Source organism: Microtus oregoni, unplaced genomic scaffold (assembly GCF_018167655.1).
Source record: "Microtus oregoni isolate MIOR12 unplaced genomic scaffold, Mior012 000018F_ref0000195, whole genome shotgun sequence".
Classification (NCBI taxonomy): domain Eukaryota; kingdom Metazoa; phylum Chordata; class Mammalia; order Rodentia; family Cricetidae; genus Microtus; species Microtus oregoni.
The window spans coordinates 8,549,251-8,671,146 of record NW_024543077.1 but is presented as its reverse complement, the minus strand read 5'-3'; the positions used below and the strand labels follow the sequence as shown (position 1 = coordinate 8,671,146).

At 37.7% G+C, this 121,896-nt stretch overlaps 1 protein-coding gene, 1 long non-coding RNA gene and 1 pseudogene across 10 annotated transcripts; 2 read left to right on the top strand and 1 right to left on the bottom strand.

The window, feature by feature from the left end:
• Positions 1–232: 232 nt before the first annotated feature.
• Positions 233–78,773, bottom strand: LOC121459014 (platelet glycoprotein 4). 8 transcript variants are annotated; one of them, XM_041668477.1, is made up of 16 exons: positions 50,006–50,041; positions 49,259–49,387; positions 29,148–29,237; positions 28,452–28,691; positions 19,977–20,137; positions 15,290–15,437; positions 14,505–14,684; positions 13,309–13,400; positions 11,232–11,278; positions 8,374–8,443; positions 7,373–7,560; positions 6,010–6,128; positions 4,895–4,968; positions 4,325–4,379; positions 3,426–3,590; positions 233–1,134 (listed from the first exon to the last, which is right to left on the bottom strand). In XM_041668477.1, exons 4-15 carry the CDS (start codon positions 28,569–28,571, stop codon positions 3,426–3,428), a joined length of 1,419 nt encoding a protein of 472 aa, XP_041524411.1. In that variant the 5' UTR covers positions 28,572–28,691; positions 29,148–29,237; positions 49,259–49,387; positions 50,006–50,041; the 3' UTR covers positions 233–1,134. The 8 variants fall into 8 exon arrangements, with proteins under 8 accessions (XP_041524411.1, XP_041524410.1, XP_041524416.1 ...); XM_041668476.1 differs by having other exon boundaries at positions 28,452–28,666; XM_041668482.1 differs by lacking the exons at positions 49,259–49,387; positions 50,006–50,041 and adding an exon at positions 78,658–78,773.
• On the top strand, positions 59,904–68,829 carry LOC121458648 (annotated as a pseudogene).
• Positions 78,774–78,891: 118 nt separating the features above from the next.
• Positions 78,892–117,842, top strand: LOC121458706. 2 transcript variants are annotated; one of them, XR_005975873.1, is made up of 5 exons: positions 78,892–79,075; positions 115,044–115,174; positions 115,269–115,361; positions 115,779–115,924; positions 117,783–117,842. It is a non-coding gene; the product is annotated as an uncharacterized LOC121458706 (long non-coding RNA). The 2 variants fall into 2 exon arrangements; XR_005975872.1 differs by having other exon boundaries at positions 115,257–115,361.
• Positions 117,843–121,896: the final 4,054 nt, after the last annotated feature.

The window sequence follows — 121,896 nt, the reverse complement described above, 5'->3', positions numbered from 1 at the left end:
TCCAATTGGATTAAAACATAGCAGAGTGGTTAAATAATTCAGAAAGATGTATGGCTTTAAATGGAATACTTCCACAGGAAATGAGATTCTGTGATGCAATAGGAACTAGACAAAAATTTAAATATAAGGAACAATGCTTTTTAACATTAGAAACCAGTCCTTTCTAGGTGACTATGAAAGCAGGAGATAGTACCACAAGCACATTTTAAAGCACATTCTAACTTTTGTAGTATTCCATAAAATAATTCTTTTATTATCATTTACATCTCTTGATACTATAACAGCTCTCTGACGTTACATTAGTTGCAGGCAAGCAGAAAGAGGAAAACCTACTCAGTTTCTGAGTATCCCATGCTGCATTATCCCAATGCAGCATGGGATACGACAACATACTTTAAAAACGAGGAGCTGAAATGTGCTAGAAATATCCGTTTCATGACGAGAGACAATACACATAAGCTTAGGGTTAGAGAGTAAAATATCGCTGCGAAATCTGATACAGTCCTTGCTGTGCCAAGGACTCTAGAGAGGAATAAACTTAAACAATATATAAACCATGGCTCACACGCCAATTGTTCATTTTCCATTCTTAAATGTCCTTCAAACTAGTTCATACTTATGAGATCCTATGTGCTAACAGTCCCAAGGTACATTTGCTGTAAATGAAGGTGGCACCCCCTACATGACAATGTTTTCCCTCCAATGAGGAAAAGAAAAATTGCTTAGAATGTACACTCTTGAAATTTGCTGTCAGGGAGCACATCAATAAATCAGAACCAAACAGGAAGAACTGTTTGACAAAAAGTGAAGTCCACTCAGGGTTACAAATGATGGACTTTACAAATGCTGGATTGTATTAAAAATATAGACTATAGTGACATATTAATCTCTTCGATATGTGCTTTGGCTTAGTGGCTTACTATATATATATATATATATATATATATATATATATATATAGAGAGAGAGAGAGAGAGAGAGAGAGAGAGAGAGAGAGAGCACATCACCATTTCTTAAACTAAAGATAGGTGTGTTTTGTAAAAAAAAAAAAGTATATATTAAGTCTTCATTTGTAGATGGATTTTATCAAAGATCTTTATGTATCCGGTGAATAAATGTAGGCTTGTTTACTACCTGTAGAGAAAAAACATTGCCAGTCAGAAAGCAGTGGGGTAATTAAAAGCTAAAATAATCTTTTCATATATAGTCAAGATAAGTTTTCAATTATGCAGCCTGATGTCTCAAGCTAAAGAGAAACGGGCTCTAAGAGTTTTACCGTCGAGGGACACATGTTCCCATTCAAGAATGACACTTTGAAACCTGCACCGGAACTCCCAGGAGCTGAGCGTAATAAGACGGGGGGGGGGGGGCAGCTAATTAAATCTGCTGCCAAGCATCACAATGCACTCGAGACTGTCTTCCATGGAGAGTTGCGGGTGTCACTAGATTCGAACTGAGCTTCGTGCATTCCCCTCGCAATGTATGCGACAAACCACATTCTCCTTAACACTTTATTCCTTTTTAAATGACTATCTCCTTTTATAATTGTCCACAGATTTAGCCAGAGAAATAAATTTTACAATGGCCCCAAATGATTATTTCAACAAACCTGGCCCTTCTAATTCTAAGTCTAGCACAGTCAAGTTATTGTGAAGGAAAAGTCTGTTTTGGGGAAAAATGCTTTCTAAAAATACTATTTCCTTCTTTACAACTGTGAAAAGCATTAACAAAACAGACAGTGATGAAGACATTAGGAGCCTTTAATTCTTTTTATCAGTTTGTCATATATGAACCTAAGAACCCTTACATCCAAGGATCATTAAGGAATGATGAAGTTATTCATGCAAATAAACAAAATTGTAACTTTTATAGGCATTCTTTTGTACTTGAACAGGGATTTGATCAAACTTAGTAGTCTTTTAAATCTATTATAGACATAAGAATACACATCATAACTCACTGTCGGGCTAATGGGAGATAGTATTTTCATTTTGGAGGGAAGAATTTTTTCATCTTTTTTATTAAATATAATATTTTTCATGCAGTAGATTTAATTGTTTCTATTTCATGTGTCTGGGTATTTTGCCTGCATGTATATCTGTGTATCATTATGAGCATGCAATGACATTGGAGGCCAGGAGAGGGCATCAACTCCTTGGACCTGGAATTAGTAGCCATCTACCAGTCCTCTGGAAGAGCAATGATGCTCTTAAGTGCCCCAACATCTCTCCAGCTACTATTTTAATTATTAAAATGTAGATATGTTAGGTTATCATTGTAAACACATGCTATGCACACAAATTTTAGAAAGAGTAGCAGAAATGATCCAGAGTTGCCTTCCTCAATAGAAATGTTCAACTTTCCATAAAATAAATATTCGTAACTACCTTCCGCATTATTTTTGAAAACATTAATATGATTAACTTAGATTTCACCATAGATAATTTGATACTTGTTATGATTGTCTAGAATGTCTCCAGAAGATATATTAATTCAGATTAATGGAAACATAAAATACAATTACAGATTTATATAAAATGTTTAGTATGATTAGTATTTGCTCAATATCAGTTATTGATGTCAAACTCAAACTTTTCTACATAAGACAACTTATGACCAATTTTAGCTTCAGTAGAATGAATTGATTTATTTTTGAACTTGTGATTTTTCAAACCAACCGTTTTCTACTCATGCTGCATTTGGGGAGGGAAGGTTGGGAAGTTTTCCTTCAAAGTCACTTCGCTTTTAGGCCAGGGTAAGTACCTTCAATTTTCATTTTTGTTTATGAGAAAAACATGGGCACTAATATCTAGATGACTCTGCCTTGAACACCCTCTGCAATTTTGCCAAGACTCATAAATAAAATCTATAACTATCTACTATTTCTTTAAACTGGGTGACTCAATTAATTAATTAATAGCTGATTTTCTTGTAATTTTTATGTTCTAATTTTCACATAGTGATTTTTAGTTTGTCACCAGAATGTCATGTCATTAACCCATGACTGGAAAAAGACCCGGCTGACATGTACATCGAAGTTTTATGAAGATAGTTTGTTGACCTCTGTGTTTCATCAAAATCTATACATGCCTGCACCTTCATCTTTTTGTCTTGCTCTTATTACTTTCAACCTACTGAAATTCTATAATTGTAATTTCACAAATTATTTGTAATTTTTAATTATTGACATAAAATGAAATAAATGAGTAAGTCTAAATTTGGACAAAAGATATATTTGCACTAATTTTACAATGGTCATAATTTCAATCATTTGTTTCTTAATTCATAAACTTATCAAAAATTGAGATATTTATTAAGATATTGTATTTGACTAACCATGTCTGAAAATATTTTTGCCCTAATTTATAACCATTTTGATAAGATTAAAATATTTTAAAGCATACACACTGTTCTGGAGCACTTACTTATTTTCCATTCTTGGATCTGCAAGCACAGTATGAAATCATAAAAGCAACAAACATCACTGCTCCAACCCCAAGCAAGGCCTTTTCAACCAGGCCAAGAAGATTTATCTTCCCAGTCACTTGACTTCTGAACATTTCTGCTTTTTCATCGCCAATAGTTCCAGTCTGTAATCAAGTTGACAATTAATATTATGGGAGTAAATGAGCGAAACAAAGTAAGTCTATACCATCTTCTTCTTTAAACCCATGCATAGGTATCAGCTGCATCAGCCAGTCAGTAAAATTCACTTCGCATCTACAAATAGACACACTGAACAAGCCAGGGAACGGTAGAGATGCCCGCCACTTTGATCATGCTGAATTGAACTCAGCAGTGAACTAGCATTCATTTGATCATAGGAATTCTTTGAACTATTCCACAGCTTTCCTAATTCTGCTTCCTGGTGTCAGGGAGAAATTGCAAAGGTCAGCAGCTGTGCTGCTGTGAGGGTTTATGCAAAGCGCTTTCTAATTCTGTGATTAATCACTTTAGCAGTTCACAGGAAATAGTTTATCAGTCAATCGTCAGTCTACTCTAATATTTCCTGTTTAGGAATAATTGATTTTTTTATTACCACTGTTATATTCAACGAGTCTTGAATTCTGCCGTATTACATGTATGCATGTTTCTCTTTTTACTATGACAAGTAAAATATACAAAATTATTTGTCTAAAAAATAAACCATAAAACTTATCAAACACTTCTGTGTAATACAGTTTTATTCTAATAGATATAACAAAGTGTAAGATCATATTTATAGAAAATGTAAATACATCCTCAAATATTATCATACACATGTCATTTTAAATACCAAAAGTTTTTACAGAAAATTGTTGTTAATGAATAATAAAATACTAACCTCATTAAGCCAAAGTATAGGTACAATATAATTTCTCTTCAGATACTTCAATGCTCTATAATACACAGCAAAAAATTATTGGTATATTTTCACATATGTAAAATACATTTCAAATTAATAATTTTTCAGAATTCAATTAGTCTTGTGATTGTTCAAGTTCCTTGATTTTGTTCCATTCAATGAATCAATTTTAACACGGATGTTTTTCAGACTGTCCATTCATATAATCTAATGTAGATTTCTTATTGGATTATTAGTTTATAGCTATAAATTTTAATCTAAGAAAGTATATGACCTCGAAGTTACTGCAGTAGTAATAATTGGATATAATGTACGTAAGAGGTGCCCCCAATAACATCCAACTAACAGTAGTTGAAATATCTAAAGGCCATTTAACAAGCACTAGATGTGATTCTTCAAAAAAAAAAGTGCCCTATTTATGTAATAATTGTGTAATGGCAAAACGATGAAAAACCAGAAGATGTCGTTTCCACTTTCACTAACACCAATCTACTCACATTTTACAAGAAATGCTACCGATTGCTTAAAAACAAAGTTAAGGAGACTCACTCGATTTTTTTGGATGGCTTGACCAGTATGTTCACCTGCAGTCGTTTTGCAAACTGTAGAGTGAATCCAGTTATCTAAAAAGGGCAAAGTTAAATAATTACAAGTTTATAAAACATTCTTTTATAATAGTCAGATTTTACCTTTTCTGTGACACAAAGAGTCCTTTTAAATTTGAAATGGAAGAATTCTTAAAGCTGGGAAGTTAGATTCTATAAAACCTTTTGCGTAAGTACATGTAATCATGTTCAACATGCATATGTATGAACACGCTGACCTACATACATAATATATGTATGTATATATACATACACATATACAGAGAAAGACATAACATATGCTTGTATATATATATATATTTACATACACACATGCATATATTTGGAGAAAGAGAAAAAATTTTCTTGACTTATCTTTGTTTAAATTATCAAATCTACATAATTTGGTTTTGAAGAAATCAACAACATTAGTAAAGCAATTTAAAAAGGAAAACTCAGATATTTTAGTTCCTGAACTAAGTGTTCAAATTTTTATTTTGTTACCGTCCACATATCAGTAAAAAGCAATGTTACAAACTTTCATTATTTTAGAAGAAATGAGTTTACTGCAGTTATTAGATGCTGAGAGCAACTTTCAGAGTTTACAGGCCTGGTAAACGTTAGACTACTGAGCTACAAACGTAAAAAAATGAAAGATAATTGAAATGTTAATAGTAGTTCTATAGCAGCTTTACATATTTTTCTTCTCATAGATTTTGTCTGAAAATTACATATAATCATAATATCTTAAGTCCCTGCTAGCAGTGATTTCTCAAAAAAAAAACAATACCAGTAAAGTAAAATGATGATGATGATATGTATACAATTGTAAGGTAACTACAGTAAATTTTACAATTATAATTTCTGGATCCGAGGGTCAGTAAACGTCTTAGAAGGTTTTATGTGTTAAAATCAAAATTGATTTCCGTGCCATTTATACATTCAAATAGGAGGAAGTAAAGTCCTAGTCTCATTGGCGGTTCCAGTGATCTTATGGATATGATTCAAGATTATGAAACAATTTATTTTCTTAAATTTTTAGACTATTATCCAAATCAGATCAATAAGACAATGGCTTACAGGTTCCACATCCAAGTATGTCCTATGCTCTTCTTCATTTGGACTTAAGCCTTCGATAGGTTCTGATATATCAGGACTTGCATGCAGGAAATGTGGAAGCGAAATGTACACAGGTTTTCCTGAAGACACATTTTAAGAGACAATTAGAAATAGGTTACTATATATATTTATATATTTATATGTTGTTTAAAATATTTGCTAGAGCATAAATTAAGCTTTTATAAGTTACTATATTGTTTGTTTTTGAAACGCTGAGGCAAGAGCACTACATCTGATCATTATTATGCAAAACCACATAAAATCTGCGATATCTCATTAAGTAGCCAGTTGATGTCTGTTTCCTCACACACTAAATTCCAGAATTCAAATGTTCACCACTAAACTAAATTAGACCGATATTCATATGGACTTGGTCCATGTTCTCAGACTCCAATGATGCTATGGCAGCACTGCCTGACTCCCTGGTTTGTTCTTTTTCTATTCTCACTGTACTACAGAGTGTGTAAACAAGACAAGCATGACAGCTTCTCACTTCTTTCTTTAGGGACACAATGAAAGCGTATTTAATTTTATTCTCTGTTTTCCAAGGGCAAAAGCTATAACCATTGCAGATGGTTAGGGGGCTTGATGTATCCTGGGAATTTTCACTTTTCCCTAACCATCAAAACAACATGGTATAATAGCACTGTGGTTTTCGTAATAATCAATTTTGCAATACTGAAACATCCCAGAAGCCTTGAAATAACTTATAAAGGCATGACATCCATTGCCATCTAAGGTTACCTTCTGTTACCATTGTTTTATTTTAAATCTTCAATAAAAAGCAAATTATGGGTGTTTGTCAGGATACAGTCTTATTCATTCATCTCCTGTCCCTGGATTCTTCTGCCTACCTAGCAGCCCTCATTCAAGCTTTCTTGTCCCAGGAATTTCTTTCTGTCTTTCCCACCTTCTTTAGTATGGTGTCCATTACACTTTCAAAACTGCACACATACATGATGCACAGAAACACACACAATGTACAGCCACACACACACAGACACAACACAGACACACATAGACACACACACAGACAAACACACAATGTACAGCCACACACACAGAGAGACACACACAGATGATGCACAGCCAGAGACACAGACACACACACACACACACACACACACAGGAGAAGGGGGGATTTAACTCTATATTCTGCATATAAGAGAAAGTTGGTGATATATAGCTTCCTGAATATGGCTTATTTTCATAATACAATGTATTAGCTGTATATAATTTTTGTATGTTACAACTTATGAATAAAACTCCCAAACATTATTAAATAAAATTTTTCAGGAGCTTTGATAATGAGCAATCTTTATACCTTCTTTACATTTGCTAATGTCTAGCACACCATATGATGTACAGTTGTTTGAGATGACAGTTTCAGTGCAGAAACAGTGGTTGTCTGGATTCTGGAGTGGCGATGCAAAGGCCTTGGCTGGAAGAACAAATCTGTACACGGGGATTCCTTTAAGGTCAACGTCACCCCCAAACACGGCGTAGATGGACCTACATGGATATTTGAAGAAAGAATTTCATACTAGGAGCCAGAATCCCATTCTGCAGATCTGATTCTATTTCTTAAATCTAGTTTATATTCTTGGTTTAACTTAGAAACACATTCCTGATGGAATTATTCTTAGAAAAAATTACTGATTTCCTTTTTTTATGGTTTTACAATTTACAACATGCCATGTTTAAAATCATGAGTATAAAACAGGAATTCTTTAGTTCTTAAAAATCTTCTAGGGTCAGGTTTACATATGAACTGTTACAGGGAATAAATATCAGAGATGCTTCCCATAGTTAAATTTTTCTATGCAACAAATATGTATTTGACTTATTCAAATTCTTTATTTGTGCTCAATTTAAATGAAATTTCCATCGTTCAAAAAGAGCTTAGAGGAAGAGCGGCTCACCTGGTGGGGTGTGTGCATGGAACAGATCTTTACCGTTCAGCCCCTGCGCTCCATGCCTTGTTCAGGGTGTCACAGATCATTTGATAATCTTTCTGACCCCCAGCCAAGCCTATACGATGCAGCCCTGTTCTCAGAAGCTTTATACATAGGGTAATGATTCGGAGGTGTCTAAAGATTGTCTGTAGTCTCATCTTCAGCGAAAGATCTGAGGATCAGGGGTAGTTGGGTGGGGTCCAGTACTCATGGGTATATCCTAATACCCTCAAGTTTAAAAACAACTTGCTGTGGGAATCATTGACACAGCCTTGTAACAAATGCATCTTTAAAAAATCAAGAAAAATATTTGTCCATCTTTTTAAAAACTGGAATGGAGAAGTCTAATGTTTGCCTTCCAGAAACTTACCTGCAAATGTCAGAAGAGAAAAACCGCAGCACCCGAGACTTCTCAACAAAAGGTGGGAAAGAGGCTGCATCTGTTAGAGATCAAGCCAATGACAAGTTTTTTTATGTGATGTGAACCCTAGCAAAGTCTAGACATCGCTCTTTCCAGTGTAGTCAGGAAAAATAAAACATGAATTGTATATACGATTTTAAAGTTACCAGTGGGTTAGCTGTCTTCAGAAAATAAAAAAAAATATATTTCACTTATTCAAGCATATACCTGTTATTGTCTTAAACATATAATCAAATATCTTTCATTGTCAAGGTAATGCATACTTAGAGCACATTTCAATCACAACGGATGTGACAGCTATCTTTGTCAATGTGATGAAGCCTAGAGTGACGTGAGTGGGAAATCTCCATTGAAGAGTTGCCTAGATCATATTGGCTCATGAGTCTGTCTGCAAGGATTGTAGAGGTTTGAATGAGAATGACCCCATAGCTGGGTAGTAGTGGCACATACGTTTAATCTCAGCAAACACAGAAATATCTCTGTGAATTGAAGTCCAGCCTGGCTTAAAGAGTGAGTTCGAGGACAGGCAAAGCTACACAGAGAAAGCCTATCCCAAGCAAACAACAAATATAACCCTGAATAAACAAACAAAAGTCCCTATATGCTTAAATTTGAATGCTTAGTCATCAGGGAATGGCTTTTTGTGGGAGGGATTAAGTAGGGTCTTGTTGGAGTAGGTGTGGCATTGCTGGAGGAAATTGCTCTGAGGGTGGGTTTTCAGGTTTCAAGAACCAAAACCAGGCCCAGTGGCTCACTCTTACTGCTCCCTGTAGTTCAGGGTGTAGAATTCTAATTTTTTTTCAATATCATGTTTGCTTGCATGCAGTCGTGTGCCCCTTCATAGTGACTCTGGACTAAACCTTTGAAAGTGTAAGCCGGCCCCACATAAATGGTTTCCTTTATAAGAGTTGTCATGGTCATGCTGCCTGTTCACAGCAATAGAATAATGATTAAGACAGAGTTGGTATCAGGGATTGGTATTGCTTCGACAGACCTGACTATGCTGCTTCTCGACAAAATGTATGAGTTTGAGACTTTTGGCCTAGAAATGCAGTGGAATGCTTTAAGTAGACCTGAATGGGACATATTGGTAGGAGCATGGGAGACGTGATTTGAACTGTGGGGCTTGGCTCAGGAGGGTGAAAGGAAACAGAATATTAGTAAGTCACTTAGAGACCAGGCCTATGATATTTTGGCATAGGTTTTCCATCTTCATTGTGTGAACCAAGGTCTCTTACTGAGACTTGAAGCTTACTGGATAGGCTGGGCATGCCAGCCAATGAGTTCAGGGATCCACCCTTCTCTACTTTCCCAGATGTAGAATTACAAGTACAGCTCACCATTTCAAATGTGTTCATATGTTTGTTTGTTTTCCCATGGTCTCTGAGGACCCCTCAGGTTCTTGTACCAGAGAGTTGCTTTTCTGAGAGGAAACATTCTCAATGTGCATCCATCCTGTGAAAGGATGTATTCCAAACTGCAGGAGGATGCAGCTTTAGATCATGATAGGCACACGTTGGCATCTTTGTTCCGGTGGCCATTTTCTCCCTCCTGGTCCCATATCAAGTGTTCTTCTCACATGGATCTTTTCCTGTCTACTCATCTCTATTTCTACCCATTTTTATTTCTTTAGTCTGATTCTATATTCCCAGCTTCATGCCTGATGTTCTTATCAGCGCCATGACTAAATTCCCAAAGCTCTGCCTTCATTAGTTAAATCAATTGTAGTTTCAAACAGAGTCCTTAATGTTTTTTTCTCTCATACACAGAGCATTCCTGACCATTTAAGAAGGGCATAGTATACTTCACTTTGTCTAAAGATTATTAGGTTTATGAAACTATGAAAGTGTTGAAATACTTGAAAATTTATTTGGAGAAGTGCCTTGGAAAACATTAATGGCTTTGTTCTACCTTTTTCACCCAATGAGACAGAATAGAATTAAATAAACTCGCAAATCTCAATTATGCCTTGGAAAAGGTAAACAGCCCCCATGTTTCCTTTATTTAACTTTCATTATCTTCATTATGTCGTTTCCCCATTAAGTATTTCCTCATCTACTTCGTAAACATTAGGCATGTGCCTCATAGTGATTAAAAGCTTATCTTTGACTTGAATTACTTCATGATATTTGATTACCATTGTGTTGTACAATCATTTTTCTTTCACGAATGAACAGTGTGTAGTGTGTTTTTCATTGAGGACAGTAAGAAGCCAAACCTACCTATATCTTAAATCAAAGATTTTATCTGTTTCTTTGCATGTTAAATCTAATTTTGAGAACACTTCAACATATATTCTTAACAGATAGCAGACATCTAATTTTGCTTCATTATTGCTTTTTGCCCATTCTAACCAACTTGTCCAAATTAGGTTGCATCTGTTTTACAATCTTACCACCTCAGTCTCAGTTCTGCATTGGTGATATGTTTTCCTTTTTGAAAGGATATCTCTTCACATCTAAGTTATCAATCTAATATTGAGACAGCATCAACTAGTAATTATACCTCTACATTTGTTTTTAACTACTTGTTGGGCACCAGTTTACTAAGTGAGATATTTCTACAAAGCAGCGTTTTTACAAAACTTTTCTAGCAATGAAACAAGACTGATCTGTGGTTAATCTAAAAGTTCTGTCATTTTAAAAAGATAGCCCCTTCCTGAGTCTGCCCAAAGATAAATACTCCCAAATACAGTGTTTGATAAATACTGTCCTTCAACCATCAGAATCCCTTTGGCTGGGAGTGAGGTAGACTTGTGGGAGAAGGTGAGATTTTCTCATTTTGGTTATTACAACAAAGGTTCTTACCTGTGCCATTAATCATGTCGCAATAACTTGGCCAATAGGACAAAGTCCTTAGGAATAAAAGAAATAAGATGAGCAAACACTCCCATTTCAAGAACACCATGGTCACACCATGCTTTCTTCTTCGAAACACTACTTTCATCAATGTAAGGAAGAATAGAGGTGATGACAGCTAGGATTTAATAAACACTCCACACCATTCAGTCCACGACTGTATGATCCTCTAGTCTTATTGCCATAAAGGAAGTACTGGGAACCTTAACAGGACAGATCTAAAACACAAGCTTCTAAGTGCCAAGTTCAATAGAAACCACTCAGACAGGCACAGTTCTGCAAGAAAACGAGAGGAGTGTAGTTCTCTACTCAGGAATTTGTTCCCCTGGAAGAATGTGCTATGTGGTAGTCTGTCCACTTGTTCATACCAATTGAATCAAATTGTTGAGGAAGTTCCTGACATAGGCTCACCCTGATATAGAAGGGAGAGAAAAAAGGAAGAAAGCAGAGTAGCACCTGTTTGGATTCATATAGTTCAAAATGTGTAAATATTTAATGTTTTCAGCATTGTGCTTTTGCAGGTTTTACATTCTTCCCACTTTGGCATTATCAGGTACCAGTATTAGAAAGATATTGAACCTATTTATCTTTTATTTTCTAATTTATCTAATATATATATATACATATACATATGTGTGTGTGTTTGTGTGTGTGATTAAAAGGAATAGAATTAAATCTCCATGAATCTTCTCCAAGACCATTTTGACTGAGAGAAAAGCTAGTGTTGTCCACTCCTCTAACACAGCTAGTCTACAGGGATATCAAGAAACACCATGGCTTATGTTTTCAAAGGAAGTGCTGCCAGTCATACTCAGCCTGGGCACAAGGGGTTAAAGCAATTGCCTAATCTGACATCTTCACGGATCAACCACCTTTAGTTCTAAACCCCACCCCATGATTGACAATGCTTTTCAACCCCACTCTACAGTCTGAAACCCAGGGAGTACGAGCAATGTTCAACATGCAAGCTTTTATATGATGAACCGAAAAGGAAACACATAGAATTGTTTTTCTCCGCTAGACTTCTGTATAAAACCTTGTGAGTGTGAACTTCTTTCTTCTTTAGAAGCAAAAGCATATCTCAGGAAACACTTACTCATTGGATGTTAGAGTTATGTTAGGGAACAGGTGGATGTAATAGTTATGTCTGTTAAGAAAATCATTTACACTTTTAATCTATCTCTAGTGGTCTTCATGGAATTAGGCCATAAATAGAAAAAAAGAAGTTTCTTTGTCTCCTGAGACTTATTTGGCTTCTTTATATTTTACAGAAATAAATAATAAAAAAAATATTTCAAATGAACTGTCAGGAACCGTGAGAAAGGAAAGTATGGCGTCATGAACCTACTTTTTTCTTTCACTTTTCCAAAGGTGAGACATTGTGAGATTTATTACTGTATTAAAATGCGAATTCCATTTTCTATCAGTAGAAAAAAATATTGGCACGGCAGGGAAATTGTAAAAGTGCTTGGATTCATTAAGCATTTTCCTGGTTGGAATCATTTAAAACATAACACTGCAGTGTACAAATTTTATTTCATATGCTCATTTAAAAAGGCATCGAAAGATCTATTTGCCTACCTCATAGATTGTATTGATGTCTTAATTGGTTATTACTTAATTGTATGGGTTCACTAAAATGCTAGACATGCTAAAGAGTTAAAAATTAACACTGTATTTCTTTGTCTAAGAGAAGGAATGAATAAAGGCAAACTTTTCATGTGTTGGTGCTGCTGAATGTCAGTCAGACTGTAAGAACAAGAAAGTGGCGTGAAGAATGGTTGAATGCCTATATCACAGTTGCCCAGTATGCTCCATAGCCACGTCTGTTTTATAGACTGATGCTGCTGACTTAGCAGTAGTAGGAAAATAATACTAACAGTTCTGTAGAACAGCCTAGTCTCTCTCTCTCTCCCTCCCTCCTGCCCTCCCTCCCTCTCTCTCTCTCTCTCTGACACACACACACACAGACACACACAGACACATACACACACAAACACATATAATAAAAACACAGCGTTACTACCTTTCTCCTTTGTAAGAATCAATTATTGCAACTTTGCTTATGTTATCCTTTCCATTGAAAACTTTGTAAACTCCATCTACAGTATCATTGTACTGAAAAATATAAACAAAAAAAAATCACTCATAGATCAAGTCTTATTTAATGTGTCACAGCATGTGCAGCTAACTCCCTTTCACATTTCTTATTTAGGGGTCATTCACCATCATTTTATATTGTTAAATATTTTAATGGTAGAATATAAAAGTTGCCTAGCAATGACTGTTAGGTGCTGAGATAAAATATAAGAAAATAACCAACAGACACTGAAGGGAACCAGACTCCAGCATTGCCATGAGCAACCAGAGCCAGTGTTCTTCAATGTCCCTAGCAGGTTCTGGTAAGGACACGTTGAGCTAAACTTATGAGAATAACAAAAGATTTCTAAAAGTATTCTAAATTTTCAAATTGTTAATAGGAAGAAGATTATTCAAGCAAAACTAAAGATTCCGTTAGCCAAAGAAGGAGCTGTGATAATTTGGTTCAAATCATAATTGAAAATAATTCCTTCAGGTTTCCCAATTAATATTTTACTAGTATATATCTGTATAATCTGAAACACTAACAATAAGGAAATGGAAAATCCAAGTAATATTTCTATACAGTGTCCAATGATACAGCAGTCAAAGCAGACATTTGGTTGGCGTCACACTTGTAACTCAGAACTTAGAGCTGTAGCTACATACAACTACATACAGCAGGAAGGCACACCATCAGTAAGTGAAGCTTGCTGAATAGCTAAAGTAGAAATTCACAGTAGCTTTTTAATCCTTTAAGAATTTAAAGGTCTAAAGATTGAGGAAGGAGATGATTAATATGTTTGAATTTTAAAACAAATACATAATATTATCCTTGATTCTTCAGAACTGATAATTAAAATTAAACACAACATGCAAAGATTTACAAATAAATTTTCAGTTGTATTTAAGAATCAAAATTTGATTAATTTTTAAACTAAGATGAGTTTAGTAAAACTCATTAAATAATTTTTTTACTAGCAAAACTTACAGCATATAAGGTTGAGACTTTAAAAATGAATTAATTATATATTCTCAGATTAACTAATAAGGCTCATATGCAAAACTATAAATTTTTCCTCAATGTCATTTTATTTCCATAATTAAAAGATAGCAATGTACTCATATATATTTGATACTTACAGGATAAAACACACCAACTGTGGTAGAAATAGGATATGGAACCAAACTCAGAAATGGATCCTTGTAACCCCACAGCAGTTCTTTCAAGGTTCTATTTTGGAACATGGAAGACTTGGACTTTTTGATAAGGGAATTGAGCATGGTTTGAACAAACGCGTTTGTGTATATATGTGACGCGGCCTACAAAACAGAGATCACTGCTTGAGAAATCGGTACATGCCATTTCTTTCTTTCTTTCTTTTCTTTCTTTTTTTTTTTTTTTTGGTTTTTCGAGACATGCTTTCTCTGTGGTTTTGGAGCCTGTCCTGGAACTAGCTCTGTAGACCAGGCTGGTCTCGAACTCACAGAGATCCACCTGCCTCTGCCTCCCGAGTGCTGGGATTAAAGGCGTGCGCCACCACCGCCCGGCGTACATGCCATTTCTTAAATAAGTGGACTAAAGATAACAACTAAATTTAACTAAAATACAACTAAGCCTTCAAAATCTGTCAAATTCTGTCTAGACAAAAGTTATAATTTGTGTCATTTTTCTAATTCTCTCATGATTACATTTTTTTTTCTGAATAATTTCTAGCCACAGGAAGACATTCAAATTAAGTGCTGTCTTTAAATGATACTTAAGTCGATTATTGTGATTGTGTCATTTTTCTAGTTGACAAAATAAAATAAACTCATTCTTTTTATAAGTGATAAGATAGCTAAAGCCAAGTGATGAAGGTCATTATGAGTTGAATTGTGTGTGACAGGGTCTGCACTCTTCCATACGGTAGCTAGTATACACTCACTGCCACAGCCAGATTTAGAACTGTGAAGGTGTCATTCTCTGTTCCGACAGACAGCGAAGGCTCAAAGATTGCTCCGTTGGGCTGTACAAAAGAGACAGTGTGGTTCACACCGTCCTGAGTTATATTCTCCTTGGCTAGGTATCGAACTCTGAAATAAAGAGAAACCAACAAAATGGGGGGAAATCAATGTACTGTGTGACCACTAGATATCAAATGTCTCTATTCATTCAACAACTATTTTAACCCAGAACAATTTACACCAACCCACAGAATTACAATGGTAAATAACTATTTAACACTGCATCTCTGGAAGTCTAATCAGAAAGGGTCTTAAACCTGGGAATAGGAAAGTGGAATAGGACTGAATTAAAATAGATGATGGTCTTGGGAAATCAAAGTGGAATGGGTTGAGGACATTTTGGTAATAATTCCATGTGATGGTCCAAATTAATAGAAATGTACATAAAAAGAACTAAAAGTAGCAAGTTCAAAATACTGAAGATGATGATGATGTGGTTTGAGAAATTCAAGTGTTTGAGCTTTGTTTAATTAGGGAGTGAGAGAAAAACAGCTGGTGGTAATAAAAGCAAAAACGAGATTTTAAAAGTAAAAGGGTTATATAATTAAATAGTGGTCTTTATTCTGAGGGTAAGGAGTGTATTTTTCATATTAGAAAGACCTCTCAAAGTGTGTAGTCTATCCAACATTCATGCTGTAAGTTCATTTGTGAAAGCAACAAGGAGCAACAGAGTCTATTTAAAGGGGTCCAGAACTAATTCTATTCCTTCATTTTATCTCTTGACTTCTCATTTCTAGTCTCTTGGCTCAACAATTGCAATACTTTTCATGATGTGTTATGAGATATTGTTTTGTAAAAAATCACTTTGTTGGTACAAGCTATCCATTAAAGTGAAATAAGGCAGACATCCCCAGAACACTTTTCTATACCTGGATGTCACGTATATGAGGAGAGTTATAACTACTGTGTATAGACTGAATCAGGCATGGAGCCTACAGGTTTGATATGAAATGTGAATTCCTGTGCAATACAAATTATGGGCCTCCATGCACATTGTGACTTTGGGTATTTTCAGTATTTTTTTTAACTTCTTGTCATGTTTCAGCTCAGGCTGGCCTTGAACTATGTAGGACGGGAAGGACATAAATTTGCTATATGCCAATCTTTCCAGTGCTGTAGTTACAAAGATAAACCATCACAGCTGACTCTAACTTCTGCATGAATAAGCAAGGTAATGGCCATATTACTTCTAAATGTGGCTTAAATAAAAATAGGAACCTATTTTAATAGTGATACCTTTATGTTTATTCTCTGTTGAGTGAGATACTTAAGCAACCTAAGAAAATCTGAAACATCTCAAGGCACTAAATTCTAAAATAAGTATTTTAAAATTAAGGTACATGTTAATAATAATTCAAGCAAGTCTACAGGAATTGCAGAAACTTTGATGCAGTTATGACTAAGTGAAACAAAACCTGAATAATTTTGGGTAATTTTTCCCTTTAGTAATACTTACAACTTCAAACCAGTAGATGGCACTCAGTAAGAGAAAAATCAGTAAAATATGGTCTCCTCTTAGAAAAGTTCTTTTGAAAGAACATGATCACTCTCTTCTTCAATTAAAAAGGAAACCTTGGAATGTATTAGTTAATAAGATTAAGGGAAATAAGTTTACTTGATGCTTTCATTAGTATTCTTGTCAAAGCAAAGATAAATTTAAAATAACCAAAGGGACTATAGTAATCAGAGTCATGGCAGGTTGGGGTATAATTATGATATTAAACCAGGTAATTTTGTGCTTTGACCATGTCTTATATTGTCAATCAATGCTTCAACACATTGTTCTAGTAGTCCTTTGCCAAATCAACCAGTGGTTCTGTTTTAAGAGGCATATTTTCCTCCAGACTCAATTTAAAATGAATTCAGAGCCAGGCATGATTTCACCTGACATATAGAAAACTTTCGAAAGAGTAACATTTTTTTTAAGCAGTTGATTATCCTCCACTTATTTCAAAGATCCTAAGCAAGCTAAGCTAAAGAAATTCTGTTTTGTTGATGTCATGAGACAAGGTGACTCACTCTTCATCAAGGCCAATTTGAAATTGACGTAAAAAGCAGAGCTTGCTGTGTGTAAATTGTATCTATAAATCCTACTCCTTGCCAGCCTTCACTGTTGCCTTGACAAACAAAAAAGATGTACCTAATTTATCCCCTTTAAGTTTTATGTGGAGCTAGACTAAAAGTTATAGGAATGAATCCTATAGGATAGACACATACATGCTTTCTAGGAGAATATAACTAGACTTAATTGCTATGATTACACTTCTTCGTAGACCCACAAAATCCTTAAAGGTGAAAATCATTATTGCTAAACAAATAAAAATTAAAAAAAAACCCAAATAGAGAATCATTATCCCTAAACAACAACAACAAAAAAGATATGAAAATTTCTTAAATTCTATTATCTATTCTCTTCTCATACTTGGTCATGTTAGGCATATATTTTAGACTTTATTTCTAGTGTCTTACCGTGGATTATAGATTTCATAGATACAAACTTAGATACCATACATACAAACATAGATATCATCACATTTTTTAGAAATTAGATATTCATAGTTTCCTGATAAGTACTATAATATAAAAATATTTTCTTTGCAGTTATAAAAACAGTCTTCTTTGGTCAAATTGTGAATTGTTTGTAGTAAGGAGGACGGGCTGCATCCCACCGACTGGTTAGGTTAACCCCAAAATAACGACACAGAAATTGTATTAATTAAATTACTGCCTGGTCCATTAGCTCTAGCCTCTTATTGGCTAATTCCCACATCTTGATTAACCCATTTCTATTAAATCTGTGTTCACCACGAGGTCGTGACTTACTGGCATGAGTCTAACCAATGTCTATTTTGGGCAGGAGAAGCATGGCGTCTGCTTGACTCTGCTCTTCTTCCCAGCATCTAGTTTTGTCTTTCCCACCTACCTAAGTTTCTGCCCTATCAAAAGGCCAAGGTAGTCTCTTTATTCAACCAATGAAAGCAACACATCCTATACCAATTGGTGATATTTTCACTAAAGAGAAAACTATTAAAGCATGTTAGCCCATGTTGGTATAGTAGGCATGACCTTCACAACAACTACTGCTTTGTCTTCATAATTTAGAGTGTCAGCTGTTAATCCAGAAACGTGCTTTAAAAGGGATAAAAAAACAGTGGAAAATGACATAATGTACAAAATGCTTAGGAACTACAACTGTGGATTATAAAGATAATTAGGAATACAATAATGTGGATATAATTTAATCACGTTACATAAGTGGCATGGAAAGTCCTTCTGTATTTGTGTTGCTTTTATTGGTTAACAAATTAAGAAACTGTTTTGGCCCATAGCAAGGCAGAACTTAGCTAGGCAGGGAAAACTAAACTAAATACTGGGAGAAAGAAGGCACAGTCAGTGAGTAGCCATGTAGCTCTGGAGAGAGACAGTCAGGACAGAACTTTACCCAGCAAGCCACAGTCACATGGTGATACACAGATTAATGGAGATGGGCTAGGTTAGGATATAAGAGTTAGTCAGAAATACGCTTAAACTATTGACCAATCAATATTGTAAATAATATGGTTTCTGTGTGATTATTTCGGGGCTGATCAGCCGGGAACTAACTAGCGGTCTCCTAGAACACATAAGTAGTTGAGCTTCTCCTTGAGAAGAAATCACATAAACGCGCGAAGAATGATACAAAATACTCAACAGTGTTTTCAAGGGAAAATAAAGTTATTCCAAATTCACAGCTAGGGTAGTTTTTTCAGTGCCTTTGACAGCTTTGAGAGTTAAAAAGAAGAGGATCTATGATTTTAATAGAAGAACATGTATGCAGAATAATGATTATCAGTCCCTATATCTGTGAATGTGGACAAATATCTTCCCTTTTGACTGTCTGTTTTGTTTTCTTCTTCATACAGTGATAGTTTCTGACTGATTATCTCTCCTAGACTCATTCATTTAAGATTCTATTTATAATCTTATTAAACCAACCATTAGAACACTTAAGATAGCGAGAAAATTGGTTTAAATTGCTATGTAAATCTCAACGCCTAGATGACCTCAGCACTTACAGGAACTACCATTATGCAAAATCATTTTAGCTTGTAGTTCTCAAAGTAGAGTCTGTATCTGAAACACACAGACCAGTTTAAAACCTACAGGCAGAGTCTTTGACTCCCTTGGCGTAGAGGTTGGTGTTATTGCCATTGTCCCCAGCCGAGAGCCACGCCTTGGCAATCATAGCTGTAAGAGTCTTATTTCATTTTATGATGTTCATCCTGTATACTTAAAACTTTCAACATGCTTACTATGAAGTTAGGAACATGGCAAAAATGTCAAACAAAACATCTGTGAGTTGTTGAGGACAGTTATTTCATAGCTTAAAGTTGATAATAAATTCTATACTTCTTTTCTGCACAATTCAAATCTGGTAACATCTGAATGCCATATATGTATAGCAACAGGAGGAGTTGTTAAACCTATAGATAAAAGATCCATTACAGGTAAGGTAAAAAGTAAGCTAATGGCAAGAAAGCAAATGCATTTCGATACAATGGAGCTCCTTGGGAGGAAAATTCTCAGAAGTGAGGTGAGAACACTACTCAGTCTCAAGAACTTGCTCACCTGTATGTGTAAGGACCTCTCTGTTTCACTTTGATTTTGTCACTGTTCTTTGCCACATCATCTGGATTTTGCACATCAAAGATCCAAAACTGTCTGTACACAGTGGTGCCTGTTTTAACCCAGTTTTTGTAAGCAATTGTTCCTTCTTCAAGGACAACTTCCTGTGGAAAATAAAACAAGTTTGGGTGGTTTCTTTACAATGAACACAGACACTTCTAAGACCTAGTTATACTTAGAATAAAGGAAACAACTTGTGCGAACTTGTGTAACTTGGTCACACACTTAAAGCAGGAATGTTTTCCCCACAAAGCACCCTCTCTTGGTTAAAGTTTATACAGAGAATCTGTGAGAGAATGGCAAAGCCATCCTTGTCGCTTTCTAAAGGAAGCTTTCAAGTGAGCCTGTGGCAACATTTCCTTAGTCAACAAAACAGGAAATTAAGCTAATTCTAAAAACGGTCACACCGAAGACGCTTTGCCAGGTATAGTCTTCTAACCTTGAGGAGCAGTGTTAGTGAGACACAAAGGACAAATGCAGAGAGAAAACTTAAGTATTATTGGGAGTTTTACACAGCAACAGCACCAAAACCCATCCTTCTACCCAACTTGGGCAATTCAAGGAATTGGGACTAATCTTTGTTAAATGGAGACCATAAATGCTCATGATGAATTACATAAGTATAAATTTTCCTCTTTGGAATCCCATTCAACCACTATATGTTTGCAGGAATGCCTGATTCTATTTCCAAAAGATATAACTGCTTAATTTATCATTGTACTACTAATTTTCAAAGAAAAAAACAAGATGAAGGAGGAATAGTGTATGTGTGTGTGTTTGTCTGCATGCATGCATGCATGCCTGTCTGTCTGTCGGTCTGTGTGTGTCATGATACACATTAGAAATCAGGTATATGAGTTGTGGTGGAAATACACAAGAAGAAAATATACAGCAAAGGAACTGAGACTGTTACGAGCTGCCTCCTGTTTAGATTTGAGACCAAGTGGAAAGCCACAAAGCCCATGAGGGCCCATGTCATTGTCTGCTCAGTAAGAGTTCCCATAGATGCTAGCCCAGCTGCTGTCCAGGGCAGTCACTCTCTGAACAGGAAGTCCGCAAAGTCATAGTAACTAGTGCAAACAAAGAGAGTTTGGAGCTGGTAGAAATTCCGGTTAAGTGATTTGAAAAGAATGCCTAGGTCCAAGAGTGTGTAAGGAGAAAAGGAAGGAACATATTTCACAAAATTTAGCCTACTGGAATCGATGAACACAGGGACAACATAACCCATTTTTCTTTCCTGACCTGGAAATATCAGTTCACTGAATGACGGGGTCAGGAAAGGGTAAGAAGCAGTAGCGTGCATTTGAGGTTGAACCTCTGAGAAAGCAGGTGGCTGTCACAAGTGCAGCCCAGGCAAGCAGTATCACAGTGGCTGAGGAAATCTGCATCACTGACCCTTCCACCAGTCCTCTCTTGCTTCATACTGTTACTAAATTTCCCTATCACACACACACACACACACACACACACACACACCCTGGTCATGTTCGGCTCAAAGACGGTGGATGTGAAAACAAGTTTCATATCTTTGGGAATCATATTGCTTCATGCAGAGGATAATGGGAGTTCAGAGAGCAGAAGGAGGCAGCAGGCTAGGATGGGTTTGAAACTGTAGTGGTGTGCCCCCAGCACACTTGAACGAGGGCTGCTCGGTAGTGGTGTAGGCGGGTGCGCTGCTCATGATGTTCAATTTCCAGTGCTTTTCTGTTAAAGTATCCTTGAAAGCAAGATATGCTGCCAAAATGTAGACTTCCACACTAGCCCAGTATTAGGGCAGACTTACAAAACAAAGAATACTTGCTTTTCTTAAGATAAACGTGTTTGTGAATGTCAAAGCTAAAATCCGTGTTGATTCAACTATGTCAGAAGTATGTCAGAAGACTATGAAAAAAGAACACCCTCACACACATAAGCATCGGCAGGTCATAAATTTATAAGGCCCAACATAACAGCTGTTAGTGATCTTGTATAACTAAAAGTACAGATTCATTTCAGTCTTTAGTGAAAATAAGTCACTCTACTCTTCTGAACTTGAAACGGTTTCTGAGTGTACATGTTGTTTTGTTCTGTGAACAGAGCAGCCACTGGACTGTGGCTGGGAGGCGGGGTAGAAAGAGAGCTGTCATTCAAAGACAGAGATGTACACACTAACTTTGAGAGTTATGTGGGTGAGTATTCTTGTAATGGAATGGCAACGCCAGGAAAGTATGTGTCACACTCACATGACTGTTAAAGTAATAATTAGATAACTTTACATTTTTCTGTATTGGAGTAGAGGAAGCACAAGAACTTAAAGAAAATGCCTTAATGCCCAAAGAGCCCGTGAAAACTGAGAATCATAGGTAGAACAGTCAGTACACAGTGAAACTAGACACCATAGAAGAAACTAGATACTAGAAATCTGTGTGGATCCAGACGGATTATTTCAGTTATTTATATCTTAGTTTCCTCATAAGGTAAAGATTAGATATGTTGAGCAGTATGAACTAAGCACATTTAGAAGCAAAACATATGGATGACATTTGAACATGGTTTGTCTTCACCTCACAAATTATAGCAGCTAAGAAGTGTGGGCTGAACGGCCTGAACACACAGAAGCCACCTGGCAAGTGCTCACTGCTAGTCCTGTGGAGACAGACTCCCCTTGTTAGAGCAAAACTCCCATCATTCCTTCCCATGCCACTCAAAGTCTGCGGTCAGCTATTCACTGCCTAATGCCGTCATGTGACAGTTACAATACTATATGACATTTCTTTTTCTGTTCCTTAATCAGTGATGATTTTTATGTCTTCCTTCAAAGTCAGATGTTTGTCTTTGTCACCATACTTCCCATCGACCCTGTACTGTTCTAAGCAGGACAGCATGTTCAGCAGTATGATGGCCATGGTGGGAGTGACCAGCCTCATTCTGTGCAGATTTGAAGCTCCACTCCCCAGGAGGGAATTCTGTTCTCCTACAGTAAATCTGGTCAAATGCTCATGGCTGTGCAAGTCGTAGGCACTAACAACTGTTTTTGTTTTGCTGAGTGAACTTACACCCTTCCACTGTCTTTTTAATATTCACCCCCATGCTCACAGATGAGCATCAAGCAGTGCTTTGTTTAGAGAAGCTCGTTTTCACAGTGAGTGCTGGTTATTGCAGAGATTCATGACTGGTGAAAGCGGCAAGTGTGAGTGAGCGCTCAGTGCTGGCTCAGTCTTGAAAGAGGCATCTCTGTCACACTGCTCCCTGGAAATCTCAGAAACTTCCATGAAGAAGGGGCTGAAGGCATGTAGAAACTGGAGGAAGGGAAGGAGCATGGTGACATGCTGTCTCCCAGCCATGGTATGGATGCTTTACTCAAGAACTCATCAGACGTCTTAGTGGCTGAACATTCTGTGTCCAAGGATGGACCCACAGAATTTCATTGGGAATGGGGGGGGGAGTCATTGAATCCCACCTGTCCTCATGTGAACAACACAAATTGAACTCATCCTATCACTAGTAATGAAAAAAATCAGATAGGAATAGTGTTTGAGAAAAGATATCATTGAGAGGGGACAAATAAGACCATAAGGGGTTACTATGGTCAAAATACATCCTACATATGTAGGAAAATATCATAAAGAAACTCATTACTATGCACACAACTAACATAAACTAATAAAATTTCTAATATATATGTGTTATATCTACAAAGTTAAAGAGAATTCAATAGATTATTGGTGACAGTTATGCTAAAAAGAACAAATGGCTTTAGTATTAGGATATAATCAATTCAATATGGAATAAAATGTATTGATGCATATTAAGGCATTAAGATTTAATATTTCAGAGGTTCAAAAATTAGCCTTTCAGAATTTATGTAAGAAGCTAGAATGAGAGATTTCATCCCAGTTGGAAAGTGAACTATATGATATTGACCATGAAAAGGAAAAGAAACTCACATTTGCTGAATTCTGTTTCTAAATCATTGATTGTGAGCCATTGTTTATAGTTCTATGGAGGTATGTGTGGTATGTATGCTGTTATTTTAACTTAGTTATTCTACTGTTACTTAATCTCATGCCATTATATAGGAGAATAATCCTTACATATAAAGTAGTTAAAGACATTTTTACTGGGCTTTTATGTACCATGAAAATATGTGAATTATTTCATAATTTCCAGGAATACTACAACCATATATTATGCAAATATAGACTATTGTCCAAAATTTATCAGTTTAATAAATCATCCTGGTGGATTCCATTCTCCCTCCATTCCCAGATTTGTGCAATCTCCTTTTGACCCTGGGTACTATATTACCCCATCTCCTTTTGTGAAAGATTACACATATATCTCTCATTTCACAATAGTGAGCTCTGGCATATGGTATCCTGAAATCAATCTCAATTTTCAGTCTTCAGGAGCCCTCCACTCTTTTGTGAGGTGAAATCATTCTTTGACCTGGAGCTCAGGCTAGACTGCTGGCCAGAACTCCCCAGACATCTGGCTCTGTCTTTCCATGGCTGAGATCATAAGTACAAGCTACTGTGGCAGGGATTTTACAAGGGTTTGAACATTGAACTCAGGTTCTCATGTCTGCTTGGCAAATACATCACCAGGAGAGCTGTCTGCACAGTCCCTAGCCACTGCTTATTTAGTGTTCATCAGCCAAAAAACATTTCATTTCAGCTTCCCTTTATATCCGTTTTCCTCTTAACTTCTAGGAAATTATACTCCCTATTCCTGTTTCTTCATAAAACCCAGCTTCTTTTCCTTTTCTGTTTCTCCTTGCTTTTGACTATGCAAAAGTCTGTAGTAAGCAATCCTGCTACTGTGGACACTCAACTCTTAGAAGGCAATGTGTTTGTTTAGTTTTATCTGTAACCTCGCAGCAATCATCAAATCTGTTAGAACTCTGACCTTTGAATACAGACTGATGTTCACATCAAGCCACTTATAAAACCTCTGTGCCTTTCACCTCTTTGGGTATCTATTTCCATCAACAAATTAGGTGGGCATGTTATGGAATGTCACATTTATTCCTCTCTCTCCTGACTTAGTCCTCCTATTGAAAATAATAATGTATCTCGGACTCCACCAATTTTTATAAAGCATTACCATTTTAGTCCTTTGGCAATATAATGAGCCTGTAAATAAAGATATTTCTATAAAAGTAATTTTAATCTCACTTGTGTAGAGGTTCTGTCCCACAATCCTTGTTCTTTTGAAGATTTCATGTTATCAATTCCCAAACACATTCATTCTAGGGTCATAGTATTCAAGGTTATATCACTTAGTCTCTAATTTTTCATATCTACTACTTAAGATGGAATGTTGATTTAGAAGACTGTAAAAATAGATCAAATTTTATCTATCTATCTATCTATCTATATCCACATGTTTATTTATGAAAGTTAAATCAATTTTGTATGGGAAGCTCTTAGTAATACTCTTAGTCATTTGTGTTTCTTATATTATTCTAAAAATAATATACCAACTGTTCTTTACATCACCAATTAGTTACTTTTTTCATAGTGTTTAAAATGTCACAAATCTAAGTATATTGCATTATCCCCAACTCTCTTATTATTCTAGTAATCCTGCGATATTCTCTATCTTTTAATATTATACAATATATTTTGATTGTTTTCTCTCCCCTAATTCCAACTTCTCTCAGAGCCTTCCCTCCTATCCCCCACCCTATGGATTCAACTTCATATTCTCTCTCTCTCTCTCTCTCTCTCTCTCTCTCTGTAAAAAGTGAAAATTGAAACAAAGAAACAAAATAAAAGCAATAAGACAAACCAAGACAAAAACCTAAACCAAACCAAACCAATCAAAAAGTGTACAATGAAACACTGAGTCCATTTTGTCTTGGCCAACTACTTGTTGGCATGGAACCTATCCTGGTGTGTAGTTTAAATACTCGGTGAACTCCATTGGAGAAGAGTGATTTTTATTTTCTTCCCCAGCAGAAATCAATTGTAAATAGCTTTTGTGTAAGGGATGGGACTTTGTGTCCATTTTCTCCTCTCTGGGCTGCGGTTTTGTCTATTTTGAGCGTTGGCAGTCGTCTGACCCTGCCAGTCTCTGTGAGGTCATATGTGCCTGTGCCTATTGTGTCTGAAGGCACTGTTTCCTAGAGCTGTCCACTACTTGATTTTCTAGCCTTCCTAGCTTGCATTCCACAGAGACCTTGACCTGTTCCTTCTTAAGTGCACTCAGCTGCATCCCGCAGCTTTCCCTTGCTGTTAATCAGTCCTTTTGAAAATCGCAACACAATCCTTTACGGGCTTTTCATATTAAATACTTCTTCAAAATCAAATAAAATTTCATTGTGTCTTCTTCAATCTCCATGAATAATTTATTTTTCTTCCTACATAACATTTATTTTTAATATTATACGTAATTTAGCCCTATATTTTCAAAGCTTTGTCCATATTCTTTCACAAGACACACATTTTCTTAGATATTTCTTATACTGGTTGAGAAAAAGTTTTATTTTGCTCGCTCCCAATTATTCATTCTATAAATAAAATAAAACTCTCTTTTCATAAGTTTTCTTTGTGATCTCTGAGCAAATTATTAAAGATTTAATATAAAATGGTGTTAGCTTTCATGTATCACTCAAGAAAGGTTATGTGATTTAATTGTGCTACATAAAGAAAAGATTAACTATTCAGCCATTGTCCATGTTAGTCTATAATGCTGTTTCCTGGGAGATTGTGACTTTTTGTTCACAAGAAAGTTCTGGTCCGTGTGTTGACACAGGTGATGCTCTGCAATGATCCAGGTTGAAACCACAAGGGACCAAAAAGAAAGAGCCAGAGCAGCGGCAGTTCCATCTCCTCTCCCACCCACACCCTTCTTTGTAATTCTACATCAATAATACTACCAAGCAAAACTGGAGAGGCCATTGAAGGGGCTACGTTTCAATAAAAAAATTACGTATAATTTGTACATAGCATGTATATTTCAATACTTGTATTGTAAAATATAGCATGCATTTTATTAAATGTAAACAGCTGGAGAAATGTAAGAAGAGATGATCATCGATTAGTTATCAAGCAACTGTGTGTGTGTGTGTGTGTGTGTGTGTGTGTGTGTGTGTGTGGTGTAGGAATTCTTACTTTCGACACTCTGCATACTGAGATGGCAGTAAAGGAACTCAGTGGGAGAGAATCTTTCACCTTACAGATTTAGCATTTGTAACGACAAGAAAGCAAAATCCCATAGTAGTAACATCTATTTGTGAATAACTATAATTGAAGTTCATTTTTACGTTAATTCCATTAAGCCAATGCTGCTATGAATAGACATGAAATTTGCTGATATCTCAAGGATTGCCACAGTGCCAAAAATTAAAGAATGGATGAGAGACTAAAGGTCTTGGTAGTAATTGAAATTCCAGTGGAAATTAACATTAATTTGACTTTCCTTGCTGCAGTACAGTTACTGTCTATCTAGGTTGCTAGGATCAAACCAGTCTAGGAACTGAGGTCAATGCTCCTGGCTATGGCTCTTGGCCACTGTTGGTTGACAGTTTCTCAACTGAGCACAGGTACCTCTGGGCAGGACAGGTGCAACAGTCCTTTCCTGGCCTTTCACTATGATGGAGAGAGCTTTATTTCATTTGTGACCACTATTTCCAAACTGCTTACACCACTTGAATTTCCAGCTATCCTGCAGGATGACAGTAGATGGGCTTCCCCACGTTATACATGGGAAATCTTCAATTCATTAAACTTCCTTTGAATGTGAACCTAAGTAAAACAAACTAGGTTGAGAGATGACGATGAATATATCCATCTTCTTAAATCATTCCAATCTGAGCTAAAACTCCAACTTATTGATGTATGACAAGATGTGCCCCCTATATAACAACATTTTCCCTGAACGTTCGAGAGAACCAGATCCTCATGTGAGTACACACTGATTCTATGTATTAGTAATGACTATTCTCACTATTTAAAAGAGGAGTTTTCCAGGGGTCCTAATTCAATAATAAAAACTTTTTAACATGTACACCCATATAGATTCACATATTTTCTTATTGTTAATGAAAATGCAACTTCTATTATAATATTATTAAAAATATACTATTTCTATTCAAAAGCGTGACAGTGTACTCTCCAAACATGAAGATAATTATTTCTACTAAATCATATAACTGTTACCTGAAGTTTTATCAAAATTTTCTATACTTAAACTTAGAAATACATTCATGTCCAATTTATACTATACTCATAAGAGTTTCGGGAGGTTAATTTTGTATTCCGTTGTGATGTTTCACAAGGCATACTTCATCATGTGGGGCTGTAGCGGGTAACATCACCTTCCTACCCAATGCACAAAATGGCCAGGTAACACAAAAACCAGCATCCAGAACAACATCCACAGAGACATAATAGAACAAGCAAAGGCCCAGCAGGTTTTCTCGGTCACCTGTACCTTTTTGATGGTCTTCTCAATAAGCATGTCTCCTACTGGCATGAGAACGCCCCCAAACACAGCCAGGACTGCTCCAATGACAGCTCCGGTGATGAGCCCACAGTTCCGATTGCAGCCCATTTTCCTCGTGCAGGTGAAGAATCACGGTGGAGCACTCGGTTCTCAGCAACGGCCAGGTATGATTACTGTGTTTTCTGCGTGTCCTGATTCTGCCACTGGGACAATGTCATAAAGCAGGAGCTTACGTAGCAGCACAAAAAGATCAAAGTACAATGAAAGCATGCCACCAGAACAGATAATTCTGCCCATTAACGAGAAACAAATATTTTTTGCTTGGCTCACCAAGCTGGTTTTCTATGTCCTTCTCCCCACTCTTGCTCCTAAAATCCCACTAGAGGCAGAGAATATCAAAGAGACTGCTTTCCCCACCGCCCTTTCTAATTCTTCTGTTTTGTAATTTCCTCCCTGGGTAATTAACATATTATTATCTTATCTAAGCAGAACCATGTGTACTTATTTTCATTCTCCAGCTCCCTACCACCTTACCATAGGGTGCTCCTTTACCCTCTCCCGCGCCTATCTACATTCTGCACCCAAACAGAACGGTAAACATTCTGCCAGGGATCCTCCTGAAACCCAAATGTGGCTGGCCTGATATTCGCTGTCTGCCAAAGCATCAAGGCAACGGGAACATACCTTATTCATAAACAAACGGCAGTGGCTATTTGCAAGAAATAGGCTGGTGGGGCTCAGAGAGAATCAAACTTCAAAGCATTTGGAAGCTACCTGTCAAAACGAGAAAGCAGAGGAACAACGCATTATCACAAAATTAGTACTACTATATTTTTAAATGTAGTTGTACGTGTTAAAGAAAATTCCACTTTTCTGGCATTTAAGTTTGTGAAAATATTCAGTAAACTTTTGAAAGTATATATGACTTATAATTTAATCACTAATGACGTTTGGTAGAATATGGTTAATGAACTTGAGTACACACATATTTTATTTGTGTATAGATTTAGCATTAGGCTTTCCTTTTGTTCTTCTTAAAGAGTCTTTTACATAACCAATTGTAGTGCCATTCATTTTTTTCCCTATGTATGGATCCTTGCCAATTCCTTTAAATAAGGTATTATTGTTAATATGTACGTCATGTAGTCAGTTTAATTTGTGAGACCCTGTTTTATGTGCTTATCATGCAACTTTGACAGAAAACAATTTACGGAATCATTGGATTCTGCTGCAACAAAATTATTAAAGTTTTATCAATATTTGAGGAGGAAGCTGGGTTCAGTGACAGTTTTATGAGGGTCTTTCACCTTCCTTAGCGCACTGTCTACTGTGGATTTGTCCTCAGAACAGTTTTGTTTCACAGCAAAATGTCCATGGCCAAGAGGAACACAGATGTCAACAGAACCGTGAGAAAACCGAGACACACAGAGACCGCTTTGACAACACCTCATACAGCCATATTACACAAAGATGAAGGAGAATAAATGGTACAGAATCTTTCCTGACAACAATGCACCCTCTGTAACCTGTGGGGCTTCCCTTTGCCTAGCTTCACTCCTGACATTTTTGTAAAGCTGAGACTTTTCCGGAAACACAGCATTTCAACCAACCCGAGAACTTGTGAGGATTACCTGCTGTAAACCAAGAATCCTAATCTGTGAGGCAGCGATCACAGCAGTGCGACCCAGCTGGCGCGGCAGAGATAAGACCCTGGAGATGAGATAAAACCTGATCCTTCACCCTCCTTCCAGGTAACAGTGAAGAAAAGATCCAGCCGCTCTTGACTTTTCTAATATTTCAAATATGATCTACAGTGAAATCAGTAGTTTCCAATATAAGTAGCAGAAGTGGTCCTTCACCCGTGTTTGGTGGTTCTCCAGTTGTCGCCTGGGAGACTAAAGGTCTCACAAGTAGGATTGCGTAGCGGTGTGATAACCCAGAGACCTTTGCTCCTGATAAACTCTGTTTCTGCTTAACACTTCTTAGACTTGTTTAAGAAAAAATCTTTAAGAACGTGTGCATCTAACAGTGTGGCACACGATCATAGGACAGGACAGGTACTCTGTGTTCTATAGTGTAAGGACATGGAAAAGTTTAAGAAACATTGCTTGATCAGGAGTTAGTTAAAGCCCTGGGTTCAAGAAACTTTGAATCATCAAGAGCTAGTTGAAAGCATGAACCTCTGCAAAAGTGTAAATCATGAAGTACTCCTAGCATCTAGCCACCTGTTGACACCCAGCTTTGTGGTTCAGACAGAAGCAGAGGTAACTGCTCGGGGGAGGATGGGGGGGGGCGGGGCATGCACAAAAGCAAAAGTAGCTGCTTACAGGGAAAGAGCGTGTGCAGAAGTAGCCCACCCCCTGTATCTAGCAAAACCAGCCCCTTTGACCCTGAGTAAACCTGGTTTGTGGTTGATGCCTATATATGTCAACCGCAAATTAGGAACAGGAGCTCTCCCTACGGTGCTGTGCATCTGAGCTCCCAGCCTGGCTGGAAAGAATAAACCTTGCTTTTGCATTCTGGACTTGACTGGATTCCAGTGCTCTCTCTGCGGGGCTCAACTTGGGCACAGCACCCAAGAAGTTTAGCAAATACAAATTAAATCTAAGTAAAGACACATAGTTACTGCTTTTGGAAAGTTATTTAATGCCCCATATCATTAAATATCATTAAAATATTCTTTGGGGCAGAGAGAAGGCTCAGTGTGAAAGATCACTTATCCGTCAAGTTTTACAAGTGAATCCTGGCACCTACAAGGCCAAAACAGAAAATTGAATCCTGCAAGCTTTACACACACACACACACACACACACACACACACACACACACTTTTGTAAATAAATGCTAGAAATGATTCAGTAAAAGCATTTCCAATTCTGACAAGTAGAGCATAAAATGACCTTGAAATCACAATAATGTTTCTTTTGAACTAGATGTACCCTTATTCATCCTTTGTTCAATTCTATGTTAAAATACAGTTGTGAAGATACATTTTCAGAATCTTCTTTTCTTACTTAGCTATCCTAATGCATGATAGGAAAGAGTTTCTATAGAAGATGGGTAGCACCTACTGTAGCATCCAAGTAACAGAGCCTGCTCTGTAACACCTAGAAATCAATCTTAGGACACATGCATCAGTATATTGGGCAATAGAAAGATTTGGGTACAGTCTGAGTTCTGTCTGCTTCAAACTGAAGTGAGACATTCCACACATCACTGATGCTGAATCAAATTTCTTAGTAAACAAAAGTATCAAGAAATACATTTTGTTGGATCATAGTTAAGTAAATATTAATGTAACTATTTATTAAACATGCTTTCAACTATGTGTCACTATTTTACAGAGTGGAAGATATTAGCTTGTCCACCAATTTATATTTTTTGGTGACTGATTCATTATCATTACATTGTATCATCATACAGTTTCTGAATTTTCCCTAAAATTAGGGAAGATACACGTTGCTTGAGTTTTACTTACTTCCTTGACATATGAGTAGTGAGGAATTCATTGTGAAATCATATTTTTTCTCATAGTTCATGAAATTAAACAGAATGTGTTTCATTGATCTGAAGAAATAAATGCTCAGTTTAGCACAGTCTAGCCTGCAGCTTGACCATCCATATTTATCTTCATAGAAAAGCAGTGTTTTGTTTTAACAACTTTCTGTAAATGCAGTTATAAAGGAACACAAAATTTGGGTCTAATAAAATGACATTTTCTCAATAGCAGAGCTGTTCATGTTTTACAATAGGCCATTTCATTTCATATCTTAGATTAATTTTCCTAAAATCCATTCTTTAGTGAAGATTATTATTTGCAATAAATTATTTATGGCTTGAAGCACTGAAATTTAGAAAGCAAAGAATAACCAAGAACAGAGAATTCTCTGGACTAATCTCAAAGAAGAGGGGCAAAGGGTGCAGGATCTAAAATGTCACTCGTTACATACCTGTCTTGACTCTAAGGTGGATCAGCTTCTATCTCCTATCTGGTGTATTAAATACATACAGATTCCTCTTCCTGGACTTTTGAATGGAGTTTATAGTTTACAAGGTCTTTAAAAGAAGCAAGGGAAGTGGTCTTCTTCTTCCTCTTCCTGTTGTCATGAACTTTGAAGCACAATGCCTTTCCACTCCATGGGGAAGCAAGGAGAAACGGAGAGACTCGGCAAAGCCTGAGGTAGGATGAGCTAAAAGCAGCCTCTCTGGCAAGTAGGCTAAGCAGTGGCGCAAATTCTCCTGAGACTCTCTAATTGTTCCCATGTGTGCTTCAAGCTGGGTTCCCTCGGAAACTCCACCCAGAAGAGGCATGGCCCACAGGTAGCACTTTTGGAGATGTGAGCAGTGAAATGTGAAAATGTTTCAGCGTCAGATTGGGACACAGGTTTTACTGGATTTATCATCTACTGACAGATGAAAATTCCTATTCTACATGTAAAGCTTCTTCCACTTTACAGGAAACAAGGCCACAAGACTCTGCCAAAACTGCCATTCTCTTCATGGAGAATCTTCTGTACCCAAGAAAAGAGCAGCACCTACCCATGATAACCTTATGTGACAATGCCATGAGGGGAGATTTAATGAATAACAGGCTGGGGATGAGTGTGAGAATGGAATTTTCACAACGTATTGTGTCCTTTTCACACGTTTACCTTCCACCATGTCTACTGGCCTTTGGAGAGTCATGATTCTATAAACACAAAATATATACTCAAACCCACACAAAGGAGTTCAGTTATCTGATAATACTAGATCATGCTGAAACAAAGGACCTGAGGCCAACTTTCTAAACTTTTGTGTAGAAACAGAACACTCGGGTTAAATTGCACATATGTTTTGGTATTAAACAAAAGCTCATAGAAGAACTAAGTGGTAGAAGAAGGGAAGAACTATGGCCTTTCTTTCAGCTATGCCTCCCAGGGGTTCTAAACCACCACTGCAGAACTCAAGCATTCTGCAGAAAACTTAGAAATATCTTGATAAGGTGATCTCTAATACCTTGCCTCATTGAAGTCACTATAATCTTTGTATTTCTCATGTCCATTTACATCTTAATAGATCATATGAAAGTGAACATTTCAGCAAACATAAACAGGTGTTTGTAATGTTCATAAATCATTCTACTTAATTAAACTTAGCAAATTACAATAAAACTTGTCTTGGTGCTAATCTTTTGTAAACAATAAAGAGTTTCTACTATGCACATGATACCCAAGTCATGCAAAGTAAGTCTGTCTTTTAGAGTCAGAACAAAGGAGAACTACAATCTTTCAATGATTTCTTTAGACACAGTGGCTTAAACTTAACAGCAGGAAGATCTCTTCAATGAGCAACAAATTCAAAGAATATCTAGTTGATGATCCAAAAGTATTACCTTCTTTCCCAAGCCTGGGAATCAATTTTTATGGTTTCTATAAGCTGAGTTTCGTTGACAATTGTTGACAATGGATAGACATAGCAATGACCTAGGCTCTGTCTCCTTTAACACATAAATGGAAACTGGAGATACAAGCCATGGGTAAGAATATTTTAATAATTTATCCCTAAGTAGGAATGCTATTAGTGTTTCTTTCTCTGCCCTAAATTCTACGATAGTTAGAAGGTATTCAGGCTTTGAAATCTGAAATTAAAAAATAAATATTTATTTCTAGGTTTTCATAAATTAGCTTTGATTCTGTTTTCTCTGAGTTGTAGTAGATTAAGTAAGATTGCAAGGGCTCAATAAAATCAAACATGATAATGTATTGATAATCCCACCATAAGAAATTAAGTTTTACACATAATGAGTTTGGGGTATTATGTAATATCATTTTAAGCAACCATAATGCAGGAATAGCTGTTACTTCATGTTGATCAATGGCATGATTTGGAAAATCCCACTAAATATAATCATATAAAATACATAAATATTTTCAAATTTCAATAAAATGAATATGTGAATTAGTCACTCCCTCAAACCATGTTACTTGAGATTTTAGTAAGTTAACTCTAATATCTTGGATTAAATTACAAAAATAGTAACATAATTGATTTCTTCAGGAAATTAAGAGCAAAATAGGCAAATAACACAAATTCATGCAAAGTAATTGAAAAAACCCACAATCTTCATTAAAGATAAGAGAAACAACAAGTACATTCAAAATGAATTCCAAAGTTTTCAGTACGCTCTGTACAAGCACCATTCCCATTGTTAAATTTAATTTTTTCCCCAGGCCAACCTGTTATCTGATAATCTGAACTCAGTTTATTATTCTGCTTTAACAATTATCTTGGTAGAAAGTTTATTTTACATTATTTTTCATTTATAGACTCTCAAAGATTCCTGGAGAACCAACTTGTAAAACTTTTAAAAGATTTTGTTCTTACTTATTCATAAAACAATATTTACAACAATGTTTTCCTACATTTTTAAAAGGCATTACCTACTTAAAATCATCTCACAAAGGACTGAAAAGTCCTGGAACACTTACATTTTCAAAAACAATTTAAATTAATTATAAAGAATTTATGCCATTTATAGTTATTTATAATGTAATTTAATTAGATAGTCAACTTACCTAGAATGATTTACCTATACTTTAAACTCAAAATTAGGAATTATGGAAATGACTTACTAATATTTTGAAACAATTTTTTTGAATTTTTTAAAGGCATTAATTTTCCTTTTTATTTTACATTTAATATTAAATTATATACTAATACATACACACTAATTAAACTTTAGGTCATTGTTTGAAGTAACCCAGTCCTTTTTAGCAAATAAAATATCTTTGTTCATTAAAGAAAAGTGCTTGGCAAATGTATATTTAATGCATGTATATTTAATCATGTAGAGAGAAATCAAGTTCACTAAAAGTTGTGCATTGAAAGTTCAACAATAAGCCAATAACATGGAAAAGTAACAGATAACAAATTGCATACAAAACACACTGTTGGTATAAGATTAAGAAGCCATTTGCAGAAACCAACCTCACCCTATCAGTGCTCACTAAGAATGCTCCTTGTCACCATTTAAAGGAAACATATTTAAGTAGACAATTTAAAATAGAACTCAAATTGGATTTAGATAATTTTAAATATTGAAAAGTTAATGTTGACAATTACAGATGATATCAAGAATCATAAATTCAAATGTCATTAGCCACTGAACATATTTTTAATACTATTAAACAAAAATGTAAGAAGCTTGATAAACAACACATTCATTTTGAAATGAAGTCTAGAAGATAGCACTGACTTTACGTAGACTCACTTTCTTTGGTATAAAAGTTGCTTTTTAAATACTGTCATCTCCTATCTATTGAAAGATAAAAAAATTATCATTTTTATTTCGTTTTTAAGTTAAGGAAAGAAACATCTGACTTACCTTTGCAAGGCTAAGGAACTCTCCACCAGTTGCTACAATCATCTCAGAAAGCAACTGGCGAAAAGCAAAGGTCCTCAGCAGAAAACCCCTAGCCTGAATTCCTCATTACTTATGTGTGTGAGAGTTGAAACAAGCTTAAAAAAAAAAAAAACTCAATGTCAGAGCCCAGTTTGTGGTTTGTTGCCAGCGGAATTGAAAAAAAAAAAAAAAGCAAACATCACTGCTATTAAGTTCACAAGGGTCTATTTCTGGAGAAGACCCATCACCTATATTCATTTTTTTTTTTTGACCATGTTCCCGCCCAAGTAAGTCAGAGGTCAGAGAACCAGAGAACCAAATGGAACTGATTAAGTGAGCCCCTCCTATACTTTGTTTTCAAATGCAATCATTATTCCAGATGTTGGGCTGAAAGAGAGTAGAAAGTAAATTAGGGAACTCGCTGGCCCGTTACAACTAGGCTTGCAAATCCGAGTTCATAAAATGCAGAGAAGAGTCCTTTTCTATACTACATAACAGGAACTTGAAGTACGTTCAGACTAATAATATAGAAAACAATCGGAAACGCTGTCAATCAACAAGGATGACAAACAGATTTTACAAAAGGAAATGGCCTATTGTTTTAGCTGGAAGTTCTAAACTATTTATCATTTTTTTGTTGTTAATTTTGCTGAAATTTATGAGAATGGTAAAATTATTCTCAAAACCCAAAAACCAAGAAAAAACCTAAATGTCTTCATCCAAAATATAACTAGCAAAAACCACTCAAATCTAAATACTACTGAGCATGGTGTCCCAGGGCAGAAGGTATATGTGCCTCAGTAACCTTGGGTGGAACTAATAGTATTGGTGCCTAACCAAACAGAAGACCTTGCACTTTGGGAAAAGCAAGATTCTCAAAATGAGGACTACTTTCATAAGATCCCAGGACCAGACAGGCGACCCCTCCAGAAGGTTACTCTGGCCTAGAGCTGGCAGGGTCGCTTGAAATCTGTTTGCAAGTCTCTCCTGAAATGAAGCAACCTAGGAGGCACTGACAGGGATATATTTAGTCCACGGGCTCAGGTTTAAGACAGTTCTTGGCTTTAGATTGCTCCTGCTGTCTCCTGTAGGCGTGTCTCACTCATTGGGTTGAAATATCATAGGAGAAAAACCTCAGACACCTTGTTCACATTAATCTTGACCAAGATTTTCAGGGAGAATATAGCGACATATTCATCTAACTATAAACAAGAAGCCATTGAAATACTTCAGGTTTTTTTGGATTTTCACTTTGATTTCAGACCACTTACTTGGGGAGAAAGATAAAATGATTTTGTGTAACCTCAATATAAATTAATTACCCTATTCATTTCAAAAGGGTTACTTAGAGATTCCAGAAAAGGAAACTATAGGCAATCTTCTTATAACTGTGACAAGGGAGGATGAAGAATATCTTAATAAATATTTTCATTGAGATTGTGTATTTTATAAATATCTGTTATGGACTTCATTCTTTTTGATATAAATACTTTTCCTTAAATTAAATTCTCATGCATATAAATATCAACACGACAGTCTAGAAACAGCTTTTCAACACAAAGGCAGAAAAGGTCCGTCTTAGAGAGAATATTGACCACTAACAGACTGTGAACACTAACAGAAAAACATATTTCCTGAAAATAGATGCCTAAGTGAATGCCGCATTTTCTTGGATTGTGTTTTAGTCAGCAGTTTAATGTCATCGTCAGGCTCTCTCTGAAGAGCAAAGTGTTGCAGACTCCATTGAACAGGCTAAAGAACGAAGTTTACACTCTGAGGGGCCACTGGTGAATGTTCAGCTGCATAGTCAACACAGTCAACAGTGCCCAAGGAACTTGAATGAGACCCAAAAAGCACACAGAAGAATCAAATGCACAACATGAATGTCAAGAAAACACAAGCTGAGCAATAAGTCGCTTAAAAATATTATGTCCATTTGAAAGTAAGGATTTAGGTTGTTTTTGTATGTCTGTATATGTGTATTTATGGAGAAAGAGGATATGTACATGTATGTGTATTTATGTATGTGCAAAACATATTCAACATATTCATACAGAGATATGTGTCCATATATTCAATGCATATGGAGGGGAGAGGGCAACTCTGTGTACAATTTGTCCATTTCTTTGTTGTTTCTTGATACAAGGCCTTTCATTGGAATTAGGGACTCGGTGACTGGGCTAGAATGGAGGGCCATAAGTTCCCAGCTGTCTGCCTGTCTCCATCTCCCCAGCACTGGGAGTCGAATGGCCAGGCCTGGGGTTCTTTCATGGATTCTGGCAATGGGGCTCAGATCCTCAAACACTTTGCTTGCTGAGCTATTTCAGCAGGCCGAGATTTTCATTCTTAATGATCCCTTAACCGTATTTGTAGCTGATGTATTCTATGTGAAGTACATGTAGCCTTATGGTTAGCCATTGCAGCAATACACAAACAGATACGCGTGGCAGAATAGGAAAGTCAGTGGACGCAAGGCATCTTGGGAACGTCTCATTGCTATGAGAACACCAGTCAGATGTTTTTTTTTTATCTTTTTCTTGCTAGATAAGAATTGACTCGAGTGTGCATCAGGCGTCAAATACCAATCCTTTGGTCTGCTTTTGTCTGCTTTGCTCTACAGTTTTGTCAAGTTATACAAGAAACTCCAAAGCTATAGATGGTAGAGAAGCAGAAAATCTTTTGACATTTGATATTAAAAAAAATGTTTAACTGAAAAGGTTACTATTTAAAAAGTATTTTTAAACTACAGAATTTAGTATTTTATTCATTAACTTCCTCTCGTTCGCATTTAAAGGTTGTGTCATGGTTACAATGCTTCTCCTTGCTTGAAGATTGCAAAAAATAATGTGCTTTTCCCAACAGTCATGGGTTTTTTTTTGGATTTTTTTTTTTGCATTTTATTTATTTATTTATTTATTAAAGATTTCTGTCTTTTCCCCTCCACTGCCTCCCATTTCTCTCCCCCTTCCCCAATCAAGTCCCCCTCCCTTGTCAGCCCAAAGAGCAATCAGGGTTCCCTGCCCTGTGGGAAGTCCAAGGACCACCCACCTCCATTCAGGTCTAGTAAGGTGAGCATCCAAAAGTTATGGCTTTTAAAAAATCCTTTATGTCAGTGCTTTAGATGGCTGATTCCTGCACTTCAGCTCTTGTGAAAAGAGGAAGTGCAATGCGTTGAGTAACACAAACATTGGGACAGACTGAAGAGGCAAGTGACAGATGAGAAGATTTCTACAGAGACTTCTAGATGACTCATATCTGGCTCCCTCTTTATTGAGAATAGGATCTGAAACCAAGCAAGAAGTAGTCACTGTTTCGCTGATGTCTTTCTGCAGTGAAGGAGGAAGCCCACACACCTACACCTTCAAGCTGGATGAAAAGTCCTATGGTGGCTATAACATTATGATGTATGTTTAAACAAAAATCTAGGCTGTTTGTGGTTCAGAATAGTTGACAACTGTTTATGGAATTTGAGCTGTTTTTCTCTGAGACTTCAGCAAATGAAAAGTAACATCTCTGCATAAATTGGAATATAATTGTAGTCTGTACAGGTAAGAAATATTCTTAATATTAAGCGAGTCATAAAGTGACAGCGTTGTCACATTAGGCATTTACTATCTTCTAGACATTAATCTACTTCATTTATATTCCTTCAGTTGCCCACCATGCCCCCTCAGATATGAAAATTCTAAAGTCTTCACCGTGATGTTTGCCAAAACAGAGATTAAATCCATTTTCTGGGAAAGAAAGGATACATAGGCCAGCTAGATGCCTTAAGGAAAAAAACGTTGAATGCAAACCCAAGAACATGAGTTTAATCCCTGGAAATGATGACGAAAGTTGGAAACAGACAGTCAACATCTGCCTCTGACATCTACATGTAAGCCATGGCACACAAGCCCCATCCCCATCACATACAATAATAATACATCAAATAGAACAAACGATAAATACATTCTTAATACCTGGTTTTATACATCCTATAAAAATTATATATTTAGGAATTGAATAAAATCAAAGTGATATGATATTATATGAGGAAGAAAATTATGCATGCAGATTATAAACAATAAACAGGGAGTAATTAACACTCATATAAGATAAAGCTGAGTTTAATACACTATTAATTATATCAAAACATTTATTAACAAAGCAATGGTAAGGAAACCAATTATCAATTACTACTTAATATTCAAAGAACAGTAAAGATCATTCATGAAGACATATTATGCACGTGTGTTGCATGTTATATGTAGAATTTTAACATATATATGTGTTTCAATTTTCGCTTCTTTACCTAATAGAAGCATTAAAGACTGTTTCATTGATATTGAACACTTTTTATTAATAAACAAACATTAATATGTCATAGAGTTGTAGTATTCTGATAAAATGTTAAAACATAAATGATATTACTAATATTACTTTAAAAAAATTCCAAGGATCACTTCAAATACCAAATAGGGAATATTACACCACACGACCCAAATGAATCAAAAGAGAGTGTGACAAAGCACATTAAAAACACAAAATAAACTTACTTCCATGCTTAAGAGAAGCCATAGGAGGAGCTGTGCATAATGTAAAAGAACGAACAGATAACACCTCTCTATTTGGAAAAACTTCTCATGTGGGAATGGCTAGGTCAATATGCAAATCTCATGAAACAGAAACGTATTGGCAGACCCAATTCTTACGTGAACAGTTTGCTAACAATTTAACTCTCTCTGGAGAGGGAAAGGGAAGTCAATGTTTAAGTTATGGGTTAAAATAATGAAGGAAATGCTAATTTCAACCTACTCTGCCAGGATGCCATTTTTATTCATATTCTACATGGAAGACCATAAGGAGAAAAGAGAAAAATATGTCAGAAGAGCAACTATTTCAAAGCCCAATGTGTTGAAACAGCAGGACACGGCCCTAACTAACAGCTAAGCAGAGCATTAAGCATGCAATGAGTGAAGGAAGGAATGATTTCATTCCGTTAGTTAGCATGAAGGGTTACATGGCAGAAAGTCAAAGCAGTTATTATAATTGAGGACAAACCAATGTTCTTGCTGAGGGATTTTGTAGCAGACCCAAGCTACAGCAGAGTTCCTGAAAGAGGGGTGTTTAAAAAGAATTAATAAAAAATACATTAGTAAAAAAATTAATGGTTTCCTCTGCAGTGGCCCTTGGGCTGTACAAAATAATATGCTTTGTGATTCTAAATAACATTTTAATTCTTGTGCTGTATGAGCAGTAATGGAATAGACGCACATGATTAATGCATTCACACAGAAGAATCTGCTTTCTGATTAAACATCAGGCTTGGTGGCTTTGTTCCATTTACTAAATATTCTGAATGAGACTGAAAAGTCTGTGTTATGAATGCATAAATGACATAGATATTTGTGTCTTCTGTTTGAAGACTAGAAAACAGCATTCGGTTTCTGAAAGAGTTAAATGCATGTACAGGAACACAAGCAGAGTCACTCACTGTTCCCAAGACCTTGGATGGAAACCTAATTAGCTTTTCTTGTAAAGCCAAGGGAGATGTATTCCAAGAAGGATCGGACATAACAATGGCTTATTTCACATTTCACCACATAGGAAATAGTCCGTCTTTGACGCTTCTTATTGTTGTCGAGTGAAGAAGTAGGATCCTCCTGCCCTGACTTTTAAAGAACTACCTGGCATGAACCTTGCCTCTGAATGACAGGGAAGTTTCAGGTACTTTTATGTGGAAAGCAATCTCCAGTGAAATAGTGCCTCATTTCTCCAGACTGGCTCTCGAAGATTGATTCTTGAAAATAGCAATATCTTATGTCTCTTAAGAAACTTGTACTTCTCAAAGCAAACTCTGGAGATCTTTAAATAGTATGCTTAGGGGACTAGGAGGTTGATTCAGCAGTTAAGAGCACTTGCTGCTCTTGCAGAAGCTCCAGGTTTGTTTCCAAGCTCCTACATGATAATCCACAACCATCCCAAAGTTTAATTTCAAGAGCTCTGATATCTTCCTCCAAGTGTACCATGTACATAGCTGGTGCAACACACACCAAGAAAGTAGCAAAAGCAAAATGGTCATAACACACAAAATAAATAAATCTGAGAAAAACAGTGTCCTTCGGATTTTTAGTCATCCATCCTATTAAAAATGGGAATATCTTCAACTGGGCTCTTGGAGCTTGGCCTGGCACTTAGCTGTGGGTCTCTGCATCTGCTTCCATCAGTTACTAGATGAAAGGCCTGTGATGACAGTTAGTGTGTTCACCAATCTGATTATAGGAGAAGGCCAGTTCAGGTACTTCTCCATTATTTACAGGATCTTAGCTGGGGTCATTGTTGTTGATTCCTGAGAATTTCCCTCAGCCTTGATGGAGGGGTGAGGGGCTCAATCCTGCCTCAATTTTATTTGCCAGGCTTTGTTGATTTCCCATGGGAGGCCTCACCCTTTCATAGGAGTAGATGGAGCGTAGGTTGTGGGGAGTTGGGGGGAAGCAGAAGGAGGGGAGGGAGAACAGTGGTTGGTATGTAAAGTAAATAAAACATTTAAAATACAAAATAGGAATATCTTATACTCTAAGAATTTTTTTTTCAGTTTAAACAAAGTATAATCAAATACTTTGCGAACAATATAGGCTTATATATTATATTGATATAATGTTGTGTATGACATTTAAAATATATAGAATGCTTATCACATATGTCATAAAACCTTCAGAACAAAATGTTTTTCTTGGAATGCTATGAATCATTTACATGTCTTGGTTTCATATTTTTGTAAAGTATCCTAGAAAATACTAGACTCCAGAAGACTGAGAAGTAGCAGGTTACCAGGACATGGCATGTAGATTCTAAGTTCAGAATCAGCCTGCGTGGTATTTGCAATGGATGTACTGACCTGCATGGATGAAAGAATTTCAAACATTGCGGGGAAGAAGAGAAAATGTTCCCTTTGAAATCGCGCCTACTGAACTGTGAATAACGGAAGCCCCACTAACTCACTCATTCCTGTTTCATCCCTGACTTCATAGCAGCGACTTTCATGTTTGCTTTCCATGTTTGAACACTGACAGTGATTTGGGCATTTCACCTTGTGGGTTACAAAGGAAGAAACATCTTTCTGTCTCTTCGGGGGTAGGTATAGATATCGTGAACCGGATTTTATATCAATATCTATCAACCCCATTGTTTTCCATACTCCTGCATGGAACTTTCCTCTTTGGTTCCTGGCTATAACTTAAGAAAAGAGTAGTGGGCTATGGAATTTTATGAGTTGTGCAATATTACCTTCAAATGAGTCTACTGGGGGTGCAAGTTCTGTGACTTTTGCACTACTTGAGGAGAACAAAATTTTTGCTAGACTTTCAGGACACAGCCCTGTTTTCTGGCTCTGGAAGCCTACAGTCTCTTAGCTGTAGTTAGCATCCCACTTAATAACCCCATTCTATTCTTTAATGCCTCCAGCCCATACCTGAAAGTATAAGGTCTGCAGCTCATGGAATCGACATATACTTTGTGGTGCTCTGGAATACTGTCTTCGTTAGTAATAAACTGCTTTGGTGCTCAAAATGGATATGTTAAGGATGTCAAATGTCTTTCCAAGCTCTATGTATGTGGCTTGTCGCATGATCCTCCATGTGTTCTAAGAACTAAAAATAATTTCTGGATGTGATCCAAGATCATTGCTGGGATGTTTTCCTCTCATTTTCAATAACTCCTTGGGGAAATTTTTATCATAACACTAGTTGAAAGGAAGAGGATGAGAGTAAGAAAATTTAAAGTGAAAAAAAAATTCAGCCAGAAACAATATAGTCACGTTTTATGCTAACCGAAATAAAAGCCATGAAGATAAGCATCCTAGAAGACAGATTCCATAGATAGCTTCCAGAATGGTCTTAGCTCCTTCTTATCTTTTTGTCCTAGCTGCCTTATATTCACTGTCCTTGTTTATTTTTGACTATTTGACATCTTGTTTTGAACTTAATTTTCTTTCCCCATGAGATCTGCTTCTAAGTATGTGAATTTGGGAGTACATCCAAAACAATGTATTACAAGTCCACATACACGAGTAAAAGCTCTTAAGTGAGAGGAAACCGTAAGTTCCGATAGGCCTTGACTCCGTTTATAGACATGCTCATTTTATCCACTTAACAGATGTTTCTGCTTTACCGCTCTCTGCCTTCCAGAGGCAGCTCACCCCATCTAAACAGTGGGAAACATCTTTTAGCCAAAACTGCAGCTTCTTTTGCTGCTTCCTGTCTTGAGGTCATACATGTCACTCTATTCTAAATCAAAATTAAAAATTGAACATGGGATTAAATCTGTGTTATTCTCCAGTTTACCTGGTATGCCATTTGGGTGGAAAAAAATTGTGGTATTTTGGTGCAAATTATTGGTGTGAAAAATCTTTCTTTCTCTTTATAAAATGATTTTCCATGACTACATTACACCTTCCAATTTCATCTAATGCTATGTAAATAAAATTAAAATGTAATAATGACATATAATCTACTATAGAAAGATCTAATGCATGAATGTATTCTGAAGATTTGCTTTTATATATAAAGATGAAGTTTAACAATACATTTGACCAGATTAACCCACCACAATTCTGTAAGTCATGACCTTTAAAAATGATGTCAATATTTCAGATATTTTTCTAGCTAAAAGAAAGATAACATTTCTTCCAGATTAATATCCTCAGATCTTTGATAACATAATGAGAACTTTCTGTTCTAATAGTTATATGCCACTGGTTATCTTGCAGAGATGACCTTTGACACTGCAAGGAGAATCACCATCAAAATTTACTTTGGGGGAGAGTGGTGGCACACACCTTTAATCACAGCTTTTGGGAGGCAGTGGCGGGCAGTCTTCAAGGCCAGCCTGGTCTATAGAGCAAATTCCAGAATACCCCAAGCTACACAAAGAAACAAAATCAAACAAAACAAAACAAAAAAAAAACATTATTTTTTTTTTAAAATAAGCATGTGTATATATGCATGTGTGCATGAGATGGTCCTTTATGTGGTAATAAGCCAGAGGCTGATGCTGTATGTCTTCACCAATTGCTCTTCACATCATTTTTGGGAGAGAAATTCTCTTATTGATCATCGAACTCGTGGTTTCTGCTAGTCTGGCTAGGCAGAAAGCTGCAAGGATCTGCCTATCTCTTATTTCTAGTGCTGGAATTATACATTTGAATTACTGTTCTGGCTTTTGCGTGGGTGCTGGGGACCTGAAGCTCCAGTCTTAATGCTTGCACAGAACTTAGAGAACTTAGCCTGATCACATATACTTAAAACAGACAGACAAAAACCAACTAATTTATAAACAATCACTTAATTCCCCTCGTGTCGTCAAGAAGTCTGTTTGAAATAATAGTTCTCTTTTTAAAAAAACAGAAGAAAAAAAGAAAAATATTTGTATACATAATAAATTCTATAATATACAAATCTATAGGCAACAATATACAGTAAGATCACACATTACTATATTTCAAAATTTTGTGGTTTTTTTCAGAGTACATTAGTGTCGCTGCCACAGAAATTGTACACCTCCAAGTTCAATTTATGAGTAACAAGGTAGAAAGACACACGACAAAGCCCTTCAACATATTCACTGGTATTCCTCCTCTAATCTGTATCATATATCCCAGAGTTTAAAACACTAACTAGAATATAATTTTATCCAAAGATTAATTGAATGGATACCAAATAGCCTAAGTGTCAAGGTATGCATTTAGAAAGGCATGATTGTAATAAATACTTTGCCCTTTCTAGTTATTTTACACGAAATTGAAAACTTTACACTTGTAAAGTTTTTGACTTAGTAGAAATTATACATACAATGTGACCAGTTACAGGTATAGTTTGGCTTAAACAAAAACTGAACATGTTCAATATATATCATATGATTACTCTATATTAGGAAATACTTATACACATAACTTGAATTATTCTGCTCTATAAGATATTTGTTGTCAATATCAAATATCAATATCAAATAAATGACATGTTTCTCCTAAGTATTTTAAATGAGTCTGCGTGCAAATTCTGTGTATGTATTAATCATCATATCTTGATTTAAGGATATTTTCTAAAAATTGTTAAAGCAATTAACAGTGTGAGCCTTAAATGAATATCAGTAAAAGGTTGCATACATGTTGCTTTGTTTTGGCTTATTGCAAGTCCTCTGTGTCCTGATTCTGCCAGCCAATCTCCTGTTCCCATGTAGACTGGCATACAGATGGATGACCTTGTAAGGATAGGCGGAATCTTTTACAGTGGCAAGTGCTCTGAAATAATCTCGATCTTTTTGAAAAACAATGAGATATTAGCTATGAAATACTCCTCTGCGAAGGGGAAAGCATCATCACAGTCTGTTCATTGGAATCTTAAAAATAAGATGTTGAATCTTATATTTGTTATAGAAAGTATGAATATTCAATACACTCACCAAAAACTGGTGTAGAAAAGAAGGCTTCAAAATGAGTAAAAATGAGTTATAACATGTCAGGAAGAAACAAACATGACCAACAGACAGTTTTCTGAAACTTTTGATGGCTTTCCCAAAGATGGCAACTCGATCAGTTCTTGGAACTTCATTGTAAACTGTTCATCATGTACCAACGTCAAACCATGTAGACTGTCAAGGGAGTGGGAGGGAAGTTTGGGAGGAACTAGGAGGAGTAGAGGGAGGGGAACCACTGTGATCAGGGTATATCATATGAGTTGTATGAGAAAATAGTCTTTTGGTTTGGTTTGTTTTCTTTCTGAGATAGGATTTTTCTGTGTAGCCCTGGCTGTCCTAGAACTTACTCTGTAGACCAGGATGGTCGCAAACTCAGTGATCTACCTGCCTCTGCTTCCCAAGTGCTGGGATTAAGTGTGTGAGCCACTACTGCCCAACTAGGAAACTATTTTCAATATAAAGGGGAAGTACTTATGCAATGTATGATCTGCTTAGTGAAAGTTCACTGGGATCTTAAAAAGCCCTGGGTTAGGCTTTCAAGGACAGTTAACTCCAGGAAAGCAGCCCACAGTTCTATGTTTATGCTTGTTTCCACCTGTGAATTGTGGCTTATTACCATCTACAGAGGCACCATCTAGCTGAGTTAATACCCTCAGCAATCCACAGATGCTATTTGAGGAGTCATGAATACCAAATAGGTATAAAAATAATGAATGTGTTAATTGTGACATTTTCTGAAAAACCTGAGTCAAACTTCTGCTGCTTCTCTCAAGAGAAATATTAGCCGGGTGAGATCTTAAATATCAAAACAAAAATGCACAAATGATAATGCCCAGGAGAAAAGAACAGTAAATAGAGCCTGTGGTGTCTGGTCTCAGGAGAGCCTTTGCTTCTGCCTGTGCTATTGATAGTGATAAACACAAGGTTGGAGTTAATACGGAGATAAGGGGAGCACAGCATTCATATAGGAAGGGGTGCAAGGAAGAGCTCAGCTTCTGTATGGCATAAATATGGATAAGAGTAAGGCTATTCCTTGAACCTGATAGCAGAGCTCGCCACAGAAAGACACAGGCATGAGGGGCTACACGCACTGACACACACTCCCTAGCGGAACTGCACAACGAAGAGAAGAAGTCTCCCTAGTGCCTTTGCAATGACCTCCAAAATGTGCTCTGCAAATGATTCTAATTTTGAGTATAGCTTATTACATTGTTATTAAAGTAAAGTCTTAAGGAGAAATTATACATAAATATGCATCTATATGGTCTGCAAATGAGCTAGTAATGTAAAATCAAAATAACAAGTAAGTTATACCATATATGTAGAATATGTAAATAGAACTATTGAGTCAAATTTATAAAACACTTGATATAGCATCTAAGTAATATACTGCACTAATTTTACTCTCTTTCAGTTTTAATGCACCATGCTTAGTTCTCTCTCTATATCCCTATCTACTTGTTTCTACATCTGTCTTATCATCCTCTATCATCTGTCTATCTATCTGTCTGTCTGTCTGTCTGTCTATCTATCTATCTATCTACCATCTATCTATCATCTATCTAACTGTCTAACCTATAACTATATTTATATATATGGAGAGAGAAACAAGAAAATAACAAAAAAGACACTATAAATTTGAAATCAAACATAGGATTAAAAATTAACTTCATATAGGTGTTATCTATTATAATAGTCCATTTATTCTAATTTCATAATTAATAAAAATCCTGAGATTTATAGAAGGGATTATCTGAGTATTCTTGTCTACAAAATATGGAGATTTAGCAGAATGCCAGCTAAGGTTGCACTCACTGATAACTTGGGTTGCCATAGCAAGCCCATAGTCACTGAGTTCCTAAGCAACCCAAGGCTCCACAGACTGCGTATACTTAGGACTCCACTGGTCTTTCATCATCTCTGCACAACAAATATCACTGTTGTGCTACCAAACTCAGTGAAAGATTCCTTGATTATCCAATAGAACAGCAATCTTCACAGGTTCCCTGTTCAGGTGGTCTTGCAGGTTATGAAACAGTATTTGCACTGAGAATTGGTTGAATATTTACAGTGCTAACTGCATAAAATTAAGTATAGAAAATGATCAGTTTCTCGTATGAATTGGGCAGGTAAGTACTAATAATTTAACAAAAAATACAGAACACAATATCAAGCTCTTCTGGGACACTCATTTGCATAAGGTTGGAATTAATGATTTATTGTCCTTTAATAGAAAACATGTTTTGTAGCATTACTATGCGCTAAAACATTTCAATTCGTATTTAATAATTATAGTTTTAGGTAAGCTTGTTCATTTAAAGCAGAAATTATCTGGTACTGAGCATTCTAGATTGTCTATAGTATGAAAGCAGTGTTATTAGTTACCTAAGGGACAAACTATGCTTATCACTGGAAATATTCAAAGATTTAGATGCAAGCAAAGCTTTGATCTTTGAAAGGCAATAGTAATTTTTTTTCTCCTCCAGTCTACAAACACGTTCAGCTCTACATTCCCCCAGTGCCCACTGAGGCTAATTATTCCAGCTGCCCTCTATTCTAATCCCCTAGGCCACATTGCCAACCATTTAATATAACCACAGTAAATCTGTGCAAATATTGCTATAGAGCATTGCATCACAATGAAAGTCATAACATAAAGCATTAAGTTCGCGAAATGATGGGATGTGACCAATAAAGCAACTGTGCTAGAAATTTTGCCTGATTCCAATACTGGATTTGATTTCACATGCTGCCTATTGTCAGCAAATTATTACCAGGAAAATATCGTAGTGGTGATTTGCAAATTGAGAAACATTTCTAACTTAAGTTGGATATTTTAGTATTACTCATGTAGACTATTGGTTATTTCATCAATGTTTAAGCAACTTATGTTAAGTGAACTACATTGCAGTGATGAAACATTTAACTTGAGACGATAAAAAAGTTGCTAAATCACCTCTCAAATAGTTCACAGAAATGACCTGTTGGCGTGCACCATGCCAGGAAAGCCGGCAGCAGAGAGAGCGCTGTGATCTCTGCTTATTATTGTCGGTCACCAGAAGCAAGGACGGATATGTTCTTCTTTCTGAAAGATTCCAAAGACAACCACTCTGCTGTAAAATCTTAACAGGCTAAAGCCTCATTTATAGTATTTATTCCTTCTTTAGAGAGGAAAGGGCCATCTACATTTTCTTCTTAGGACAGATGAATGGACATGTGAAGACAGACAGACAAATATGTTATATATAATATAGATTTTATGTATGATAGATGGCAGCTAGATGATAGATATATGACAGAGAGCTGTGCATAAATTTGCCCCCTAAACCCCATTAAAATGTCCCTCTAATTAAATGAATATATAATACATATATATTAAAGGACTTAAATAATTTTAGATATTTCTGAATCATCCTTTCTCACTTAGTAACAGACATCACTGGCAAGATTACAGTTAAAACAGTAGAGTTCACCAAGTATAGACTTTTTTCTTAATTAAAAGTTTAATCAGGATGCCAGAATGTATATACTACTTCCCACTATTCCTTCTCTGTGCCAAGAGAAAAACCCAATTATACACTAAACTGTACAAAAACAAAGAACATAATCCAGCAAAGCAAAGGATTTTAGTTTTGCAGGCATAAATTTTGATCATTAAATCTTTAAGGTAGGTAATTTTTACTTATTACACATAAGTAATTACCAGTTAGAAGTCCGAGAATAGAGTCCAAGGCCACAAGAAGAGCTGTCAAAATGCAGTGGCAGGTTACAGTGCTACACGAATAACTCCGGTCCTATTTGCCCTAAGTGCCTGGTCAAATTACTGCTGCTTGCATGTAGCCCCACCTCCAAGTATCAAAGAATGGCTGTGGGATTTTGATTGACACTCCAGTGAAGCTGTGGAGTTTGTAAACCAAAGAAAGCTTGGCACCCTGAGTTTGTTAACTTGTCCAGCTTGAAAATGAGCTACTCTTTGAAATGAGAGAGGGAGGGAGGGAGGGAGGGAGGGAGGGAGGGAAAAGAGGAAAGAAAGGAAGGGAAAGAAGGAAGGGAAGGAGGAAGGGAGGGAGGGAGGAAAGAGAAGAAAGAAAGAAAGAAAGAAAGAAAGAAAGAAAGAAAGAAAGACTCTCTAATGTTTAAAAGAGCAGAGGAGCTACTAGCAGATCCCTCTCCAGGGAAAACCCACTTATATCCTCAAAGCAATTCCTTTGACTGCATCCTGCGTCGTATGTAGGACATTATAATCATGACAGTTATCTCAGAAAGACATGAGCTCTTATCTTTGAGAAGAAGAACACTACATTCAAGGACAGTATTGTTTGTGAGGACAGCATTGGAGAAAGTCCTGCAAAACGACCAAGCTCAGACTGAAAATAATTTTGATCCTCTTTGTCACATGTAAGACTGAAGATAATAATATTTGGTGAGTCTAATTTGCATGCATATATATGTATCAAATAATATATTTGATAAATAGCAAATAAATATTAAAAGTAAAGATACTCTAAAACCATGAGATCATTATAATATATATGAAATAAGACCAAGTATTGATGATTTTTCTCCCTAATCATTTAAGGCTGTGAAACTCCAAGGATCAGTATAGATAATATTCTTTCATGGGTTAATTTATTGTGTGATCTGTTTGTGCTCAGAACACTGCCACAGAGAGGAAGGAAACAGATATCTGTTTTGCAAGTTGTTGTTTAGGAAGTTGACTATAGTTTTCCAGGAACCATAGAAGAATCCAGTGTGACCTCATGATGTGTGCATTTTCCCTAACATAGAGCAGCCAGCCTGGAGCTGATTGACTGGCTCCGAATACCTCACAACTTACCTTCATCTCCTCACAAGACTGATACTAAAACATCGAGCGTGAAAATTTCGATGGCGAAATAATTCCAAAGCTTTATTAATTGAATAGGACTAGTACTAAACCACACCCTCACATAACAGGCTTCAAAGAACTCGACCAAGCGGAGTTGTCAAAAGCCTGGCAGGGGCTCTGCTTGTTATCTGCTTGCAGATTTTATTGCAGTCATGGCTGCCTGTGCTCAGAAGGTCTGTTTTCCATAGTTAGCACACTAAACACAAGCCTTGAAGGAACTGCCTTTTGTTGAATTTGCTAACACAGCCTAACCAATGTATAATAGCTTCTGTCAGTAGCTCACTTTCTAGAGATGACTCTGAGGCTTAGAAGACTTCATTCCTAAAGATATGCTGGATATGGGACCGGTGGATGATGTTCAACAGGTTGTATTCTTGCTTATCAAACATTGAGGCCTGGGTTAGACACCTCGCATGAAATAAAATGGGCACGGTGGTGCATGTTGGTAGTCCTACCACAGTGGAGGTGAAGGCTGGATGATCAGAATCAGAAGTTCAAGGCAACTCACTGCTATATAGTGACATCAGTGACAGTATGGAGTACAGGCAAAGCCATCACAAACAAACAGACAACACTGACAAAATGAAGAACACAAAGTATTAAAGAATACGGGGGTCTCAATGTCAAGAAGTCCACACGTATGCAGACAGGACTACTTGCTCCTCCAGCCCGCTCTCTCATCTCCTCTGCCTGTGAGGCATTTCTCTCCTGCCCTTTCTCTTCCCCTTAGCCTCATATTACACGAGGTGATAGAGATGTGGGAACCCATTGTCTAATCCTGGGCATTTAACAAAGGAGGCTTTAGAGGTCTGAGGATTAAGAAACATTTCCAGTCTGGCACCTTAGGATCTAGAGCAAGATAGGGAGAACCACAGAGACAGCTGACCTGAGTTAGTGGGAACTCGGGACCTGATAGCTGGGGAACCTGTACGGGACTGAACTAGACCCTCTGAATGTGGGTAAGTTATGTGGCTTGATTTGTTGGGGAGTCCCTGGCAGACACACCAAGACACATGTTTGGTTCATGAACTGGCTTTTTGGAGCCCATTCCCTATAGTGGGATACCTTTCTCAGGCTTGACGGGGGGAGAGGAACTTGGTCCTGACTCATGTTGGAATACCAGACCTTGTTGACTCCAAGCAAGGCCTTATCTCCTCTGAGGAGTGGATAGGGGATAGGAAGGTGAAAAGAGGGGAGCAGAAGAAGAGCAGGAAGGGCAACTTGGGATGGTATATAAAATGAAATGCAGTTATTTTTAAATAAAAATAGGAAAAAAAAGAAAATACAGAAATAGAAAAAAGAAATAAAGAAAAAAGAAAGAAAGGAAGGAAGAAAGAAAGGAAGGAAGGAAGGAAGAAAGGAAGGAAGGAAGAAAGAAAGAAAAAAAGAAAGAAAAAAAGAAAGAAAGAAAGAAAGAAAGAAAGAAAGAAAGAAAGAAAACAGATAGACAGATTTGGAAGTAGCCTCATGATACTAAAAGCCCTGAAAGCCCACAAGCAGAGTACGCCCCCTTGTTTCTATGGAGCCGTGTTCTCCTCTTGTTTTCTCCTTCATCTTCTTGTATCCAAGTTTCTGCCCCAAGCTTTGTTAAGCTTTGTTAAAGACTTGTTCTCCTTTTCTGTCATGTCAGTATTTGGTTCTGGTGACACAGATCACCGATCCACACCTCTGGGATAATTTGCATCTCTCTGGAATTTCTAGGCTTTGCCAGTTGTACTTTCTTGCTTAAACTTTCTCCGTTAAGTGGGTGTTAAAATTATTTTTAATTTAGAAATTTCTTCTAAATATTTAAATTAAGCTGCTTCCATTGACCTATCCTTTTTCATCCTCCTCACATGAGACAACTGGAATTCTAGAAAAATTAGAACACTTAAGAGAGAGTACACAGGGCCGAGCAGTACTGCCATGTCCTTTTAGAGTTGGGGGTCAGCTAGTTTTCATCTAGCTGTGATAAGAAGGAGGGAGGAAGATGGCACTTAGTCATCTCTAGAGGGATTTAGAAATTGCTTGCAGAAGTTCCCAAGAAGAAAACCACTTGATTCTGTGACTTCAGAATATATGAGAGACCAGTCATTATAAATTAGTTCAACATCCCAATCACATACTGTTAGAAATTGCGTGCATATTAAGCCTTAGAATTTGAGAGGAGTTCAATTGAGATGCTAAATATGCTAACTTCCTATAAAAATATTGTGAAAAATTAATAATTAAGGGTAAGTGGCGAACACACTGAATACATTTACAAACCTTTCATTTTGATACTTGGTATCTTGAAAACTATAAAGAAAGTCCATTTGAATTTAGGAAGTGAGGGAAAATATGTGGTATTGTTATAAAATTATGCCAATTTTAATTAAAATGATGAGGACAGAATTAAAGAGGAATATAAATAACTGAAAACACCTTATTATTTTATATTTTTCGAGACAGGGTTTCTCTGTAGTTTTGGAGCCTGTCCTGGAACTAGCGCTTGTAGACCAGGCTGGTCTCGAACTCACAGAGATCCACCTGCCTCTGCCTCCCAGGTGTGCACCACCACTGCCTGGCTGCACCTTGGGTGTTTAAGCAGCTTCAGGACTGTGCAGTCTTAGGTAATGTAATATTTATTAAGATCTTAGCATACTTCTATATGCCTTACTTTAGATAAACCAGAGCATCTCACAGTGAGTGGCAAAATGATAGAAAGCTAACACTCACTATCAGGCCTATGGAAAGAAACAAGCAAACACTGAAGATAAATGAAAGCAAATAAAACAGAGAATAATTATTCCAATTAAAAGATATTGAATGTCACAGAGGACTTTCTGTACATATTTTAAATCTCAGAAGGAAAAAGTTATTCGAACAAAAGTCCTGTTTTTTCACCTACTCTACTCGTAATCTGAGGGTCGCTTGTGTTCTAGGTCTCTGCAGAGATCGTTCAAACATATTCTTTTGGTTTTCCCACCCCGTTCTTTTTAATACCTTTCTTGTCCCCAAAGTTTCCTCATTTTTAAATTCCCCAGACACATTGCCTGAACAGAAGGCTCTTCTGGTATAAGACATTCATGAGCTCAAGTGACCTTCCCAGAAGCCAGGCTAGCATGGGGCAGTGTGAGGCCAGAGCATATTCTCATGTGGAAACCACTTCCTGGCCTTTGTCCCTCATTTGTCCTGGAGCCTTTCCTCCTATTGCTCAACTCAATTAGGCAACAAGAAAAAGCAGGTGGCTCACCCAGTCATACAAGGGATGCTTATCGTCCCAGCACAAGGACTGGGCTCTTTTACCTCGAACCTAATTGAGCTGCATCTTACGCCAACGTCCAAATATTTGGATATGTGAGTAAAATTTCAGAATAAGACCAGTAGGGAGATAACATTGTAAACAAGACAGCGAATTACACATAAATGTTGTCTTGTAAGCTTTCTTTCCTGTGGCTCTGCAAAATTAAGGCTATTGTCATGAGGGTTTTAAAAGTCTCTGTGCACAGAGACAGAATCTGGTTGAAAGAATGGGTGTCATAGTAGTCGTGAAGAGCGCTGACATATAAATTACTGCATCAGTCTTAATCCTCTATGCCGAACTATTTGCAAAATGGTAATAACTCTTCCAGGAGCACGTTTGTTAAATGACCTAAGCTGTGTTATGTTGGACTAATGGTTAGTCAAGAGGGTGCTTTCCCATGCGAGCGAGCACCCCAGAGTCAAGAGGGTGCTTCCCCATGCTAGCGAGCACCCCAGAGTCAAGAGGGTGCTTCCCCATGCTAGCGAGCACCCCAGAGTCAAGAGGGTGCTTCCCCATGCTAGCGAGCACCCCAGAGTCAAGAGGGTGCTTTCCCATGCTAGCGAGCACCCCAGAAACAAAACCGTCATGTAAATAATCTTGCTATCAGCACTGGGAGGTAGCATTATTTCCCCAGTAATAAACATGACGAGAGTGATGCTGTGAGGTTGGGAAACTTAGTGGAGTTGAGTGACAAGTGAAAAGCTTGGTGTTTGGTTCAGACTGATTCCCCAAACCACTGTCTGCCCGAAACAATGCAGGAGAACATAGGAAGGCAGTCTTTAAATTTGTGCTTCTCCTTACATGACTCATGAAGTTGTGCTATACATGATAAAAAAAAAAGTAATCTTATAATACAAAAATAAAATTCTGTCTAAATTGAGATCATTTTTGTATGACAATACATTTCCAAGTCTTTGCGTTGAAACTTTCTACAATATTGTGTTGCCTTAAAGAAAATAATTGCTATGTGTTAAAATTTTGAATTGAAATAAAAATTTAAAAAAAAATTAATTCTATGTTTCCATGGAGAAACAGAATGGTCCTCCTAACTAGTAGAATGTGAACCAGCAAGTTTGCTTGAATGAAAAAAGAGGTATTAATAGATGCAAAAAGTGCCCTTACTGTTTTAGGGAAGGCAGAATTGTCAAAAACCGTCTTTGTAATGACTGTGTATCATCTATTTAAGCAGAAAGAGATTTCAGAATCATAAACGCAGGTCTACAATAAGATGAACTTATATTCGTCTACAATTCATTTTTACCCCACACCTCCATTCTGCCTGATCCAGTGTATTTTCTATTATCATTGACAAGAAACGTTAAAATATTGAGAATTTTAATCATTTTGTCTCTAAAACTCAAACCCTATTTTTCTCAACAGATATCACATTATTAAAGATAGGAAGACAATACGAGTTTTCTAAATTTGATGTTATGATATTTCTTTGTCCTTGCGATGGGTACTTTGCAAACAGTAGACATTTTTTTCCTTGACTTAATTGCACCTTTCCAGGGTATTGAACACAATCCTGGACCTTAAGATCTATGAATAAGTATCCAGCGCAGATGCCTCCACTCTTTACCAAGCCAATGCTACTTCAGTGTTTTATACTCTCTGAAAAACAACACTTTTGCTTGAGATCCCCATCCCTGGATGAAAGGCAAGGGCAATTAATCTTCAGCAGGATCATAATGACACTTTTTAAAAATGGAATAGTAGCATAAGGACAGTGTCTTGCTCCTCCCCCCAACCGTTTCCCCAGTTTTCAGATTATGAATATTCAGTCCAAAAACAGAAGGAAGAGTAGGCGAGACCAGCTTTTCAATTAATACTACACAATAGCATGTTTGAAAAGTAGACAAGTGAACTCAGACGTTAGCTGAGAGATCAACAAAAACTCTAATCTGATAAATATAGTCAGAGACACATTAAAGCCTTAATCTGTTCTAGAAGATTAGTTGGACTCAAGTATGAGGAAGTCAAATTATCTGTAAATAAAATAAAGCCTAATCTGATTGTATTAGCATAGCAGTTGATGGGACTGATTTAGGCAGGTGAACTTGTTTGACTTCAAAGCTCGCATCTGTGGATACAGGGCAACAGACTAAAATTAGTTCACATATATTGGTATAGGAAAATGGATGAGATAACCAGAGGACACATGATGTCCAGCTATAACCCAGCATGGCTCATGTACTGAAAAAAAAAGGTGGTGACTGGAGGATTCCAAAATTGGAAATTGCGGCCAAGACTCCCTATTAACACAGCCTTCTTACTAAAGTATGTATTTTCATCTTTGCCTGAAGTTCTCAGTAAAATGCAATTAATACAATTTAGAAAGACGAACATACATTTGCCCAAAACTGTAGATGAAAATCAGGATAAAAGCTGAGAAATGGTTTAGAAAGCAGACGGACTAATGATTAGCTCAACAGACCCCAAAAGTATCAGATTTTCAGCCCTTCACCTAGAGTAGATGCCAAAAGAATGTGTCAAGTAATCTTACGAAAGACAATGGACTAACAATAAAAAAAGCCAGGTAGATCAGGGTCTAAGCTAGTACTCTTTAGGAACTCTGAAACTCCAGGTCATTTCCACCGCCAGCATGGCCTGTCTATTTTCCTGCTGGGATTTCTCTTTTGAACCAGAGAGTAACATGAGAACAAGAGGCTCAGCTAGATAAATAGTTATGGGATCGTGTCTGAAAGGAATACAAGAACAATTCTACACCCAGACTCCTCCAGCGCTGGTTCCTGGGTACTGACAAAATGCTCATGATAGGATTACTTTGTAGTGAAATGGAGTGGGATAAGGGAAAACAATGTTGCTGCATTTTCTAGTTTTAAAAACATACAAAAATATGTTTAATTATTTGAGAATTTCACACAGTATATTTTAATCATGTTCACCCCACTCGTCTTCTTATTCTTTTAAGATCAATGACCTCCATAGCCTTCTCACGACTTTCCAAAGTTTATGTCTTATCTATTTAATTTTTGGAATCTACCTATTCCAATTACTATTAGCCACATACTTGTGTTGTGTAGCCTTCTACTGGAGTATGATGGACCCTTAAAGAAAACTGATTCTTCCTTTCCCAGAAACCATTAAGCATCACTAGCTCCTTTGTAGTTGCTTTTTAAAAAAAGAAAACTATGTTTTTTAGGGGTCTGCCACCCAGTTCCCAAATACACATTGAGTATCATTCTTTCTTATAAATGCCTGATCTTAGCTTGGTTTGTTGCTTGTCACTTTTTCTTAAGTAAGTTATCCCATCCACCTTTCGTCTCTAGACTTTCATCTCTATTCGATAATCCTTCCCTTCTTTCCACCCTCCTGGCTGTTTGTGTATTTGGGTGGCTGACCCCTGCGTCCTCTTCTGCTTCTCCTGTTCCCCCTTTTCTCTTATTTATTCTCTCTGCCTGCCATCCCCACCTATTTCTCTCTCCTGCCTAGATATCATCCGTTCAGTTTTTTTATTAGACCAATCAGATGTTTTAGACAGGCAAAGTAACACAGCTTCACAGAGTTAAACAAACACAACATAAAGGAATGCAAAACATCTTTGCCTTATTAAATCAATCTTCCATAGCACAAAGAAATGTATAACATCTTAAGTAATATCCCACAGCACACCTCAGCTAGGAGTAATGATTCATATGTCGCTTCTCCATCCACTCTGGGAAGTTAACTAACTGCTGTCTGTTGTGAGTGCGGAAGTCCTGTCTTGCTCAGAAGACATCCTTTTGCTCAAGGCCTTCTTGGTACCGAGCTCCTCAATCTTTTCCTTCTCTGTTCTATAAATGTTCCCTGAGCTTTGGGGAGTTGAGTGTGATACAGAGGTCTCATTTGTGACTGAGCATTCTTTTAAGTTGCTACTATTATTAGTGGTGGTGGGAGAGATGGGGAAATGCAGGAGAAATGACTGGGACTGCCCCAGATCATAGAACATTACATAATATTGTCTAAAGGGATAAATACAAGCATGCATACACTTTGAAAACTCCAATAGCTACATTAAACATTCAAAATAAACAGGTGATATTATTAATAATATGCTAATTAATCCAGTATAATTATGATACCATTTCAGCATATAGTCAATATAAAAATTAATCAATGCAATGGATAATTTAAATCTTTCATGCAGTGCTTTGGATAGCATGAAATGTTATCCAATGTTCCTTTTATTAGCATCTTGATTCCTGTGCTGTCATGAGTGTGTAGTGACTACCACAGTGGTCTTTGCTCCACAGCTCTGATGTGAAAACCCATACTCATTTCCTACAATATTAAATAAAAAGACAAAAGCATCAGTCACCCGAAGAAAATATGTAAGGTAAATTTTAAAAACAAATATCTAAGAAAGCTTTAAAATAATAAAATAAAAAATATTTTAAAGAATGAAATACTTTATGACTAATGCCTTCAGAAAACCAAACGACGGAACAAAAATACACATTCTAGTCATCGAATTGCTGAAAAGGAAATCTATGATGCCATGAAAGACCCAAATAAAGCTAGCGATTGTGAAACTAATCCAGCAGCGATAAAATGAAATCTTGGGATAGCAGTAAGCTAGTAGAGAAAAGCCAGTTTTGCAAGATGGGCTGCTATTGTTGAGGTGCAGGGGGAATACCGTTTGTCTGAGGTCAACCTCTTCCACTGTGATTTTGCTGCTTCTGGCACTGTGATGGCTTTAGTCTGGGATCTTGTTGAGTCTACCCTCTAATGACTTCGGCTGCACATGATCGTATTTTATTAACCTGTGACAAACATTCGCTGCCTATGGAGCCCGTTCCTATGCCCCACCAGTTTTTGAACTTCCTTCTAATTTGGCAGAAACATAGTAACATGGAGATTCGGGTGTTGAGTAGCTGGAGATACTGCCTGGCACTTACAGAAGAGGCTGCATTACATGTGTCCATTTCAAATGGTTAACCTTCAGCAACTTCCCCAAAGGTCCAAATAGAACAAATTCATTTATTTATTATTTAAAAAGTGAGCTTTTTTTTTGCAATGCTACAATTACCTGGGACTGTATTTTAGGAAAGTAAATTTATAAAGCTCTACATAAAAACCCGTCTCAAAAACAAAAAGAAAAAGAAAAGCCAGAATAAGCCTTATCAGATTAACTGATAAATCACTTTGCCAAGTACTACATATTATACAGATAAAAGCCACCCACACAAACATTGCTTTCTCTGTAACCAAGATTATAAAATATTGTTCTTGCCAATGATTATGATGTCAGTGGATTATTTAACAGTATTCTCGTAAGAAGACAGTTTCTAAATTCCTTTTACAGCCTATTTTGAAATTCAACTAACTTTCTTTGGTAACATAATTCAGTATAATTTTCATACATCAGAGGATAAACTTTTCATAATTGCTAAAAGAATGTGAAGTAATGAAGCTGAACACTTCTGAAAGAATAAAAGTTTTAACATGAATCATTTAGAAAACTTAAAGGTAAAGAGAAGACAGTGTGAGATTTATTGCTCTCAGGTGAGTAGAAAACATTAATAATTTTATGATGTATTAATTCTGATAGAACAGAATGGCAGAGAACTGTGACTCTTTGTATTGGCAACACTTCTGTGATTTTACAAGACTGAACAAGGTTCTGGATCCTCAGAAGTAAGAAACAATGTGCCCCACATCCTTAGAATTCTTAACTATAAATTTTTACACTTAATATACAAGATTAAATTTTATCTTGAGTAGACAATTGACTGCAATTATTTTATATATCATTCTTCTTTACCTTTAATGTCCATTGAAAATAAATATTATTAAAATTATATATTTGTTGTATAATATATTGAGATGTTTACATATAATTTCTTCAATTCTTGAATAATTTTTATTTTGTGTATTTTTTACTATTTCTCAGTTATCATCCTTGCAAGTCTAGACAGTTTTCTCCTTTTAAAATTATCTTCGTTAATAACATTAAAAAGCAAACTAGTGTTGATATTATCACCCCACGGGACTTAGGAAACATCAAAGTAGAGGGTCTAGAATGAATGGAAGAGTTCAACTAAAAGGAAGAGTTCTGTGAAAAGTCTTCCAGACATGAGAGAACCTCTCTGCACACACAAGCTTCCAGTAGCTATGAATACTTGCATGAGATCAGGCAATTAAAACATCCATCATGTGGCAATGACGACTTCAGGGGACCTATCCCTAGTCAAAGAACTACCGAATGCTGCTAACTTCAGAATCAGGAAGCCCTCAATCAAAGAATGGATAAAGAAAATGAGGTACATTTACACAATGGCATATTACTCAGAAGTAAAAAAAAAATGGTAACATCATGAAGTTTGCGGTTAAATGGATGAAACTAGAAAAAATAATCTTGAGTGAGGAAACTCAGACCCAAAAGACAAACATGGCATGTACTCACTCATAAGCTGGTATATGATATAAAGCAGAGGATAGCTAGGCTATAATCCGCAGTCCCAGAGAAACTGGGTGACAAGGAAGACCCTAAGAAGGACACACATGGATCACCCTAGGAAGGGGAAATAAATAAGATCTCTTGGGTAAACTGGGGGTGGGCAGAAGAAGAATTGAAAAAAAGAAGAAAAGAATAAGACCTAAGTTTATGCTTCCTGACTCTATAATATGAGAGGCACTAAAAGTCACAGTGCTAAGGTCTAACTATTGACTGGTTTTCCTCTGTTTTCATAACACAGTCACTGCTAATGTAAGATTTATAACTGATTCTCCTATGCACAAGTAATTCGGTTACAGACCATAATCTGCTATCACGTGGTTAAGCGTTACTCTCACACTATTGAAAGTGAAGAAAATCTTTTTTTTTCTTTTTCTTTTTAATTGAGAAAAGGAGAAAAAAAAACAAGTTTCCACCTCCTCCCAGCCTCCCATTTCCCTCCTCCTCCTCCCTCCCTTCTCCCCCTCTCCCCACTCCTTTCCCCCTCCCTCTCCAGTCCAAAGAGCAGTCAGGGTTTTCTGCCCTGTGGTAAGTCCTAGGTCCTCCCCACTCCGTCCATATCTAGGAAGGTGAACATCCAACCTGGCTAGGCTCCCACCAAGCCAGCACATTAAGCAGGATCAAAACCCCGTGCCATTGTCCTTTGAGTAAATCTGAATGTACTCTGTGTCAATTGATTCAGTTGACTAGAGGTCACTAGTTCTGGAGGTCTTAGAGCTAAGTAATGTCTTATTCTTCCACTGGCTCCAATGTAGTGGACATGTTGACACACCAGTCACAGTGGACATGCTTGCCTAAGTTGCATCTTAGGATCTTGTGGGCCGCCTTTGTTTCAAGTGACTGACCCTACACTGGGGTCTGAGATGGTATCAGATGGACTGGTGTCTTTTTGATGTATCTTCAATTTTTAGAGCTTGCTAAAGCTTCTACCTTCTGAGTATGTTCCCAGTGGAATCCATGAAATTTGCTTATATGCACATCATCATCATCATCATCATCATCATCATCATCATCATCATCCTCATCATCCATGCCCCAGCAATGCTTAAGCATGCATGAGCAGCCCACAAATGGTGGTTCTCTAGTTGTTCTTATCCTAGGCAGTCCTAGGTGCTTGTGTTATTGTCATACCCAGGTTCCACAGTCTTCTTTTATGTTGTCTATCCAGTAATTTTTGGCCTTCCTCTTTGCCCTTTCCCATGTACTCCTCTATGTAGTGTTATTTTTGTGTATCTACCATCATTCATTTTCATAACATGGCCAGAGTATCTCAAATGCCATTGCTGTATCCTATAGTTTACTTCTTTCTGTAGACAGAGATGTTTCTTAAGGTCATCATTGAACAGCCTGTTTCTTTGTGTGACACCTAGAATTCTCCTGAGAGATGCAGAAGTTATGTATTTTTTGAGGTAAAAGCATGTGATGCAAAAATACTGTTTGAATTCAAAGACAGCCCATGACACATACTGGAAAGCTCTATTAGAGAACCTCCAAGAATTTTCCTAAGGCAATTTCACAAAGCCATTACAGAGGAAACTACAAAAAGAAAAGAAAATGTCTAACTTCTAATTAAGAAGAAAGGAATTTCTTAAGGAACTGGTACTAGGATGCAAAGAAAAAAAAAGTCTTTAAAATATACTGGATTTAATGAGAGGAACAGGACTATATAAAATAATGAACTTGTGTCAACAGAAGACCACACATTTTCTTGTAATGCAAGACAAAGAAAAGATATTAGTGGCAGAATGTGTACTTCAGAGGCAGGAAGGGAGTGATACGTTTGGAAAATTGACAGAAAGCAAGGAAACTGAATGCAAACCAGAACTGTGTGTCTCTTGTGTAACACTCTAAGAATTTTGAACTTTATGCTGAGAGCAGACTCGTGCCATTAAGTAATTCTAAGTAAAGAACACCAACAAGTTAAGAGACTCCATTTCTAAAAGACAGTGTGTAAAGGAATGAATTGGGATGGCTGTTCCTCTAGGAGGCCTTGACCTGAAACATGCATGCAGTAGAAGAAAGATGCATTGTGCACAGTCTCAACAGGGCCTGGTTACCTGGGAATGTCCCTGAGGTTCGACATGGCAGCAGAGAGAGCTGTACAATCAAAAAGCGAACTGCAAGAGTCATCCCAATGCATTAGAGATGTGCTCTCACTAACCACTTCTGGCAACCCTTGGGGACATAACAGTAGGGGTAGGGAAAAAAAAGGAACAATGAGAACTGAATAATGAACTAAGCAGCTGTTTCAGTAACAGCAGACAAAACACTGAAGGCCAAAGGAAATAGAGTTCTTAGCCCTTCCTGTACACCAGCTCTACTTGAAATGACAGACAGTATAGATCTAAAACACTGCAGTGGTGATAAAAGATGACGTAATATCTTCAATTAGTGTTATCAAATGAATAACACCTTAATTTTCCATTTTCTTATTTTGGGTAACAAAGGAATATGACATATAAATATACCATGATTACTTAAACTTTAGGATGAAGGAGAAAAAAGGTATAGGAGAAGGAGAACAAACAATGAATCCAAATACAAAACAAGTAGATTCTCCAAGAAATGACCAGGATAACGTTACAGTTAAAACCTGTCACTATGTTTGAAGAAAAAGGCTGCTAAGACACCAGGGATATTAAGAGGAGATATAAACAAAGAAATTACCCTAGCATAATTTTCATAGCTATTTTAAAATATCTGTGATGCTAAAGTATTACATATTCAACTATAGAATATTTCTGTTAAGGCAATTAGTGTTGTTTTTTTTTTTTCCAATTCAAGTAAAAATCTATTGCAAAACTAGGCATACAGATTAAACTTTAACAACCTGGAAATTGAGTAATACATTTGCTGTTGTATTGACATTACAGATGATATTTGTCTATGTAACTATGCAGCTCATGTTAACTATATGCAAATCTGATGCTGAAGAAAAAGGACTCTAAGAGAAATTTTTATTTTCTCAAATAACTGATGGATATTTACTTTCATTTGCAAATATGCATTATAACGAAAACAAAACGTCAACTCAATAATCAACACATTGGAGTGTAATGGATTAAAAGGGTAACCATGGATTATGTTGGACATGAATAAACCCAAGACTTAAGCCTCTAACACTTAAAAGTATTTCATCTGTACATGCTGTATCCAAACCTAACAGAAATGTCTACAGCACAAATCTGTATGTAAGTATTATGGGGCCTCCTATTTAGTATAGGCAACTAATGATTCCTAGGAGAACAAGAATTCACTTTCTCCAAGAATGAGCCAATTAATGTTTTGTCCTACCAAATGGAATTCCCTGAAATCATACATATTCTGGGAACACTAAGAGTGTTCAGCAGGTTGTACTTATTCTATTGAACCCGTGTGTGTGTGTGTGTGTGTGTGTGTGTGTGTGTGTGTGTGTGACAGAGAGAGGGAGAGGAAGAGAGAGAGAAGAGAGAGAGAGAGAGAGAGAGAGAGAGAGAGAATAATAATAAAACAAAAGGAAACCACAATTTGAGGCAGTGAGAGAACTTGGGAGGAGAGGACATGAGGGGAATTGGAAGAAGAAAGGGGGGATAATGTAAATATGTTTTTATTTTTAAGTTACAATAAAAAGTAATATTTTAATATCACAACCCTACTTTGTATTCTGTAAATAATTTTTTATGGTTGTATGGAATAGATTCATGTGTTTTTCTTAAAAGCAAAAATGATAAAATATCACCCTGTGAAACGATAAAACTTGATGAGAAAAAATAAGCAGTCTTTGTTTAGATGTTAACCTCAAGAAAAATTAATGGGCAAACTATGAAGTTTAATCAAAATATCTTTTTATATAACGTGATAAATGCAAAAGCAGAAAACAAAGTACTCTTTCTTTTATACCAGTTTTATTTTATTGATAAACATCGTGTTCAAATTCGAATTATATAGCAATAGATCATTTCTTGTGCATTTTACTGATCAAACTAGTAGAAAAAGAGTGGAATTTCCTCTTTTAGTACTCCTTGTGTTTTGCCTTTATCATGGGTTTGGGAGGAGTGTACAAAATGAACTTTATTAGAATTCTATTCCAAAGTTGTGATTTAGATATAGAATGCATAAAGTAAGTTTGCCATGAGATGTGGAAAACAACCCAATTTATGGGAGCTGATCAGTTTGACACTGCCTGACTGCCTCGGCTGGACTTCCCTGTTCTTCTTTAGATAATAGCCTTGTAAGGTCATACTGAATAAAGACATAAGAAGACCACTCTATAATCATATGAGAACACAGGAGAATTGTGAACAATGTCGAAGCCACGGAAACCACAATTCCTTTACCGTCTAGTGTGCAACCCATCCTTATCAATGACAGTCCCAGTATCATCCCAGTCTTCCCTCTGCCTGGAGCAGATTAGGACAAACATAAAATTGCCTTATCTCGCTCTCTGCCTCAGCTCCCCTTAACTTCATAACCCGTCCAAATCTATGAACCAAAATTCAAATTCTGTCACTTTTGTTTTTTATTACAGAGCTTCTGTTATTGTTTGGCTATTAAGAAGACCCAACGCTCGTGTGCTGAAAGATCATCTCAGGAATGTTCCGGTTGAGACATTTGAGAGGTGACTAGGATATGAGGACCTTATGTTCATGACTTATTAGTTCACTTATGCATTCATAATTCCAAGGAATACTGTGGAGTGACAGAAACTCTAGAAGACGGAGTTGGTAAGAAACAGGGAATTATTCCTTCTCCTCCTGTTACTATGCCTCTTTTATTTCCACTTTTGCTCTATCAAATGAATTCTTATATAAGACTCTGCCTCACCACAGGTCCAGAGAAATTGAGCTAAATGACAAGGAGCCAAAGATTCTGAAAGGATGGGTCAAAGAAACCATCCCCACTTCTGCCTAGCATACTCAAGTATCTTTCCACCGTGTTGGAAAACCATTCCCCGTAGTATAGGTTACCTCTCTGGAATAAATAGCAAGTCTATCCACAGGGGTTTCTGTTGGTCACTCACTGAAGACAGTGACAATAATAGGGAACTTGAGAAAACTTGATTCCAAAAGTGCTGATAGGTGTAGAAGTACAAGCTCTGAGAATTTTCAGGAAGTGTAAATCGACTTTTAAGGGTTGAGAATGACAAGAAAAAAACATCAGGTTAAGATAAAGGCTAGAGTTAGAAGTCACAGGAAAGTCTTCCTACCCAGGGGCCATGCAGCTCCTTAGAGCTTTGTCATAGTTCTGTCTCAAAAGAAAGGCAGGACCTGTGAGTCCTGCACTCACGGGAAGGAAGCCTAGCCACAATAGTAAATATTCTGTAAATATCCTTCTAGAAGAGTCCACCAGAAAGGATAATGTGATTTGAGAACTAAAAATCCTCACAAATAATAATTGGTAAAATCATAATGGATACATTTTAAGTAGCATTTTAGAACGAAATAGATAAATGCTGTTGGGACTAATTGAGTCCTGGCCTTCAGCTCCTCTTCTCTGTCTAGAGCCTTCTAATTGAAGTTACTAGAAGCTGTGCCTAGCCTAGAGGATCAGAGGATGGGATTTTCACCTGTTGGCAGGGTATTTAAGTCTCCACGGTGCTATTAAAGAGGGGCTTTTGGTACCAGTGTTGGAAGGTATGTGTGTCGGTCTGTCTCCGTGTATGTATTCTCAACCTCCAGCCCCTTGCCCAAAGCTCAATAACTGGGTTCTAGCGCATAGAGTGCAGATGGGGGCGGTGGTGCGAGGTGATTGGAGGTTCCATTGAGATTTGAACTCCATCGCTGGATTCAGAGTCCAGAGTGTTTCCAGCTCCTCTAAGAGCACTCTTTCTCTTTCTGATACCACACTGTCAATACAGAGTGAAGAACTGCCAATATGGAGTGATGGGAACTGGACAGTCTTAACAGCCAGGTTGAGCATGGCAGTCCCCGAGGACCCAGTGTACCCCCTGGTATGAACCCTTCTGTCATGGGAGGAATGATGGGCCCCTCCGGCTTCTCCTCCATGGCCATGAACCCTACCCGGGCAGCAGGCATGACACCCTTGTATGCAGGACAGCGACTGCCTCAGCATGGGTACCCTGGGCCTCCTCAGGCCCAGCCACTGCCCCGACAGGGCATCAAGAGAGCCTATTCAGAGGTGTACCCTGGGCAGCAGTATCTGCAAGGAGGCCAGTATGCAGCCAGCACTGCCCAGTATGCTCCTGGTTCTGAGCAATCCCCTGGCCCTGCCTCCTCTTACCCCGGACACAGGCTACCCCTGCAGCAGGGCATGGCCCCTTCCCTATCTGCACCTGGCTTCAAGGGACTGCACTACAAGCCCACAGAGCAGTTCAACGGGCAGGCGCCAGCTTCAACGGGGGCAGCATCAGCCATAGCCAGCCTGGCTTGAGTGGGGAAGTCAAGTCTCCTTTCCTGCCTGACCTCAAGCCAGGCCTCAGCTCTTTGCACCCGTCACCCTCTGGAAGTGGCCCTTGTGATGAGTTGCGACTGACCTTCCCAGTTCGAGATCGGGTGGTTCTGGAACCCTTCCGCCTGCAGCACAACCTGGCTGTGAGCAACCATGTCTTCCAGCTCCGAGACTCTGTCTACAAGACCCTGATGCTGTGGCCTGACCTGGAGCTGCAGTTCAAGTGCTACCACCGTGAGGACCAACAGATGAACACCAACTGGCCAGCGTCTGTGCAGGTCAGCGTCAATGCCACACCCCTCAGCATTGAGTGTGGAGACAACAAGACTTCGCACAAGCCCCTCTACCTGATGTACGTGTGCCAGCCAGGCCGCAACATGATCTAGATCACCGTTACTGCCTGCTGCTGCTCTCACCTCTTCGTGCTGCAACTGGTACACCATCCGCCTGTCCGCTCTGTGCTGCAGGGCCTCCTCAAGAAGCGCCTCCTGCCAGCTGAGCACTGCATCACCAAGATAAAGCGGAACTTCAGTAGCGGCACCATCCCTGGGCCCAATGGAGAGGATGGGGCGGAGCAGACGGTTATCAAGGTGTCCCTGAAGTGCCCCATCATCACCTTCCGCAGGATCCAGCTCCCAGCCCGTGGTCACGACTGTCGCCACATACAGTGGTTTGACCTGGAGTCATACTTGCAGCTCAGGTGTGAGCGGGTGACCTGGAGGTGCCCTGTGTGCAATAAGACGGCCTTGCTGAAGGGTCCGGACATGGGTACATGCTGGGTATCCTGATTTACATTAAGAACTCAGACTATGAAGAGATCACCTTCGATCCCACGTGCAGCTGGAAGCCAGTACCTGTGAAACCTGACCTGCACATCAAGGAGGAACCAGATGGGCCAGTGCTGAACCGCGGCCACACTGTGAGCCCCGCCCATGTGCTCATGTCCAGTGTGATGGAGATGATCGCAGCTCTGGGCCCCGGGCGCTGCCCCCTTTGCCCCTTTGCAGCCCCCTTTGGCTTCTGCCCCCAGCGACTACCCCAACCAGGGTTCCAAATTCCTGGGGCCTGGAACCTTCCCAGGATCCTTCCCATCTGCTACACCCACCACCCCAAACCTTGCTGAGTTCATCCAGGGGCCACCTCCCATGTCCTACCAATCTGACATTCCCGGCAGTCTCCTGACTAGCAGGCCACCTGTACCCAGCCCATAATCCTGTACCACCAGGATTGTACTCCCCCAAACTCGGGCCCACCTCAGGCTCCCAGCTACACCATCCAAATCCTCCCCCTCCATCCCAACAGTCCCTGGGTCAACCAAATACAGGGCCCATCAGCGAATTGGCCTTCAATCCTGCCATGGGCATGATGGGACCTCCCAGCATGACTGGGGCAGGGGAGGCCCCAGAACCAGCTCTGGATCTGCTCCCAGAACTGACCAATCCGGACGAATTGCTCTCCTGTCTGGGTCCACCCGACCTCCCCACAAACAGCAGCGATGACCTGCTCTTGCTCTTTGAGAACAACTGATCGTCGGTTAGTCCCTGGCCTGGCGAGGACACACTCACAGATATCACCACAGCCTTCCCTTCTCACCCAGCCCCACAGGATGCCTGCTGGTTCTTCCTGAATCTCCTCATGTACACACCCTGAGCTGGGGCCAGCCCCTATTGAACTGGAAGCAGCCCTGTGCTCCAAGGGCCCCAGGCCAGTGTTCCTCACACCCACCCTCCATTAAGCTCACTGCTACAGAATGGGTCTTGCGTGGTGCCCTGCAGGCCCCATCAGCTGCGTGTGTACACAACCCTACACCCCAGACTCACGGCCTTGAACTTGTCCTTCCGACCTGCCTGCTCCCACCCGGCCTGCATCTTGTTCAGCACTGACCCTCTGTTTCTGCTTTTCCTCAGAAGAGCTGGCTGGCAAGACTGGCTTCATACTCTTGGTCTGCAGCTCCAGTGGCTTGAGCCTGGCAGGCTCAGAAAGATACAGAGCAACAGCCTGTGGGGGGCTTGGTGCTCTCACCCAGCTGAATGTGATCCGCGGGTTCCCCCCTCCACCCTGAGCTTCAGGCAGAGGCTGGGGTGGGGGCAATAAAGCACAACAATGTACATAGTGCAGAAATGCTCACAGCTGGGAGAGGGAGGGGCAGCTGTATATGCCAGCATATTCCTCTGTGGACTGGCCTGGGCCTTCCATGTGGTGTCTGCCCCTTACTGAATGCAGACAGCTCAGGGGGAGGTCGGAGGTTCAGCCTCTTTAGGGGTGGGCTTTCAGACTCAGCTCTGTGTAAATTCTCCAGGGAGCTGCTCCCCCAAGTTCCTCTTTTCTGTGAAAGTGAAGAATTAGTACAGATGTGTTTTTTAAACCACCTCATCTCCACCCTGTGGCCCACACCCAGGTGGGGGAGGCTATTGCATCTGCTGGCAAGCGCCTGGGCCTGCAAGCAGCTTGCTGGCCTGTTGTGTCTCTTGTCTGTGCGATCTATTAAAGGACTCCCTCGTGGGAAAAAAAAAAAAAAAAGGAAGAATAACAAATTTGGCCTTGCTCTTGGGTAAATAACGTGAAGGGAAAGTCTTTGACTTCTTTTATTAATGTGATATGAAAGAATTGCTAAATATGCATTTATTATTAATGTGTGTGAATCTACACATCTTAGAATCTTGTGTGAGGAAACACTAATGAAATATATCTTCTCACTTTGTGCCCTGAGTTTGGAATAGTCAATGTGTTGGTGAGACATTTTGGAGTGCTCAGTGTTAGGCAAGGTTAGACTGAACTAGTAAGAGACGTGATTCCTTGTGGAGGATACTAATATCGGTCATCCCTGTCATCAAAGCAGTCAGATTCTGGATATTTTCCAAAGACTTCTCCCTCATCTTTCCGGGTTGTCAAAAGTTCCCAAAGCAAAGGGAAATTTAGACATCTCAGGTGGAAGCACCAATAGGCACATCTGTGCTCAAAAGGAAGGCTTCTTTTATTTCCTTGTTTCTTTTTCAGTGACTAGTTCTGTTGGGTCCTCTTTCAACTTGCAGTACAAGGAAGAAACAGTGCTTCTGTGAATCAGACCACAGCTCTGTCTTCTCACACTGGCTCGCAAATACAGCTCATTGTTAGGATTCTCTCTCCCCAAAACTCCTGCATGTGTACAGTAGACACAAAGCTTACTTTAATAAATTGGAATCAAAGTGTCTTTGAGATTAACACCAGCAACGGACTATTACTAAGAACCATGCATAAAATTCTTACAATGGAACTCAAAAAAAGTAAGAATAATAATAAGTGTTATTACAACAATATAAATATAGTGAACTTTTTAAAGCAGGCATCAAGATGCCAAGTTCAGCACTCTAATCTTCACTGATTTCTGACAACTAAGCCTAGCCTGGTTTAATCTGTTAAACCAAGCTGTGTATTCTCACTGCCTGATTTCCTATGCTTGTTTGTTGATCTTTAATTTCATGAAGCATTTAAAGCTCACTCAGACTCTGAGCATGGCTCTCCCTGTCTGGTGCATGTCCTTCCCTAATCTTATCTTGCCCTCAACCCTTTGCCTACATAGCAAGCACCCGTTGGCCAGTCATGCCTGCAACCGAAAACAAATTCCGATATGTCTCCCTTCTGTTACTCTCCCTGGCAGATTAACACCAAGCGCACAGGAAAATTCCCTTTTGAACCTTTTTGATCTTATTTTTATTTTATGGTTCTGAGGTTTTTGTATTCCTTTCAAATTATTTTTTGTTTAAATTGGCAATATATGTGCTGCACTTATTCTCATAACCAATACTTCACGTTTTATTTTTATTTTAATTTTGCTTACTTACTTAGTATTTTATGAGTAGGAGGGTTTGCTTATATGTATCAGTTTACTATGTGCATGCATGGTGCCCCCACAGACCAGAAGAGGACATCGTAGCCCCTGAAATTGGAGCAACAGGAAGCTGTGAACCAACATGTAGATACTGACAATTAAACCCAGGTGCTCTGGAAGGCCAACAAGTACTCTAAAACAGTGATTCATCTCTTCAACCCCTGGACTATTTTTTACAAGATACCGTCTCATTCTGTAGTTTACACTGAAATGACATGGCGATCTGCCTGTCTCAGCCTTTCCAGGGCCGGATTGCAGAAATGGAAGATTGCACTCAGGTGACTGTTGGACTCTTAACTTGTATACAACTAACCGCAACATGGGTATCCTCCTCAAATAGGTCATAGGTAAGCAGGAGGGCAAAGTCTTAACCCCCTGATTGTACTAGGATGTGACGGCTACTCCGCAGTGCCAAGAGTGAGTGCCAGAGGAAGAGAAAGGAGGGATTGATTGTGCACCGTTGGTGGAAGAAGACAGAATGTACTTGAGGGCTGTGGAAAGCAAGCCCAGGTATAGGAAGGATGGAGTGAAGTTCAGTAGGAGGCAAAAATAATTTTCAGATAGATGCATACTGAATCATTCACTCGGAGAATAAATAACCAGAGAAACAGGTTTTGGGTAAGGTTTTAGTATGTCGTATGAGTTCTAGAGGTATAAATAACTAAGAAAGTAGGCATAAAAGGTGTCTTAAGTTTTTCATTAGCGTACAACACAGCAAATTCCTTTTAATACATAGGTATTCATGTTCTTATGTTGAAGTTGAAGGAGAGAACAGCCATTGAGGGGAAACAGCTGCAGGTATGTGCAGAGGAAGCTACTAATGGATCTAGGAAGGAAAAGCATAGCTCACTTAGCCAGAGGCTACGGGAAGAAACAATGCGAAAGATTTCAGAAACATGGGTAGGTCAGGGGACACTAAGACAGTGAAAGAGATAACTGGGTCATGGTAAGTCATTATCAAGAATGAGCCCCAGGATTTGGGACTGACTAAAAAGATAAGAGAAGGTACCGCTGACAGAGAGAGGAAAAGTTGGGAGACAGGTTAGTCCCGTCTGAGTTTAAGATGAACACTTCTTTTCTAGCTGCAGAATCCTGGGTCAGTCACTTAATTACTCTGTTTAGTCATTTAAAACAGTTATTACTGTACATAGTACTTTTTAATCAGTGTAAAATTTTGTATTTATGCTATTAAAATCTCTTATCACATGAAAGTCACTGGCATAAGCATATTACTTATGTCAATTTACTTATTAATTTTCTAGAACTACCTTGTGAAAGATAGACATTTATTGCCCACATTTTACTGTGAAAAAAAAAAGAGACAGTACAGATTTTGCTATATGCCACAAATCACAGACCTGGGACTTTGGAAGATCTCAGCTTAAACATATATGAGATAGGAATAAAAAAAGATAATTCATAGCCGGACGGTGGTGGTGCACGCCTTTAATCCCAGCACTCGGGAGGCAGAGGCAGGCGGATCTCTGTGAGTTCGAGACCAGCCTGGTCTACAAGAGCTAGTTCCAGGACAAGCTCCAAAACCACAGAGAAACCCTGTCTCAAAAAACAAAATAAATAAATAAATAAATAAAAATAATTCATAACGTTTTCCATTCAATACGAATCATTTCAAAATGGTTAGCAGAGTCTAATGGGGTTATCTAATATGGGCAAGTAAGCATATTTTACGCATTTATTTATAATAAAAGAATTTAAAGAATAAAATTTACATGCAGATATCTTACTAAAACCTAGGACAGATTTAAATAAAATAAGTCACAAAGATTTAGGGAGGAACATTTCTCATATTTTTTAATGAAACCGTTGTCACTATGAAATAGCAGAGATGCAAGCATGTATGTTGAAAGAGTTTAGATAGTTTTAAATCAATGTGTGGAGTATTAGCATCTGTAACTCAAGCACTAGGCATAGAGATACATGAGTCAAACATTAGATTATAGCTACAAGATGTAGATCAAACAATGTACTTAGGTAAGGTCCCTTAGAAGATAATAGGTATAAAGGGGTAGACCCAGAAAATCTGAAAATTGGAAAGGGAATGGCACTCTCTCCTCACCAAATCTGTACAAGTGTATTGAATGTCTATTAGTCTGAGTCCTTTGCATAGGTCAGTAGACTTTGATTTAAAACTCTTTGAAGAGCCATCTCCACTGCTAATGTTTGATGACTTTGCAGTAAAATAAAATGTGAACATTAAGGGAATAGCCAAAAGTGGATTTCTATCAAAATACCAGGAAACAAACTCAGATTCCTTGCTGTGCCCTGGAAAGTGAACACTAAGCATTCTTCTCTTTGAATGAAAGAGCATTCAAGTCGATTCAGTTGCTTTTGTTTTCTCTACAGAACGTCACCTTCAGAAATGCTCCCCCTGTTGCTATGTACAGACGCTGTGTGTGGCAGAATTGAGAAGAAGGCAAAATGTCATCCTGGACACTCAAGAGGAATATTAATGGCCTAGAGAAGGTAATGGGATACTTGTGGTCAACTACTTTTTGTTTTGTTTGTCTTTCAATGCAAGGATTTCCTTTTCCCTGTTTATGCTTATTTTTCCTGGTGTTTGTTGATAAAAACAAAATATTTTGCACTACACTGTCATTGACTACAGGGCAAGGTTGCCACATACAGAAGCAGAGAAGACACAAGGGTAAACTTTCCCTTCTCTTCCAATAGTGACATAAAACCAAGAAAGGACATCACCAGGTGCTAGCTGGAGCTCTCTGATTAGTCAGGCATAGGCACTACATCGAGGAAAATGTGGTCATGCCTGAAAGAGCATTGACTGTATGACTTGTGGTCATTCCTAAAATAAAAGCATGAAAAAACACAATGAGGCAGGGGGAAATTTAATAACTCCTCAAGAAGATCATTGGGCAAACAATGGGAAATAAAGTGTTCAGTGTTTCCATTGATTTTATCCTAAGGAAGGTGCGTGTAGTAAAAAGAGTCTAGGATACTGAACACAGAAGACTGTCTATGTCTTGATTGCAAGTGGAAAAAAAAGGAGCCAGACATCATTCCTGGGCAAAATGAATGAGCTTCATGGACTCAGTCACTGAAGAATTTCCAGTAACTGGGTTTTCGTTAAGAATCACAAAATAAAAATATAGAGAGCAATCTTCTCATCTCTCTTATAACTCATTTTCTGAGTGGATGATCTGTTTCATTTTGAGAAGCAAAGCTGAATGCAGATGGATAAACGTCAACAAAAGAAACAACCCAATTAGGAAAAAATGATGGATAAGGGTCCTGACAGAGGTGGTGATAATCTTTAACAACACCTGAGCCCATATTTCATGAAAAACATTTCCCAAAGCTCTGTGCTTTATAGATCACATGCATGGATATTTCTCAGGTTGCTGTGAAACATGAGGTGAAAGAAGCTAATTATTAAATTATTCAAATGATTACTTTGCGGCCATAGTCCTTAGTGGACATTTAAGATAAAAAAACTTTCAGTTATGATATTTTTAAATAATTAGGAATCCATTTAGAGGGCACTTGCCACTGAAACACTGCTCTTTTTTACAAGAGAGACTTCAAAGGACCTTGCCTTTATGGGCCTTTTATTTCAGCCAGAAATCCAACTCTGAGCAATGCTACACATTCTTGGATGTGTGGCCATGCAATCCTGAAGCACAAAGCCATCTTGCTCTGCAGGTTGGCTAGCATGGTAAGGATAAGGCCTACATCTGAACAGGCAAGAAAGCAAGCAATTCTGCCTCCTCCCTTTCTTTTATTACTTTCTTAACTATGTCTATTGCCTGTTTGATACTTTTTTTTTCCTTCAGCAGACTGCTCCACTGTTTATGGGAGCCGTAGGAGAAATCCCGGCAAATGCTTCCTAAGTATTCATTATTAATGCTTTGGTTTTATTTATTAATTACATCAGAAGGTTTCATTCTGTATGAACAAAACTGAAAACGTCTAAAAAGATACAGCTTCCTTATAAGGGGACAATATAGTCTAACAGTGTTCCCTGCTGTCTAAAATAGACACCTAGCTAGTTCTCATTCATGAATGGGTGAATCTAAATACAATTATCCCAACAAGTATTGCTGTTTTATGTTTTCCTCATCATTTCACATCTTAGAAAGGCAGTTTTGTTCATTTAGTGCTTGCGGTTCTACGCCATGGAGCTACTGAACCAAATAAGCTGCTTTTATTACATCATTTCTCAACTTTCCTGGATGAGATGAAGCAAGTGCACCTTGAGTTGGCATTGACTACATTCCCTACAGCATGGAACTAACTTTCCCCAAAGGACAAACTGATCTCTAAGTGAATTGCAATCAAATTGAATGACCTTATTTAAATAACATCTTAAACATGACAAGATAATTACGAGTCGATTTTGTGGTGATGGTAGCTTTATTTCTTTCTTTCAGACAGTTTCACTGTTTAGTCCAGGATGTGCCCTGTAAGAGTGATCCTCCTGCCCGAGTCTCCTGATGAAGTGCAAAGAACAACTTGTCCACTGTGTCCCGATACCTTTTTGAACTTGCTACAAAAATCTGACAGGACCATAAAATTTATAATTGACACATTTGAAGAAAAGACATATCAAGGACAGAAACAGTGATAATAGTTGTCCTTAGTTCACGTTTAAACCTTAAAAGCACTGAATGGCAAAGCAGTATCTTCCTGGTAGATCATGCCCTGGTCTTTGGTGAATGCAGCCAAGTGGTCTCATATGTCCCTTCCATCATCCTGGCAATTTCCTGCCATTTCTTCTTTTGTATACCAGTGCTTCTGTGTCAAAGGTCTCTGGGTACATCACAAAACATCTTCAACTATTTAGTAGAGAATTACAAAGCAGCTAAGTAAAACTGCTATATTTTTTTGCACATTGTCCATTTTGTAAAAGACATAAAATAGAATTTACCCTGTTCTTCTCCTTAAAAGATTACTGGGGCTGAGGACCACTTGGTAGACTGATTATGTGGCATTCATGCAAGAAGTCCTGGGTTTGATCATCAGGACCATGTAAAGGGGCTTACAAGCCCGTACCTGTAATTCCAGCAGTTGGGAGATAGAGAAGAGGATAATAAATTCAAGTCACCCTCCCCTACCTACCCAGTGAGTTTAAAGCTATGCTTGCATATTTGAGATTCTGTCTTCAAACAAGCAACCAAAGGTGTCAACAATCTCTAGCAGACTGCTGGTCCTTCACACATGCTTTCACTGTCTCACGCTCTGTTCTGCACAAAAGAACTGCAATAATAGAACTGTTTCCTGAACTTATAATTCCTTCTGTGTTCCCTGTGCACTTAGAGTTCGTGACTATTTCCTGTTTTCACAGACTGCTTGCAGGAACGGTTTCAAGGACTAAACACGCTTTAGGACCCAGGTGTAAAAACTAATGCATACTACAGCTTCTCTCCCAACAGTCTTCAACATGAAAACACAGGAACCCACAAACATCTTTTCCTATTTCAAGTTACAGGAATTCTTTTTTCTTAACATTTTTCCTTTTTTTTGGAAATAGACTTTTTTCCTCCCGTAATGAATCCTGATTTTAGTTTCCACTCCTTCTACTTCTCCCTATTCTTCCCTACTTCCCCTCCCATCAAGATCTAATCCCTTTCTCATGCTCATTAGAAAACAAACAAGATACTAAAGAATGATAATTAAAATATAATTATTTCATTACAGTATAAAGATAAAACAAAAAATAACACATCAGAATTTGGAAAAAAAAAACAACAAACAGAAAGGTGAAAAGAGAAGGCATGGGAAACAGTTTCACTCATTCACATACTTGTGAACCTCGTAAAAACACTAAACTCGAAGGTGTAGAAGCCGCAATATAGACACAAAGGATCTGGTGCAGATCCGTGAAGGCCCACAATTTTCAAGAATTGTTAATTGTAAAGATTATAACTTTTCTAAGCTGACAGAAGTCACCATGAAGGTAAATTTTCCAATACTAAGAATGTCTGATTAAATTTCTAAGTAGTCCTCTTGAAGAAGAATTGGTTCAAGAAGTGCAAGGAAGCACAGTTACATCGATCCTCTGATAGTATTTGTTTTTCTGTCACTCCTGGGGTGACCCTACATTTACCTTTGGAACTAATTTTACAGCCCTTGAGACACCTTTCCCCTCTAACAGCCGTCTTCTGAGTCCTAGAATTTGTCATTTTGCTTTTTCCAAGGTGAAATTGTTTTCCTCTCCTCAAGCACTTGATCTCTTTCCTAAACTCTCACACCTTTCCATTGCAAAGTGGTCCTTGCCCTTTATGTATGGATCCAATTTCACATAATTAGTGCTTATGAAGTACATCATTTGGAGCTATTTCTCCTTCCTCCTCTCAGGCTCAAAGAAGTCTCGCTGATCCACAAATCCACTCTTATTCTTTAGGTATACCTGAGAAGAAAGCAGGTGGCCTGTTTGTCTTCATTTGATCCAGAGTCCTTCATATTTGGGAGTTATCTCCCAGAGAGAGAGATAAAGACATCTACACCTTTGTAAGAATCAGCCGGACTTCCTTACACAGAAGTAAGCCTCATCCCATACAGCCGTTCTTCAGGACAAAAGTCAGCGACAGTGACGTTTCCCAGTAAAGACGCGCATCTAATTCAGTCCAATTGTTTTTTTCAAAATAGACCGGAAAGTCAGAATCAATTACCATGTCAGTAGTGGCCGATATTTAACCAATTAAGCACCCAGCTAGTTTTACGTTATGAAAAATTGCTACTCTAGAATTATTTGCATTTCTTTATATAAAGCACACCATTAGAAAAGTGTCTGCTGCGCAATCAAATCTTCCACTGACCCACGAAGAGCTTATCTGGGGAACGCTGGACAATGTTACGCGATCACCAGTGATCCGTACTTCATGTGTGGAAACCCTTCTTTCCTAGTCTTCTAGTTTCCCGAGCTAAGAGTGTGAAGCTTTCCATGACTTTTGTGCATTAAGTCTGTGGTGATTGGAAGCCAGAAAACATTTCAGAGCATCTCCACAAAGCTCCTGCAGTTTCCACTCTGTTTTAAAAACCATTTCTGTGACCTTTAAGCAAAAGACTCTAATTCATTGTTTTAGAGTTATAGGATCAAAAGATCATATTCTAGAAAGCCTAAAACATAAACATATTTCACTGTGGTATGAAATAAGATTTAGGCGTGGGAAACAAATTTTGAAAATATACAGAAATAAATATTTCAACTGAAATTTGGTAAGAACTTTGCTTCCTCATATAACCAAAAAATGAGATATGAAATTCTAAAGGGGAAGTCTTATAGAATACATTGGGAGATTTGTTAATCTAAAATTGAAGGGTTCAAAATTAAATTGTCTTTATCTTCTTAGTTGCAGGCAAATAAGCTTCTTAACAGAAGCATTACATATTAAATTATTGTTTCAGATAGCATACACTTTCTCAGAGAGTTCATGTTATTGTTGCATAGATAACAGCTCATCAACTACAAAGACACAGTTACACTCCTAAATAAAAATAATTCTGCTCACCAGCTTCTAGAAGAGCTTGCTTGCCATCTGAGCATTTTAAGATTTGCTTCAGGGAGACGGTTGAAGGAGGCACAGAAAGTAAACATACCAGACCCACAGCCCAGCAGCTGAGAACTCTGGGAGGAGACACAGGGTCTCAACCATTCATTTGTCCTCCTGGCTATCCTGACATCTGACAGCCACTGACATTGCGAGCATTCCAGCACTACAGACACAGGCCGGAGAGGAGATAAATATAGGACGCTGACACCTGAGCCAAATGAGACGAAAGCTAATGTGAAAAATCACCCTCATTTTGTGCCTCAGTTTTGGTAAATAAAACCCTTAATCCTCTTCCTGCTGAAACCTTTCTATGTCGCGCAAGAAATAGTTGCTGAGCTTATAAAACACAGACATTCAAAATGACCCGGGATTACTGGTAGGTTTGCTTCTCATGATTCTCATTTGCTCTGACAGAGATAGTCTTGGTTTTTTGTTTGTTTGTTTTGTTTTTTCCTGATCGAGCGTAAAACAGCAGTTTGCCATGGTTTAATCAACAGACAGGGTTTTGCTCCAGTCACGAGTGAAAGTTATTTCATATTACCTATCAGTCCCTAAAATGTGAATGTCTGTGTGGTAAGCTTTCTTAGTATGTTTTCCCTTATTTCTACTTATAGTTTGGTCATTCTTGTTTAACTTAATTAATGAGTCAGACTGTATCACACATTACTGTGGTGTTTAGGTTTGAATTACTGTTATTTAAAATCTCTTGGTGGTTTCCTGCAGTCGGTTTAAAGTGAGTTTTACTGAATACTGTTGGTAGGTACATGAATCAAGCATGGCCCTCGATCTGAATGAATCCTGTGATTAAAGTCAAACTCTGATAATATAGTGGCGTGTTTTTACCCACACATCACCAGTTTATTAAAAAATCCATTCATTAAAAATTTCCCCCTAGTTAAACAGAGAGGCAGGAAAGACCAACAAAGTCAGGTTGTACAATGCTCTGTTTCTTTTCAAATGCTAAGTATTTTTCATTTAGTAACTATTCTAGAAAAGTCGAGGAAGATACTAAAGGAAAGACAGGGCATAGAATTCCATGTTTTATGAGAAACTCTACAGTAACAAATAGTACCATTTTGTTTCCTTACCCCAAATAAGCCTTTCCAATCAACCTCATAGTTATAAGCCTATTCTACAGAAAATAAACTAAAAATATATAAATATTGACAGTGCTAAAAAGGAGTTCATCTAAGTATCTAACCTATACAGTTTGGACTGTATCATAGTTATAGGCCAAACATTAATTTCACCTGCCCTTTACTTGTATCAGACTAGCCATCCTATGAACAATAACAAGGATCGACTATTTGTATTAATTTATTTACTTACTTATTTTTGTTTAGGACGTAGGGAAAACAAAGCCATGTTCCCCAGGGAGAAGTGCTCAGATACCAGGAACTCACCTGGTATATATGTATAAGGCATTATATCTAAACAAACACAAAAAGACAGGCTGCAGTCCCCAATTGTAGGGGTTCGCTGTCATCTTTCATGTATGTGTCAAACTCCTGACAGCTTGTGTAAGACTCTGACCTGGGACCCGGAAGGGCAGTTCTGGTAACAGCACCCCAATTGCAACCTGAGTTGTGATAGGTGAAAGATGGGAGGGGTAACCAAGTGGTAATGACTCTTACATTACTAATAAAACATGATTTTGCATATAAAATTGTTGACTGAGTTTTCTGCCCTGTCCGGTTTTTGCAGTCAGTAAGTCCCCCAAAAAATCACACAGAGGTCTACATTAATTATAAACAGATTAGCCTAATATCTCAGTCTTCTGTTTAACTCTTATAACTTACATTAGCCCATAATTCTTGTCTGTGTTAGCCACAGAAAAACGTTTGATGGCTAATTTAGAACTAAGTATATCAGTAAATTCCTCCTGGGATTATCTGTAGCTTTATTTCCTTGTTAGCATGGAATCGATGGTGTCACTCAAAGCTGCCACTCTTAAGGAACACCTTCCTGATAGAGAACGTCTTCCTGATAGATGACAGGTGTTCTGCTTTACATTTCTCTGCCTAGCTCGTTCTCAAATCTACCACATGCACTGTTTTTCTTTTCTAAACATCAAATGAAGCCAAAGGTTTTGTTGCGAATCACTCTTTAAACTTAATTCTTTTCTTGGTGGTGGAGGGTTATAATTTGGAAACAGTTTCTCACACTGTAGCTCACATTGGCCCGGAACTCACGATGTGAACCAGGTTTGTCTCAAACTCGCAGAAATTCTCCTCCCTCATTCTCAATGTATGCCATAAAATTGGCTTTAAAGTATTTCCCCCTTGAAAAATGTTAAAAGAGAATTTCAACACTTTTATTACACACGGGCAGCATGTAAGGAAGGACCTATATTAGCTAGGCAGATTTAGTTATTGTACAAAAATACATGTGCTGTACGGCTCACAGTGACATTATATGTACATTTAAAGATTATAGTAACATGTTTGTAAAATATTGGATTTAGAAGAAATTGGTTCCTATTTGCTCACTATTAAGAATGGAGCCTGAAGGAAATCCATTCTATTAAGATAAATTTCTATTAAGTTCCCCAAAGCTTAATATGTCAATAACTTTCATATTTTATTTAATCCTCTATTCCTTTATCATCTTCACCGACTACAATCGCCTCACCAAAATTTGCATAACACAGTTAAGCCCGAAGAAACATTTATCCTCTTTGAAATGGATGGTCCTTTCTTTATATTAAGATTCTGTACATATGAATCTGTTATTTTATGTGATAAATTAGATGCTAAGACTTGTGCATCTGTTTTACTATTCAGTGAATGCACATCTACAAACAAATATCTTGTATTTATTTACACAGGAGTGAAATGAACTGAGGTATAAAAGCAAATAGGTATTAATGAGCTAACAATTAAGGAAGTATTTAAGAATAAGGGCCAGTAAAAACAGTGAACCATGAAGAGGAAAGAGGATGAAAGATACAAACATTAAAGGCAGAAGGAAAATTAGAATGGGAGAGAACAAGAAGGAGTAAGAAGATATGACACAGGATCTGTAGGGATTATTCCTACCATAGGAACAAGAAGAAGTTTGAAATAACTTGGGTATTTGAAGTACTCTGATAAATACATAAAGAAATCTGAGTTTCATTGAGAAAGCCTATAAGAACAATGATGTTGGATACAGAGAGGAAGAAATGGATGGGGAAAAGCCTGAAAAGCAGCTACTCATGAGTGGAGGGTAACTTGATAAGAAGTAGACTCAAGAATGGATTTTATTCTTTAAAAAATGAATTCTGAAGACACAGTAGGGTTTTGCTTGTGCAATGACGTGAGAGAAAGTATGAGGTTAATTAAAAAGTTTTATATGTAATTGTAGAAATCTCTTGGGGTAACCATGAACATACATCTAGCTACGGTGGCTAACACAGATCAAATGCTGAAATACCATTTTATGGATGAAAAGGAGATAAATGAACAAGCAAATAAACTGAATTTAGTCAGATAAGAACACAAGTGAACAGTAATGTAGAAACATGAGGTTATCAGTCCTTGGTGACTTCAGTTTTCCAACTGCAAACCAAGCCAACACCACATGAAAATGGTTTGAATAAAATTTTAATCTGTATTAAAAGTATACAGACATTTTCTTTTTATTAACTCTATAAATAATTTAGGAGTTTATATTTTGTTTGTACTAGAGTATTACAAGTAATCTAGAGATAATATGAAATATCCTCATATTTGTAGCCTATAAACAAATATTTTTAGCACAGGTCTTGGCTGTAGAATACTTAGTCATCAAATTAATAATTATAAATACATTAGTATACAATAAAATATATAATAAACTTATATACATGAATATGTATATATACCTTGATCAGTACTGAGGAGGATTGTTGAAATATTTAGTTTTTTTCTCATTGGAAGGCTTCACAATACAATATACCAAGATAAAAGGCACTTTTAAAGATAGAACCAAAAGATAATTCTTTCAGTCCAAGAACCACAGGGAAGTCAAGAAACCCAGTACGTTAAAAACACCAAGAATAAATTTTTAAAGATGCTGCAAGAGCTTTACACACATTTGGATGTGTATAGAACTTGTAATCTAATGGAAACTTAGGTCCCCCTGGACTAAGAGCAAATAATATCCACAGGACATAAGGTCCCTCTTCTAGCAAAACAACAGGCTGGTAGCCAATTATGGTATCAGCCAAGCAGATGTCCCACTGGCTTTTAAATCAGACACAGGGCCTGGGTTTGTAACAATGATTGCTTTCATTCTGTAAGATCTTTCTGTTTATGAAATTATTTTGAGGTATTCAGGTAAGTTATCAGCAACAATAATAATCAAACACTTCTGATGTATTTGCTTACTGAGCAATAATACAAAGCACAATTCTGTTTTCTTTCAGAGAAACACAGGGAAGTGAAGGACAGACTTAAAATTCACAATTAAGCTCTAGAATTGAGATGTGTAGCTGTTAACAGTGGGTTTTTTATATTGCTCTTCTTGTAAAGTTCATTGCGGTTTCTTAGCTGTTCTTTCTCAGTCCACTCCTGGGACTTCTTTTTCCTTAGGTGCATTCTAAATGCAGATGTCTAGTCTATTAATTTCTAGACTTACACTATCCTTTTCCTTATATTTTCTCTTCTTAACATTCTTTCCCAGCTTCTCTTTGTGTTTCTGAATTGATCCAAAGTTTATTTCTTAATCTAAAAATTATATTCTATTTGTGAAAATTGTTGCTGAAAAATTTTATAGCCTGGTACATTGCACATTATTTAATATCTTGTGAAAATAGAAATATGTACCATTTTCAAAATTAAGAAAAGAATCCAGGCATGGGAACACACAAATACAATTCAAGCACAAGTGAATGCAGTAAGCTTAAATTCCACTGGAGCTACAACCAAATGACTGTTTCAAAACAGAACAAAAATTAAGTGACTGATTTTATTGACCCAATATTCACTGGGGGCAGACTTGGACTAAATACTCCAGATTCAGCCTAGAACTATTCAGCACTCTTCTGGATGACATTGCATATTAGCCTATTCTCAAGCGTGTAAATAGTAACAGACTAGGTATGGAAGAGGAGAAAGGGGAGCACATCCACTACCTGTGAGGGTGCAAACTAACATAGATACTATAGAAATCTATAACTTATTTGAGGTTCTCTCAAAACTAAGAACAAATCTACAACCATCTAGGTCTCCCAGTCCTGGGCATATTACCAAAAGATCCATGTCTTATTACCTGGGCTGATTGCTCCTCTCTTTACAGTGATGCCTACAGCATCAGCCACTGTTCAGATATCTCCATAATCTAGATTTTTAAATTTTCTGCTGCTTGCTGTGGAACAATCTTTATACACTGTAAATATGTATTACTCTCGTTGTTAATAAAAAGCCGATTGGCCTATGGCTAGACAGCATAAGGTTAGGCGGCAGAACCAGACCAAGAGAATGCTGGGAAAGAGAAGGAGGAATGTTGGAGTAGATGCCATAAGATACAGAACAGGCAGAATGGGAAGTACATGCCGGATGTAGATAATCCTCAGAGCAGCATATAGATTAACAGAAGTGGTTAATTTACGTTATACGAGCTTTAGCTACAAAGAAGCTTAAGCTATTGACCAAACATTTATAAATAATAAGTCTCTGTGCTGATGGGTCAGAAAAGTCTGCCTATAAATGACGCACAAATGTCCAACACCTATATCCACATGGAATCCGAGATAACTTACAAAAAGTTCTAAGCACGCAAAAACAGATTTAAATGCATCTTGACACTCGTGGTCAACAGAGGCACACACAGTTCATGACCCTCAGAAAGAGTTCAGTACAAATGTAGATCCTCAAAGGCTCAGAATGGATGACCCCTCTTCAGATGCTCACGTCATCTCTCATGGTTTTCTGGCTTCCTGGAGAATGCTAGACCACATTCTGTCTCTGTCCTCTTCCTGGCACTTCTCACCTCTGTAACTTCCTCATGTGTTTGCTTCTTAGTTTTTCTTCACCTCATATTCAGCATCTCAACTCAAACATCTTATCTCCAAGGACTGTTGTATACCACAGCTATCTTGCATCACCATCATCTTGATCCCTATCACCAAACAGCACAATGGTGCACAGCTGGAACCCTTGAGCTTTGGAAGTAGAGGGAAGATCAGAAGCTCAAGCTCATCCTTATATGAGTTAGAGGCCAGTCGGGGATACTTGAGGTCTTGTCCCAAAACAACAATAGCAAACAAATAATTGAAGAAATGTGTTTGTGTGTGTGTGTGTGTGTTGTTGAAATAAGAGCAGCTGGGCTGCATCCCTGGCACCCGGCCGCCCGCACGGCTAGCTTTACCCAAAATAATTACACGGAAACTGTATTTTTTAAACACTGCTTGGCCCATTTCTATCTAGCCTCTTCTAGGCTAGCTCTCGCACCTGGACTAGCCCATTTCTATTAATCTGCTGTAGCCCACGAGCTGGTTTACCAGGAATGATCTTAACTTGTGTCTGCCTGGAGTGGGAGAATCATGGCGACTCCCCGACTCAGCTTCTTTCTCCCAACATTCTGTTCTGTTTACTCCACCCACCTATGTTTTAACCTATGAGGGCCAAGCAGTTTCTTTATTGCTTAACCAATGAAATCAACAGATTGATATATGACACTCCCACATCAGTGTGTGTGCATTTGTGTGACACTAGGAAATGGAGCAATTAATTCTAGACAAATGAAGATTGTACACAGTGAGGTTGAGAGGCGAACCAACTTCCAGGATTTAATGTGAATTCTATGTAAAAATATATCTTCATCTCCAACATTTCAACACAGCTTGCAGCTACGTGTATCACATACAGTTAAAACTGAACTGAATAGAGAAGGACATATAAACTTAGTAACATACAGCTAAGCATGTTAGAAATGTTATTGCTTTGAATATTTTAACAACAGTAAGCTCTAGCATAAAACCTTTGTGCACCTAATATTTATTTGATTAAGTGCTTTTTATCTCAATCTTGTGGTGGAATCAGTATTAAAATTAAGTGGTTTCAGTTTTGCTAATAATTTCTCATCAAATGAATATTAATACTCGAGCCTCTTACTGCATGTATTTATAGATTCATCTTTAATTTTATTTATGTTTCTGTGTTCACGTGAGTGTTTTCTATGTGTGCGAGGATGTTGAGGATGTCACTTAAAGTCTAGAAGAAGGCTTCTGTTCTCCTGTATCTGTAGCTTGGGGCAGATGGGAGCTATCTGATGTGAGTGTTGGGAACATAACTCAGGACATCTGCAAGACCAGCAGGTACTCTTAATTGCCAAACTATTTAATCACTTTCCTACGTCATGTACTTCAAATCTGCTTATTCATAAAATACACATATTCAGACCTATTCCAAGTGAATGTAAAGCATTTATTTAATTTTCAGATTTTGGTTGTTTCTATGTATCGAGTAACATATATAATCATTTTTGATTAGTTGTTCACTTTTTAATGTTTCATGCAAACTCTCTAGTGTTTATAAACGGTTGAGGGCATAGTAATATGGATCAGTTTGTAGGAGCTCTTGCTGTCCAAGCATGAGAACTTGAATTCAGATCACTATGCACATTAAAGCTTGGTGAAACCCTATATCTTCATATCCCAGTGCCGAAGTAGACAGAGACAAGAGAATGGCTGGAACTTGCTGACTAACCAGCCTGGCTGATAAACTGCAAGTTCCAGATTTAGGTTTAGACAAATAACCTGTGTCCAGGGAATGAGATGGAGAGCATTGGACATCTAAAGTTCTTCTCTAGACTTGACAGCCATACACATCGGGGTAGCACATTTATCCATTGCACACACCTCACATATACACTCATTCACAAATACACACACACATACACCAAATAAATGTAGACAAAATTGTATTTGTCTTTAACATTATGGAAATATATAATTAATTCATAATAATCATGCACATGGGACTAGTCTTAATAGAGAACCAAATTTGTTTTTTTAACCCAACAAAGGAGTAAAATGCTAAAATATTTTTGGACGAGTATATAGTAAAATTTTAATCATAATTTATTACTAAATATATACTGAAAAATAAACTGAAATTGAGCTTCTTATATTAGCTATAAAAATATTTTTAATTAATGCTATTTTCCTTTTGTTTCATACTTAAATTTTTTTTTTTTTTTTTTTTTTTTTGGTTTTTCGAGACAGGGTTTCTCTGTGGCTTTGGAGCCTGTCCTGGAACTAGCTCTGTAGACCAGGCTGGTCTCGAACTCACAGAGATCCGTCTACCTCTGCCTCCCGAGTGCTGGGATTAAAGGCGTGCGCCACCATCGCCCGGCTTAAAATTTTATATGGGTTTTGTATTCATAGTTCTTACTGCGAATTGGAAAAACGTGTTGGAGTCCATGAAACACAAAATGCATTATTAGTTTCATTTTGCTATGAAACAAATTATTATTGATTGTACCAATAAAGGAAACAGAGTTAATAGCACACTTTTGACTATTGGGCTTGAATGCTACACACATCTCTTTGTACTGTATTAGGAAGCTGGTAAACCGAAGGCAGAGTTCAAACCAGACAGCTGTTGTGCTGTTGTTATTTTGCAAGCTCAAATCGATACAAGGATACCTGATGGAAGTGTTCCCTCTTCACCTGTGGCCCTCAACAACCTTTCACTCCAGTGTTTCAACTCTACGATGCAGAAAAACATTTCTAGATAGGAATGGCAAGCATCTAAAATCAATTCACATTGAAAACTCTCCTGACTAGTGGTGTGCGTTTGAGAGCCACGGTGAAGATCCCAAGGCTAGGCTTTGTTCCATTAAAAATTCTGTTCCAAATTCACTGAATAACAGACACTGAGGCAGATTCATTTGGAACTTCACCATTGTTAACTCCTGAATATGGGAAATATGACTGATGACTGTTGCTGCCCAGTAGTTTGTATAAAACCAGTTACACATAAAGTGTAAGCTACAATACTCTAAGAAATGCAAATATAATTTAATTAGAAATGTCTGGGGAAAATTAATAAATGCTTAGCAAAATGGCTACTATGAAAAGCTGTTTTCTATGAATTTTATTTGTTTATTTTAGAGATCAGTCCTTTGTCTGATGTGGGGTTGATGAAGATATTTTTCCCACTCAGTAGGCTGCCTTTTTGTCTTATTAACTGTGTCCTTAGGTTCACAGAAGCTTCTCAGTTTCAGGAGGGCCCATTTATTTATTGTTGCTCTTATTGTCTCTGCTACTGGGGCTATATTTAGAAAGTTGTCTCCTCTGCCCATGCATTGAAGGCTACTTCGCACTTTCTCCTCTATCAGGTTCAGTGTGGTTGGATTTATAGTGAGGTCTTTAATCCATTTGGACTTGAATTTTGTGCATGGTGATAGATATGGATCTATTTTCATTCTACTACAGGTTGACATCCAGTTATGCCAGCACCATTTGTTGAAGATGCTTAATTTTTTCCACTGTATAATTCTAGCTCCTTTGTCAAAATCAGATGTTCATAGGTGTGTGCATTAATATCTGGGTCTTCAATTCGATTCCATTGGTCAATGTCTCTCTTTTTATGTCAATACCAAACTGTTTTCATTACTGTAGCTCTCTAATAGTGCTTGATGTCAGGGATGGTAATGCCTCCAACAGTTTTTCATCGTACAGGATTGTTTTGGCTATCCTGGGTTTTTTGTTTTTCCATATGAAGTTAATCATTGTTCTTTCAAGGTCTGTGAAGAATCGTATTGGCATTTTGACAGGGATTGTACTGAATCTATAGATTGCTTTAGGTAGGATTGCCATTTTTACTATGTTGATCCTTGCTATCCAAGAACATGGGAGATCTTTCCATTTTCTGGTATCTTCTTCAATTTCTTTCTTCAAAGACTTAAAGTTCTGGTCAAATAGGTATCTCACTTCCTTGGTTAGTGTTACCCCAAGATATTTTATGCTTTTTGTGGCTATGGTGAAAGGTGATGTTTCTCTGATTTCCCTCTCAGCTTCTTTATCCTTTGTTTATAGCAGGGTTGCTGATTTTTTGGAGTTAATCTTGTATCCTGCCACATCACTGAAGGTATTTATCAGCTGTAGGAGTTCTCTGGTAGAATTTTTAGGGTGACTTATGTACACTATCATCATCTGCAAGTAACAAAAGTTTGACTTCTTCCTTTCCAATTTGAACCCCCTTGACCTCCTTATGTTGTCTTATTGCTATTGCTAGACCCTCAAGCACTATATTGATATGGAGAGAGTGGACAGCCTTGCCTTGTTCCTGATTTTAGTGTAATCACTTTGAGTTTCTCTCCATTTAATTTGATGTTAATTTTCGGCTTGCTGTATATTGCTTTTATTATATTTAAGTATGATCCTTGTATCCCTAGTCTCTCTAAGACCTTTATCATGAAGGGGTCTTGAATTTTGTCAAATGCTTTTTAGCATCTAATGAAATGATCATATGTTTTCTTCTTTCAGTTTACTTATATGATGGATTACATTGATAGATTTCCATACGATGAACCAGCCCTGCATCTCTGGGATGAAGTCTACTTGATCATGATGGATGATTTTTTCATGTGTTCTTGGATTCGGTTTGCCAGTATTTTATCGAGAATTTTTGCTTTGATGTTCATGAGTGAGATTGGTCTGTAATTCTCTTTCTTGATTGAGTCTTTGTGTGGTTTTGGTATCAGGGTAACTGCAGTCTCATAAAAAAAGTTTGGCAATGACCTTTCTGTTTCTCTAACGAGGAACAGTTTGAGGAGTATAGGTATTAGCTCTTCTTGAATGTTCTGGTAGAATTCTGTTCTAAAACCATTTGGCTTTGGGCTTTTTTTTGTTGGGAGGTTTTTATGACAGCTTCTATCTCCTCGAGGCCTATGTCTATTTCAATTGCTCATCTGGTCATGATTTAATTTTTATAGATGATACCTATCTAAACAATTGTTCATTTCTTTAACATTTTCTTATTTTGTGAAGTACAGGTTTTTGTAGTAGAACCTAATGATTTCCTCGGTGTCCATTGTTATGACCTCCTTTTCATTTCTGATTTTGTTAATTTGGATGTTCTCTCTCTGCCTTTTGATTAGTTTGAATAGGGGTTTGTCGAACTTGTTGATTTTCTCAAAGAACCAGCTCTTTGTTTCACTGATTCTTTGTATTGTTTTTTCTGTTTCTATTTTGTTGATTTCAGCCCTCAGTTTGATTATTTCCAGTCTTCTACTCCTCCTGGGTGAGTCTGCTTTATTCTTTTCTAGAGCTTTCAGGTGTGCTGTTAGATCACTAATGTGAGCTTTCTCCATTTTATTTATGTGGGCACTTAGTGGTATGAGCTTTTCTCTTAGCACTGCTTTCATAGTGTCCCATAGGTTTGGATATGTTTGTCCTTTATTCTCATTGAATTCAAGGAAGATTTTAATTTATTTATTTCTTCCTTGACCAGGGGTGGTACAGTAGTTGACTGTTCAGTTTCCATGAGTTTGTAGGCTTTCTGGGAGTAGTGTTGTTGAATTCTAACTTTACTACATGGTGATCTGATAAGACACGGGGGTTAGTCCAATTTTATTTTGTATCTGTGAATGTTTGCTTTGTTACAGAGTATGTGATCAATTTAAGAGAAGGTTCCATGAGGTGTTCGGAAAAAAGTATATCCTTTTTGGTTTGGGTGGAATGTTCTATAGATGTCTGTTAAATCCATTTGATTCATTACATCTGTTAGTTCTCTTATTTCTCTGATGAGATTCTGTCTGTTGACCTGTTCTTTGGCAAGAGAGGAGTGTTGAAATCTCCTATCAGTGGGTGAGGTTTGATGTGTGGTTTAAGCTTTAATAATGTTTCTTTTTACATATGTGGGTGCTCTTGTATGGGAGCATAGATATTCAGGATTGAGACTTCAATCTGAATTGATTTTAGTTTGAAATGAATTTTGTTAGATATTAGGATATCCACAAGCACTTGTTTCTTAAGTCCATTTGATTAGAAAAACTTTTCCCAACACTTTACTCTGAGGTAGTGTCTGTCTTTGAGGTTGAGGTGTGTTTCTTGTAACAGCAGAAGGCTGAATCCTGTTTTTGTATCCATTCTCTTAACCTGTGTCTTTTTATAGGTGAGTTGAGTCCATTGATATTAAGCAATATTAATTACCAGTGGTTGTTAACTCTGGTTATTTTTTTGTAGTAGTGTTTGTGTGTTTCTGTTCTTTGGCTTATGCTGGGGGGGTTAGCAGATGTTTGTGTTTTGTGGGTGTTGTTAGCTTCCTTTGGTTGAGGTTATCCTTCTACTACTTTCTGTAAGGCTGGATTTGTGGATACATATTGTTTAAATCTGTTTTTTTCCCCTGAAATATTTTGTTTTCTCCATCAATGGTGAATGAAAGCTTTGCTGGGTATAGTATATAGTTTGCATTCATGGTCTCTTAGTTTCTGCAGCACATCTATCCAGGACTTCTGGCTTTTATGGTTTCCATTGAGAGTCAGGTGTGATTCTGATAGATTTTCCTTTATATGTTACTTAACTTTTTTCCTTTGCAGCTCTTAATATTTTTTCTTTATTCTGTATGGTTTATGTTTTCATTATTATATGATTTTTGACAAAAAAAGCAAAAAATATCAAATGGAAAAAAGAAAGCATATTTAACAAATGGTGCGGGCATAATTGGATATCAACATGCAGAAAAATGAAAATAGATCCATGTCTATCACTATGCACAAAACTCAAGTCTAAATTTATCAAAGACTCCAGGATAATGTCAGCCACACTGAACCTCATAGAAGAGAAAGTGGGAAGTACACTTGAACGCATTGGCATAGGAGACCACTTTCTAAAGATAACCCCAGCAGCACAGACACTGAGAGAAACAATTAATAAATGGGAAATCATGAAACTGAAAAGCTTCTGTAAAGCAAAGGACATGGTCAACAAGACAAAACAACAGCCTACAGAATGGGAAAAGTTCTTCACCAACCCCACATCAGACAGAGGTCTGATCTCTAAAATATACAAAGAACTCAAGAAGTTGGTCATCAAAAACCAAATAATCCAATAAAAAAAATGGAGTACAGACCTAAACAGAGAACTCTCAACAGAGGAATCTAAAATGGCCGAAAGACACTTAAGGAAATGTTCAACATTCTTAGTCATCAGAGAAATGCAAATCAAAACAATTCTGAGATTCCATCTTATGCCTGCAAGAATGGCCAAGATCAAAAACACTGATGACAACTTATGCTGGAGAGGTTGTGGGAAAAAGGGAACACTTCTGCATTGCTGGTGGGAATGCAAGCTAGAATAGGCCCTTTGGATATAAGTGTGGTGACTTCTCAGAAAATTAAAAAGACCCAGCAATATCACTTTTGGGTATATATCCAAAGAATGCTCAACCATGTCACAAGGACATGTGCTCAACTATGTTCATAGCAGCTTTGTTTGTCCTAGCCAGAACCTGGAAACAACCTAAATGCCCCTTGACTGAATAATGATTAAGGAAAATGTGGTACATTTGCACAATGGAGTACTACATAGTTGAAAAAAAATGACATCTTGAAATTTGCAGGCAAATAGATGGAGCTAAAAAATCTCATTTTGCATGAGTAACCCAGAGCCAGAAAGCCAATTATCATATGTTCTCACTCATAAGTGGTTTTCAAACATAAAGCAGAGAAAACCAGCCTAAAAATCACAACCCCAGAGAACTTAGACAACAATGAGAACCCTAAGAGATACATACATAGATCTAATCTACATGGGAAGTAGAAAGAGACAAGATCTCCTGAGTAAATTGGGAGCATGAGGACCATGGGGGAGGGTTGAAGGGGAAAGGAGAGGCAGGGAAGGGAGCAGAGAAAAATGTAGACCTCAATAAAAATTTTAAAAAGAATATGTAAATTAAAATACATTTAGAGGGCTGGGGACATGGCTCCATGTACACTCAGAGAGGAGCTTGTGAGCAAATATGAGGACCTGAGTTTGACCCAGCATAAACATCAAAGTCCAGCCATGATCTCTTTCTTTTTATAATATTTATTTATTTATTATGAATGCAATATTCTGTTTGTGTGTATGCTAGCAGACCAGAAGAGGGCACCAGGACCTATTACAGATGTTTGTGAGCCACCATGTGGTTGCTGGGAATTGAACTCAGGACCTTTGGAAGAGCAGGCAATGCTCTTAACCTCTGAGCCATCTCTCCAGCATGATCTCTTTCTGCAGTTCTAGTGGTTCTGAGGGTGGAGACAAGATGAGGATTTCAGTGTTGCTGGTGCCACTCTGTCTCCAAGTTCAGTAGGACACGCTGTCCCAATGGAATAAGACTAAGTATTACAGAGCTGCATACTCAAACCCTTCCTGCCTACAAGTGTACTCACAGGTGAACAGCCTGTAAAACATGCACTGCCCCCACAAACACCTGAGCAACATACAGTGCTCCCCCACACACACCTACTCAACATTCACCACCCCCACATTCAAACCTGAGCAACATACACTGCCCCCCATATGCATACACACCTGTGCAACATAACTGCGCCCCCACATCTGAGCAATTACACCTCTTCCAAACATACACACCTGCACAACATCTACCGTCCCCACATACACACCTGAACAACATACATTGCCCCCACATACACACTTGAGCAACATACACCTCACCTACACGCACACCTGAGTAACATACACAGCCCCCATACACACACCTGAGTAATATACACAGACAGCCCCCACCTACATACCTGAATAACATGCACTGCCCCCAAATACACACCTGAGCAACATACACTGGCCCCACATACACACCCGAGTAACATACACAGCTCCCCCACACCTGAGTAACATCACCTCCTCAACATACAAACCTGACCAACATACACTGCCCCCTCAGCACGCATACACTTCCAACCCAATTTACACACAGGTCTACCTTCAGAAGACAACAGTACATAAACCTGAAAACAGATTCCAAATCACTATAATGTCTGATTGCTGAAGGACTGTTATCCAGATATTTGTTACATGAAATATTTCAAATAAATTTTATAATAAGCATTTTCCATCTGTCCTATGTTTTCCTATTAATTATGAAAACAGTAAAAAAAAAAAACCTGAATGCCTGAGCCAGATTTCCCATAGCTTCTGTTATGTTGGACATCTCTGTTCTTGTTTTCTTCATGTTTCTACCCCATACACTGGGATTTTCCTGTTCAGATTAACGTGGGAAATTCCTTGGCCAGCTCAGTATTAAACTTTAGCCATTGAGATTTTTTTTGTGATTGTTTGTGTTTATTTAAATATATATTAAATATCATGCCTGGGTTTTTGTTTGCTTTGTTGAAGGTTAGGCTTATTTGATCTTTTATAAGGTATAAGTTCTAAAGTTACATTTTGATTGTACTTACCAGTCCTTACTAATTTTAATAAAATACATACTCAGAGGAGGACATGGGTCATAAGTAAATAATTCTTGTTTAAATATAGATGATTGTCTTTGCTATTATGTAATCTTATTCTCTCTTCCTGGGACTCTAAGTCCTCTACACAGTAAGGCCCTTTATTCCTAGTGTTAAGCATATTGCATAATAGATTATTCTCTTCAGTTGTGTTCTCAGAATCTAAATCCAGACAGGACAAAAGACAAAAATCTTACAGCAGTTTGAATTGTATAGATTCCATTATTTTTGTTTCATTGTTTTTGGTCTGAAATTTTCATCCTTGACATACTTGCGAATAATATGGGCATTGACATAGAAACTTTTAAAATTAGAAATGTAAGTCTGTTAATATATGGAGAATGATTCTGCACTTCAAAAGGCAAATTTAAATAGTATTTAGCCTTCATGGTCTTTTAATAGTAATACTGAGTAAACAAGCCCTCCAGCATGCTGTATGTTAGTACAACCTGGAAAAGCCCTTACTACTATTATTTAATCATTTTTGATTTCTGGTTTTAAAATGTTCTGTTAAATTTTAAGCATATGTTTAAAATTAACTGATATTCATAAATGTTAAAAATTAGTTTGCAATAACTAAATTAATTAAAAAATAAAATATGAAATCTGTAAAAAAAATTATAGTCTTTAGTTCCTATTTGTCTACCCCAATCCCTGTCACACAATCTCTCTTATCTGTTTCTAGGCACAAATATCAAAATAGTGACATTCATAAGCTGGCATAATGTGGTAGGTGGCATGCTTCTCGAGCTATAAAGTGCTGGATCGAATCCTGAATTCACCGTTTAACAGCTTAATGGTCATGAATGTGATCTACATTACAACACCTTTAAGATAAAGATGGGAGGATCACTTTAAAAACTGGGGTGTGCCTATATATCTAAAAATGGTGTTTTAGTAATGTGTAGATTGTTAGCTGTATTCAGTACTTCTGAACTTTTATATGTTACACATGACACTGAAAGTATATTTGTAAGTCAAGAACAAACCGTATTTTTTACTTATTCTACAATGATTTTGAACCATTCAAATAGTTTCTATTGATTAAATACAGATTAAATTCAGGTAGCAAGCCTTCTATTCCATGATTTCTATGTATATTTCAGAGGAGAATCCTCTTCCTTTCCAGTTCATATTCCCTTAACAACTCAAGTCTTACTGCCTTCCAGAAATATGACAGAATATGCTGTATGCTAAGGGGTCTCCTCCCATTCAGTTAAGCTTATGGTTTTTGTATTTATTATATTTTGTTGTTATTTTACTTAGGTTTAAAGACAAGGAAGTAAATAATACGTTAGTTATATCAAAAAATTAGGCTCTCCATCAATATATAAAATAGTTATTTAGGGGAGGATCACCATGAGGAGGAATGGGCAGAAGGAGAGATGGAAAAAAGCTCATTGATAACAACATATTTAAAATATGTATAAAAATCCCCAGTGAAATCATTATTTTGTGTACTAGTTTTTAAAACTAATAAAAAGAAAATATATTAACATATTGACTTTTAAAGCCACAGTTATTTTTCTCAGAAGTCAAAAAATTTTAGTGAAAAGAGAAGATACAAAGGCATATAAATTTACTTAAAGGCTAACTAACTATTTTATACTTAACTTTACATCTGTAAAGTGGAATATATGAAAAGAGAGTTCAAGAGTTTGAAAGAACAAGGAAGGATTATGGGAGGATCTTGAGGTAAGAAAAGGAAGGCGAAAATGGTGAGATTTTATTATAATCTAAAAAATAATAGAAATAAAAAGAGTGCTATCAAACTAAAAAAATAATTAAGAACAATGAAATCTTAGAAATAAAATTAAAAAGAAAATAGTTAGACAAGCGCTCCTTCCGTTGCATTGGTTTATTTCGCTGGGAAATGTTTCCTTTTGTTCTGTTGAACTATGGCATGTTTAGCCCATTCTATAGTTACTTCCTTGTCCTTTGTGCATCCACTGTGGTCATGTCTGTTTAGTAAATTTGAAAATAAGTTAGATTCTTCCTGAACAGGTCTCCTGGCTTCCCTGCCTTCACCTACAGAGCCTTGCTCTATAATTGCTTCCCAAAATACATTGCATGAAATCAAAACCAGTACCGTGGCCCATAAGTTTTTTGAAATCTGACTTCCCCCTCCTACTTCATGACCTGAAACTCTAGTTGCTCTGGCCAGGCTTCTGTTGCACCCAGGAATGCTGGATTCTTCTTCTTCTTCTTCTTCTTCTTCTTCTTCTTCTTCTTCTTCTTCTTCTTCTTCTTCTTCTCCTTCTCCTCCTCCTCCTCCTCCTCCTCCTCCTCCTCCTCCTCCTCCTTCTTCTTCTTCTTCTTCTTCTTCTTCTTCTTCTTCTTCTTCTTCATGTTTCTCTGTGTAGTCCTAATTCTGCCTGGCTTCTTAAAAGTTTATAGCACAGTGTTTACAGAAGTTTAAGTTTCTACCATGAGGAAGATCCAAATGGGAACATCTAGACAGGTTATATAATACTATTCCTCTTTACCAACACTCATGTGTCCCTTCTCTTGGCTTATGTACCTCTCCTTTGTCCTTTATGGTAGCCGCCAAAGGACATTCAGAATCCAAACTTTGTCACATATTCCTCTAAGTAGTAATGGATTTGGGAGTCTCTCAAAAAAAAAAAAAAAACATATGGAACAATCAAGATCTCTCTGGTAGAAATCAATTTCTACCTGGCTCCTCCTACATAGGTGTAACTCTGTCCCCTGACAACAACTGTCAGGAGAAACACCTGTGAGGAAGAATAGCATTCATTCTATTCAATTACATATTATAAAGGAGCAATCCATGTAATCATTGTCATGTTTTGGACAAACATATTCCTTCCTATTTCAGATTTGTAAATGTGCACAGCTGTTATTCAGGAACGAGGTAGGATGAAATAAGCTCAAGTATTTTAGTTTATTTTAATTGCATATTTTCATTCTGATAAAGGAGTTAATCCTTTCAAGGGCTTGTGACACAGTTATTGATCTAATTACTTAAATTCCTGGTACCAAGGAAAGAACATTATAAATCAGATGAACAAAGGCAGAGCTACCTTGATGATTGCTACTTGTTCTGAAAGCCCAGGCTTTCCCAGACCTAGATTACAAGCTTGGTGCAGTCAGTCTCAAGCAAGTGATTTAACATCTAATGAGTTAAGAGGTCCCCTAAAAATATTTCCCAATCGTAGTGTCTGAGAACCCAGGGAACAACCTAGTCATGGTTGTTGTTAAATAGCTCTTATTTAACAACTACTATGTAGTTAAATATTTAATAGTGCTTGTAGAAAATCACGTTTGAAGCTAAAAAGTGTTGATTGTCAAATTAAAGGATAGGTTTATCTCATAAGAGAAAGTATCTGGATTTCAGGAAAGTGATTTTTTTCATTGAATCAGAAACGGACGACAACAAAGGGAAGCACATGTGTGTATAGTGGCAACGGCACTTCTGATAATAAAATCAGGAAATGTTTTCTGTACCGACGAGGATAGGCAGCTCAACACCTTTCTCCCTGAAAATAAGTCATTTACTCAACAAGAGAATTCAAAGGAAAGCTTTTGGGTTTTCTTTCATAAAAAGATTAGGTTTGGGTACTTTGAAATAACTCTATTCCCGTGTATGGCCTTGATTCAAGCCACTACATTCAAGTCAGCTCTTTGATAAAAGTTTTCACTGTTTAAAAATGTATAGCATTTGCAAAATTATTTTAGCATATCCCTTTTGTGGAGGCTCAAAATGTCCTTTCTTATGTGAATGGTAGTAGAGAGGAGTGTTTGACGTTTGAATTAGCTTATTATAAAACATGGACTAGGTATAAATTTTGAATAGTCAAACTTTGGGTTGATAAAGTAGAGAGTATAAACACACGAGAACAGTCAAATACCACTATTCTTGAAGCCAGAAAGGAGTTCATATGGTGACATGTAGTACATTTTTTTAAATGGGGGTATACAAGAAGAACACCTGAGATGGAACTGATTGTCCCACAATTCTATTATTTGTGGGAAGAAAACCAATCAGACAGTAAGTTTAAGCTGCTTTGAAAGTATACATACAGTTTCCTGTGACTTTTCTGATATGCTCTTTTCATATATTATGAAATTTTGAGATGTGTGTTCTTCATGGGCTCTTTGATATTTGATTAAGTTATTCCATGTTTTCATCTTTCCAAAAAGTAATTTATATTTTAGCAGTTTTAATTTAGGATGCTAAGTATATCCTTTAAAATGGCTAATTGCATATAGTAAGTACCAATGAGTATTTCCTGAATAATGAAATCTGAGGTTAACAGCATTAATGCAGCAACTTAGAATGGAAATATGTGTGCTACTTTTTCCGGGTCACAATCCTTCAGTGTGTATAGGAGTATTTAGTTCCTCAGCTTTGTGCTCAGTATGGTTTGAAGCACAGCTCCTGTGCTACTTCCTAAAATCTGACCTCCTGCATTCTCCAAAACTATAACATCACATCCTCAGTCCTCCAAAAATTTATTTCTATCCCTTACTTAAGCACTATTTTAGGTTAATATCTTTCTATTTATTCCATATTTCTATCTTCAGACTGTGAAAATCTTAAGGACCAGCAATACATTATTCTTTTATAACCCATGACACATGGAAAATAAGTGATATTTCTATAATAAATTATGGTATTGATCACTTTGCCTGACGGTTATGTGCGATTCTTTTTTTTAAACCATTTTATTTATTTATTTATTTATTTATTTATAAGATTTCTGCCTCCTCCCCGCCACTGCCTCCCATTCCCCCTCCCCTGCTCCAATCACGTCCCCCTCCCTCGTCAGCCCTAAGAGCAATCAGGGTTCCCTGCCCTGTGGGAAGTCCAAGGACCACCCACCTCCATCCAGGTCTAGTAAGGTGAGCATCCAAACTGCCTAGGCTCCCACAAAGCCAGTACATGCAGTAGGATCAAAAACCCATTGCCATTGTTCTTGAGTTCTCAGTAGTCCTCATTGTCCGCTATGTTCAGCGAGTCCGGTTTTATCCCATGCTTTTTCAGACCCAGGCCAGCTGGCCTTGGTGAGTTCCCAATAGAACATCCCCATTGTCTCTGTGTGTGGGTGCACCCCTCACGGTCCTGAGTTCCTTGCAATTCTTGACCTGAATGAAAGCTTTGATTTTCCATAGTTGCCAAAAACTTTTTATGGCTGTTTCCTAATTTTAAGGCAATAACTCATATAGATTCCCATAGATACATGTGGAAGATACTTCGTAGCTCTTGACGGATAGTGTAAGTTAAGTACTTAGAACTGTGTTATAATTAGCCGCATTCACATCTCTCACTTAATCACCTTTAAAATTCCAGTTTAAATACTACTAATTGACATGCTATTTATAATATTTTGAGAACTTACAGAGCCTCACCCACTAATTTCAGTTAAAGAAATTTTGATCATGTAGCCAAACAAATCTATATATAAAAGAATAGCTGTCAAGTTCTTTCACATAAGTTGAAGAATTTTCCAATAATCCATGTAGAGCACCTGACATCTTAATACCACCAAGTCTCATTATAACACAAAACATCCTCAAATTCATGAGTCTTGGGGGAGCATGGGTTTTACTCTGTAACTTGTAAAAGACAACCAAATCTCATGATTGATAGAAAATAAACGGAGTCAAAATTTAAGCAGGTAGAGAGATATTTCATACCTTACCGACAGCACGGTTCTATTTGTTCGTGGAAACTGAGCAAGCAAACACATAATTTTAAGCAGTCTTTTGTTTTCATTTCTCTAATATATAACTTTATAAAACTAGTGTGCTGAGTTTATCGCTGGACAGCAGCAGGCTCTCCACATTAGGGAACCGAAGAAGACAGCTGCAGAGTCTGGATGGCGTTGCCTGCTCTGCACTGCCACACCTCTCCTGCCTGTACATACAGATCTTCCTGCATAGCTCACCTTCCCCTCTCGCTCCACAGGGCTTTCTGAGTCCTTGCTTTGCTTTGCTTGACAACTCAGTACTCATTTTAAACAGAGTTTTAATAATTAAAAAAAAAACAAAATTTTTCTCAAATTCAATTAAGCTTTAAGATAATCTCAGGAATTCTGTTTTTTTTTTAATTTTCCTATGATAATTATTAGGTGGACAGCAAAATGATACTTTGTTTAAAAGAAGGTAAAGTAAAAATGGCCCAAGGTCTCTTGACAATGAGAAAAACAATTCTAAGACAGAGGAATGCAATGAGAATGGATAACTGTCCGGCTGAAGTAAATGACTTTATTATAAAATCAGTGGGCAGACCTAAAAGCACTTAAGAACAGAAAGTCTCTTCCACTTTGATTATTATTGTTACATACACATAACTTGAGGCGGGGAGCATGGGAGAAATTCAATGGGTAGCTGAGAGGGGCTAGAGTGGGTAAAGGGAGAAGAAAATTGATACAATTCTGTTTAAACCAAAAACATTAACATTAAAAAATAAAAGGAAGGATACCTACGGATCAATGGGACTTTCCAGCAGTTCCTGGCAACTGAATTGCAAGAAAATATTTTCCTTTGTAACTCCATGAATGAGGTTGGAAAATATTACCCTAAGCAAAATCATTCAAGCAAATTTTGCATGATTTCTTGTGTTGTGACTGCTACCAGGACTTCAGTGTAGATGGTGGGATGATGGTCATAGGGGGAAATTTCAGTCAATGATAGGAATCAGTCTAGGAGATCTGTTTTTTAGCCAGATGTAAGAGGAATGTTGTACATTAAACATTTGAACACATTTGACTAACTGATTATTTTTTACTTTTATGTTTTGTGTGTTTGTTGAAAGAGAGAGAGCATAAAGTTTATTAGGTAGGAGGTGACAAAAACCTGTAAGAACTTGGGGGAGATGAAAATTTTGATCAAAATATATGAAAAAATCAGGACAAAAAACAGATTGAGAGATTCTTGAAAAATTCATACATAAAATAATAAACATTTCAGCTGGTTTTATTAAACTGTCCAACAACATATGCAGATAAGGAAACATAACACGTAACTCATAGATTTTTTTTACAAAACATGCATCTGCCCCTCCTCTGTTCTCTCTATCTGTTGGCAAGAGAACAGGAGAGACTGGTTTTGTTTCTTAGGAGGAAAACAAACATCCAGATTCCCTTACTGTGTCTTTTGACTATAGATAGAATGTAAACATTAGAAACAAGGTATTAATACAACTCTGTCTGTCACATAATCTTCCCCTGTAAAAGTATTTCTTCTTCACTGTAGTTACCACTGTATTGTTCTCCATTTTTCTGTCCTCTACCTTAGTTCCTAAGCATCTCTTGCAGCCTTCCCTCGTCATTGTATAAATTGCTCCATTGTTTCAAATGAACCCAGTGAGAGTTCTATAGCAAGATGCTATGGAGGTAGGAAGTATGCCAGACTATCTCTTAAGTGTCTTCATCATGTTAGGAGTTACTTTGGCAAGGAACAAAGTAAGCAGAGGAATCCAAAGAAGCAGGGATGATTGAAGGAGAAAAGGAAAAAAGCTGCATTACACCAGAGGCAAAGCGATGGCTAGCCATTGAGGAACTAGAGTGCTGTCTTGGAAGAATACTCATGGAGATCATGTGATATGTTACTAGATCACTGGCTTCACATGGCAAGGACAGGAAGTGTGTCAGTCAGAGCACAGAGCAAGCACTATGAGTTGAGGATGTTCTATCAGAGCTGGGATACATAGAATTGCACTGGGGACTCCAAGTGAAGCACTATTATTGTGGGTGTTGTGTTTTCTTTTATATTTTTTCCAGGTTTTGTCCAGAATAATTGCAGAGAATTGATAATAGTCTTAAAACTGTCTTTCATGAATATGAGATAACACTTATTTTATGGTGTTCAAAAGAGATGATTTACCTGTTGTTATTGATATATTGAATTTAGATTTTATGGTCTTGATTCTCTTCAAGACTGACCTCAAGTTTCTTTGCACCTTTTTGACAAAGCATGGGTGATCAATATACTCTAGTTTTATATACAATCATAGTTAGAAAATGCTGTTAGGAAGGAAAACTTAGATAACAGTAGCTTCTATCTGTTCTTGATAAAAGAGCCCCAAGATTAACAACATGATTTTAAAAAATCATCTTGTTTGAACTCTGTTTCCTTAAACTTCAATATTATCAGCATTGCACACAGTATCAGTAATAAAAATGAAACACCAGGAGTGGCAGATATAAAAAAAAAAACATCTGGATGATGATGAATGTGGGATATAAGCTCATTCTGCTTCTTCAGCTGATTTTTTCTCAAAAGGAAATATATTCCTTTCTCAGTCACTTGCAAGTTCTCCCGTGTGGGGGACAATTATTCCTGTGTTATTTTTCTTGTTCTCCCAATCAGCTCTCAGACTGGGAAAGAGGATTGTCTTCAACGTCGTGTGCATTGAAGAGTTGGTACTCTCATCGTGGAGAGGCAGATACGAAAACAATACAAAGAACAGAATCTAGGAACTTGACTTGTTATTTCAAAGGCAAAGGGAGAGGTTACCATCACTAAGCCATTATATTGAATGACTATATACCCCATTTGTAAGATACCTGTCTCTTGAATGCTATCCTTGCTGGTCGCTGGACTAATTCACCCAATCAGATAGTTAAAACACTTTAATATTTGTTAGAAACAAAAGTGATAAGAAAATACTAGGGTGAGGTTCAAAGTCAGTCTTCCAGAGGAAAAGACTACATTAAGTTATCCCCTGAGCTACCCTTATTGGTTTTGTACTTAGTTATTTAAAAAATGATCTCCTGGATACCTTCACACTACAGCTCAGAGGCTTCTGGGTGGTGACTTGGGATGCCTACAAGAAATACAGTCACTACCAGAAATGTTATTCTCAATATTTCTTAACCTCATTCATTGCTATTGTAATATAAGTTCAGTCAGTGCCCACTTCTATTTTCACATACCTGCTCATTGTTTCCAGGGGACCTCATGTTCCCTTTACAGTTGAAGGTTTTTGTACTAATCTAAAAGTTACTTGATGCTCTCTTAGTTAGATGCTAACAAACACTGATGTTGTCAACTCCAATTCTGAAAAAAAAAATGTTTTTTTTTTTATACAAGATAAAAGCCAAAGACCTTCAAATGCTGTTTTTGCTGTTTTTCTGGGGAAAAAAACCTACAAATGACATTGACTTTAACCTTACAGGAAGGAAAAGATGTTTTCTGGAAGACTGAAAGCTAACTGCTTCCTCTATTCCTTTAAACAAACACACATTTTAACTTGTGAATTCTGAATGCATTTCAGTGTTTGTATGAAAGATAAAATTCTGTGAGTTTGAAGTTTCCTCAAAAGAGCAGCATCAGATAAACCTTGATTAATAGAGAGACCTTGCAATCTTTACTGGTGAATTTACGCATTTGTATATTGTGGGCATTGTTAGCATAAATGTCATATCACTTACGTGAGAGACCAGATGCTTCCTTAGAAAAAGCTGTGGATTCTTACGTGCTTCCTTTCCTCCTCTCCTGGTTCATATCAACCAATGTCTTCTCTGAGGAACATTATAGCATTGAAATCTTGAGCTGGTGTTGTGGGACTTCCTTGTCTCTGGGTAAGGAAGGAAACTCTAAGTGTGGAAAAGGGGGAAAAAAAATCAAGGACAGTGTATGGCTATGCCAGATGAGGCTAAGAAAAAAACAGAAAAAACTCTTGAACGTAAGCACAATCTAAGAACATGGGAAAATGTTCCAGTTTCAATTGAAAGTTTTAATACAATTTATTTTAATATTCAAATAAAAACTAACAGTTATCTTTAAACTACTAGTAATTATATCTAAGGTTTAATATCATTGTATAGTTAACATTTCCATCATATGCCACTGAAAGGAAAAACAATCACTAAAAACAATATTAGCCTATGTTATTTTTTTATTTCTTTTCTTTTTTTATTTTTTCCATTTTTTTATTGAGAAAAGGAGAAAAAAAAACAAGTTTCCACCTCCTCCCAGCCTCCCATTTCCCTCCCCCTCCTCCCACCCTTCTCCCCCTCCTCCCACCCTTCTCCCCCTCCCCCCACTCCTCTCCCCCTCCCTCTCCAGTCCAAAGAGCAGTCAGGGTTCCCTGCCCTGTGGTAAGTCCTAGGTCCTCCCCTCTCCGTCCATTTCTAGGAAGGTGAACATCCAAACTGGCTAGGCTCCCACAGAGCCAGCACATTACGTAGGTTCAAAACCCCGTGCCATTGTCCTTGGCTTCTCATCAGCCCTCATTGTTCGCCATGCTCAGAGAGTCCAGTTTTATCCCATGCTTTTTCAGTCACAGTCCAGCTGGCCTTGGTGAGCTCCCAGTAGATCAGCTCCACTGTCTCTGTGGGTGGGTGCACCCCTCGTGGTCCCGACTTCTTTGCTCATGTTCTCCCTCCTTCTGCTCCTCATTGGGACCTTGGGAGCTCAGTCCAGTGCTCCAGTGTGGGTCTCTGTCTCTATCTCCATCCATCACCAGATGAAGGTTCTATGATGATATGCAAGATATTCATCAGTATTGCTATAGGATAGGATCATTTCAGGTTCCCAATCCTCAGCTGCCCAAGGAACTAACTGGGGACCTTGGCTTGGGCATCTGGGAGCCATTCTAGGTTCAAGTCTCTTGCCAACTCTAAGGTGGCTCCCTTAACTAAGAATTGTGCTTCCGTGCTCCCCTATCCAACCTTCCTTTATCCCATTCCTCCTTTTTCCCCAAGTTCCCCCCATTCTCCACTTCTCCCTTTTCTCTCCCCATCTCCCCTTACCCCCATCCCACCCCCCCCAAGATCTCAATTTTCTCCCCGGCCATTTTGTCTACTTCCCATAGGCAAGAGGACAACTATATGTTTTTCCTTTGGTTCACCTTCTTAATTTGCTTCGTTGGGATCACCAATTGTAGACTCCGTGACCCTTGTTTATGGCTAGAAACCAATTATGAGTGAGTACATTCCATATTCATCTTTTTGGGTCTGGGTTACCTCACTCAGGATAGTGTTTTCTATTTCCATCCATTTGCATGCAAAATTTGAGAAGTCATTGTTTTTTTACCGCAGCGTAGTACTCTAATGTGTATATATTCCACACTTTCTTCATCCATTTTGAGACTATAATATAGCTTTTCTCTCTTTTCTTTCCTCACTCCAAACCTTCCCATATACCACTCCTTACTGCCTTTCAAACTCATGGCCTCCTTTTAAAAATTGTTGCCACATGCAAGTGCATATGTATATATATATATATATCTCTGAATACAATTTGTTCTGTCAGTATTATGTTGCTTGCATATCTGTTTCCAGGGCTGTCCATTTGTTATTGGATAACCAATTAGTGTGCTTCTCCATTGAGAAGACTCAGCACTCCTTAGTTGCCTAGTATTCTTTTTTGGGGTGGCGGGTCATTTTTTGTTTATTTTTTTCCTTTTGCATGTAAGCTTAATCTGCGCACTTAAAGAGAACCTAGTGCCGTTCAAAGACTTTCAAGATTTAATGTCATGCTAAAATTCCAGGTATTTTTAATTTATCATTTTCCTGATACATTTTATAAATGCCAACCCTACAGTTTAGAGGAAATGGCATGACTATCCTTACAAATCTCGTAAGGGGACTAACACTTAGTGCAGAAGTCTTGCCCTCTTGAGAATCTTTGTTCCAGGCAAAAATGTTTGTCTAAAAAGCTGTTTCTGTTTTTCAAATCTTTTACATGTTTAATTGAATCTCAGCTACAGCATTATTTAATTTCCTAATATATACTGTTGATCCTGAGATTTATTTCATATTTCACTTAAAACTCTTCATAAGTCATCCATACATTTTTGTTTATAAAAATGAAATGACATCAATGTTAGTTTTGTAAGTACCATATTTCCAAAGAAGAAAATAATTGCATAGCAACGCTTTAAAAAGTAAATGAAACAGTTTAGGGATTTTTTATAAAAATATCTGGAAAAATTATGATCTTTTCCAAGTATATGGAATGCAAATAAATTCTTCACATACCTTCATAATTCAATCATCTCATTGGAAACAGTTTTAGTAAGTGATGAGTTGATTGAAGAAGACTATATGACTCATTTTAATCTCCAAATTGTAAACATGGGCTCAATATTTTGGGTATAATTTACTGACCAATACGATTTACTTTTCCAAATTCTGCAACTTGATTGAATATTAACTACTCAGTAAATTCTGCTGGCTGATATCCAGAGACTAAAAAGGTGTTATGAAATGAAGCTGAACTCTCTAGTCTAGGTAAACGACTATGGTAGAGCTAGAAGATACTATGTGAGAACTATTCAGAGCCAGGAGGAGACTCAGAGATGGGAGGCGCACATATTAGAAGTGAGAGAACATTTTAGTTTCTTACTCTTTTATACAAAAGAGAGAGTTCAGAGACCAGTGGATAGAGACTGATTCTAATCATATATATATATATATATATATATATATATATATATATATATATATATATTAATTTATCAATTTATTTTTTATTTTAAATAACAACCCTAGCTTCCTCCTCCTCTTCTCCCGCCCCTCTCCCATCCCACTCTCCATTCACTCCTAAGAGGTGGTAAAGCCTCCCTTGCGGACTCAACAAAGTTTGGTTTACCAAGTAGAGGCTGGACCAAGCCCCTCCACCCCCCGTATCAAGGCTGAGCAAGGTATCCCACCATAGGGAATAGGCTTCCAAAAGCCAGTATGTGCACCCGGAATAAGTCCTGGTCCCATTTCTAGGGGTTCCACCAAGAGATCAAGTCACTGTCACACACATTCAGAGGACCATGCAGAATCCCCAGCTGGCAATCCGGAGTCCCTGAGCTCCAACTAGCTCTGGTCAGCTGTCTCTGTGGTTTTCCCAATCAAGATCCTGACACCCCCTACAACTTGTTCATATGATTCCTCCTCTCTCTCTTCAATTGAACTCTAGGAGTTCAGCCCAGTGCTTGGCTGTGGATCACTGCATCTGCTTCTATCAGTTACTGGATGTAGGTTCTATGATGACTATTAGGGTAGTCACTAATGTGTTTACAGTCAAAGGTCAGTTCAGGCACCCTCTCCACTAGTGCTAGGTGTCTTATCAGTGGTCATCCTTGTGGATTCCTGGGAATTCCCCAGCACCGGGTTTCTCCCTAACATCATAATGCTCCCTCAAAGATAGTTCTTTTATTGCTCTCCCTCTCTGTCCCTCCCCCTACTTGGCCATCTTGATTTCTCATGTTCCTATACCCAATCTCCTTCATAACAACCGCACTTCCAGTTTATCCAGGAGATCTTAACTATTTCCCCTTCCTTGGGCCCTCCATTTGTATCCCTCTAGGGGTCATTCTTTTTAACCTAGCTTCTCTGGCGTTGTGTACAATAGTCTGGTTATCCTTTGCTTTACATCTAATATCCAATTATGAGTGAGTATATACCATGTTTTTCTTTCTGGGTCTGGGAACATCACTCGGGGTGTTTTTTTCTAGTTCCATCCATTTGCCTGTACATTGCAAGATGTCATTGCTTTTTACCGCTGAGCAATACTCCATTGTGGTTCTGATGTGTTCTTGTATTTTGTTTGCCAGAATTTTATTAAGTCCTTTTGCATCAATATTCATAAGTGAGATGGGTCTCTAATTCTCCTTCTTAGTAATGTCTTTCTGTGGTTTGGGTATCAGGGTAATTGTAGCCTTATAAAAAGAGTTTGGCAATGTTTTTTCTGTTTCTATCATATGGAACAATTTGAGGAATATTGATATTAGTTTTTATAGTTCTTCTTGAAAATCTTGTAGAATTCTGAGTTAAAACCATCTGGTCCTGGGCTTTTTTTTGGTTGGGAGACTTTTGACTGTTTTTATTTCTTTAGCAGTTATAGGCCTGTTTAGTTAGCTTATCTGGTCTTGTTTTATTTTAGGTAAGAAATATTTATCCAGAAAGTTGTTCATTTTCTTTAAGTTTTCCAATTTTTTGGAGTATGGGTTTTCAAAGTATGACCTGATGATTCTCTGTATTTCCTCCATGTCTGTTATTATGTCCCCCTTTTCATTTCTGATTTTGTCAATTTGAATATTCTCTCTCTGCCTTTTGCTTAGTTTGGATAAATGGTGTAGGAAGTTCATCCGTCCTTGTGTTGCTTTCATTGGTTAATGAATAAAGAAGCTGCCTTTTGATTGGGAAGATCTTAGGTAGGTGAAGAAATCAGAACTGAATGCTGGGAGGAAGAAAGGCAGAGAGAGAGATACTCCATGGAGCTACCAGAGACAGACATGCTGAATCTTTTCCAGTAAACCACTGCCACGTGGTGATTGATATACAGATGAATATAAATGGGTTAAATCAAGATGTGAGGGCTAGCCAATAAGAGGCTAGAGATAATGGACCAAGCATTTATTTAATTAATACAAATTTTGTGTGGTTATTTCAGGACTAAGCTTTAAAAAATCAGTGAGGAGTTTATTTTCCATGCGAACTTCTGAATTAAAGGCAGTGGAAGAAGTCTGCATTGTGTGCCACAGTCGTGGAGGAGGACCTACACCTATCAAAACCCCCGAACACTCATCTTTTATTTTATATATATTTTAATGTTTTACATCACAGAGGGTGCTACAAATTTATATAACACAGACAGGTTGAGGCTAGTTTCTTAGTAGCCATGTTGGTCTTTGCAGTTTGGTACTTGTATGGAACATACCACAGGCATGTCACCTGCAACAACTTCCATAGCTTTCCTCACAGGCAAAGACTGAAGGACAAACTGGTCTTCACAATTTCATCACTTCACAAATAGTTTGAACCTACTTTCTGTCATACAGAAATTACATCCTCTTTATGTTAAAATAACCATACTATCTATATAAAATATCAAATATTAAATAGTCTACCAAGTTATTTCATGCCAGGTTCAAAGAAACCCATTCTAGTAATCTAAGTAATTCAAATAAATGCATATCTCTAAATAAATTTCCCTAATACATCTTAACTAGACTCAGTCTACTATTCTAGATGTTGGGGCTATGATTTTTTTTTGCATTCTCCCTTCTTCTAATATCAGCTTTACATAAACTGTTACTTATTTACCACAAAATTGATATTAATTAGTTATTTAGGAAAGTAAGTTGGAAAAGATTAAAGTTGTGTAAAGATAAGTGATATTCTTAACAGCTTATTCTCAAAAGACAATGGAAATTTAATCCAGTCATTTAATAACCAAGGAAGAGAATCCTCATAAAACTCAGCACTAATTTCAACGTGTTTCTTTCTCATGAAGGGTTTTCCAGGTAGTATGCCATTCCATTACTAACATCATTTATATGATGACACCATGTAACAAATAAAATTACCTTTAAACGTTTTAAAATTAAAATGTTGACGGACTCATATTAGTGTTAAATCTGGAACCTAAGGTTCCTTTTGTGATGAGAAACAAACCCTCTCCAAATGGGCTGCAACTCTGTGACTCTTAATGTTGTGCCCCACAATAAGTCTTAAAGGCCACCCACTGGCGCTCAATAGGAATCAGAATAAAATGGTGGTACATTCTATCACAATCAAATGACAGATGTTTATGTCACTTATGTATAATAGCTCTAGATTTTGAGGAATTTATATGCAGTCTTTTTTATGTATGCATTAATTTCTCTGTGGAAACATTTAAATGAACAATCAAATCAGTCTATCCCCCATCAAACTGAGGCCAGGGCTTAGTGTATGTGTACAATATTGTCTTTATTCATAGTTAATCTGCATTAATTCTAGGATTTCATCTGTAACTCTGGAATTTTGTCAGTTAGTATCATCTTTGATAGGTCAAATTCTATTTACAACTTAGTGGGAAACTGAGATTTACTTAGGAATTTTAAAAATTACTAATTAATATATTTGCTTTTCATACAAAATTTTAGACAGATATTTTTTTTTCAGTTAAGAATATTTACAATCATTATAGCTATAGGATAGGATCATTTCAGGTTCCCTATCCTCAGCTGCCCCAGGAACTAACTGGGGACCTCGCCTTGGGCACCTGGAAGCCCCTCTAGGTCCAAGTCTCTTCCCAACCCTAAGATGGCTCCCTTAATTAAGATATGTGCTTCCCTGCTCTCCTATCCAACCTTCCTTTATTCCAATCATCCCGTTGCCCCAAGTTCTCCCGATCCTACCCTTCTCACTTTTCTCTCCCCATCTCCCCTTACCCCCCTCCCACCCCACCCTTAAGATCCCGATTTTTTGCCTGGCAATCTTGTCTACTTCCCATAACCAGGAGGATAGCTATATGTTCTTCTTTGGGTTCACCTTCTTATTTAGCTTTTTTAGGATATCAAATTATAGACTCACTGACCTTTATTTATGGCTAGAAACCAATTATGAGTGAGTACACCCCATGTACATCTTTTTGGGTCTGGGTTACCTCACTCAAGATAGTATTTTCTATTTCCATCCATTTGCATGCAAATTTTGCATATCACCATAGAACCTTCATCTGGCAATGGATGGAGATAGAGACAGAGACCCACACTGGAGCACTGGACTGAGCTCCCAAAGTCCCAATGAGGAGCAGAAGGAGGGAGAACATGAGCAAAAAGTCAGGACCACGAGGGGTGCACCCACCCACGGAGACAGTGTAGCTGATCTATTGGGACCTCACCAAGGCCAGCTGGACTGTGACTGAAAAAGCAGGGGATAAAACCGGACTCTCTGAGCATGGCGAACAATGAAGGCTGATGAGAAGCCAAGGACAATGGCACTGGGTTTTGATCCTACTACATGTTCTGGCTTTATGGGAGCCTAGCCAGGTTGGATGTTCACCTTCCTAGACCAGGATGGAGAGGGGAGGACTTTGGACTTTCCACAGGGCAGGGAACCCTGACTGCTCTTCAGACTTGAGAGGGAGGCGGAGAGGAGTGGGGGAGGGGGAGAGGAGTGGGGGGACGGGGAGAGGAGTGGGGGGAGGGGGGAGGAGTGGGAGGCTGGGAGGAGGCAGAAATTTTTTTTCTCAATAAAAAAAAAGAATATTTACAATCTGATAAACTGAAGATCATTTGACTATGTATCTAGTTCTAGCATGCATTTAGTGTGTAAACTCTTCCCAGCTCTACAAAATGTTTACCAGAAAAACAATCTTCAATAACAATCTATTTATAAATAATAAGTGTCTGAGATGGTAAAAAAAATTAAAGCTATAAAAAGGGGAATTTCCACATTTTAGGAGTGAAATTTTAAAACATTGAATAAAGATCATCAAATATTTTAAAACGCTAAATGTATCAAAGTCAGCATATTTGTGTCTAGTAGACAGTGCTTCACAGGGCATGAGCGTCAACATGATCATGCTGTAAACAGGTATTCGGTTTCTCACCCACATGGAAAGGATCCAGGATCCTCCAGTATTACTGACCATGGGTGTGCCTCTCTTACTTAAGGTCGAGGCTTCCTGTTGTACAGACAGTGGTGACAAAGACCATCTGTCAGGTAGGAAGTAGAAATTGTTCCTCAGGGACATTCCTTGGATGCTATGCTTTACACTTCACCTACTTCCCACTGGCTGCAATTTGCACAGCTTCCTGTGTCTGCAGAAGAAACTACTAGATACATTCTTTTTTCAAGGTAGTTCTCTACCCCTTTAACACTGAAAGATAATTTACTATGTTAAACTCTGGGTTGAAGGCCAGTCAGAATTTCTTTGACAGTATCAAGCCAAGTTCATTACCATTCTTCATGAACAGTTTCAGTTCTTGCCACCACTACTTACATCTTACTATTTTCTATTCACTAGTAGTCAAATTAATCTACTCTCTAGAAAAGAGATCATGCAATCAAATAGGACTGGACAGAGAATGCTGGCTTCTACTTGCAAGGTTTTCTAGCAGACAAATATTTCCTAATGCCTTCATTATATACAATTTCTCTCTTTTTTAGTAATGTTATTTGAGTTGGGTTTATAAGCATTACACAAATGAGCGCAGTTCTCAGTAGTTTGGTACTTTAACTATTGGCTTTACCCACATGATTCATAACAAGTCTGTTGTCATATCTTGATATGTGTTCTTTTCCATGTCCTGTTCACAGGGTTTACATTGTTAACACTGTTGGGCCATTCTTCCAGCCTTCACAATAGACTTCAACACTTCCCCTTTTCTATTCCTGAAGAAAAGTCACCCTTACATGCAATAGTTTCCTTCCAAATAGACACTTGGTTATCATAGATATGTCATATATAGAATAAGTCAGAGATATCTCACATGAAATAAGATAGAGAATGTGTCATTTGACACAAGGAAAGATCTTTCTGGCCCCTTCAGCCATCCTTATATTTTAACTCACGTTCAAATGATCTGGATGCCAGGATCACAAGCTCATCTTGATATCTCAGTTCTACTGAATGCCTTCATTCTAATAAATGCCCTCTTCCTAGGATAAAATCAATTTAACTGTATAACCTACATTTTCTGCCACCTAAGTTCAAATTTTGACAAATATGTCAAAATGTCAAAAATAATTCAACATAAGGAGTTGAAAATATGTTCACTGTAACTATTGATTTGTTAATGTTGAAATATATTTTTTCCTCAAGTTTAAATAATTCTCTACTCTAGAATGTTTATCATATTTTGCTGCTTTGCTCACATGATAAAAACTGTGTAGCACATATGTTTTCTTCACATATATGCTTCTATAGTAACTAGTTTTATATTTATAATTATATATACATATAGTGCATACACATTTATATGTAAATATAAGTATATGCATGCACACAAATATGCATATAAAATATATGTATATAAAATATGTGTGTAAATATGTGTGTGTATAAATATACATGCATATATATTTATATATATATTGCTAATTTCAACTTATGAGTTGGTAAGAACCATGTATGTGTAGTAAACATTCACTAATCTACAAACAATCCCTAACAAAGGCCTTGCATCAGATGTACAAAAAACTTTCCTATTTAGTTGAGTTTCAAAGAGAGACTTACTTAGCACTTACCGTCTACACTTGGACCTTATGCTATGAAGAACTAATTAAGGCCAAATGACTAACAACTGACAGTAAAATGTCGTAGGGAGTATCTTCCAACTTCAGCAACTAGTGAAATATTCAGAAGAGAAAGGGAGATATTTCAGTGATTTATTCCCTAGGGAATTGATGGCATTTTGGCAGTTCATGTAATTTCTTTTTTTTTTCCATTTTTTTTTATTGAGAAAAGGAGAAAAAAAAAACAAGTTTCCACCTCCTCCCAGCCTACCATTTCCCTCCCCCTCCTCCCACCCTTCTCCCTCTCCTCCCACCCTTCTCCCCCTCCCCCCACTCCTCTCCCCATCCCTCTCCAGTCCAAAGAGCAGTCCGGGTTCCCTTCCCTGTGGTAAGTCCTAGGTCCTCCTCTCTCCATCCATTTCTAGGAAGGTGAACATCCAAACTGGCTAGGCTCCCACAAAGCCAGCACATTATGTAGGTTCAAAACCCCGTGCCATTGTCCTTTGCTTCTCATCAGCCCTCATTGTTCGCCATGCTCAGAGAGTCCAGTTTTATCCCATGCTTTTTCAGTCACAGTCCAGCTGGCCTTGGTGAGCTCCCAATAGATCAGCTCCACTGTCTCCGTGGGTGGGTGCATCCCTGGTGGTCCCGACTTCTTTGCTCATGTTCTCCCTCCTTCTGCTCCTCATTGGGACCTTGGGAGCTCAGTCCAGTTCATGTAATTTCTACCAGATTGAAATCCGAATCTGTGGGAAACCAACAAGCCTTTATGTCTAAACTCCATAGACACCAGAACATGTGTTTAATATATGCATCTAATGGCTAGCTGAGTCTTTAGTAAACTGAAGATTATAAAAATTGGTGAAATTAATACAATTAAAAGTCTTTATTGAATGCATAAAGAGTTATGAATGAAGAGTTATGAATACATGTAGAAATTAACAATTAGATAAACCATGGTTCTTGTTTGTTTATTTTCTTATTCTTCTGCTAGTATTAAATATTGAACCCAGAGCCTCAGGCATGCCAAGCAAGTGCTCAACCGCTGAATTATATCTCCTTTGATAAATAATAAAGGGTATAACATATGTTTGTTTCATAAATAAAAATTATTACCATATAATGAATAGCAGGAGCTTGAATTGTAGATTTTTTTAGAACGAACAAAGTTTCTAAACTAATTCTCTAAAATTTGAATTTAAAAATTATTGTTGTCATCTTGAACAATTAACTTTGACTGCATCACTTGCCCTCAAGTTTGTGAGCCTATGTCAGCTCCACATCAGTGTCTGCCAAAGAAAGGCAAACAGACATTTGCTCTATGACCTGTTTTCATTGGTGGTTCTCTTTTATATTATGGATAAAATATGTGTCCAGAAAGATGATTTAATACATGATTATGCTCGCAATGGTTATTTTAGAATAAGCAATTGGCCCAGTGGTGGTGGCACACACCTTTAATCCTAGCACTTGGGAGGCAGAGTCAGGCGGATCTCTGAGTTCGAGGCCAGCCTGGTCTACAAGAGCTAGTTCCAGGACAGACTCAAAAGCTACAGAGAAACCCTGTCTAGAAAACAAAACAAAACAGAATAGACAACTGAGGAAAATCAGTGTAACTAGCTCCTATTTTCTTAGAATTTGGGTCTCTGAAGGAGAAATCCCTATCGATTCATTATTCATGAAGAAATCATATCAGAAAAAGTTGTCTCTGGGCCAGGAGCAGGGGGATTTTTGATGAGGGAACAGGAAGAGGTACTGAACGTCCATCTATGCACTTGATTGAAAGACAGGAAGTAGCAGAGTGACCTTTCCTCCTAATCTGGATCCCAGCAGTTCCTTGGTCCCTGGCAATTCATTAAAGAGGCACAAAGGCCTCTTGTCTTGGTCCATAAGAACATAGTAGCAAATACGACAATGGATACTCAAGTGAAGTTTTCACAAGAATTTCTCATTAATTTTGGATTTTGTCCGCATATAACTGATTGCCTGGTTTCACTTTTCTAGAGTTCATCTAGATGAAGAGATGGAATCAGTGCCTGGTTTTAAGGGGAAAAGTGCTCCTGAAGCCCCAGCTGTGGTTCCTGACACCCATTTCAGACAGCTCGCCACCTGGAGCTCCAAGACCAAGAATACCGGTACCTTTGCAGACACCCACACTTTTGCAGCATACTTATAGACAGACAATGAAGCAAAATAACATATAATAAGTGGAATAAGCTTTCTTTCTAGTTTCCGTGGAATGGCAGGCCTGACTCCCACAATAACTACCCATCATTGGGAATGAACGCCGAAACAAAACACACTGGTGTTTCATTTCTCTATGTAAGTTGCCATAGTGGATTTAAAAGCTTATCTAATTCTTCTAGGAAGATTTGATGTTTCCCGGTTGTCCTTCATTGTTCTTACTGAAATTAAGAAAGCAGGCTTCCTTACCCACTCTGAGGAGTTGATGTGGTGGTAGGGTAGGTGGAAAGGTGGGGCGGGAGGAGGGGAGCAAGGAGGAACTGTGATAGCTATGTAAAATGAGAAAAGATTGTATTATAAAATTCTTAATAAAAAAAGAAAGGAGGCTTCATGACATGCCTACTATCTGTGAGGAAGCTATAGGGAAAAGCTATCTAATTTCCTGAGGAACGATTGGAAGGCTTAAGTGTGTATGTGTGTATATGTTTGTATGTGTACGTGATTATCTTGTCTTGTCATTTTTTTAAACTGCAATAACCTTTTCTTCTTATCTAGAGTTGTAAGATGGAACTGAATGAAGGTGGAGAAGAGAAGCACAAAAGCAAGAAGCCTACAATAGAAACAGTACTGGAAAAGAGGAACAGCATCCAGTGATCATGGAGTTAGCTGTGTACAGCATGATTCCAGCAGGCCCTTTTCCTGTAAGCAGTTCTGGCAGAACGGAGCACATGTGCTGATCTGCGCACCTCCCTCATATGTATACTGTGTGTACCAGGAGACAGTGAGAGAAGGAGAACACAAGATGGTTTTGTGCTTCCAGCATGGAAACCATTAACTTGGTTTTTCTTTGTAAGACTAAGGAAGTTATTTAAACTCATGGACTTTAATGGTCTCCGCACTTAAGAACTGGCCACCTTACAAGATAATTTTGTTAAGTGAAGTATTAACATAATGTAGTAATCTCATCTTAAACATAACTTTCTTGTTATATTTAATAATATTGAATCCACTCATTAATTAGTATGTGATCAGCACTTATATTTTCAAAATGCTTTTATTCACCAACTCTTTATTTCAAAACATCAAAAAAACCAAGGAGGTAAAAACATGAGATATCTCTGTTGAAGTTTATAATGTACAAAGACTTAATGTATTTTGCTTGTATGAATAAAACCTATGAAAATTATATGTACAAAATTACCCAAATGATGTACATATGAGTAAAAATGTGTCTTAAATTTGTGTCTCATTTGCTAAATTTCCTTTAAAATGAATTTAGTGATTGATAAAAATATTCGGAGGGAAAAGAAACGCCTCAACATATAATTAAAGAGTTATTATTACATGAGACCATTTTTTATTTAGGGGTTAATATAAATTTGAGGGGGGAGGGGAAGGAGAAAGAGAGAAGAGAATTTATGAATATATGAGATTATTACTCTTCTATGTAGAGAGTAGAGTCCTTGAAACAATCGCTTTCTCCTGCTAATTACCCCTCTAAGTTTAATAAGGAAAACTTCTGATTTTAGTCACCAAATGTAGATCCATCAAATACGAGTAGAATATGGGCTAAATATCAGTCTAAACAATGATGTGTCATAAGCAATCTGAATAGAGATTGTCGTTATTATTTAGTGATGTTAGGTCTTCTTAATGAGCATAAAAACAAGGCCTGAGGATAGTTATATGTTTTTCTTTGGGTTCACCTTCTTATTTAGCTTCTTTAGGATATCAAATTATAGACTCACTGACCTTTATTTATAGCTAGGAACCCAATTATGAGTGAGTACATCCCATGTTCATCTTTTTGGGTCTGGGTTACCTCACTCAGGATGGTGTTTTCTATTTCCATCCATTTGCATGCAAAATTCAAGAAGTCATTGTTTTTTACCGCTGAGTAGTACTCTAATGTGTATATATTCCACACTTTCTTCATCCATTCTTCCATTGAAGGACATCTAGGTTGTTTACAGGTTCTGGCTATTACAAATAATACTGCTATGAACATAGTTGAACAAATACCCTTGTCATATGATCGGGCATCTCTTGGGTATATTCCTAAGAGTGGCATTGCTGGGTCCAGGGGTAGGTTGATCTCGAATTTCCTGAGAAACCGCTACACTGCTTTCCAAAGTGGTTGCACAAACTTGTGCATTCCCACCAGCAATGGATGAGTGTACCCCTTCCTCCCAAAGAAAAACATAGCTATCCTCCTGGTTATGGGAAGTAGACAAGATTGCCAGGCAAAAAATTGGGATCTTGGGGGGTGGGGTGGGAGAGGGGTAAGGGGAGATGGGGAGAGAAAAGTGAGAAGGGTAGGATGGGGAGAACTTGGGGCAACGGGATGATTGGGATAAAGGAAGGTTGGATAGGGGAGCACGGAAGCACAATTCTTAGTTAAGGGAGCCACCTTAGGGTTGGCAAGAGACTTGGACCTAGAGGGGCTCCCAGGTGCCCAGGGCGATGTCCCCAGTTAGCTCCTGGGGCAGCTGAGGATAGGGAACCTGAAATGACCCTATCCTATAGCCATACTGATGAATATCTTGCATATCACCATAGAACCTTCATCTGGCGATGGATGGAGATAGAGACAGAGACCCACACTGGAGCACCGGACTGAGCTCCCAACGTCCCAATGAGGAGCAGAAGGAGGGAGACCATGAGCAAAGAAGCCAGGACCACAAGGGGTGCACACACCCACGGAGACAGTGTGGCTGATCTATTGGGACCTCACCAAGGCCAGCTGGACTGTGACTGAAAAAGCATGGGATAAAACCGTACTCTCTGAATATGGCAGACAATGAGGGCTGCTGAGAAGCCAAGGACAATGGCACTGGGTTTTGATCCTACTTCATGTTCTGGCTTTGTGGGAGCCTAGCCAGTTTGGATGTTCACCTTCCTAGACCAGGATGGAGGGGGGAGGACTTTGGACTTTCCACAGGGCAGGGAACCCTGACTGCTCTTCAGACTGGAGAGGGAGGGGGAGAGGAGTGGGGGGAGGGAGAGAGGAGTTGGAGGAGGGGGAGGGAAATGGGAGGCTGGGAGGAGGCAGAAATTTTTTCTTTTCAAAAAAAAATAAAAATAAATAAAAAAATTTTTTAAAAAATGAAAAATACACAGAGAAGCTGGAAAAAAAACCAAGAAACAAAAAAACAAGGCCTGAAATTCCTCAACGCTGTTTCCAGTAGAGCTGCGTTGGGTTGCAGTTTGCACCTGGAACAGGGGAAAGCTTAGCAAGAGTAGTTGGTTATGTATGATTAGGTTCAGCACTCCTCTAATTGCATCATCAAATATTGTTCAAAATTACTTCTAAAATTCAAATTCTAGGTTTTGATAGTAGCCTTGTAATCTGTATTTCCATATCTCTTTCCCAGAAAAATGTTTTCCTTCTGAATTCTATTTTAGTTAAAATACCAACTACCAGTTCTTTGTCATGAGCTACTGCATCCCTAAATTGACTTGTGAGTCCTGCAAATAGTCCGAAATAAGGGTTTGGCCTTTGGTTCAATCTCAGAATCTGTTACCTTCTGCCTGGTAGAAATCATTTGGGAGTCAACCTGATTCTTTGCCGTAAAGGCGGCCATCTGGAACCTGGTTATCACTGGGGAAATGGAGGAGGATGTCACTCCCAATGCACAATGGGAACAGAGTGTTTATTTCCTCTCATGCTGATTAAATTTTAAAGGGAAAGGTTAAACGGCAGACACCACAAACACAACATTCGGCCCACAAGCGACTACACGTTCTGCGGACTTGACAGTGCTGTGCGAAACAGCAGTTTCCAGGACCTCCACCAGCAGGAACTGAAACGATCTAAAATTAGATGGCAAAGGGGAAAGTCTCTGGGGGATGTTCAGAAATGTTCTTTTGTTTGTTTTCTTTTATGTCATTAAGTATATGTTGTAAATCATAGGTCAGAGCTTCTGGGATGCTTCCAAAAGCCAACTCCCCTCATTACAGAATAGGAATTTCGGGAGAATAATAGGGAGCTGAAAGGAATACAAGGCAGAGAGGAGCACTAACAGTCGTAAACTAGTATTAATTGATCAGGAAACAGCCAGCTGAAGGGAAATCAAGCTCTCTGGTAATGATAGGGTCGCAACAGTGACAAACACGACAGTGGAGAAGTCACTGGACACATTCAGAGCAAACATTGATTTGAGGGTCAAAGCATTAAAATAGGAAGGAAAAATGAAGAGAGGAAGGGTAGGGTTCCTCTCCATTTAGTTTGATGCTGATTGTCAGTTTGCTGTATATTGCTTTTATTAAGTTCCTTGTATCCCTGATCTCTCCAAGACCTTTATCGTGAAAGTGTGTTGGATTTTGTCGAAGGCTTTTTCAGGATCTACTGAGATGATTTTCTTCTTTAAGTTTGCTCTTCTGGTGAATTACATTGACAGATTTTCATGTGTAGAAACAACCCTGTATGTCTGGGTTAAAGCCTACTTTATCATGGTGGATAAATTTTTGATGTGTTCTTGGATTTGGTTTGTTAATATTTTATTGAATATTTTGCATCAATGTGTATGAGGGAGATTGGTCTGTAATTCTATTTCTGAGTTGAACCTTTGTGATTTTGGTATTATGGTAACATTAGCTTCATAAAAAGGTTTGTCAAGGTTCCTTTTGTTTCTATTTTATAAAAACAATTTAAGGAGTATTGGCATCAGTTCTTTGAAGTTCTGGTAGAATTCTGCACTGAAACCATTTGGCGCTGGGCTTTTTTTTTTTTGGTGGGAAGACTTTTGATGACTGCTTATATTTCCTTAGGGATTATTGGTCTCTTAATTGTTTGTCTGGTCTTGATTTAATTTTGGTATATGGTATTTACCCAGAAAAATTGTCTATTTCTTCTACATTTTCCAATTCTGTGGAGTACAGGTTTTTGAAGGATGACCTAATGATTCTCTGGATTCCCTTGGTGTCTGTTGTTATGTTGTTATGTCCCCCTTTTCATTTCTGATTGTGTTCATTTGGATATTCTTTTTCTACCTTTTGGTTAATTTGGATAAGAGTTTGTCTATCTTGTTGATTTTCTTGAAGAACCAGCTCTTTGTTTCACTGATTCTTTTTATTGTTTCCTTTGTTTCAATTTTATTGATTTCAGCCCTCAATTTAATTATTTCATGTCATCTACTCTTCTTGGATGAGTTTGTTTCTTTTTGCTCTAGAACTTTCAGGTGTGCTATTAAGTCAATAGTGTGAGATTTCTCCACTTTCTTTATGTAGGCACTTATTGCTATGAACTTTCCTCTTAGTAGTGCTTTCATAGTGTCCCATAGATTTGGGTATGTTGTGCCCTCCTTTTAATGGAGTTCTAGGAAGTCTTTAATTTCTTTCTATTTCTTCTTTGACCCAGGGGTGATTCAGCTGAGCATCATTGAATTTCCATGAGTTTGAAGGCTTTCTGCAATTAGGTTTGTTGTTGAATTCTAATTTTAAGCCATAGTGATCCAATAGGACACAGGGCCTTATTCCAATTTTTTGTATCTATTGCAGTTTGCAATTTTAAAGATGGCATCATGCAGTGCAGAAGTGTTTGGATAAAATGTTTTATAAAGGTTGGTTAAGTCCATTTGAGTCATAACATGGATTACTACTCAGTGGTAAAAAAAACAAAACAAAACAAAAACAATGGCATCTTGAAATTTGTAGGCAAATGGATGGAACTAGAAGAGAACATCCTGAGTGAGGTAACCCAGACCCAGATAGACAAACACAGTACGCACTCACTCATAAGTGGATAATAAAGCAAAGGATAACCAGCCTATAGTCCAAAGCCCCAGAGAAGCTAGAGAACAATGATAATCCTCAGATAGACATACTGGGTATGGGAAAATAGACAAGATACCTTGAGTAAATTGGGAATATGGGGGTGGGTAGGGAGGGGAGAAGGAGGACATGGGGGAACTGGATGGTGGAGATTGGGGAAGGACAGAGAGGGAGAGCAAGGAAAGAGAGAGCTATTATGGGATTAGGGAGAAACCTAGCAATAGGAACATTTTCCAGGAATCCACGGGCATGACTCCAGCTAAGACCCTATACAATAGTGGAGAGGGAACCTGAATGGGCCTTCCCCTGTAATCAGATTGATAACTACCTTAATTGTCACCATAGAATCATCCAGGAAATGGTGGAAGTAGATGCAAGGATCTACAGAAAAGCCCTGGGCCAAGTTCACAGAGTCTAGTCACAGAGAGGGAGAAGCGATGTTATGAGCAAAGGGGTCAAGACTATGATGGAGAAACCCACAAAAACAGCTGACTTGAGTTAGTGGGGGCTCACTGACTCTAGACTGACATCTGGGGATCCTGCATACAACCAAACTAGACCCTCTGAATGTAGATGACAATTGGGTGGCTTGGGCAGTCCATAGGGCCACTTGTAGTGGAACCGAGATTTATCTCTTGTGTGTGAACTGGCTTTTTGGAGTCCCTTCCCAATGGAGGGATACTTTGCTCATCCAATGGAGGGATACTTTGCTCATCCTAGATACAGGGAGGAGGGCCTTGGACCTGGCTCAGTGTGATGTGACAGATTTTGTAGACTCCCCATGGGAAACCTTATCCTTTCTGAGTAGTGGATGAGGGGTGTGGTGGGAGAAAGTAGGAGAGTAGGAGAAAGGAGGGGAGGGAGTGAGAACTCGGATTGATATGTAAAATAAAAAAAATGT

What these genes read in the sequence shown, in the direction of transcription:
- LOC121459014 (XM_041668482.1), bottom strand. Translation starts at nt 28,571, where the DNA reads ATGGGCTGCAATCGGAACTGTGGGCTCATCACCGGAGCTGTCATTGGA. An exon ending in TTGAGAAGACCATCAAAAAG is followed by an intron (nt 20,138 to 28,451) that starts GTACAGGTGACC and finishes TATTTTCCACAG; the next exon opens with GAAGTTGTCCTTGAAGAAGG. An exon ending in CATTAGCAAATGTAAAGAAG is followed by an intron (nt 6,129 to 7,372) that starts GTATAAAGATTG and finishes ATGTGTCTTCAG; the next exon opens with GAAAACCTGTGTACATTTCG.